This window comes from Gobio gobio (genome assembly GCF_949357685.1).
Source record: "Gobio gobio genome assembly, chromosome: 18".
Lineage (NCBI taxonomy): Eukaryota > Metazoa > Chordata > Actinopteri > Cypriniformes > Gobionidae > Gobio > Gobio gobio.
In genome coordinates this window covers 31229267-31371705 of record NC_137111.1, presented here as the reverse complement: position 1 = coordinate 31371705, position 142439 = coordinate 31229267, and the positions used below count along the sequence as shown (strand labels likewise).

Here is a 142439-nt window from a genome sequence, read left to right as displayed (position 1 = left end):
TATTTGTTCAGGCCCTGTCTCACTCGTAATCGCAGTAAACCCTTTAAATCATGTGAGTACCTGTTAAAGAGCCTCACTGTGAGGTGCTTGCATTCCCCAGCCTCTGAAATCTCCCTGCTTGAAACACTCTCTCAGTCTCAAGTACTTAATAAGTGTTAGCAGGTAAATCAATCTCATCTTAAAAAGTACTCTTGATGGATGGATCTTTGTTTGTAGGACTTGACCTGGCTTGAAAACATTGTAGTTTCTAGGTTTCTTTGCGAGTAAACTGAGGAATGATGCTAGAATATACTGACTTCTTTTCTTGTCTGTTTTGACTGCTTCTAATTATAAACAAGAACCAGCCTAATATCTTCCATAAAGTATCAAGAACAGCATTTGCAATTTTTCCTAATGACAAATAGGGCTTGAAATACTGACATACAGACAAATGATTTTGGAGTGGTTGACTAGTAAGGTTTTCATAAGAACAGCCCCCTTTTAATTGAATGCTACATTTCTGCTGAGGGAAGTGTGCTCTGAGGAACATTTACGTGCTGGATTTCTGTCAGACCTCAATCAAATTTAGGCTGAAGAACCAAAAGGTATAATTCACACTTTTGTGAAAACCTAACTCATTGATACAGTGAGCCATTGCACACAGAGTGAGAGCGGATGGTGCATTCGAATATGTGGTCACATTCTTGGTTCCTGACTAAACCTCAAAATGGCCACAATTAGTTTCTCATCCCAATAGTCAAAACCATGTGACCACGCTCATTGTCCTTTGCTTTCCCTCAAAAATCTCGGCTCGAATCCACAGCTAGAGTCCAGAAAAATTGCCTCAATTGTCCGCTGTCATCTTTGTGGTGCACCTTAAGCGTCATTTGCTTTTTAGTGTAATGGATATTACATTTCCACTGGAGTAGAAAAGAGGAAAGGAGAAAGTGACTGCAAATGCCAGTAAATGAAAAAAATATGCTTAGTCTGTCAGGGTATGCAATTAAACTTGATAAACTTGAACATTTAGGCAATTCCCTCACAACATGCTTTATAAATGATCCTGACATGAAAATGACACTGCAAAACCACATCTCATTTTCTCAAAATCTACTTGCAATGTCCTCTCATTAAAGTCATATAGTTCATCCAACAATGACAATTCTGTCATCATTTACTTACCTTCATGTAATTCCAAACCTGTATGAGAATGTCGGGTTCCAAACAACATTGGACCCATTGTATGAAAAAAAAGAAAGAAACAATGTGAAAGTCATACAGAAATGTAAACAACATGACGGAGAGTAAATTATGACAGAATTATAATTTTTTAGCAATATTTGTGTTTATAAATCCCTGATTTAAAGGGGTGATGAATTGAGAATATAAAACTTTGATATATAAAAGTTCATCGTGATATAAGAATATCCTGCAAGTTTCGATGCTGAAAACGTCCTTGTTAGTCAAAGAAAAACTTTTATTGACACCAGGCCCAGAAAACGCTCGATCTCAGAATATGTCGACCCTTGACATCATCGTATACTGAAACGCCACCTCAACAGATAAATATGTATGCATGATTCTGTAGCCCCACCCACCGACTCGTGAAGATAGACTGATCACGCTGCTGAGCAATAAACATGCCGAAGATAGCAAGATATTGCGCTGTGTCTGGCTGTGGAAGAACACAGTCGCTGCATAAGCTTCCTTCGGATTCTAATATTGGAAATGTGTGGTTGAACTTTATTTTTAATGAATATCCAGCTCACGTGGGGAAGACATTGCACGTATGTTCATTTAACCACGGATTCGTTTGTAAACAAGAGACTGGATTCGCAGACAGGATGAGATTACATGAATGAGTGAAGCAACACACTAATGTGGGTAAAAAATTTTTTATATGTGATAGTATTGCATTGTTACAGATCAAATACAATGTTACATTGTGTACATGTCTAACTAAACTTAACTTACCACTGATGTGTGTTGTTCACTCTCTTGACTTGATATTTGAAGGAAAAATGCAATCGCGGAAGTTTTGATCATGCTGTCTGCAACATACTTGCCGCGTGCGTGTATCCACTGATCGGGCGGGCCAAGTAATATAAAATAACATTCATATTAATTGCGGGTGGATGAGAGATAAATCATTGTGTTTGTTTGATAAAGACATTTTGCGAGCCCTGAGGGACAAATAATTCCGGTTGCTGTTTCCTCACACGCTTTCAAAACAATGCCTCACACGTACTGAAGCTCATTAAATATGCAAAACTTATCCAATCATAGCAGTGGGCGTTTACTTCCAAGTCTTCAATGCGGCACGCCCATAAAAACCCAGCGTGTCTTGTGAGAGGCTCAAAACCAGGGTAGAAAATAGCCTATTACTTATTCATTTTTATTCGTTTTCGAATGTAAAAACCACACAAACATCAGTAGACCTCAGACAACAGTATAATTTTTTTTTAAAAGCCAGTTCATGACACCTTTAAAGGTGCACTATGTAAATTTTAGCGGCATCTAGTGGTGAGGTTGTGAATTGTAACCATCTACCACTCCCTTTCTAAGCACATATAGAGAAGGTGGCCGACACGTAACAAAAATGTTGTCGTCTGAGACAGCAGACAGGTCTAGCACTCTGTTGAGAAGTTTGTCAGTTTAGGGCTACTGTAGAAACATGGCGGCGCAAAATGGCAATTTCACTGTAAGGGGACCCGCGGTGCATATAGATAGAAATGGCTCAATCTAAGGTAATAAAAACATAACAGTTCATTATGTAAGGTCTTTATACACCACTGAAAACATAGTTATGTATATCATATTGCATTTCTGTCAATAGATCCACATAAATACTACACACTGCACCTTTAATTAAAATTTATAAGTTTGACCAACAATTCTACATTCATATATACAAATTCAAATTGTCTCATAAAAGCATACATTTTTACAACAACAAAACATGTAGCTTATTAAATGAAAACCAAATGAATGGTGTAACACATGGTATGTGTCCATTTCCATAGCTAACTACCTAATTGTTTAATTTCCTCTTTTTTATTTCCCCTTTGGGCTTTGTAGCTATTAAAATTAGCCAAATAACAAACAGTAAACTAGCTAAATAATGTCCCCAAGAAAGTCGTACATTTGGTTATGTTGCTTTAAATGATGTTATGATCGAGTTTCATATTAGGGTAGGCATTTGGGTTATTTTCAATAAAATTTACCTTTTTACTGTGCATACATTCCTGATATGCACATCTGTATTTGCACACCATGAACTTACCATTTTTAATCTATGCATGCCAAATAATGTGTATCAATTTGTATATAAATGTCTGAGAAATAGACAGACTGCATTAATAGGTTCATGGCTCTGTGGTGGGTTCAGTCTCTCAGCTGGGATGCTCAGCAGTTCATGGGCGACTTACCCTTATAATTGTTGGAAAACATGAGTGCGACAGTTGAGCTAAAGCAGGCAAGATTTTTCTGTGGGGAAGTCAAATGGCTTTAGGATTGGGGCCATGATGTTAGCCTAAACTGATTGGGTCAGGTCAAGCTCTTGTTAAGTCAAATAAAAGGTCAAGATACTTTCTACTTATCCGTGTCACCCGAGGCCTCTGTTTTAAGTGCCCCCTCTGGGCAGAGTAAAAAATCTTAAGGAAACCCTATGCGCATGGACATAAACACAAGCCCAACTTGCCAAAGCAGTTTCCCTTTCGGGGTAGTTAAGCATTTATGAGGCTTGACCTCCACCGGTTTCACTCGTAACAACCTATTGGGTTCTAGTTCAAAAAGACGTCAAGAGAACACTGGTCAGAATGTGAAGAAATACTACTAAAGGCATAACGTCACCTTTTTCTATACCCCTTATCTTAAGGAACAACCATCTTTTACTCTGTTTTTGGGGCCCTTAACATGCTCAAAAACTTGAATCTTAAACAAGCTAACATACCAACAGATGTCGACCTCTATTTTAAAAGCATATTAATGTTTGTGCGTCACAAAAACAGATATAAGCAACTTCTTTTAAGAAAGCATCTCTCAAGATAATTTAAATGTAACGTGCAAACTTACAATGATAAACTTAAAAGAAATACTTAAGTGACTAGAAACAATAAAAGAAAAAAGCGACAACAAAAAAATTATAAAATGGAACTGTAACAGACACTTCAGAAACCCTGAATATAGCGATATAGTTTTTGTTAGCATTTTACATAACACTTTTTGGAGGCCTGGGATTCAATTGTTGCTCTTGTTTGCTGTCATTGATACAGCAATAATCATTATCCAAGAGGTAATTCTCCCCAGACTTGGCAAAGTCATGATTGTGAGATGTAAATGATAGTTTTAATTTTCCCTCAGTGGGATACAGCCGTTGTGCTCTGCCTACTTCTGTCACATCAACACTTCATCTTGGCCACCATTTCACAGAGGGCTATAACTGTGTCCCATTGTGCTTCTGACAAGGGTTTAAGGTTCCAATTGTCTCTGTAAAACCCAGGAACAATGCTCAGATGTAATCCTGTTGGAGCTTGATGCCACTTGCTGGATTTTTCATGCGAGCGGTCAGTTAATGGACATCATGTGTTTTGTAGCAACAACTTCATCTAAGGTTGACTTTTCAAAGTGCTCTTCAGCATTTAAGCAAATGGATACTCTAAAACTTGATTTCCACTGTTGTGATCGCCCTGACAACACAACAAGAGTTACTTAAATGCATGCTAATTGTATACTAACAGCTTCTAACATTTTTAAAGAGGTACAATTAGCGCAGTTGCTCATACTTGTTTGCATTTCAGCCTCTAGTTGACTTAAGTTTTTGAATCATTGCACTGAATCGGCCAACTTTCAGTCACACTGTGAAAATGTCCATCCTACTCCATTGCGACCTTGAAGGACAGATCTGCTTTCAAGGTCTGTAATGACTTCTGACATAGTTTACTTGCCTCCACGCTGTGACAGAAATGTCTTCTGGAGTCAAAGGCGGAAATCTCTGAAACAGGGCACCACTTTAGAAGCCTAAAGCCAAACATTGTGAGATTATACTTCAAGGGGGATTTTTTTTCTTCATAAAGGTATATGTATAAAAATGCAAAAGATAATAGGATGGATATATAATATTCGGAACATTTTCTTGCATACTTATGGATTTGACAGGATTAAATCATTTGCAGACAATAACCTCCTACCACTATATGATATAGGAAAAATAAAATAATAATTATCTAAACTTACATCTTGGGTGAGAACCTTATATGCACAATAGGCTGAAGAGTAGCCAAATTTAAGGAGAGCCATGGAGAGACTGCACCCCACTAAGTCACCGCTTGATACAGAGAGGAAAACGCACAAAAATTGGACTACTGTAATGTGCGTATGTAAATTGATCTTGACAAGCCAAAGTATTATCCACAGAACAAGATCTGATTAAAAAAACAAAAACCTTGAAGCCAAAAGTTCAAGTTCTGTGCCTTGGAGTATTCAAAAACACTGATCTCATTTAAAATGGTTACTTGCGTCCTTTGAAACCTCTGCAAGGATTTTCTTTGATCGTCTAAATGCCTATGATTATCATAACATGATGCCAATACAATCTGTACGGATATGCCTCAAGATTTAATGTTTATAGACAGTCCATTTTAGCGGTGACTACAGAAAAGCGTAGACTTGGTTATGAAGATGGAAATCTGTGAAGATGACAGTCTGAGATTTTATATGCTTAGAAGTATAGCTTTCTCAAAGGTTTTCATGGTCTAAGGAGAAATGAGGCACAGATCAGAAAGACACTAACATGCTAGGATGAGATCACAAAATAGAGTTGTAAAACCACAGAGATGAGATAGTTCTGTGACCTTAAACTTCATAAAGGGCATGTGTGTGTGTGTCAGGAGGGGGTTGTCCTCTCTGTACTATGGCGTAACCACACATGTGATTGGCTCAATGTACAACATGTCAACATGGCTGGAGAGGGTATGAAACGTCTTGAACGATTAATGTCAGTTGGGCCAATATGATGGCAATGTAACTTGAACTTCAACTATACTTCACACATCTGTGTATGATACTTTTGCATAATACAAGATATTGGCATGATTCTCAATTATTAATATAAAATTGCATTAAAAAGGCATTTAATGTCATGTAAATCTGGAGTATTTATTTAACCATACTTTATTTTCTGTTTTTGAACACTTAAGTTTCGAACACAAACAAAAATGTATCACTTTATAACTGACACAACGTTTCCCAACAATTTTCCCTTTGAAAAGATGCATTTTCCAACCACAAGAGTCTTTCAGCAATCAGCATAGAATTTTGCTTGGCTTTATTTTTTTAAACATGAGAATCAAAGCTAAGGATGCATGAGAAATCTATGTAACCCCCCTTGGACATAGGCAAACATTCCATCAAGAATCAGATCTTTGCAAAACTTTGAACTCATGCACAGAGGACTAACATAAACAGTATTGTACTGCTTAAGAGCAATTGTTCCATTGGCAGAGCAATAGTCAAGTCATGAGGGATTCCCAAAGAATAACATTGTGTGTTTACATTTCAAGCAATTATACTAACCTCAAGAAGAGTAACAGGAAAAATTAATTATTCAATAAAAAAGGTTGAGAGTCAAGGGAGACTGGAGGAAAGTTACACATGACATTAAATTCCCCTGAGATGAAATAACGTCCTGGGATGACGGCAAAGGAAATTATTTAATAGCTATATAGAAGCAAAAGGCAACAGCGATGTCTTCAGATAGAAATCTTAATGTGGTCTTTTAACATATCAACTTTGACACTGCTCTAAGCATATGAAAATCCTGGTTTGTTAACAAATAATGAGGACATTGTGGTCCACTGTACCGCTTTTAGTATGTCTGGCTTCTGGTAATACCACGATAATCAATCAATCATTTATTCATTCATTATTTTACTTTTTCCACTGCATTGTCTTGTAATTCCCCAGTACAATATAAGTCTACCGTGGGTGGGTGGGGATGTGGGTGATGGCTATAATGTAATATGCTGTATTTTCTTCATATTGAACTGACTACTCAATAAAAATAATTGTTCACAAAAAAAAAAAAAATATTCATTCATATATATAGCTACATATATATACACACACACATACACATTTTACAGTCCACTCATACCTTTGTAGCATCTAAAAGCAAATATATCATGTCTCACATTAATGCCACATAAACGCCAAGGATATTTAATTTATCCTATGGCAACTCCAATATTCCCTGAATTAATAAGGATAGTAAGCTAAATATGTGTAATTAATAATTCTGTATACAAAAAAAAAAAAAAATCCTCAACAAATAATGGAATGCTTTAATTGGGAGAATAATTGTAATAGTTTTTACAATCACTATATGGTTGTTTTTAAAAATCTCGAATAATAGTTAATAATAGTCTTAAAGGTCCTGTTTTCTATACACATATATTTATATAAATATAAAAGTTGTTTGGGCTCTCTTTCACATCTTAACCCTCTCAGCTTCTGCCATTTGGGGGTAATGAGTAGCACATAGACACACTACTTACAGTATTTTGCTTTGTAATAAATCAGAGAACCACTTCCTTAGTAAATGTTTCAATATGTGCAATGGTTTTGAAGAACACTTGGAGTGGTATTCTCATGGGAGGAGGTTACATGGGCCTAGCAATTACATTCACCAAGGATTTCGCTGAAATACCGCCTTACCGAGAGCAAGCACTGTGGATCAGGAGAAAAAGCCGTCCACTTTTTTTCTCACCGGTATTGTTTGATTGAAAGACATGAACAACACGCCCCTTAGAAAAAGGTAGAAAACGATATGCATTTGGCATTATTCTTAACAAGTTGTTAATCAAATAATAGCTGCTAAACGTAGGTTAATAGGCCCTATAACATGCACCAGCAACTCCTAATTTTAAAATATCACAAATAAATTGAATCTGAATCATGAATCATGAATCACTAAACCGCAGTTTTGACCGATTAATCATTAGGCCTACGTGGATTCGTATAGCCTAAATAGCACATCTAATAACAGCTGACCTAAGGTCGGTCATCTATCGAGATGAGCACACAAAATAGTAAGTTTCTAATGTCGTTTATAGCTAGCTACATTTTTAACTACGTCCTGGAAAAAATATGCTTCCTCGATCGGGTCTTGAAACTGATCAAATGAATGTCATGATCCACAATGCTCGCAGGATAGGCTACTTGGATAGGCCTAGCCTACTAATAAAACCAAACATTGCAGTAGGCCTATAATAAACGTACAAAATTAACGTATTTTTATAGGGATTTTAAAACTAAACTGCTTTCAAATTTAATATTTGCCTATAGGCTAATTACAGGAGTCGCTTATTAATTTAATTTAAGATAGTTAATTTAACTTGTTGGCACACAGGATGAATCCGTTTTAAAGGGCAAGCACTTTACAGGGCTAATGGCTTACTGCCTTATTTTCAATTTCGTTCTTTCGCAGAAATCTGCTAAGTAAACATGCTCCGATAATAAAAAAAATGAAGTCTAAATCAAGTCTAAACCTTTTAAAAGGAGACAAAGTGAGGCAACAGTTAACTGAGTGGCGCGCGCTGTCTGTGGGAACTGATTGCCCTCTGGCTATTGCCTTGACATTAAACTCTTCGAGGACAATTGGTTAAGTGGAGTTAACTGTTGCATATTCTCCCTGAGGTAGCTTCCTTTTTGATCTTGCCGAGACTGGCGCCTTCCAAAACAGGGCTTGTCTGCGTTATGAAATGCTTTGACTTACGGTGAGGGGTTGCCAGTTGCGCCTCAATGGAGGCTTTCTGCAGTCTTAAAGGGCCAAGACAAGCTTTAAATTGCTGTAATGCAGCGTGACAAAATCATCGTCAGTTCAGTCACATCATTTTGTCCTGCCATTTTGTCTTTAAGGAAAAAAGTTGAGTGTTTTTTTTTCTCTCCTAAACATAGTTCTATGTTTGAAGTAAAACAGACCTGGTGCAATTTAAAATTTAAAAAAAAAAAAAAAAAAATATATATATATATATATATATATATATATATATATATATATATATATATATATATATATATATATATATATATATATATATATATATAAAAACACCCGCCTTATCTTCGTTCATTGAATAAAACTCTCAAAATTCTATCATGTGTGCGCTAGAAATATTTTTCCACTATCTCCACTATCCAGGGTTTTTATAAAGAAAATCTCCCAGAAATTGTGGACGAAGAGGCCAAGGAAGTGGTTTGTTTCGCTGTATGTTTTCAATAAGAGCTCAGTTAATGAGTACGGAGGCCCGCTATACAGACATCCCCTCTGGTTAATTGCAACAAAACTTCTCAAATGGCTCCTTGCCTCCAAGACTGGAGCCCCCAGAGCAATCAATAAACCACCTCGGCAAGACAAGTATGATTAACCATGCAACATTTCTTTCAAAATCATTGTGACGTCTCAAAGAAACTTCTTTGACCAATCAGGACAAGCACGCGGAAAGTCATGTGGGTGAAATGTCACGCCGATTGGAGGGCGGCAGGGAAAAAAGAGAACTTTTGGAAGTTTATAGCTGCGAGTGCGCTCTGCTAGGAGAGCGAGGCGGGCGTCGCAAAAGCGCGACGGCAGAAGGGAAAGGCACTGGTGGACGAGTAGAATTCTGGACGACTCACATATTCTTATTGTATGGCCCCTCTATCATCCATGATGAATTCTTTTCAAGGGCCACTCTCCCAAGAAGGAAAACTACAGGAACGCAAAAGCGCGGACAAAGAGGAGGCTCAACCCAACGATAAAGCGAGTGTCAAAGGATGTAAAGGCAAGGCGCTGAGTCTTCCGTTCAGTGTGGAATCTTTAATATCAGACAGAACAAGCACACGGACTTTATACACGTCATCTGAATCTGGTATTATATCTCCGACATCCGGTGCAGATGAGCGGCTGAGGCTCTCGCCCATGGCTCTTTACGCAGACAGAAAGATTCCAGTGGAGAGTGCCTCCGACTGCAAGAGAGGAGATATGGAAGAACTAAATGACAAGGGACAGTCCGGCTGGTTTCAGACACCCTCGTACACTTCTCCGCCAAGTGAGTGGCTCAGTGATGAGGCATGACATTTATAAACATGAAAGTTTTAATAGATAGGCTATTAATATAAGCAAGCTCATTTAGATTTTTGTACGCAAATAAAACGAATGTGAGAAGTACAATATAATCCAGAAGTAATTGACCAGTAGGCTACTTCTGCAAAGAAAAACCTGAAAGTTGATATTCCTTTTTAAGACAAATTTGTGGATGTGTTTGAATTAAAACGGGCAATATTTGTATACTAGCCTATCTGTATGCAAACAATTCATGTAGGCTAGAGGCTATAACCCAATTTCGCATTCTGATAATGCTGAAAATAAACGTGCAGCGTAGGTGGAAAAATCATGGATTAATATTTATCAAGTATACACAGTATAATTATTCTAATGTTTAATGTGTTGTTGTTTGTTCGCAGGGCACTCAAGTCCACCTCCGTGTACTCTCAGAAAGCATAAGAACAACCGAAAACCGCGGACTCCGTTCACCACCTCGCAGCTGCTCGCTTTGGAGAGAAAATTTCGTCAAAAACAGTATCTTTCTATTGCAGAGAGAGCGGAATTTTCCAATTCACTCAACCTCACAGAGACACAAGTTAAAATCTGGTTTCAAAACAGACGGGCGAAGGCAAAAAGACTTCAAGAGGCCGAACTAGAAAAACTGAAACTTGCAACCAAGCCATTATTACCTGCGTTCGCCTTTCCGTTCCCACTCGGAACACACGTTGGTTCTCCACCCCTCTATGGACCGTCCAGTTCCTTTCCTAGACCTGCGTTACCAGTCCCGGGACTTTTCGGTGGGCCAGTGACCTACGGAATGTACTATTTGTCTTAACCGACTGAAGAACGTCCTTCAATTCACCGTCTATATAGGCTAGCTGTTGCGGTTCTGCCAGTCAAAGACGAGTGAAATAGCAATTGTTTTTTTTTTTTTTGTTTTTTTTTTTAAGAACTACAGCAAATATACCAATTTAAAAGAAATTATTCTTGTGATCTACACAGCTTATGTAAGAGTCCCCAAATTGGCTTTAAAAGTGCAATGAATCTTCCCCTGAATACAGACTTTATCTTGTATAAGCAGACATAACATAATGTGGCTGATTGTATTGGTCTCAGAGAACACAATTTCCAAGAGATTATTTCTACTGAGGGCACAGCCGAGTTGGCAAGTACCACTTGTTGATCAGCATCACTTGTTGATGCGTGATGCGCGAGAAAACACCTAGTGTGCTCGGAAGTGTGCATGCATGCGCCAGTTCCAACAAAGCTCTTAGATGAAAGAAATGCCCTTATAATTATTACCAAGGTTTTTTTCTAACTTAAAGAGCTTGTTGCGATTGACAGCAGAAACTTATAGTAAAAAAAGCGCAACTATGTTTTATTAAATTGCTACTTTCCATTAGCCTGCTGCCAAATTCGGCCTAAATGGATAGTCAATGTGAGCCCTTTAAAAATTAATACATATATTTTCAAACCAAATATTTTGTAGCATATTACAAAGATTGTACCCAGATAGCTACAATTTGCGAAATGTAGGCCTACTGCCAATAGGTCCGCTATACTTCTTTTTTCACCATTCATTTGACAGGCTACCCGGTTTTACGTTCACATGCTTGTTATTCTGTTGGTCTTTATTGAAGAGAAACTAGATGCAGAGACAAACAGCATCTTCCATTTGACCATATTTTTACTGAACTTTGCCTACCAAACGTTTTTACATGCCGTTGGACACAGAGGATTTTGGCCTTTTATTGATTTTTCGCCTGTTTAGCCATAATCCCTTCAGTAGACTACATGTATGCTAGTTTGCTAGGTTGTAAGATTAATGTCTAGATTTTATTATTGTAAATACACGTATATATTACAGATTTTGCATTGCCCTTTTGAAAAAAAGTACAAATAGAATTGCTGATATTTATACAGTGTTTACATTTATCTTCTGTAAATTATTGTATATTTTATATGTATATACAAATTAGAAAAATAATCTTTTGCATTAAAAAATAAATCTTCACAGAGACTGATGTGTACAATGTCGTTATTTAAAATACAAAATTTACCCAATACTTTTTTTTCTCTCTTTTCATCTCTTACGTTTCACAAACCTAAATAAAAAGCGCTAGCCTATAATTCACTGAAATTTGTTACAGCTATAAAACTGCGCATCGTTCCATATATTCATTTGTTTAATGATGGACGATTACAGACATTTAATTTAAAAACAGCGCTAAAATGGCAGCACGACCATTTCCAAGAGCCACGAATATGCTCTTAAATATAAAAGAAAATATAACAAAAGAAAAAAAGCGGAATAAAACTTTATTTAAGTAAAAGGATCACACATTTAACGTAGATCCCTCGCAACAAAAAACTGGAAAAAAACGAAGGATCCTTACATTCCAGACGCAAGTCCTTCAGATCACCGTTTTATTCATCTTTTTAACCTTCAAATGCATCTCAAGTCTATAATAGGTCTTATGCGAGTTGCACAGTTCCACGTATTTGAGTCTGAAGCATTAAGCGAGAGAGCAAATCAATACGCCATTCGTTTAAAGCATCTTTAGATCTCGAAACACTTGTTGGAATACATAAAATATGTAGGCTATTTGAAGAAATCAATATATGTGAAAATATTTTAAGATATTCTGCTTGACATGTGACCACCCAAGTTTTAGATCTGATTAATAATATCAAAGAGAGAAGACACCTTTTTAAAGATTGCTTTTACAAGCTTTATTACAAAAATACAGCTCTCGACAAATTAATGCAATTGTTTGCATTGAATAAAAGCTTTGGCCTACTTCTTCCTTCTTCCTCTGAAGCCTCTGACTGAGCCTTGACCGAAGCAAATGGATGATGGAACTCTGGAGAAAAGATAATAATCAACACAGATAGTTCTGATCAGTGAGTCTACAGGGTAATGAAGCTTAATCAAGTATTTATATGAAACCATGACCATGAATCCACCCACTTGTATGAATATTGTGGCTTTATATTAGCTGCATGCATTGGTCCGGTTTCTGCAGTCTTTAGGCTTTTTGGATCTGGGGTCAGAGAGAAGTCCATGGACTCAAAGTTCTCTTGTTGTACAGATGCTGTTTCAGAAACCTCCATATGTGCATCCTTTTGTTGCTGAGTCTTTTTTTCTCGTATTCTGTTGATTTGCATATTATGATAATTAAAAAATACATTCTAAAAAAAAAAAGTACATACATATAAAAAAAATGTAGTGGTATGAATTATCTTTTTGGTTGAAATACTGAAGTGACTGGATAGTGCAAAAGTAAAATATCTCTATTTTAAAATTGTCCACAATTTACATTAAGTATTAATTTCAAACCTTCCACTCTTCTTTGATTTGTCAAATCTGAAGTCTGCTGGATAGCTATGTGTTCTGATAAGATGATCTTTTCTTTCTTTGCTTGTTTTGAATTTCAGTCCACATCCATCAACCAAGCACTCATACTGAAAAGCAACAGAACATATTTTCATAAAATGTAACACAGCTGAATGGCATTTGTTGGTTCAAACTGAGTGTGTATAAGGAGGAGGAAAAGTGTACAATATTTTATTTTACAAATGGTATTTCTTGTCCCTTTAAAATCGGTTTCAATGTTTCACGCCACTGAAACACGTACTGAATCTAATGTAACTTGCTGTTGAAACCAGTAGGTGGCAGCATTATATATTTTAATTGATGCTTACCGATCATGAATATCAATCCTTTAAATAATATTTTATGTAGTATTTCCAGTAAGAGAGTAATATAAAATCGTCAAATGTATTTGTAGTTAGTGTATGCACAACAAAAAAATGATTTCTTAATGTTTCCAATGTTTTTTTACAGCAGCGTTTCTTATCTGGTAGGTAGGCCTATACCAAAATAATTCATGCAAGATTGCCTGCAATGACACTGCAATTCTCATCAACTTCATCAAAGTGGTAAATAAAACTATATCTCTAGCATGGAAACATGCCACTAAAAACATGTTTTGAAAGACAGGACCATAGCACTTCATACAACAACATCTGGTGGTACTAAATGATATTACCATGCATTGTTTCTCCGCCATGACCTGGAAGAGCGAGTCATGCCACTCCAAGATGTGTATCTCCAGCAGTCGGTTGGATGGAAATGAGCGCTTGCAGTTGGAGCATACATTTCGGTGCAATGAATTGTAGTGGTGTTCGTACCCTTCTAATGTGTCAAATGACTGTTTGCATCCAGCTATGTGACATCTGAACTCAGAGATACTGGGAAGAGGTTTGAGATATTAGTGATACATTAGTATCAAGGCAAGAGGCTGTTGCTTAAAATGTCTCCCCACTCATCCAAACGACATCTTCAGTTGTAAGCACCCCATGAGATGCAGTGACATCACTTAGGGCCAGTTTTTCAAAAAGTTTAATCTGAATCAGAATGATCTGGATTTGGAAATCCCATGTTTTGCCATCCAGGTAATCCATTTTACTGTTGTGCTGGTTTTTCAAAGCAAAATCGGATTGGATCACCCTGATCCATTCCAGATACACACATTTTCAGATTATTAGTGCTCTACGGAGTGCCTAAAGGACATGGTGATGGAAAAAATATGGGGAAAAAATGCTTTTGTGTTCTCTCAGAAAAGTTTTGCGTAGCTTTCACCTGAGAAATGTTGCATTCCCTCGCAAAGAACTTTTGACTGGGTCATCTCTTATGATTGTGCCAATGTAGTTTGCATACAGTGATAAAAACCCCCACTTTAAATTAAATATTAAATTTTTTGTTTGATATTTACAGCTGTTCAGTGATTATTTTATTATCTTTTTTACTTAACTGTAGGCTACCAAAAGGCTTGATCCAATCTGATATCTGAAATCCGATCAGATTACTTTTGAACAACTGGCCCTTAATGATAATACTAATAACGACACTAATAATATTAATAGTAATCTCGCAAGTCACATAATGACAGCTACAGAGAGACAATCACATCCATCTGGCCATATTAAATATACTAGAACATTTTATTATGAGCTGAACAACTGAGATTATTTATAGGCATGATAATTATTTTATTAATTACCATCTTAACATTTAATAGCTTTAACAATTATGAGGAATAACAATTATGATCTCACTAAGATCTACCAATTATTATTATGATTATTAGTAATTTGTTAAGCAATTATTTGACTCACGTTGGAGGTTGTTCGTCATAAAAATCAGCTGTCACAACATCCTGTAGGTACATGTGCCTGTGTATGTCGCCATCCTGTTGAAGAAACATTAAGAAATCGGGATAACTTACTGGTAAATATAATATCATAAGAGTAGGCTAACTTTGTCACTCTTACATTAAGTAACATATTGAGAGAGAGAGAGAGAGAGAGAGAGAGAGAGAGAGAGAGAGAGAGAGAGAGAGAGAGAGAGAGAGAGAGAGAGAGAGAGAGAGAGAGAGAGAGAGAGAGAACATGCAATTGTTGATATATTGCCAGAGGGATGGAACTTGTTATCAATCGAACAACTAACCTCAAAAAAATCATCTTCTACAGCAATGCGAACTCGTTGAGGTCTGAATTCAAAAGGTGAAATAGCATTTTCACCACTTTCTTCTTGTTGTAAACCAAGACACGCGTATTTTCTGTTTTCAATAACCGGTATCTTATCTGCAAGAAATGTTGGTGTTACAGAGCCCAACAGTTCAATTAATTCGGGTTGCAGCATCATGTCAACATACTCCTTGCCGTAAGCCTACACCGCCATGCGACTCCGCGTCATCGCCCTTTCAAAATAAAAGCCACTTGACGTCACGCAGAGTACTTCGTGAGAAACCGTTTTATTTTGATGCAAACAAAGTGTAGTCTCATGAAAAAAAAACGCGTTTTATAGTTGTCACGGTCCAAAAAAATGACTTCAGCTCGTTTAAACCATTCAAAAAGTCAAGGACCGAGCATACAATAAATTAGAAGATTGAATAGTTTTGACGTCATTATATTTCGAAAGGCATTAATACAAAGAAGATCCAAAATCCTCCATATAAGTCTGATAGTCAGTATATAACACGTATAAATGATACCTGTAAACCTAAGCAGAAAAAGAAGCGAAGAGCAAAACCTGCACCTGCAGAAAATAACCACAAGATGACAGTAGAGTCGTTCCCGTTCTGCTGTTCATCTATCAGTTTCCAAACTACTCAACTGCTTGACCAATAGATCGCATCCATCATATATTGGATAAAATACTGACAACAAATTAACTATTTGAAATTACATCTATCTATCTATCTATCTATCTATCTATCTATCTATCTATCTATCTATCTATCTATCTATCTATCTATCTATCTATCTATCTATCTATCTATCTATCTATCTATCTATCTATCTATCTATCTATCTATCTATCTATCTATCTATCTATCTATCTATCTATCTATCCATCCATCCATCCATCCATCCATCCATCCATCCATCCATCCATCCATCCATCCATCCATCCATCCATCCATCCATCCATCCATCCATCCATCCATCCATCCATCCATCCATCCATCCATCCATCCATCCATCCATCCATTTTTTTTAAACTCATTTTATGTTTTTTACCCGGGTCCTTGACTCATAATTTCACATTCTGTCCCAACTATTGTCTTTTGCAATATCCTTTTTGTAATAACGAACATAACCATCCTTAATGACATCATCCTTCAGGAGATGACAAAATCTCATCTCAACACCTTTAATGAATGGCTATGCTCTTAATTTAGTAATTTAATCTGAATATCAGCATTTGTAATATTTAATAAGTGGAAACAGTTCTGAGGTTAATTGATCTAATTTTGTGTCTCTGGAAAACAGTAATTTGTGTCATACCTTCAATATCTAAATTATATTATATCTATATTCAATATATTAGCTAATATAAAAGTTGTAAGAAATAAAAAATAAAAAAGCAAAGTAATATATAGAATACTTAAATGCTTCTAGTTTATTAAATTAAGTTATTAATTTGTGGTTACCATGAAATCTACAATAACACTGTTTTATTTATTTATTTATTATTATTATTATTATTGTTTTATTCATTGCAAAACCATTTTTGTAGGGGTAGGTATAGTATGCTTTCATAGCACTCAGCTGACTCATTTGTTTGAAGGACAGCATTGGGCAGGATGTAGAATAGTGTGTTTTGTAAATAAAATAAAATAAATGGGCTTTAATCTGATTAATTGGAAATAAAAGAAAAACGAATCGATCATCAAAATAATTGTTAGTTTCAGCCCTAATAATATTTATTCTTTTAAAATGTTTTTATTTAATATGTATGATTTTAGTTTGTATATTCTTGCTGTAGAAAACAGAGCTACAATTGTAAATAATTGTAATTACAATTTATTTTATTAAAGTTCTATTTTGACCCCTAAAGTAGGTAGGTATTTTTTTTCCCCTTGCATAATATTTGGAGGAAGGAGGGGGGCACCACAATACAATTCTGCTTAGGGTACCCATTTGGCCAGCAGCGGCCCAGGTTTGGAACAAGTTGAGGGAGAGTAGCTAAATGATGACAAAATGTAAATTTTATGGTGAACGGTTCCTTTAACTCTGCTTGCATCATTGAATCATTTTCCTGTTGTCACAAACAATCTATATTGATAAAGCGCTAGGCCTATATTTTTAAAGGTGACTAGACATTCTGTTTAGGATCATGTTAATTGTTTTGACCGTGTATTAGGCTACCAATCAAGTTATAATCTAGTGAGTTTGACCAGGTCATCTTTCAGAAAGTTTTACTAATACTTACACAAGCATATTCATTCCATTTATGGAGTTGAAAAGATAGACTACTGCATACCAAGAATGAACAACACAATGTACCAAACTATCATTCTGGGTGGTAGCAGAAGAAGAAAAAATATATAACAATAGTTTTTTCTGCTGATGTTTGACGAAAATACTGACACATATACAGGCCCGTGACTCAATATTATTGGCCAGTTTGCTGTTACCGGATAAGGAGGTCGTAATATGTTAATGAAAATTTACCGGATTACCGAGGCGGAGCTTTGACTTTCAAGTAGCTGAGTTCCCACAGCTGCCCACGAGTCCCCGAGCGAGTCCACAGGACAGGGAACCATGCGATACACTGGATTATTTATATCGCTGCTTTCTTTTGTTTATACATGGGGTGAGTGCACAGCATTATGAGAATTATTTTACAGCGCGAATCATGCCACATTGCGTGATGTGTTTTTAATTTACTGATTCACATACTGATGATTTGATTCACTGTTGCTTTAGAGAATCTTGAGGCAGCGAACCCTGCTTTACCTCATGTGATGCGCTATGATGTGGTCCAACTCCGACCTCAGGCACTGAAAGAGCGAGTGAGAAGGAGCGCCTCTTCACTCAAGGTTCGCTCATTTTCAAACTAGTTCTGTAAATCTGATGTCTTGACTTCTCTTGGGAATGTTTCGACTTTTGTTCATGCATGCTCGCTTTCACCCCTTCAGAGATATCCTGAACAACTTGAATATGATTTGGCTGTAGATGGCAGGAACTTAACAATTTCTTTGCACAGAAATAGGTGAGAATGTGACAATATTAGCCTTTGACAGCTTATGCTCTAAAAAAAAAGAGGTCTTGAATTCACACTCAGCCTAATAAATGTATTTTTTTCACAGGGAGCTTTTAGGAAAACATTACACCATGTCACATTATACCGAAGATGGAATTGTTGAGACAAAGCCTTCAGACAACATTGTAAGTTCAAATAGTAAAATGGCTTATGTCTGTCTGATACAGTATATCTGTAGTCTATTGTATTCAGAATCTGCTTTTCACTTCAGGATCACTGCTACTATCAGGGGCACATCCATGATGTTGAAGACTCTTCAGTCAGTGTTGGACTTTGCTCTGGAATGGAGTAAGATAAAACATTTATTTTAAGCAACTTAAAATTGTTTTATAGAGGTGATTGAATGTTAAATAAATTGAAATAAATATGAAATATAGGCTGACTTTTTTTTTGATTTTGCCTGTAATAAGTTGCTTTGGATGTGTACAATATCTGCACATGTCTAATACATTTCGCCCTCTTTGAAATATTGTATCTTCTTTTCTTTTTTGTAGAGGTTTTCTGAGGGTGAATAATCAAGTTTACTTGATTGAGCCCCTGGAAGAGTCTTTGGATGGGGACCATGCTATTTACAAACAAGAGCATTTAAGGACCAAGGAAGGAGCCTTTGGATACATTAATGACACAGTCTATAACCTTGGCCCAAAGTCTAGCGGGCTGTATAAAGGCAAAAATATGGTAATGATATTCTAATGATCTCTTGTTGAATTGGGCTAGCTCCATATTTCATTATAATGCAGAAGGTTTAATTTGTACCTTTCGTCTAATTATAATGGGTTTACCATTAAAAAAGTTCTATAACAATGACTTTTTTTCAACTGTCCTTCAGAAAAACAAAGCCTCCACAGGAGGACAGCGGATCATTGAGATGGTTTTGGTCGTTGATCATAAGGAGGTATGAATGTGGTTTAAAGGAAAAATTATCTTGATTACTAATGTGTTGTGTTTATATTGTTCAACTATATCTATACATTTTCTACAGTACACGAAATATATGAAAATTGAAGCAAGAATGATGTTGGTTGCAAATCATGTAGACAAGGTATATCAAAAAACTTTGGTCTTATATTAAATAATAGGTTTTCAAAGTAATAATTATTGAATAAATAAAACTTTTTTTCATTTTCAGCTTTACCGGCCTTTAAATATACGTGTCATGTTGGTTGGACTTGAAGTTTGGTCTAAAAGAGACTTGATTGATGTCAGCAATTCACCAAATCTTACTCTGCAACGTTTTTTACAATGGCGTCAGGATAGCCTCTTTAAAAAGAAGAAGCATGACAATGCCCACTTTATTACGTGAGTCACTGACTGCTAATCTTAATCAGTTTCTATGCTGAGAATGCCACGTTTGTACTCACACTGAACACTGTTCTCTTAAAAATGTGTCTCACCACAAGCTTTAAACATCTATTTTGATTTAGTAATAGAAAAAAAAAATGGCGCTCTGATGAAGGCCTGTTTGGCCAACATGCGTTGGTGTTTTTCAATATGTAGCCCTGCCCTGAAAATGAAGGCTTTTTTAAAAGATAAAAATCTATGTGAGTGCTTGGATGTGGAATTGTATTTCTTCTATGCAATATGATTTATTTGTGGATTTTTGAAACTACAAAAATATCCTTTAATGACTTAAAATCTCTTTTCTTTATTCAGTGCTGTAGATTTTGACGGAACAACGGTTGGCTTGGCTACAATGAATGCTATGTGCTCTCCATCCTCTGGTGCTGTGAATGAGGTATAGTTATGAGAATTTGTTTATATATGTAAATCAAAAGATTAATAAATGCTACATTTCTAAGGTTTAAAATGAAGCTTTGGTTGTGGTAACATTAATGACATAAGATATTCTTCTTTGCAAAGGACCATAATGTCAATGCCATTGCAGTGGCTTCTACCGTTGCACATGAAATGGGACACAATCTGGGTATGTTCCATGATGATTCAAACTGTGGATGCTCCTCTAACAAGGGCTGCGTTATGAAAGATACCATTGGGTGAGGCTAATTGTAAATGCATACATTTATACATTTCACAATATATAAGCAACTGCAGTTTAACTCTGAAGCTTAATTTTCTGTCATATTCTTCCAACAGGTCTATTTACCCTGATTCCTTCAGTACTTGCAGTCAGTCTTCCTTAAAGGCATTTTTGCAGAACTATGACAGCAGCTGTCTGCTAGACGTGCCCAATGAGGGTGAAATATATGGAGGGCCAGTTTGTGGAAATGCTTTTGTTGAAAAAGGCGAAGAATGTGACTGCGGAACTGTTGAGGTTAGACATGTTGGTTTTGAAATTTTCCAGATGAGTCAACTTCAGTTTCTAAGTTACAGCATGACGTCACTAAAATAGAAGTGTGTATTTGAGTAGCCTATAATATATACACTATTGTTCAAAAGTTTGAGGTCGGTGAGAATTTGTTTTATGTTTTTGACCTTTTTAAATGTTTTATTGAATACAGTAATATTGTGAAATATTATTACAGTTTAAAATAACTTTTCTATTTTAATATATTTTGAAATGTAGTTTATTTCTGTGATGGGAAAGCTGAATTTTCAGCATCATTACTCAGAAATTACTTCAGAAATCATTCTAATATGCTGATTTGCCCAAGAAACATTGATTATTTGTATCAATGTTGCTGCTTAATATTTTTGTGGATACCATAATACATATTTTAAGGATTATTTGATGAATATAAAGTTCAAAAGAACAGCATTATGCCTTTAGTGTGCCTTCCTTTACTGTTACTTTTGACCAATTTAACCTGTTCTTGCTGAATAAAAGTATTAATTTACCCCAAACTTTTAAACAGTAGTGTATTCTGAAAAAAAGGTTCATTTTGTTCACCCAAACAATGATTTTTAGGAATGCAACAATCCCTGCTGCAATGCCTCCACCTGTCGACTGAACGAAGGTGCCCGTTGTGCACATGGGGGGTGCTGCCACAATTGCCAGGTATAAGAAAAGTCATAAGAAAAACGATTGAAAATACATGTGAAAGTAGATTGCCTTAATTTGTCTCGCTCACCCTCCCTTCTAGCTGAAACATTTAGGTAGCCTGTGCAGACAGAGTGCTCACGACTGTGATTTGGATGAGTACTGTACAGGAGAGTCAGCCTTATGTCCTGAAGATGAGTACAAGATGAATGGACTCCCCTGCAATTATAATCAAGGCTACTGTTACAATGGACAATGTCCAACTCATAAGGAACACTGCAAGATGCTGTGGGGATCAGGTAATAATCTCGCTGGCATTATGGATGCTTTTTTATGCGTGCACAAAAACTTAAACATAAATGTTTTACATCTTTTTTTTAATGGGTTTTCATATAGAAATTGATTAATAATTAATACAATCTTGTATATGCTTAGATGCTGAAGTGGATGTTGACACCTGCTTTCGCTATAATGCATTTGATGGAACCTCCAAGAGCCTTGAGTAAGTGTAACTTAATTCTAATTTGATGGATAAAGACTAAAAATGTTATTTTGTTCATGGTTTTCTAATGACACTGTGGTATTCTAAATCCTTTAGGCACATGAAATGTGGGAAAATATACTGTTATGGTGGTAAAGAGTTCCCCATAACCATGAGAAAATCAATAATAAGTTTTCAATTGAGAACCTGCCAAATGGCGGTGGATCCCTCGCCCACAGAAGACTTAGGGATGGTTCCAACAGGCACCAAATGTGGCACTAATAAGGTAAGTAAATAATGTACATTATATTGCCTTATACAAAATACAGTGTACAAACCTTTATTTATTTATTTATTTATTTATTTATTTATTTATCTATCAACAGGTGTGTTACAACAGCCTATGTGAAGACATTAATATATACGGCACTGGGAACTGCTCTGATAAATGCAACAATCGTGGGGTGTGTGATTTCATTTCAGTTTTATATTATTTTAAAAACTTTTTTAGAAGAAAATGATTGCAATGTTTATCATGCTGTGCTGTCATACTGTGATAAGCCATATCGCTCAAATGTGCTAAAAGTCAGAAGAATATTTTTAGTAAGTATATGATATTATATTAATAATTATAATATTATAATATAATATTATATATTAAGTATATTCCCTTTCACATTTGCCTTAGAGACAGATCCTTTTTCAACGTATAAACACATTATTGACTTATATTTTAAAGGTGTGTAACCATGAGAGGAAGTGTCACTGCGATCCAGGCTGGGCAAAACCCTATTGTGATGTTCAATTCTCAGAACTCTCTGCAAAAAGTAAACCAATTACATCCTAACCATAACCGTACTACCTCACATAATACAATCATTGACCATGCAAAACTAATTATGTGCAATTTTAAATATGTGATTTTGATTTACAGGGAGAAAAGATGTCATAATTGGTGTGACTGCATCTGTAGTCGTCCTTGGACTGATCATTTTAATTGGAGCACTGGTGTGTCACAGGAACAAAATAACAGAATTTAGGAAGAAAAGGTAGAATCTTTTACCCAACTGACAATAATGAACTTTCAATGTCTTTTTTAATTTCAGTAAATATATTATACTATCAAAGAAGGACATTCTACTTTTTTTTTTTCTTTTTCTAAAAGGTCTTTGAAGGACATCCACTCTTCCTCAGGCCAGTGCAATCCGGCATTCCAACCGGGAAGTGCAAAGAACAGCCCCAGAATCACACAACCACGCATCAGTCAACCAACTTTCCTTGAGTCATCCACTACTCAGGCCTGCAAACCTCTCTATTCTCCGGCTACACCCTGGAGACCAGCACCATTGGTAAAATTATTAATTTAGCCCTGAAACAAGCTGTTCAATTTCTGCTTCACATTAAAAGTGCATTTTAGGATAAAGGAATTGATGAATATACTGTATAATGAATTCCTACCACTTATTTCTCACTATGCACAGCCTCCAAAAGATACACCACAAACCAGGAAAGAACAGGTAGTTAATATTCTCAAAAAAATACTGTCTAATCATTTGAATTCTTGAATCTTTAAATAAAAATTAAAATGTATATCAATATTCACTTAGATTGTGAAGCCCTCCCCACTTCCTGGCATTTCCAGAAACATTCATCCTGTTCAGGTGAGACTTAATATCTTGATATACACTCTTTAACACAAAGGTCCCAAAAGGGTTTTTGCAGAAACGGATCTGTTGCAGTGATTCCATAGAACCATTTTTGTTTCTCCAAAGAACCTTTCAATGAACCATTTTTTTCTTAGTGTGAAGAGCATTTGAATAATCTAAAGATTATTTGTACTATAACCTTTTGTGCAACGGACAGACTCCATGAATTTTAAAGGTTCTTTATGGATTCGTAGATGCCAATAATAGCCTTTATTCTTCGTACTGTTCAAAAGTTTGGGGTCAGATTTTTTAAAATAATCTTTTATAAAAGATTTCTATTTTTTAAAAAAGATGTTCTTTTGAACTTTCAATTCATCAAATAAGCTTTAAATAAATGCATGCCACAAAAATATTAAGCAGCACAACTGTTTTTAACACCGATAATAAGAAGAAATGTTTCTTGAACACCAAATCAGCATATCAGAATGATTTCTGAAGGATTGTGTGACATTGAAGACTGGAGTAAAGATGCTGGAAATTCAGCTTTGCCATCACAGGAATATATGACATTTTCAAACATATTAAACTGAAAACAGTTATTTTAAAATGTAATAATATTTCATAGCCTTGGTGATTAGAAGAGACTTATTTCAAAAACATTTAAAAAATATGTTGACCCCAAACTTTTGAACGGTAGTGTATATATAGTTAAATATAATTGTCAGTTCAAAGTTGGTTTCTTTTAATGATTCCAAGCTCATTATAGAGGTGACAAAAACAGAAATGAAAATGAGCATTGTGTCTTTTCTAATGTCATGTCTAAAACATTTTCAGAAAAAACCACTGCCACCATCTAAACCACTTCCTCCGTCAAGGCCGTTACCTCCACTGGTGTCTAAACCCGTAAGAGGCTATTTTTTTTCATGAATAATTTAACAGAAAGTGTCCCAACCACATGAATGTACCACCCAACACTATTATCCCTTCTTTGTTTGATAGGTGACTAAGTCAAAACCACCTCCAGTGCCTCCAGTGAAACCTACTGGGATGCAACCAGTATACATTCCACCTCAGGTACATTTTTACATTTAGCTGTTCACTTATAAAACAATAAAAAAACTGCTAATGCTAATTTATTCGTTTATAATTTATTAGTTTAGTTGTGAGTGTGAATGAATGTCAGTGTTTTAAAAGCTCTTTTATATTCACTGTAGGTAATCCAGAAAGTTGCACTAAAACCTCCTGCCAGGCCCCGATGACCTGGAACAGTATGAGTTACTCTGAATCATTGGATGTTTCAGAAGAAACAGTTTACGAACTGAACAAAGCTCATCTTTCTTTGTGGTATAGCTCTGAATAACAAGATGAAGTTAAGGAAGATGGTAAAACAGAATAAAGCATTTGCACTCTAGGCTCCTGTTACAATGTTGGTACGACTTGTTTGTAAATTATTTTCTTTTATTGTATTTTGGCTGTTTATTTATTTTATTTTATTTTTTATTTTTTAAAGAATGTTATGTACAGCCAGTTCAGTTTGTCTCCCTGTAAGTCTACATCACATTGCCTCCTAAGTGGGAGAGCAAAGGGTCTCTCATTCAGCTTGTTCTTCAAAAAGACACATTTTCTGCAATGTTTTATGGTGTCTTCATTCTTGTTACTGCAACTTTATGTACATTCTTTCTTGTTATTTGGACATTTGACATTACAAGAGGAGTCATGCAATGAGGCTGTTGCCACAGAGCCTTTCTCGAGCATAATCCGTCCTGGCTTTAGTGATTTGCTTATGTTCAGATTTTGCTTTATTTATACATTTCTTAAAAAAAAATTGTGATCCTTGAGGTTTTTGCACTTTGTTGGGTTTTTTGCCTGCCTAATGTTTAAATTCAGACTTGCAATGATCTCAGCTGGTCTGATTTTACTCTTTAATGAGAGAATGTAATGTTTTTAAATGTGTTTACTATAATAAAGTTTTTTTTACATTTCTCTTTTAATCAGTTTTTAGTTTATTTCCACATATTTTGAATCTCTTTTTCACGTGTAACGACATGACCTCTACTGCGCCCTGTATTTTCGTTGCCTAGTAACGATTCAAACAACCATAATAATGCACGTAAGTTACCTCTGAGATAACAACAGTTTCGAGCTTTAATCAGGCAAAAGCTTTTTCAAATGATGGATGGGCCTAAACAATTAGACAAAGAAACTTTGCAAGACCTATACGCGTGGATAGACAAAATACCGCTCTCCAGACCCAAAAGGAATATAGCAAGAGATTTTAGCGATGGAGGTATATCACCCAAGAAACAAATAAAACCACTAACGTTAACTTAGCTAAGTAACGTTAACGTTAACTTCATGTTTGTTGACATCGCATTTGTACAATGGCTAGATATAAGTAATGCAACGTTATTATAAGCTACATATTATGCTATTTACTATCATCTAATTAGCTATATAACATTTTCTCACTTCAATATTGTCTGAGTATTTTAACGATTTCTATAAGCAGTTATGGCTGCAGAAGTAGTGAAGCATTTCTTCCCTAAGCTGGTGGAGCTGCACAACTACACGCCCGCACATTCCACGCAACAGAAGCTGAGTAACTGGAGCACTCTGAACAGGCAAGTATATTTATTTGTTCTCCACGCAGACAGTAATGCAAACACGCACTGCTTATCTGACCCCCGCGTGTCGCTTGGCACATTCCCCGGAGGATTGCAGGAATGTGACATTACACCTCAGCAATAACACTGGGACTTAAGGTCTCCATCTGAACTATTAACACTGGCTGGGTCTCCAAACCTAATGAGCTTCCTACCTAGACAGCCCACTTTGGCATCATATGTCGAGCAGTGGCGGGAATTATGTAGAAAGAGCAGTTTTCTACCTTTTGTTTGTATAGAAATGAACAACACACGACTGCATCATGTTCTCATTTCAGAAAAGTTTTCTCCAAGCTGAACTTTCATATACCTGAGGACTTGTTGAAGAAAATTGTGGTCAGTACAGCAGGCTACATCGAACCAGTCCTTTGCTCTCTGAGAGAGAAGATAGAGGAAAAGAGAGCAGAAAAACAAATAGATGGCACACAGGTGAGTCTGTGTGAATTTGCATTGTCCATTATATTTGCGTTATTCATTACTCTTTATAATGGTTGAGCAGTAATTTAACTTTGCCTTGTCCTTTTTTATAGGACTTGGAATATTATAGCACAACAAATGGACAGCTGGGATCAGGTAGATACTGTAAAACATGTTGACAGAAATGAGACTTTAGCTTTCCAAGTTTTATAAGCTACAGTAGGGCAATGAAGGTCATCTATCTATCTATCTATCTATCTATCTATCTATCTATCTATCTATCTATCTATCTATCTATCTATCTATCTATCTATCTATCTATCTATCTATCTATCTATCTATCTATCTATCTATCTATCTATCTATCATCTATCTATCTATCTATCATCATCATCATCTATCTATTTATCTATCGATCTATCGATCTATCGATCGATCGATCTATCTATCTATCTATCTATCTATCTATCTATCTATCTATCTATCTATCTATCTATCTATCTATCTATCTATCTATCTATCTATCTATCTATCTATCTATCTATCTATCTATCTATCTATCTATCTATCTATCTATCTAATTTGGCATGTCCAATCACCTAACCTGTATGTCTTTGGACTGTGTGGGGGAAACTGGAGTACCCGGAGGAATCCACGCTGACACAGGGAGAACATGCAAACTCCACACAGAATTATCACTTATTTGGTATTGATTCCTTTAACATAAATTCGTATTAAATATCAATACTAATATGGTTTCTGCATCACTTTCCAAATATTTTCAGTACTTTTTCTAATGTTTGCACCAAACACCCCAGACATAATTATTTAGCGGGCCCGTGTCACATGATTATGAGAAATGAGCGTGCAGCAAAAAAATATAGCTTTGAAAAAAGTTTGATATCGCTCGTCCATAGGGACTGGTTTTGGGTCTAGGTTCATTAAGTTCATTAGGCACTTCACAAATCAGTATGTTTTTTAGTCGCCTATAACTCTATAACTGGGATAGTTCACCCAAAAATGAAAATTCTCTCAACGTTTACTCCAAACCCATAAGACTTTGGTTAATCTTCAAAAAGTATTGTGAAAAGATATGATCACTTTATATGATGAACAGATTTATATTAGGCTTTTATTTACATCTAAACAATGATTGACACTCATACATAGAGCACCACTGAGGTTTGTTTCAGTGCACACAAATCTGCTCATCAAATAAAGTGACCGTATCTCTTCACAAGACTTGGATTGAACCACTCGATTTATAGGTATTAGTTTTACAACGCCTTATGACGTTTTTGGATTCAATTGACTAAGTTTTGATTACCTGCAGGCTTTCAATGGAGGGACAGAAATCTCTCAGGTTTCATAAAAAAATATCTTAATTTGTGTTTTGAAGATTAACCAAAGTCTTGTGTATTTGGAACGGCACAAGGGTAAGTAAATGACAGAATTGTTATTTGTGTGTGATTTGTCCCTTTAACCTCAAGAAGGAAGCCAAACCAATACATTTATAGAACATGACTCCCATAGATACATTTGAAGCGATGTGTCATGACCTCAATCACCACCCACCTAAATGTGTTAGTGAAAGTCAGTGGTCAATGTTTCCAACTGTTTGCTGTGAAAGGAGGAGATGTGAACTATAGATTTGTGTTTGCTGTCTCCGCTGCATGAATTGTGATGATTCTTTTTGATGCTAGTAAGAATGTAATTTAATTGATTGTCACAATAATCAGAAAAATCAGACCTTGCCTCAGTAACTGTCAACCAAACTATTAAGATTAGCAAGATAAGTGTTGCAAGTCCTAAGGAGTTTATTTATGCAAAGAAGATAAGTTTTCTTGAAACATGAGTCATTGAGGTGGTCAAGTGTCTAAGGTTTTGTGTTCTCAGTACTTCTGCTTAGTTAGCCCTAAAATTACATTTCTGTCATTTTTCACTCCCCCTCATGTTGAAACATATGTGAAACATAAACGAAGATATTTGAAAAAAAAAACTAAAATTCAATTTACTGCTTCACAGAAATAAAGTCATACAGGTTTTATTGTTTGTTATTTGTTGTTGTTGTTTTTATTTTTTAAGATATTTTAATTTGTAAGAATCCACAGATAGAAAATATATATTTTTACATATACTGTATATACAGGTGTTCCAGTTTCTAGTTTAGTTTGTTAAACAGTTAGGGAAACTGTTTCTTTCCAAATGTATTAGGATGGAATAAAAACAGTCAGCTGTGTTTAGAAAAAGGCCAAATGCATTGCATTGTCTGCACTCTCTTAACATTACATGGAGAAGGGCCAGATCAACCCTCCATTTCCCACACCTCATCATCATGGCGTTTTAGTCATGACAACATCTGGTTTCAGGTCTGACTCTTTTCTTGATAGAAAAGGTTCTGCGTCCATCAGCTCCATTCACCAGATAGCCCTTATCACTTCCAACAGACTCAACACACTTGGCTAAAAGCCCTAAAAGCCATCCATAGCAAACTCAAGCCAACAGTATGAGACCAGAGTGGCTATTGTTTCTTATACTGTATATCATATTATCGAAGCACAGACCTTTTCAGTTGAGGAAATGGGAGTCCTGTGCTTTTTACCTTTTTTTTTTTTTTTTGGTAGGTACTGTTTAATTTTAGCTTGTTATTTTATCTTTATGGGATGTTTAAAAGGTGAAGCACAGCTGGTGTTGATGATTCTAAGCTTAAAGCCAAATAAAACTCTCCGGTTCCGTAGTTACAGTCTGGTGCCCCGGCAATGTGTCTTTTTGACCTTATTGTGTTTAATGGGTTCAAATGGAGTCTAATTAGTTTAGCCTTCCTGGCTAAGCAATTCTCATGAGCTTTAAAACCCTAAAGTATGGGGAGTACCACTCATCTAGAGGAAATTGATATTCATGAGGATAAGGTCTCAGTGCCTGAATTTAGCCTGGAGGGATCCTGAAGCTGCTCTATGCCATGACCCGCCACTTGAGTTTTAGGCTGTCATCTATATTTGTACATCAGGCCATGTTTACCTGTCTGCTAAAGCCCTTTGTTAGTTTCAAAATTAAAATGTTTAAATAAAAAAAAAAAATGTTTTAATCTTTTTGCTCTGTTTTCTCACATTTCTACAGTGAATCATCTGATGGTTTTTGAAACCACTCCAGCCACCAATCCAGCCACTGTGAAGAAGACATACAAAGTCAGGTATTGAGTGATGAACTGTGATGTGATTTTTAAAAAAAATAACTTTCTGATGTCTTTCATGTAGGCCTGTGAAAACAAATATACATTTATAATGGACTTGTTGTAAATCTTGTGTAGTCCTGCTGCAGCCTTGGGACCAAATGTGGATCCACCTGTCCGTTTACTCTTGGAGGAAAAGGAGCAAGCAATTTTGGCTTTACAGGAGACTGTTGAGGTAAGGTTTTGATGTTAAAAAAAATCTGAGTTTATATGCAGAGATTTCGCAGATAAGTGTAAACACTGCTGATCTCTGGCACATGTTTTCTCAACCAAAGGCATGAGTATGAGGTTTAGCTGCCTGTTTGTCCGCTGACCAAAAATGGGGGGAAGGTTTGGGAAACCTGTATAGAAACAGTCAGCACTAATGGTGCAGAAACCACAATCTGCATCTTTAGGGCCCTATCATACACCCGGAACAATGCAACGGAAGGAGCGACGCAAGTGTTTTTTGCTAGTTTCAGCACCAAGCACTTATCATTTTCACATCCAGCGCCATGTTGTTTAAATAGCAAATGCACTCACACCCATCTGTTCGGCCATTGGCGTGCTGGTCTGAAAACAAGGTATGTTCAGGCGCATTGTTGGCGTGTTGCTATTTTGCGGCAACTGAAAACAACTACGCCATTGACCAACAAAAACCTGGTCTAAAGTCAATAGCACAGTATTTTTCGTGTTATTTAAAGAGTGCGTTAGTAATATGCGCCTATAGGCTGGTGCACAACGCACGTACACTCTGCTTATTACACACACAGGGACGCATTAAGAGAATAGGGACAACCCTTTTAGACCATGCGCCTTGCCCGACCATTTTTTCCGTCGTTAAGCTACGAAAAGTGGATTCAGACTAGAGTGTCTAGATGCACTTGAATGCGCTTCAGACCATGCACTCAGATCATTCAAATAGGGCCCTTAAAGAAATGAAAATGAAAATCTATTTTTGAAATGCGTGTTATTGATCTTATTGTAAATGATTCATCCATGTTTATATAAAAAAAAATTGACCTTGTAATAATCAAAATAAAAAATATCACATCTTGATCTTCCGGTGAAATTGCAAGCTTTATTTTATATAAGTCTATATCCTTCGTTTAGTTTGCTTAAATCCCCTGCAAGCTCGCATTCATCTAGCCATGCCATCTAACAATTCAATCAACAGCCAATGAATAGAACTATGTCACCGGCCTACAATTTTTTATTTTCTGATAATCTGTTACACTCCACGTCACAATGTAGAACATTAAAAAATCTATTTATACTTCTGTTTTAACACAAATTTAATGTGCATAAGAATTAGTATAAATTCTTTTGAAACCTTTTTTTATTTTAGACCTTCAGATATTATTCAAAAATGTTAAATTTTATGACTTCCCTCATGAATCCCAAAACCTAACTAACAAGTTAGTTTCAGCACCTTTAACATACAATGCCAGCTGGTGAAAGATGCTTGTGTCGCAAAAGGAAATTTGTCCTTCCTGTGCTGTTCTCCCTGCATGTGGTCAAGGGCTGCAGGTCACATGCACACTGACATGTTTCCTGTCACTATTTGTAAGATTTTTAAATGAGTCACTGTGAGTTCAGCAGCTGTGATATTTGTCATCTGACAATTAGTAAGAGTAAGTGTTTCAGCAACACATTCAACTGCTTGAAGTTTGATGATTTCAACTGTTTGCATTTCAATTGAAAGAAAAATAAATTCAGTAACTGTCCACCTTATGGAAGTTTAAACAACTTCTGGCACTGAATGGTCATCAAAGTTTATATGGATGGAAATGGCACTGCTACAGAACGATTGTGACATTACCCTTCTGTTTGTTTGTTCTTTTGTGCCATGGCAAAGCCTTTGGTTTGCAGATATTATATCATAACTCTACAACCACTGTTGAATATCATCTAAATGTTCCACTTTCCTTCAGATTTTACAGATTAAAGTAAACCGATTGGAGCATCTTGTGCATCTTAAGGACCTACGCATTGAGGACTTGACAAAACACTTAGAGCTATATAAGGCACGCAACTCATGATCTCGTTATTTCATTACATTGCCACCATAAGGAATTTTATTTCTGGAAGGGCGTACTATATGCACTCAAGATACATACTCAAAAAGAGAGAAGCTGCTCACTGCAGAGCAAATTGGTGGAGCTTACGTCTAGAACCCTTGCTAGACATCCAGCCAGGAGGTGCTAATGTAATTTGGGCCTAATGGGTGGAGCTAGAATATCCAACCACACCCGAACCCTATCCACAACTCTATCCCTCCACCCCATTAGACGCCCAGAGAGGTGGAGCTGGACGCCATATGACTCTGCAGTGAGCACCACATGCAAAAAGCATCATCTATTTTTCCACACGTTTCCTAACCTGTGATCATTAGCACTCAGAAACACTAATGGCAATTTCTTTAACTTGCATATTGCATTAGCAGAGACCATCTTCAGCAGTTTATGCTTCTGCTTATGAATGATTCACCAGTATGAGCATACTTTTCATGTTTAGGACTTTTTTTTTCACCAACTATTTAAGAACAGACCTCCATCACTGTTGATCGTGATAATCTTACAAAGCTTACTCTTAACAGTTACTGCAGTGATAGGGGTTTTATTTTAATTGCTGAAAATTAAATTTAATATATACCGGTATAGTCACTTTGATGTTATAGTTTACAAAATCTTAATGATTTTTTGTTGTTGTTGCTGTTTTGTTAGCTTTTTCTAAATTTGGTTTTACTGTATTTTGGAATTTTGCTGATCATAATACATTGTTTGCAAGTCACCTGACTTCACAGTATTATTAGTTTTCATGTCATAAGACCAGTATCCTGGTCTGCCATGTTTGTGGCTGATGTTAGATGTTGAATGTAAAGTGTTTGTAATATTGTTTCACTTCTCCTTTAAAAAAAATAAAACAATCTTATCTTCCCTTTGACGCATACAGGAAATCATTTATTTAATCACATTTTTTTATTTAATCATATATATATATTGTTATCGACAATGTATGTGAAATGGCATTATAGGCTGTGAAGGTTCCATTGAAGAAGGCTCATCAGCATGCCACAGTTGCTCATGCATGCAGGTGTAAGCAGTCATTGATCAACTTCCCTCCATGAGTCTATGCAGTGTGTGCAAAGGTCCTCTCTTTCCCTGGGGGGCCATCAACAGCTCCCTCTTTTCACCACAGACTATTCTTTAATGATCAGATGAGAGACCTGTAATTTGGGGGTTTCCTTCAACAATGCAGATTTGGCTCCAGCAGTGTTGCAGCCGCTCATCCTCTCTCTGCTCTTTTTGGCTCGAGGAGTTCACAAAAGCTTTTTGGAAACATATTTGCAATCACTTTGTGTGTCTCTCTCATGAGGCATGTGTTTATACTAACATCAACCCCATGTGGAAACTTCAGACCAAATGTAAACAGTTCTGCAGGAAAGTTGAGAGTGGAAAAAAGCTTTCTCTATATGTAAGAGATTATTATGAATTACAAATAATTTCTTATAATTGACTGAATATAGCTGCATATATCCTGAAAACGATATGTTCCATATGGGAATAAATATAAGAAGCTGATACTCTGAGCCATAAAGTTCTCAGAGCTCCCTGGTGACTCAAGCTGAGCTCTCAGAGAGAGACGGCGGAATTTGGGGGTTGGATCTTTGGGTGGTAAAGCAGCATTAAAGTTCTCTGAGTCACACTGAATTACAGTCAAAAGCATGCCTGAGCCCCTCAGCATACAAACGGCATATGAAGCACACTGTGAGAACGTCTGAAATGGGAGTTGTTCTCATAAAGCGAAAATGAGAACGGTATTCCCTCCAGTCTATGACAATGTCTCATTTTTACAACCATTTACAAATGGACAGGGTTTAAAATAGTCCAATCCAATAGAGGAAAACTAAACCTAAGTACTGCAGATACTTCCCTTCAGAGGACTTTTCAGGATTGTTCAAATTGAAAGGGTTAGTTCACCCCAAAATTAAATTTCTGTCATTAATTACTCTCCCTCATGTTACTTCAAACCCGCAGACCTTCGTTCATCTTCGGCACACTAATTAAGATATTTTTGATGAAATCCGAGAGCTCTCTGACCCCTCCATAGATAGCAATATAATTAACACTTTCAAGGTCCAGAAAGGTAGAAAAGACATCGTTAAAATCGTCCATGGGACTCCAATGGTGCAACCTTAATTTTATGAAGCGACTATACTTTTTGTGCACAAAAAACGAACAAAAATAACGACTTTATGCAACAATTTCTTCTCGTCAGTGTCCTACGCAGTTTACGTTGTTACCGCAGTGCAGAGCTTCCTAGTTCTACATCAGTCGCCGACTCCCCATTGGCCGATGCTGTTTACGTGAGCACCACAACGCATGTGTGTGATGCTGACGCAGGAGTTAGCCAATGGTGAGCCGTTGTTCTGATGTAGAACTAGGAAGCTATAAAAGCACATTCATTCTCTTGAAACTCGTGTTATTTGAGATCTAAAGTTTTTGCAGAATTACAGGGTTTTAAAACTACATATGACTTTTTAAAACTAGAAGCCATTTTATAACATTAAAATCATGTTAACATGCATATTGTTTATTGTTATAGCTATAACGTTTACTGATTGGCCCCATTCACTTCCATTGTTTGCCTCTCTTTTTAAGGTGATAAGGAACAAATCAAAAATGAATTTTTGTGGTAATCAAAATGATGCCACAAATGCTGTCAATTGATTAGGCCTGTAATCCTAACACTGAAAGTTCCTCTAATCCTCAAACTGAAAGGCTTCACCGTAGTGCTGTATAGGGTTGAACTATACAGCCAAGACATTCAACCCAAGCATTCATTTTGACAACCTTTCAACATTTGAAAGGTCGAGATCATCAGGTCAAGTAAAGAAGTGTAAAATGACATGACAATAGTGTTGTTTTGTTTCGCACACAGTGAAAACAAACAAAACTCAAGGCGTGACACTGCACAGTAAATTCATGAAAATCTGATGGTACAGTTCCAGTGACAGAGTTCAGATGTAATGGATCGCCTTGATTACTATCCCAGTGCATCTGTTTCTGTTCAGACTAAGACATGACTGTCTGAAGCGTTCCTTTCTTTTATGTTGTTTAAATGACTCTTGGAAGATTAATGAGGGAGGAGTTTGAAATGCAATGAAAACCACATGGTAATCAAACTGAACATTTAAAACATTCTGTAACTAAAAATGTCTTTTTATACCAGGTAATTGGCATGTTTATTGTGTTTTCCACCCTACATTCACTTTTTTTTCTCATAGGATGCCTGAAGATGGGAAAGAGATCCACAAACATAGTTTGGGTTTCATTTGCATGGATGTTTCCTTTACGTCCCTGCTATAACTGCAGATGTTCACATAACAGAATCAGTGTACTCTGTTGAACTTTTTGCCTGTGTAATCTGCAAACAAGCTGTCTGCTGTCATCAGAGACATGATCCATCAGTGAAGATCTAGTAGTTTAAATGAGAAACATCCTGGCCAATAAATGAAGACAAAGACTTTAGTGATTACTGTTCTAGTCATGACAATTCAATGATTGACAATGGCTTAATTTAGGTTTCATTAAACTTAAAAGCCTTTAAAATGGTCAATCTTGAAATTAACCAGTTCAGGAGTTAACTGTTGACAAGTATGGGAAAAATCTCAGTGTAAAACAGAGTAAGCGATAAACTCTGATTTCAGACAGGTGTTATCAGGGAGAGATGTTAACCCTGTGACACACCCAGGGGTAAAATGAGACCTCAAAGCATTGCGTTCAAATCTCCCAAACTTAAAAACAGACCTGCACTGAGTCACTATGAGTAAGTGAATGTGCAAGCAGCAAGATAACACTTCTTTCCTTGGCAAGATAAGAGAACCACACATACTGCACATTAACATTTGCCAAAACCTTAGATGTAAGTAAAAAACAAAACACACACACGTTGGGTTTTTACGTTTTAAGGGGACATTTAATAGACATTAAGGTTTTTGAAAGAAGTCTCTGATGTTCACCAAGGCTGATTTATTTGAGCAGAGAAACCGTGAAACTGTAATATTGTGAAATATTATTACAATTTAAAATAACTGTTTTCCATTTTAATATTTTTTCAGTCCTGTGATGGCTGTGAAAGCTTAGTCGTTACTCCAGTCTTCAGTGTCACAGTATCATAGCAAACCACGATACAAAATCCAATCAATTCCGGATGGACAAAATCAAGTGCCGCCCTACATTTTTTCATAAAAATAAAAAAACCTTTCATTTTGATTTCATGCTTTGTTTATAACGAGGAGGTAATTTTAAGCTCTGAAACTTGTAAGTTGTTTTAATGTTCTTATATGACAAAAGTTTGAGGATTTTTTTTTATGTCATGAGTCATGACCCCTATAATAATCTTACTGACCCCACATTTTGAACGTTAGTAGGTGTGTATTATGCAAAATTTCACAACCAGCAGCCTAAGTATTTGCTATATCTATTCTGTTAAAACTACTAAACTATAATGTCACGTGTAACAAAATCAGATTTGGGCATGTAGAAATCCCCTTAGATTGGTCTGCATTATTGTGCTAATCAGAGCTGGTTGAGAGAAGCCAGGCTTATCATCTATCATGTCCTTACAGAAGCTGCCCCATGACTCCCTGGTAAATTCCGGCAGCACGACGCTTCAGGGGATGGAGCAGGGCGATGAGCCAGACTGAACACAGAAACACAATTGTTCAGGCTGCTGCCAGTAATTCATAAATCTCATCATGGTTGTCATAGGAACATGACATGGGACATGACGTCTCTTATGCCAGAGTTCCTCCAACCAACTAAAACCTGGGCACTGCCCTTCCTGTAATGGTTGTAGGCAGGTCACAGATTTGCTATTAGCTCTAAAGAACCAAAAAAAAAAAAAAATTCTACTAGCATGTGTCCTGTTAGGATGATGGCCTAGTTTTTCTTAAAAAATAAATAAATAAGAAGATTTATTTGTGTATATTTTGTGTTCTAACAGTGCACATGTGGCTTATTTTCATTCCATGTCAATGAACTACGGAAAGAAAAGTTGGCCGCCATCCCTGTGCTGAGTAAGACTGTGCAAATGATGTATCCTGTATAAGTCATTTGGGAGTCATTAAAATCTTGCTCTCTGGTGAACTTGTTTTAACATGACTTCAGAGTCAGTTCTGTTCAGTTAATAAAAATTCTAAATTCATGAGTAAACAATATTTAAATCAAATAAGGCTTAAGGATTATTAATGGAATCTGCAATAAAGTTGGCCTGTCAAAACAACCCCAGCATAAATAAAAACTGTTGGGCTGCAACCAAAATCACATCCTACTTCCCTACTATAGTAGGCAAAAATCAAAAGAAGTATGTGAGAAAAGAAGCATGTCCGAATTCACAGTATACTAATAAAAGAGTAGGTACCAGGATCACCTACTTCTTCTGGCGAGATTCTGAAGTGTGCATACGATGGACACTTTACTATCCCCTGAGGCCAGAGGAGAGGATTTATGAATGGCAGTGACACAACCAAAGTCCCTTTCAAGGATGAGATGCAACTGACGATAGGTCATGTGATAAGGGCAACATGGCGAATATACTTCCAGATTTCATTACACACATTCATACTATATATAGAACATACTTTTAGAGGTTGTGAAGTAATTATTTATTCAAAATAAGTACCTGCTCAAGACTGTATGCGATTTCGGACGCAGCCTTGGTCTCTTCACCTCCATTATTAGTCTAGGTGGAGCCACTTCCTTTATGATGAGTAGTGCAGGAAGGAAATATGTGGTGCACCCTGGACACGGAGCATTTTTAACAAGCACACTTTAGCTTAACATATACAGGTTCATCTTCTAGACACTTTATTTAAAGGAACCACATTCCTTTTTATCCAATCTAAAAGTCTTAAGGCAAACCTTCTCATTGCACCTTTATTCACCATCAGGAACAGGAAACATTCTCTATGTCTGGGGATTGACTCAGTCTGGTGACCAGATATAAATGGTTGATATTTACTCAGGAGGTCCCGGGGGGAGCTCAAGCTTCTGTTCTCTCTTTAAGGTCAGCTGGAGACATAGACCTTTTTGCCCACTTCCTTGAGTGACTATTTCCTTCCTTTGTCCTTCTTCTACTCATGCACTGTTAGTAAGTCTTGAGTCCTGCATCAAAAAGTTGAAGCAGGCTCATTTGTTACTTGGAGATGACACTTCATGACATTTCCTGTACTTGGACAAATACCACTGACTGAGACATTATGGGTTTATTTGCTCAGCAAACATGAATATGTAGGTCATAACTGCCTGCTGTGATTGTTCATCAAGTGGTTGAGTTATTTTTAGATAATAACTGTATCAGATTTTTCCCAAAACAGAGTTAGAAAAACATGAAAAAGTTATTGTAAGATTGAAGACAAGAGGAATGCCTTTTAAATGTCAACTTAGTTTGTTTTGTTTTTTTTGTCATGTAGGTCACACACCTAACTCTAAATATCAAATAAATACCATATGAAACTTCAACTTAACTCGCTCTGCATTACAGGAGCAACCAGTCACATCTGAAGACCAGAATATTAGAGTGAGAGATCTTTTCACTAGGCTATAAGCAAAAACGACTTAAGCAACACCATAAAATCATGGTGACATGAGTCTAATAGCTCATGGCATTTGCAAACGCAACCACCGTTTCCTTTTCCTCTTTATTTCTCTGAAAAATGTCCAGCTCAAATTAAACACACTTAATTCATGACACAATCTATGACATGAATCATTTGCAAAACACTTCCTTTACTAGACATGATGTGCTCTACCTTCATTTCCAAGGCAAGAACATTATGATCACGTAACTGCAACACCAAGAAAACAGTCCTTTCATGGTATCAAAATAGGTTTTATTTCACAGAATTGAACATTGTCAAAATTTTATAAATTTTGCATATAAATGTTTTAAAATTAGGAGCTTAAATTATGCTGACATAAAAAAGTGACATTCACAGAGTGGGTTTATTCCAGGGCAGTCAAGTTCTGTCCTCTCTCTTTTAATCAACCATAAGAAAATCTTTTGAGACCATTAATCTTACACCTTAAATGAAAAGTCAATTTAAGAGGAAAATGGGAGTAGAAGGAGCATTCAGACTAACTATATTGAATGCTTGTCTCTTTTAATTGATAAGTATGAAGAGGATGTAAAAACTGTGCTGTGTGAGATTCACACAGACAACAATGGTCAGAGGATAAACGTAAGATACCAAAAAAGCTGGTCATTCAAGTTAACACGTCTCTTTTCCTGAGAGATAGTACTAGTAGACACTATTCAAAACCTAGTTTGTATGGTTTGATTTAATGCATTGTTAATAGTGGCATATTAAAGCAACTTGGGCAGACTTGGACACCTTTTAATGAGAAGCATAGCCACATTTCGGAGTCATTTAACTCTTTGTTGTCCAGTGTTATGATTCCCAAAGATCACTGGCTTCCCCTAGTGGTGAAATTCTGATGAAGCCTTTGAGGCTTCCGGGCAACTCCAGTGAAAAACATAATCTGGCTCCCAACATGCATTAATATGTTGTTAGAATTTCTGATCATTAATGCATTCCTCCATCATAATCCTACATTTCTTTGATAGTGCCTATTAATACTGCAGCCCTTGTTGTAACTGAATTCCCTTTGAAATAAACTCCTTCCAGTAATGACAAAACGAGCAAGCTCAACTAAAGGCATAAAAGGCATTTTCAGTCATAAAGGAAACGACTATATACTATCCAACAGCTGTCCATCTCATAGCTTTTCAAAGCAAAACATTAACATTATCTTATGAAATATTATGAAACCCATGCTCAGTGTCACTCTTTCTATAAACCAACAATTCAACATCATCCACATAGCACCCACAAACTAACAAGCTACACAATACTATACCAAACCCCACTATTTCTGACATTACATGAATTCAATTCACACCAAGTATTCAGGTGTCAATGTTGTGGAAGAGAAGTCTTCATAAAGATCAACAAAAATCAAGCAGGGATAATTTAAAAACAAAATCAATCTTACATACACACAAAATTAAATTAAGATTTTAACTATAATGAAGTTAGTGACGATGGAAATTAGGACTTTTCTAAAGGGGTAGATCACCAAAACATTCTGTTATCATTTACTCATCCTCATGTCGTTCCAAACCTGTTGGACTTTATTTCTTCTGCGGAACACAAGATAGATACTCCAAAGAATGTTTATCCATACAATGAAAGTCATTGGGGTCCAAGCAAGGTACAATATTAGACCCCAATAACTTTCATTGTACAGACAAACAAAACAACAACTTTATTTTAATATCCTCGTTCCACAGAAGAAAGATGGTCTTACAAGTTTGGAAGGATGTGAGGGTGAACAAATTATGACACAGTATACATTTTAGGGTTAAGTATCCCTCAACAATATATAAAAGAAAAGGAGATGACAAATGTTGGCTACAAAATGAGTCTCATCATATTGTAGCTAATTAACCCATTGCCTTTGATCTTAATTAGTGTGATGCCTTATAATTCCAGTTATGTTAAAGACAACACATGAAGGAAAACCTTGCAATGTTCACATACTTCACATAGATCCACCTGCATCTAACAAATAATTAGCATGGATTTGTAAAAGAGAATCAAAAGTTGAGAGCAAAAAAGGGGGGAAAGCATGCTGATGTGAGTTGGGGAAATTGGAGGGATTATTTTAGATTTGAATCGCAACCATTCAACCTGGCAATATTCAGTAGCACAGTTCTTGGACATTTCTTTTTAGTCCACAAGCGACTGCTGGAAAAACCACAGGCTCTGTGTCTTAGTCTCTTCAGCTGACTGACTCACAGCACAGCTAGCCAAGCACCCAACCCCACTGCAGTAGAAGAGTGAAAAGCATCCATGTCAGCATGCCTCACAAGCACCCATGCCCCACAAAGAGAGAGAGAAAGAGACAGAAATTGCAGAGGAAGAGGGGGTGGACAGCTCACAGGCCCCTCAGTTGCCATCTGTGGCTTTGGGCTTGGACGCTTTCTTAAGACTCTCTTTCATACTCAAGGACTCCAGCTGCTCCATCAAATCTACCGCACCCTGGCCCGCGGTTGGACGGGAGGCACTGTTGTCTACAAACATGTTTGGGATTTCCTGACCGAAGTAGATCTTGCTGTTTGCGGCTATGGCCTGATATTTCATCAGTTCCAGGTACTCTGGTGTAAGCTTCAGCTGAGGAGGAGGGAGACAGTAGTCTGATAAATGATCTGAGCATTTCCTGTGGAATCAACTGTACTAAAGGAATGTGTGAATGTGTTCAGAGTGGACACTAGCACCACTATGACATTAGCTAGAGCCTCCTACAGGTGCTTCCTAAAAAGGTAAATTACCCTCCTAATTTACTCAACCTCAAGCCATCCTAGGTGTATGTATATGACTTTCTTCTTTAGGCAAATACAAGCGGAGATATATTAAATAATGTCCTGGCTCTTTCAAGCTTCATAATGGCAGTAAATAGAGGATTTGATTTTGAAGCCCATAAAAGTAGGGATGCACCGAAATGAAAATTCTTGGCCAAAGCCGAATACCGAACGCGGTTTTTATTTATTTTTTACATTTATTTTGACAATTTTTTCACCATTGCATAAATTAGCTTTTTTACTATTTTGTCTTGCTTTAAAAAAAATTTTAAAAAAAATTTAAGTTACAAAACTAAAATTTAAAAATATTTATTTAACACTGAACATTTTTAGCATTCCAGCAGACATTATAAAAACAAAGCACAATATAACAACAAGTTTTAAAAAAAGTAAAATAAAAATATTTTTATCTTATCTTTGGCCTATTATGCCTACAGGTATCATAATCAAATCATAATCAAATTTTGTTTGTTTGTTCATGAGAGGTTTTGCGAGCCTGTATAACTCAGCACTGAATAAAAACTGGCGGTTTGACCAGTGAGTGGAGTCTGACTAACTTAAAACATATTGGCCATTGTGTACAAGAGATCAACAACTATGTCACCGCTGCAGAAACACGTTGTAAATGGATACATTTGACGTTCTAAAGACACAAATATGCACTGGAGCATTTGTCAATATATTATTACAGTATCAACTGAGGGTGCTCTCGCTTGCATTTGAGGGTGCTTAGACAGTGTCTGCAAAGGCCATTTCTGCATCTTTCTCGCACACTTGTTTATACTCGACGCGTCCGCTCCATAGACAGTAAAAGAAATGGACACAGCGACCCCATAGACTTCCACGGAGAAAAGTGAAGTCAATTAGAAGCACTCACTTCCTGATGGCTGAGCGTACTGCTTGACGACATAGATGTGATGTGACGTGAGCAACCTGTCTGACAGTTGTAAGTTCTAGTAGTTGTACAAAGTGAAATCTGAATCACCGAATCTTGCAGAGACGGAGAGCGTGAGCAGGAGAAACTTTTGGTAAGTATTCTGATATATTATTTTGTCATTTTTCATAGCATTTATTTATTTTAATAAATTGCCTCATAGACAGTAAAAGATTGCCTGTGAGATTCTCCTCCTGTCTATACAGTAATTTCTCTACTGTGCGACAGAGAGTCGCGTGGTTATGACGCAATCGTTAGCCTATTTGTACAAAAATGGCTTTTATGGGGCGATAGTGTAAGATACAAGGTAATGGAGCCTTTTATACATTGTCGTGTTTCTTTAGAAATAAACAATGGACAAATGGAGTCTTAACACGCCTCAGATGTAAAGTTATTCGCTGTGAAAGTGACGCCAAAATTAATGGGAGTCAATGGAACGCTAACAGCAGGTGATGGCTTGGTTAGTAGGGCTAAACGATTAATTGCATTTGCGATAATATCGCGATATGATATAACGCGATTTCCTAACCGCAAAGGCTGCGATTACAGTCTGGTCACGTGACACGCGAGAGTAAAGTCTGCAGAAGAAGCATCAACTTGGCACGTTACACATATCTTATGCCTGGCCTAAAAGGGAAAAAAAAACTGTTTGTGTTTGATCTATCTGATATTGTGTTGTTCATACTATAGGCTACTATCATCTCTCCAATGATTCTGGAACGATTCTGAGCTTAGATTTTGACTGCAGGTGCGCGGTGGCGCTGCGTGTGTTTTAGAAACACCCGTATTCTGATTGCTTCCATTATATCTCTCTCTCTCACACACATACACACACACACACACATACACACAATCACGCACGAACCATAAAATAATATTTCATAACGTTCGCAATGACATTCGCAGGCTTCTTTGCACAGGATAAGCGTTGTGAGAAACTTTGCTTGGTGTCGCGCTTGCAGTGTGTGTTCTCGCCCGCCGGTATTTTCCTTACAAACGCTCAACGAAGGCTTCATTCATGTCGTTAGAAACTCACTGACAGAAGGCTTTCCATTTCAAATGCTCACGCGGTGCATTGTGAAGAGTGTTTGCGAGCACGCCTCTGTGCGCGTCTCAAAATGCTTTTATGACGCAAAATTAATGTAAACACCATCAGTAATGTTTAATGAATTAAACAGACAGGGCAAAAACATCTTATATTTCAAAAGAGATCTGTGCATTAGTGTGAATGCAGGTCTCCCGCTGTCTATGATGTCATCATTAATAATCAAACAACAGTAAAGCTGAGAAAGAAAAAAATCACTCACAGTTCAGACACTCTTAAATACTGAAAGCACTCTTTGTTCATTGCTTGTAATATGTTTTTTTTGTTTCTCTTTATGATTTACTACTTTATGTTTTGCAGCTATATTAGTTTATATATTTAAAATTATTAACATGCAATTGTTTTAATTAAAATGTTATAATGTGTAGTTATTTTAAAAAGCTTATAATTACATATATCGCAATAAAAAAACATATTAATTATTAATATTAATCTTATTAATTTATTAAAAACTTAAAAAGGAAAAAGTTCAAGAATTGTTTTGGAATCGGATCGTGACTCCCAGAATCGGAATCGGATTGTGAGGTACCAATTAAAGATTTCCACCATTACTATACAATGATGTATTGTTGAATAATACAGAAGATAAAGAGTTTAAAAAATAATCGCATATTAAATCGCAATCCCAATATTGGTTAAAAAAAAAAAAAATCGCAATTAGATTATTTTCCAAAATCGTTCAGCCCTATTGGTTAGCAATGGCGGCCCCTATGGAAGGTACGCTTTCTGGGTGCTGGATTACCCCCTTGGTCCGCCCGAGCGTGAGGGTGGGCGCAGCAAAAATTACGTCATCGCAGAGTGCCATTTACCTCATTGTTCGGTAAAATGTACTTTTCGCTTATTTGGCCGAACACCGAAAGTGCAATTTTTGCTATTTTCAGCCGAATAATTTCGGTTGCCGAACATTCGGTGCATCCATCCATCATAAAAGATATCCACACGGCACTGGGGGATTAATAAAAAGCCTTCTGAAGTGAAGCGATGCATTTGTTTGAGAAAAATATCCATAATTTAAACAAAATAAAAAAACAACTAAAATAACTAGCTTCCGACAGATGGCCGTACGCATCGATTTACGGCAAAAGAGTAACCCTTGACCTAATACATGACATATTGATGAAAATGGAAGCGCAGAAAATAGAGCAAAACACCGGTCACCCTAACCGCGAGAGGCGTTGGCAAAAGTTGACTTCCGTAGGCTGTCTGCCGAAAGCTAGTTATTTTAGTTTTTAAAGTTTTAAATATGGATATTTTTCTTACACCCCGGAGTGTGTGGATATCTTTTATGATGGATGGATGCACTTTTTTGGGCTTAATCTCATCCTCTATTCACTGCCAATATAAAGCTTAGAACTTTATAGAACTTAGAACCAGGACATTAATATACCTTCTATTGCATTCATCTGAAAGAAGAAAGTCATATACACCTAGGAGGGTAAGTAAATCATTGGATCATTTTCATTTTTGGGTGAACTATCCCTTTAATATAGCTAGGTTGAAGGATATTTATATAAACTCCTTCACACAGAACAAACTTACTGTTACAGCAGCCTGTGATTTAAACCTATAGGTTAAACGGTCTCATTTGTTAACATTAGGTCATATAGTAACGAACAAATGAACAGTGAACAATTCCTTTTACATTTATTAATTTCTGTTAATGTTAATAAAAATATAGTTGTTCACCGTTTTTAACGTTAATACAAAGTGCATTAACTAATGTTAACTTTGATTTTAAAAATCTACTAATAAATGTTGCAATTAACATTAACTTAGTTTAATACATGCTTTAGAATTACTGTTCATTCCCAATTCATTTGAACTAATGTTAACAAATGAAACCTTGTTGTAAAGTGTTACTGATTAAACACTTCTTTAAAAAAAATTTTTTTTTTAAATGTCTCTTACAAAGGATTTCTCAAAATAATTATGGCAATAAAGTATTGAATGTTCAAGTTTAAAGGACACAGAGTCTTCCACCAATTTCGTATTTTCTTAAATAAATCAAAATGTTTGAAAAATTACATTGAGCAACATACAAAAATGTGAAAAAAGATGGAGGTTTACCCTGTTGGCGTCAGCAAATTTTGCAGCAGTGTAATATTCTGCATCTGCTCTTGCCTTCTCTCTTGCCAGAAAAGCAGCATCTGTTAAAATAAAATAAAAAATGCGTCTGATGAGCAAAAGACTGTGTGACACGTGCTGTGAAATTGCTCTGTAGATAAACCAGACCTTCAATTTCGGAGATCTTTTTCTCCGTTTCCTTCTCCATCACTTTTTGTTGGAAGTGAATCCCTGCCACTTGAGCCATTTTCTCAGCCTCTGTAATGAGAGCAACACACAAGATGAATGAGGGCAGAATCGTGACCCTGTACATGATCAGAAGCTTTATATTTGTACATTTGGACTCACCTATGATGGCCTTCTTTCTCTCAGTTTCAGCCTCTTTCTCCACAACTTTCTGCGTCTGAACAGTGATAAGCAGCCTCGTCTTCTCTGCTTCCCTAAAATTTGAATAACACAATAGATACATGCATTCAAGGACAGTACATCAAGATGCCTGATAATGTTCAGTACACTACAGATCAAAAGTTTGAGCGCGGTAAGATTTTTTTAATGAAACGAATACTTTCATTCAGCAAGGAGGATGCATTCAATTGATTTAAATGCTACAAAGGTTTCCTGCTGTTCTTTTGAAAATTCTACTCATCAAAGAATAGTAACAAATTGTATCACAGTTTCCACAAAAATATTAAGCAACAAGGTTTTCAACATTGATAAGAAATGTTTCTTGAGCACCAAAATTTATCATGTGACACTGAAGACTGGAGTAATGGCTGCTGAAAATTCAGCTGTGACATGACAGGAATAAATTTAATTTTAAAATAGAATAGCCATTTTAAATTGTAATAACATTTCACAATATTATTGTTTTTATTCATCAAATAAATGCAGCTTTGGTAAGCATATTTTTAATCTTACAGAGCCTAAAAGTTTGAACGGTAAATGTCAGTACAATTTTTAAAAATCAGCAAGAATCAAAGTGTGCAAAACTGTATGGAGATACTTTAAATCAAATCCAAGCAAACTGCACAGAAATATAAAAATACAATTTTCACTCACATTAGCTCATAGTTTCTTCTGATGGTCTCAGGAATTTTAGGTTTGGTGACTCGCACGGCCTGCAATATATCATGCAAGTGTATAATTATGCTGAAGTCAAAGCTGAAACCCCAGAGAGAAAACACTGGAATAAAAACCATACCTGAATAGTGAGACCAGGAGCCATAGAATTTAACTCCTTCTGCAGTGCAGTCTTTAAGTTCTCATCAATTATGTCTGTCAGATAAAAACGACACAAATGCAAGTCTGATTAAGACGAAACAAATGACACAGCATCATATAAACAACTGAAAGCTCACATTATACTTTGCAGAATACATTTTTTTGACATAAGTCACTCACACTCACCGAACAGCTCTATGTAGACTTCCTGTAGTGTGTGCACACTGCAGAACTGGTTTAACTCATGGTGAATTTTGTTGAAGATTAGCGTCTTGTCATAGTCTGCAGTGTAGTTCTTCACTATTTCCAACACTGGAGAAAAACAACAAGCATTATTTCTGTCTTCCACATACAAGCTTAAAAAAGGATTGAGGGCGAGTAAATGATGAGAACTCCTTACCTGCTGATGGAACCAGCATGTTCACCACTTCAATTCTGTCAAAATAGATCATAACACCCCCACTGTGGAAGATAGAGAAATTATTATTTTCATTCAAGAGTCCCAGAAAATATACCATGCTAAATAATGATGGCTATTCATAATATAGTATACACCGATCAGACATAACATTATGACCACCTTCCTAATATTGTGTTAGTCCCCCTTTTGCTGCCAAAACAGCCCAGACCTGTTGTGGCATGGACTCCACTAGACCCCTGAAGGTGTGCTGTGGTATCTGAGATACAGAATTTGAGCTACAGTAGCTCGTTTGTTTGATCGGACCACACGGGCAAGCCTTCACTCCCCACGTGCATCAATGAGCCTTGCCCACCCATGACCCTGTCGCCGGTTCATAATGTTATGCCTGGTCGGTGTATATATTATATATTGTACAGAACATACAACAACATGAAGGTTTACCTGGTTCCACAAGGCACATTTTTTATTTCATCAGTTTGCAAAGTTGTCTATAAACATGATGCAAACATGAGAGAAAACAAAATCAGCATCTTCAGCTAAATATTCAAGAACCATAAAACCCCACCCTTGTTACAAAAGTCAAAATAAAATAATCATGATCAACAACATTTACAACTGTATTAAGAGCAATAATTCATTTGCTATTAGGCCAATTGTAAAAAAAAAAAGAAAAACAATTTACCTGCACTGATCTGTATGAAGTGATGAAAGGCAGCATTATATGGTAACCTGGGCCATTAGGAGATGTCAACAAAGCTCCTCCTCTGAAAAATAAATGGTAAAACACATGAATTAATATGAATGATAAATATGGCACCAATTTCTTTGCATTGAAATAACATTACCACCAGGGATGCACTGATATGAAATTTTGGCCAATACCGATATACGATAATTCTTTATTTTTGAAAGCCGATAACCGATATATGGGCCAATACATCTAAATACAAATTGATATACTTTGAGAGCCCGATTACAAAAACAAAAGGCTGCAAATGCACAAGCAAACTTGACTGTGCTTGTCATGAAGGTGTAACAAACACGCTGAAGCACAACATTCTTTTACAATCCTGTTTTCATTATAATTTTAGGTAGCCTATACCACAGATGTGTGCTGCACATGTTCACTTAACTGTATTTTCCTTTTAGAAGTGATTCAAATCATATTTCAAACGATTCAAAATCATCATGGCGGACAGTGCGTGTCTGAAGTGTCTAAGGAAATTATACTTTATATATTGGCTTGAATATGTCGGCCTAATTTTCTTATCGGATCGATAACGATAACATTAAAAATGAGCATTTATCGGCCGATAACGATAATTGGCCGATATATCGTGCATCCCTAATTACCATTACAATTAGCTGTGAAAATACTCAGTGATAGTCAGTGGTGTAAAGTAACGAAATACATATACTCTCATTACTGTAATTGAGTAGTTTTTCTCAGGACTTGTACTTTATTAAGTAGTTTAAAAATAGTTTACTTTTACTTTTACTTGAGTACATTTTAAGTGCTGTATCAGTACTTTTACTGCGCTATTTTCCCTAAACCTGCAGTCGCTACATTATGTTTATTTTTGTCCTGTCAACGTAATTGGCCAAGGCGAATAATAAGTCCTGTCTCCATGCGTCACGCGTGTGATATGTACGAATTGCCGTGAGATCGGGTTGGTGACTCCCGTCATATCAACCATAGCGCAGGGAGTCGTGACCAGCCTAGAGTGAGAGGCATGCGCGCTTTATGAAAGGGGGTTGTTGCTGGTTACTGTATGATGACTTGAATCGTGAAATTGCTCCGTGAGCCAACATACATCCTCATCTCAGCGAGCGTAATTTATCAACTGAGCGAGGAGAGAACGTGTTTCTTAAAGGATTAGTTCACTTTCAAATAAACTTTTGCTTATAATTTACTCACCCCCTTGTCATCCAAGATATCCATGTCTTTCTGTCTTCAGTCGAAAAGAAATTAAGATTTTTGATGAAAAGATTTCAGGATATTTCTCCATATAATGGAAGTCAATAGACCCCAAACGGTTCAAGGTCCAAATGAGAGGTTCAGTACAGCTTCAAAAGGGCTTTAAACCACATCAAACAGTACCAGACGATCAATAAGGGTCTTTTCTAGCGAAACGATCGGTCATTTTTTTTTTAAATAAATAAAGTTTAAGTTTTATAAGCACAAATGCTCGCCTTGCTCTGTTCAGTGATGCCCGCTCGTGACGTCACGTAAAACGCAATTACGTTGAAAAGGTCATGCTAGACGCAGGCGGAAATACCGAGTCAGTGTTTACAAATGAGCGGAAGGAGGACCGTATGCACATATTCAAACGTCTTTGCGCCTGCGACTAGCATGACCTTTTCAACGTAATTGCGTTTTACGTGACGTCACGAGCGCGCATCTCTGAACAGAGCAAGGCGAGCATTTGTGCTTATAAAACTTAAACTTTATTTATTTACAAAACAATGACTGATCGTTTCGCTAGATAAGACCCTTATTGATCGTCTGGTACCGTTTGATGTGGTTTAAAGCCCTTTTGAAGCTGTACTGAACCTCTCATTTGGACCTTGAACCGTTTGGGGTCTATTGACTTCCATTATATGGAAAAATATCCTGAAATGTTTTCATCAAAAATCTTCATTTCTTTTCGACTGAAGACAGAAAGACATGGATATCTTGGATGACAAGGGGCTGAGTAAATTATAAGCAAATGTTTATTTGAAAGTTAACTAATCCTTTAAAGGGGCGGTACACTTCATTACAAATTCTATATAAAACTCCAAAAATATACATACCAGCATAATTAAATCAAAAGACAAGCCAATGAAAATCAAAAAATATATTCAAAATAAGAGAATCAGAGTTTTTAATAATAAAGAAAAGATTGAGTGAAAATTATAATGTTGATTTTACACTCATTAGGCTACAAGTGCATATTTTAATGTAATGTGTTCTCATGGCGATTTAAAATTGTAGTCCATGTATATAGCAAATAACTTTCATAAAACATCAGATTTATATTTAAATCAGGTTTATGTTTTTAATTACAAGCAAAAATAATCAGTGGTGAAAATTGTGAGTTACTCGATTCTGGTATCTGAAGTGTAGCCTATTCTTTTAACAGAGAAAACATCCATTGAAATTAAAGCAGTACAATGAATGCGTCTTGAAAAGAAAAAACTCAGCTTTTTTTAACATAAAATTGTTAATGTACAACGCTTTGCAACCTTTTTTAATTAACCGCAAGAAAACCTCTACAGACTGGTTGTCATAAATGTTACCAGATTATTGGTTGCTTTCTCAAATATTAAATGGCTGTATTTTTAGTGCTAGCAGTCAAAAATAAAACTTGGAGAAATATTGAAATACTGTTGATCTCATGTATTTTTGTTCTTACTGAGAATCATCCATAAAAGAGTAAGCTACATTTTTAATTTGCAGGGTATAAGGTGGAATAACATTCATAGCATAATACTCACTACTCACTACTCTTGAGTACTTTTAAAAGAGCTACTTTTTACTCCTACTTTGAGTAGTATTTAGGACAGGTACTTTTACTCTACTTGCACTACATTTTTTGACAAGTAACAGTACTTTTACTTGAGTATGCTTTTTCAGTACTCTTTCCACCACTGGTGATAGTCCACCTAAAAAATTTAATTCTGTCATCGTTTACTCATCCTTATTTCATTTTAAACCTGTTTGACTTTCATTTTCAGCACAAAAGAAGATATTTTGAAGAATGTTGGTAACGAAAATGGTTCGGTGACCATTGATTTTCATTGTATGGACAAACATTTTTTTTTTGAGAAATGTCTTTTATGTTGAACAGAAAATAAAGGTCATACAAGTTTGAAATCATATGAAGGTAAGCAATGATAACAATTTTCATTTTGAACTACTGAAACACTAAGTTTTTTTTTTTTTCTGAAACACTAAGTTAACTGATCAAGCCTTTTCCCCAACCTACAATTAAATCACAGGTATTTTATGAATGATTAACATAAAAAGCATAAAACCCTGGATATTTCCAAAGCAACTTCCTTAAACTCACCTGTAATACACAGCTAAATGTCCTTCCTCAATCTTGTGTATGGAAGAATGAAGCAGAATGGCCATCACACTGGCCATTGCTGCAACTACTGCCCCAACATGTGCCATTGTCCTTCAGCCAGCGCTCACCTGCGGAGAGACAAGTTTGTAAAAAGAAATGCTGAGCTGATCCTTAGGATAAACACTCAATTTAGGTGACAAAAGATCAGCTTATAACACAAGCTAGGGGCCTGATTGTAAACATGTAAGCGGACCAGCCTGTGCTGCAGAACGTCCATACACTGAGCCCACACACACACACACATAAATAATCTCTGGAGAGCTGCACAGCAAACCGAGATAACAGGTTTTCAAAGTCCATTAGACCCACCCACAGCCCCCACACGCGGAAGTAATGTTTCCAAATGCAAATGTGGAATACAAATATATCAATTATTATGGCCACATCGAGCATGTATTAGTGACACTGAGAGCTGCATAACCCCCACAGCTATTTTAAGGAAACGAGTGTCAATCATAAGGCTGTCAGTGACCATGAATTGCAGTCTGGCTGCGTTTCAACACCAAGTGAGCTGCCTACCTAGACAGCAATTGCAGAAGTTGCAGCTTTTTGTTCGAATGCGCCTATGGTGTTGTCTAGGAAGGCAACTCAGTATCTTTTTAAACACAGCCTCTCCATTCCTTGTCCTGGCTACGCAGGCTAGCTACTTCCTCAATTGAAGTGCTGACTGGCTCGTACTACTGTGCATGGCACGAACTGATATGAATGAGCACAATCTGTTGGTTCATATGCTAAAACAACCGTTTACAGTCATTCACGTGATCTAGACATTGTGGAAGCCACCACATCAGTCACACATGACTACCATTCAAGCTAACCCACGCCCGCGGCTGGCTAACTAAGCTAATTATTTGACATGCAAGTAAACCTTGTGGTAAAACGGACAAGTTAAACTACATATACGAGGTGCTAATAATAGCCACAGTACGCATTTACCGATCATTCGTTTAGATAATGGACAATGCTGTCCTTTCAATTTCGCAGGACATTACTTTATTACTCACGACGCCGTGTCCAACATTGTAGGTTGGAAGGTTCCCACAGAAACGCTTTGTGAATCCGATACTGATTTCCCTTTCAAAATCTGCTTCAAACACACCTTCAAAATAAGAGTCACCAATACCAGCTACAGAAACACAGTTGAGTTTATCTGGGATAAAACTTCGTGCACGTGTCGGAAAACTTAGAAACTAAGACATATATACACATTCATTCTTATTATATTGTATATGTCTCGATTGTAACGATATTTACAAAAACGTTCTAATCCACTCGTAAATATTGACACTACTTGATTACACCAACACCATTATTATTAAAAATCATTATGAGTTATGAGTATAATTATTATGAGTATAGTTATGAGTATAATTATGTGTTATATATATTTTTTAACCAGTAACTTAATTAGGGGGCTGTTAATGGTGAAAAGCAAAAGGCCCACACTCAAAGGTAATCTTTTGTTAACATTCAAGCAAGTGGTGTTACAAACCCATACAAACCACGCATTCAATTATATTATGTTTCATATATGTGTCATCATCGTAAAATAAAATTAATAAAAAAAATGTGTCACTGAAGTCCGTGTGCAATGGGTTGCTGTGGAAACAGACGCACACTCAGCGGGTGAGCTCAGCTGACGGATTTAAATGGATGTATTGGGGAACTTGGAAGTTCGGTACGTTACGAATTATGTATTTGAGAAAACGTGGACAGTCTTTAACATTGTTTCCGTAGCAGATAATACATTTTTAAGCTTGTAAAGTTATTTGTCCGGATACATTTTTTTCATCAGCAACTTATCATAGCTAGCTAACGTTACCTAGCATTGAACTGAAAACGGGCTCGAATGTACAGTACACACTGGAAATACTGTTATTATGATATAAAGTAAATTAAAATACACTAAAGTCAACGTCCTACTCTGACAATCTGAGGGGGGAAAACTAAACACAAACATTGTAAAAGCAAATAAAATATGTACAAATACAAATGTATTCATTGCAATAATGAGAATACATTAAACAAATATGTAAATAAGGCTGATTTTTTTGTTTTTGTTTATTGCCATGTACAAGGTGGGTGCAAGGATTCACCAATGGCACATTTAATTTTGTCGACAAGAAAACAGCATGCTACACCTGCGGAAATTTCATTGTTTTCCTCAATGTGGAAACTGAAACGAGGAAGACTCTGCAGAGTCCCGCTTCTGGTATTGGGGCCTTTACAGCAAGTGGACATTGCAGGTGTCTTGCTTTCTCTGACCTCGGGCTGAATCCTTCCATCTTTGTCTACAACTATCCAGAGCTTGAGCTGATGTGTGAACTGAAAGGTCAGTCATTTTTAAGTTGCACCTTAAACAACAAACTCTTAGAGCTGATTTTAGTTGCTACTAAAAACTGTTTTAGGACACTGCATTTTGTAAACATGTTCCCTTATTGTTTTTCCCTTTGTTTTTAGGTGCATGCAAACTGGGCTATACTGCTTTGGCACTGTGTGATACTGGCCCTTATTTAGTCAGTTCTTCCTCAAAACCTGATCACACCATCACGTTATGGTATTAGTCTCAGATTTGCTAAATAAAGTATTTATATTCTGCATTACAGTTTTAATATTATTAATAATATCTATTTTTTTAGGAACTGGGAGAGTATGATTCCACTTTGTAGCCATCCACTTTTTGGAGAGGACATCACAGCCCTGGTTTTCAACCCCATGAACTGGTGTCAAATTTGTGCTGTAAAATCTAAAACCCTTACGATCTGGAATGTTGAAAGATGTGGCAACTATCATTTGATGAATCCTAGGTAGAGTGTGTCTCCAGCAGATGTCACTGTTATTTGCACATGGGTTTCATATGCCAATGGGGTTAATGCACAGACATTGTTTTTCGTATTCATTATATCTTCTTTATGTTTGCTTGGCAGCGCTGTTGATCTCCCCGCCACTGATGGTTCAGCTATTGAGTGTGAAGCAAACCCGTCTCATATGCTCAATGGGAAGATGACCCACTTAGGTCCTCAGATGCCCACTTCAGCAGTCGCTGGACTGAGTGGAGACAAAGCTGATAGCTTTGTGGTACGGGTCTTTACTTAGTAGTGTGTTCTCATAAACCAGTAGTTCTCTTGAAGATGGGTTTTTATTAGTGCTGCATTAATTAAATTATAATTTTTTTTAATCTAAAAATGTTTTTTTCCTTATAACATTTTTCGAACAAAAGAAGTACACACATTGGTTTAATTAATAATAATTTTAATCAATACAATTAATTTGAGGCAAGACTACTTTTCTATTGGAAAGGTCATCATAATCGAAAACACTTTATTTTTGTGAAAGTCACAGCATAATATTTGTCTTTGTCCCCACAGCCTTTGAAACGAATAAAAACAAAACTGTGTCCAAGTGCCATCTGCTGGTCAACTTCTTCTGACCTGTATGTTGGTTGCAAGGAAGGTTTCCTGCTTTGTGTGAATCCTGACACTTTGCTTGTCTCTGTCCTATATAAACCCCAAACTGAAGTAACAGGTAAACTTATGCTTGATACATTTCAAATGAAACATTACAGATTTGTGTTACTAGTATGCATTTGAGACTTATTTAGTTCCTTGTTTTTTGAAAGCTTATTTGAATTGCATTTTATTCACAGATGACAGTGAAATGTCACTACAGGAAGGCAGTTTCCAGAGCTTAGTACTACAGGACTGTAATCTCTTTGCTGCAGGAATTGTAAGAAATGTTATTCACCATCACCCTTATAATTGCCCTGAAACTAAACACTACTCTCTTTTCAAGTGAGAAATAATTTCAACCTGATTCAAGAGCATTTCCAAAACCATTACAGGAAGGCATTTTACGGAAAATACTAATGAAAGGAAACAAATTAGAGGTAGTGCAGACTTGGGCTTTGGATGAGGCAGCCTCGGCTATATGCTTTTCCCCTGACGGTGAGACACTGCTGCTAACTTCTAACACAGTAAGTGTTATTATAATTTAAATTTACTATAATATCAGTGTATTTTTATGATTCAGTGTGCACTGTGCATTATTTTTATGATTCATGATACAGCAATATTATTCTATACAGTATTCTATATATTATTCTAACAGTTGCATTATAGTATATCTTTTTTTTTTTTTTTTTAACTCATCATAGCCTTATCCCAGAATGCAATGCAAATCATAAAAACCAAATGAATTAAAGATAATGATGAGAAACATTGTTAATAAATTCTGGTTTTGCTTCACAGGGCTGTGTTTACAGATTCAAACCACTGCTGAAGGATGAAATTGTCAAAGTTCTAGATGTCCTCTGTGGAGATTTTGTGGCTGTTTCTCCATTATACACTGATAGAAGTGTGTGCTTGGTAAGAGAAATTTGCATAGTCAATAGATTAAAGGAATAGTTCACCCAAAAATGAAAATGCTGTCATCATTTTCTCACCCTCATGTTATTCCAAACCAGTATGAATTTCTTTTTTCTGCTGAACATATATTTTGAAGAATATGGGTAACCAAACAGTTGATGGGCCCCACTGACTTCCATAGTATGGGGGAAAAAACTATGCAAGTCAATGGGGCCCATCAACTGTTTGGTTACTGATATTCTTCAAAATATATTTTGTGTTCAGCCGAAGAAAGAAATTCATACAGGTTTGGAACAACATGAGGGTGAGCATTTTTGGGTGAACTATCCCTTTAATTATATTTTAAATAATAAATGTTTACTTATTAGAATAGTATAGTATTACAATGTAATAGATATTAGATTACAAAAAGTAGATCTGAAATGAAATATGATTAAAAATAACAAGGCATCTGCATCTCCATTGTTGCAGTCAGTCAGAGAAGCAGGAGACATACAGCTGTGGGCTCTGGATGATGGACATTGCATGGGCTCTATCTCTCTGCAAACACATGTTAGTGCTATAATTAGAGTTTCTATATGAATCACACAGAACTTATTTTTCCAAAATCATAAATACATAAATATGTGTATGACAATTTTTTTTATGTCTTTACTTCAGGTGACCAGTATGGCATGCTGCCTCGTAGCCCAGTATGTTGTTGTAGGGACAGCCACTGGAGATGTCCTGTTTGTGGAGATGACTACAAAACAGAAGCCTAGACTAGTTCACAGAGTTAATTTCTACCATGTCCCAGTAGACCATTTGGTGTGAGTTTCTCAGCTCCAGGGTTAATAGCTATCATATCTCTTTTGAATTGGTGAAATGTGAACTGAATTTTGAGCCTACTGTATAATATATATATTTATATATATGTTCAACAGATTTGATCAAGGTGGCAACTTCTTAATCACAGGAGCATCAGACTCACGCATGTTTGTGCTGAATGCAAGGCCATCAAAACGATTTGAAGTTATTGGATGGATTGGTAATTTTTAGGACAACATACACTGTCATGCAAGAGTCAATAAGATTTATTTAGAAAGAAATCAAACCTTTTTTTCAGCAAGCATTACATTGTAAAAGAAGGTAAATGCATTTATAATTATAATAAAAGCTTTCTAATAAACGCTGTTCTTTTGAACGTTCAATTAATCAAAGAATCCTGAAAAAAATGTATCACGGTTTCCACAAAAATATTAAGCAGCATTTTTAGAACTGTTTTCAACATTAATTGTATTAACAAATGTTTCTTGAGCACCAAACCAGCATATTACAATGATTTCTGAAGGATCATGTGACACTGAAGACTGGAGTAATGGTCCATTACAGGAATAAATTACATTTTTAAATATATTAAAATAAAGCAGTTATTTTAATAATATTTAATAATATTACTGTATATTTGTTTCAAATAAGCATAAAATACTTTTTGAATGGCAGTGTATTAACTCTTTTTGCCTAAAGTTTGAAATAAGTTGTTTCACATTTTTTTCAGAGGCTCCAGGTGCCATTGTAAGCCTTTCCACTCAGTACCAAAAAGAAAGCAGACAAGTTAAAGTGCTGGTGCTATGCAGCAAGACAGGGAGAGAAATCAATGAGGGAAATGTACTTCTGCTACTGACGTTGTTTGTGCAACAGCTTACAGGTACATGGGGAAAAAACATGGCATAATTGAGGGTGGCATACAAGAAGATTTGCTGAAAAAATAGAACAAATGATACACATTCAAAATACATCACTCCAGCTGTCCTTATCATAATGTTGTGCCACTTCCAGGCTCAACAAGTTGTGTGGATGTCCACGGCCGTCTGCATGAAGATGTCCTTCACAGCTGTTTGTACGAGCTCCCTCACGCACTTTGCTCTTGTGTCCTGGCCACAAACAAGATATTTGGCTACTGCCAACAGAGAAAAGTCTTGCAAAGTTTCAGTATCCCTGAGGTGCAATACAGACAGACAACACTCACAGCCTGATGACAGTTTTATTTTGTTTTTGGCACTGCTCCTAACTGCTTCTCATGTGTTATACAGAGTGGCGAAAAGCACTCTAATTTACAGGAAGCAGTTCAACTTATACCAGAGATGGAGGCAGGGAGGCATTTTCTGAGCCCTGCACTTCTACAGCTCTCTCCCCATCAAGCCTGGCTGGCAACAGTTGGCAGAGATGGACTGCTGCGCATCTGTGAGATTTCAACAATGGTATTGTCTGTTAAAACCACTCTCTACAAGTTCGTCCATGTTTATGAGCACTGGGCTAGGAGCAACATGTTTCTCAGAAAATGCCCAAATATTTGAAGAGTACGTAAATAGGCTTGCCCTTGACATGCAGGACAGGTATGTGCAGCTGCAGTGCCACTCATGTTGGCAGGATGGAGTCGGATCTGTTTGTTTCACCCCAGACAGTCAGACCATCATCACCACTGGCCTGAGGGACGGTTCGCTTGTCTGCAGCAAGCTAAGGTGAGCTTGGGGGTATCAAAAGACATAAAACAAAACAAATATTACTATAGAACTTTTATCTATAGCAATATTTTCTGCCCTTGAAGCTGGACCTGAATCGTTTTGGTTTTTACAATGCTTTAAAATTTAGCAGGTTAAAGCTTTCTGAGGCTGGCAAAGCAAATGCAGCTACCCAGTATGGTCAGTCAATTGCTGATTCTTTTGAGTCAGTAGTATCCTCAGAGAACACCGTCCTCAGCGAAATCACTGACTGGGATTCACAGACACAATCCTTTACCAGATATACCTCAGTCCATACAGGAGAGGTATAGAAAAACATATTTTTGTCATGTTTAAATAATATTTATGCACAATATTGTACCTGGTTTAGCAGTTTTACTGGGGAGATGTTTCTTGAGATACAAAATATAAACGGTCACAAAATTCTTCCTGCAGGTAAATTTAAATGAAAAGATGAGTCATGAAGCTGAACAAGAGGAAAACTTTTTTGCATCCCCAACTAGTTCTACTTGGCTTGATGGGAAAATCGATGCGGTTAGTGCTTGTCTCTGAATTTATTTATGTGTTATTGTGTCTCATTTAATTAAAAATATGAAATCACTGTGTTTATTGTTCCTAATTGTATAATATAGAATAATTTGTTGCCAGCAGCTAATTCTTTTCAGGTTACAACATATTTTATGTTTCTTATTTAATGAGTTTAAAATGGTTGATCACAGGCCTTCAGGAGAAAAAATATACAAAATATATTTATGGAAATAATTAACAAATATAAATGTTAACCACTGATGTGGTACTGGCAAAGGTGTTATAAACATATGTAACAGTGTGCACTGTGCATTAAATTAAATAGATTTTTTATAATATAAAAATATACACTTAACAGTTTTGGGTCACCCAATAAATTGAGCAAAACGCATTGTCATTGAAAAGTTTGAGGTCAGTAAGATTAATACATTTTTAAGAAATTAATACTTTTATTCAGCAAGGATGCATTAAATTGTTCAAAAGTGACAGTAAAGACATTATTTATAATATTACAAAAGATTTCTGTTTTTAAATAGATACTGTTCTTTTTAACTTTATATTCATCAAAAATTCAAAAATATTAAGCAGCACAACTGTTTTCTACATCATGGATCATGTGACACGACTGAAGTAATGAATGCTAAAAATTCAGCTTTGCCATTACAGGAATAAATTACAGTTTAAATGGTAATATTTCACAATATTTCTATTTTTACTGTATTTTTGATTTAATAAATACATCCTAAATAAATACTTCTTTAAAAAAACATTTAATTGAATGGGAATTTATATTTATTATACTGGTTTCCACAAACATCAAGAAAGATGGTTGAGAAGTAGAATAACTGAAAGAGAATACATTAATACTAAGATCATGACTCCAGTGGTATCTCACCAGGTTCTCCAGGAGGAGATCCAGCAGTATGCAGAGACGAAGAAGAACCTGAGAAGAAACATTAAGGTTCTTCGTGACAGAGTAAGAAAGAATCCTCTACTTCTAATATTATATATTAGATTCTTTCCATGCACACATTTGAAGTTGAAAGGTTCATCCTGATTGTTTCTGGCTCACTCCAGATCAAAGCTATGATGGAGGAGAATGCGAATCTGGCAGACATGGAGAAACTTGAGCAACAGGAATTTAACCTGGATGTGGAAGAGCAACAGAGACTGCTGGTGGAGGGAGAGCAGGAGGTTACCAGGGTAAACATGACTGTTTACAGATGATTAAGAGCAGATTATGTGTATAGACATCTTTTGTACAAACAAGCTTCTCAGTTTATAAAGAATTTGTTTCCCATATAGTTCACCAATAATATGTTATGATTAGACTGTTGATACACCATCAGTTATTTATGTAAAAACTAATATATATCTCAACATATTAGATTTGTATGTTTGTGGTTTAAGGTAAGGAAGGAGATTGAAATGGAGAATCTGGCCAAGTGCTATCAGAGGGAGGTCCTGAAGAGAGAATGCTGGGATTCCATGCAAGTCAAGGGGAAAGCTATTAAGGTATCTGGTAGATTTTATGTGGGGGAAAAAACTTTGTAACACATCCATCGATTTCACTTGGCTTACTGTAACTACTAGAAATACTATACAGCTGCCAAGTGTCAGTGTCTTTGTGCTTTCTTTATTGCCCCCAGGCCTTTCATTCAGAAAATGAGGTAAAGAACTATCCCATGAAGGAACGCACTGAAAAGGAACTTGAAGAGCTTCATAGGGTTGAGACCACGAGACAGATTGAACTGGAAGATTCACAAGTAAGTGTACAGTGTATTACTCAAACAACAATGAGTTAGCTGTTGGAATGGATTCCTCCATAGCAACCAAAGCCTCACATGATACTGAACATAATGTACCTTGATGCTGGATGCACAGTGTTTGTTTCTACAGATGTTAGATTCACAAAATCTGACACATATAATACGAATATTCTTCATAGCTTCAAGAGGTGATTTTAAACACAAACGTTGGAGAGAAAAACGAGGAGGAGGCAGCAGAGGACAGTCCTGCTCTGACTGGCAGTCTGAGTGCTCTTTATGGAGGCATCAACCCTTATCTCTACAACCAGTTTAACTTACATGTCAGAGAGCAGAAAATCAACCAAATCACCTTGCTAAAGGTGATGACTTTTCTTGTTGTCTTAATAAACAACTAGAGTCAGGAAAAATCATGTTTTAAATACAGAACAGTAAAAAAAAGGGTTTATACGGGTCTGAACTCCAATTAATTTGCTATATTTCATGGTTGTTTTATGAAGGATGTTATCTACAAAGTGAAGAGCACATTCAACAAAGAATTTGAGGCAGTTTACAAGCAGAAGGAACAGGAAATCCACCGTGTTAGAGAGAAGAATAAGCGTATCTCTGAGATTATGACTGAGCTGGACCTAAGTGAGACCCTGTGGGAGCCTAATCTCACTGATAATGAGTGTCCTGAGAGAGCTCTCACTGTGACCGACGCAGAGGTAACACAGACATTTTGTATATAAGATTTTAAATAATTCTAGGGTTAATCTAGGATTCATTTTACCTTTATTGGTTCAAATCTCCAGATGCATTATCTAACAAGTCTGATGTAGACCCATTTTATATCTTTCGAATTGAAATACTTTTTATATCATTTCAGTAATGTAAATATGGCAAACCCTGATTTATTGTGGGCAGTGGGCTTGACAGGCGAATTTATGCGTGTTTCTAGATCAAGGTTGAGAAATACCTCACCCCCGAGCAGAAAGAAAAAGAAGAAAAGCTAAGAGAAGAAGACAAACGGCAAATGCTTGCAGCCAAGGTATAACATTACTGTACCTCACAACAGGTGTGCTTTTAACAGTTTTTTTCACCTCATAACTCGTTCAACACAACCTTTCGAATTCATTTTAATCACATCAGTTTAATAATCTATTCATTCATCCGTTTTTAATCTATTCATTATATATTCCTATAAAATTCTTGATTTCTTGACACACTACCATTCAGTACTATTTCTTTTTCAAATAAATAAATTAACAATAAATTTATTTAGCAAGAATGTATTAAATTTATTAAAAGTGATAAAAAATTATCTTTCGAATTTTCTAGTTATCAAAAAATCTGAAAAATATCTGTCATGGTTTCCACAAAAAATATTAAGCAGCAACATTGATAATAATAAGAAATGTGAGCAGCAAATCAGCATATTAGAATGATTTCTGAAGGATCATGTGACACTGAAGACTGGAGTAATGAAGCTGAAAATTCAGCTTTGCCATCATAGGAATACAGTTTATTTTAAAATATATTAAAATAGAATTGTAATTATATTTCACAATATTCCTGTTTTTACTGTATTTTTGACCAATTAAATTCAGCTCTGGGGCCCGTTCTTCGTACCTCGCTTAATACATCTAAGATGATTTGACAGATCCCAGATCTTTTAATCGTGATAACTGATCTCTGGCTAATTTGGTTCTTCAAACGAATTTGCGGATTGGATTAAAATATCTGGATTAAATGATCTAAGATTACTGAGCGTTCTTTTTTTCCCTGAAGAGGGCAGATGCATCGATACTCGAAACCACGATCAGCATTGCAGCGATTGGCTGGCGTCAAGACAGCAACGTAATGACATCATATAATTAAAAAGCCACCTGGCAAAAAACTTGACAAATTACACACAAAACCCCCACGAATTTCTGAACCTTTATAAGGAAACAGCCAAACGACCAAACCAACATAAAAGTTATAATAGATAAATGATAAATGTTTTTTTTTTTTTTTTTTAACATGATTACCAATTATTTATATTCACGATTTTATACAGTATTTGTACACCCTTTACATTTTTATTTCAATGTTGTAATTTAATTTTTAATTTAATTTGAAGCAGATTTGTAACGTGACAGTATTTAAATTTCTTATGGGTCAAGATCAAATTATCCTCTCTTGCGCTGCATCAAGCCATTCCCATAATATCCGTGATCACTTAATGCACGGCTCAGATTAACTGTACAACATGTGTGTAAACCAATAAAAACAAAATTATATAAAGTAATTATTCCATCACAAATAAATCTCTCAATCAAGTGGCTGTGTCTATAGTATTATACACAACATTATACATTCTCATATACATATACAATATAACATTTTTATATTATTATTTAAAATTATTATTATTGCCCCTGGTTCAGTAATGCACTCTTGTAATAAAGTAGCAGTGGCTGGGACAGATTTTAAGTATCACCTCAAGATGCAATCTAATCCTGTTTACATGAAATAAGCCTGCTCCCGAGTAGGTTTAAGCTTACGGACCTGTTACTATGACACCAAGTCCAGGATGAGCTTCGAAGAACCAAACAATCCAAGATCATGCCAAATCGTCAACAATCAAATCCAGCTAACTGAGTTAGCGAGGTACGAAGAACGGGCCCCTGGTGAGCATAAGAGACTTTATTTAAAAATAATCTTACCAACCCCAAACTTTTGAACAGTAGCATAGTATGAAAACTTTAAACTGCAATATGAAAACTGTCTTCTATTTACAGATATTGTAAAGATACCGCGTTTCTTGGATATCTCAGTATTTTTTATGCTGTGTAAATGATAACAATTGTTCTGCATTTCCATTGCAGTCTGACAACATGAGAGATCAAGCGCTCAATGTGATGATGGGTGGAGTTCTGGAGCTTAAAAAAGAGGATGTGTTGAGGATGGTGAGGTGGCAGAAAAAATCTTATTGGAATGTATAAACTTATTTATCAAAAAGAACACAAAGGCAGAGGAAAATAACATTCAAGATATCTCATAGGAAGTACCTCAGCCTGAGTTCATGTCTAAACCTGAAGTACAGTGGACAGAAGAAGAGAGAAAGAGCTTCAAAGAGTTTGAGAAAAAAGCAAAGGAGCTAAGTGAGGAGCAAGAGAAATACAGAAAAGTAAGACTTGGATCACATTACACTTTAAGGGATCGTTCACACAAATGATGTAGGTTTTTACTGTCAAGCTTTGAAAGTGATTAAAAAAGCACCATAAAAGTATCACAATATTACAAATTAACGACCATACAATAACTTTTTTGAGAGGAACAGACATCACAAAATCTTATTTGCAGATCAACGATCTTATTCGCTGCTTCAAAATCTGTTACAGTACATGTAAAAACCAATGCCGCTTGGCATCATTGATGTCAAATCTGCATTTTTGGATGAACTATTCCTATAAGCAATCACTCCCTTCAAATCTCTTTAAAACTGTAGACCCCTTTCCCTTTTAATAAGTCACTGTTTCCCTAGACACTGGAGACAGAAATGAAGAAACTGCTGACATCTATCAAAGAGGCTACCCAGATGTTTGATGAAAGACTCACAAAGCTGTTTGAAAGGAAGGTGAAATCAGAGATGGTCGTATACCAAGTAAGATGATACAATACATCATTACATTTTTGCATGTCACCTTTTCAGGAGCCTTCTGTGTACAAATAACATGACCTGTAATCATGTAACAGTAACTCTGAGTTTTTATCCTTCAGGAAGAGCTCAAGATTGCGAATCTAGTTCACTCCATTGAAACTGAAGAAGAGATCCTCAGCAGAGAGAAACAGTTGAGCCTTAAACTTGAGAAGGCACGAATTTTAAAGGTGATCTTCGTTTGTATGTAGATATTATGTCTTATCATTTATTCAGCCGTGATGTTGTCTGTTTACAGTAACTCTATATAACAATGTCAGAAATTGGCAGTTATTACTTGAGACAATTATAATGTTCCTGATGATGACAAAAATTGCAGGCAAGAACAAACTTGCGTGGCATGCTAATCCGTTCCTGTGAGACCGACTGTTTTGCACGTTCTAGTGTATGAGTCACCTCTCTATTCTGACAGAATGAAATTGGGGAGGAATTGAAAAAACACAGGGAGACCGTTGATGAAGTTAGAGAGGCGTATGATAACACAGTCTCTGAGGACAAAGTAAGCTTACGAACATGTCATGCATATGCATATCCATAATGTTCTCACCAAGAAAAGTCTAATTTTATAAACCCTTTTCCTTTTTTAAAAGCTTCTGGACAAAGGATTTCGCAAAGAGTTTTATGACATCCCTGGACATAAAATTGACCAGCTCTATAAGCTTTACAAACGCAGACCCAGGTATTATTTCAGAGAAGTTGCATCTTCAATCATGCATACGCATAAGACACGTGTTTGTCCAGTATTAATTACCTTTGAAAAGAGTAAAAATAAGTGTTGTTTGGCAGGGTTCAGAAAATGAAAAGTCAGACTGAAAACAGCCTGTTTAAAGAGGGGGCGCATTTAGGAACAGCACCATCTGATGGACTCTCTCTGATGATGAAGGCCATGGAAGAGTTGGACGCTCCAGAGAACATGCTGGAAGGATTAGATCCAGTCGTGTGGGAGAGGTTTTGCCTGGCCAGACGGGCCAAAGTGGAAAGTGAACAAAAGGTGAGAAGGGGTAGACACGACGCAAAGAAGCTAAAGGTCCCCCAAATCTGAAGCTTCCTCATAATTCACAATCAAAAAACTGTCTGAGAAGGGTTTTATGTTGACTCCTGTAGGTCAAACTAAAGGCATTGACCCTGGCGGAGATGCAGGCTTTTCTTCAGAGGAGAACAGATGAGGACGAGAAAGCTCAACTTGAAATCAAAAATCTCATTGATGAACTTAATGGGTGAGAAGAACAGTTCGTTATAAAAATGAAGGATATCACTGGAAATAAGATGTTATTGAGGATCTGTGACCAAATCATTTAATTCCTAATATTGTCCTAGTCTTTGTGAAGAGAAGATGAGATTTCGACTGGACAGCATGGTGCAGATCGTTCTACATCAAGGCCAGGTGGAAGTGGAGGCTGAAGACTTCATTGCTGACTATACCGATGCCCTGCTGATCCATCGCGGAGGAATTGAGGACCTGAACGGCACCATCAGAGTACTGAGAACTACTTATCTCCTTCTTCCTCTTCATTTAAACTCAGTGCAATCAGTGTTATTGCAGATCATTTTACTTCTGTGCATGAACCAGAAACTAAGCACAAAACAAGATCTGGATGATCATCTTCATTGGCCATTTGTACCACTAATAAATTAAGAAGCAACAATTGTTGACTTTGTCAGTTTATGCAACTATTTACACATTCATTCATTCATTAATCATTTGTAAACTGATTTATCAATCAGGCTTTAGGAGATCAGAAGATTGCCTGCATGGTGGAGTGTAAAGACTTCCGCAAAGGAATCATACAGCAGGAGTGGGATCACATGAGAATGAGAATGCAGCTGGAAGATCTCGGCAACAAAGCCAGAGACATACAGACCCTGCGCATCACTCAGGAGATTCAAGACGTATGGATTTAATCTTTAGTCTTTCATTTGAAGTAATCTTGATTTAAAAAATCCAGAAGAATATGATTTAACAGATCTAAGACTATGGCTCAGGACTACCTTTGTCTGTGAAACTTTAATTATATAATATAACAATTACAAATATTTTTTTCTTTGTATTTTTCTCATGTCAGTACCTGAATGAAACAAGTAATGACAACATGGTGTCAAAGCAGCTCACAACTCTGGAGAGGACTGTAGATTTACAGAAAACGGTAAACTTGCTCATTACTTTTCAAGCGCCTTGCAAAGATAAGTGTAGAGTAACTTAGCCAGATGCTTATTCAGCACAGGCATTCCCCAGTTGTAAATTCAGTCTGGATGATTACATTAATCAAAGTTAGTGGCAGATATAAAAGGTTTTTTTTTCTTTCATTCTTTGCCTAGACTCATCAAAAGAAAATTGAGGCTTGCAAGAAACAGATAAAGCACCTGGACAGACAAGATGTACAAATGCAAGAGAAGAACGCTGCCCTCGACTTAAGAATGGCTGACATGGAGATAACAGTCGCAGAGAGAAGAAATGTTTTCGAGGCTGTTGGTAAATGACTTTATATCTACAAGTAACAATTTGTTTTTATCAAAAATAGACTACTTGGTACAATTCAAAAGTTTGGGGGTCAGTCAATTTTTTTTAAAAGAATGCATTACTTTTAAGAAGGACACATTAAACTGCATCAAAAGTAAAGACATTTATAATTGTACAGAATGTTTATATTTAAAAGTAATGTTGTTCTTTTGAAATGTGTAATTACCAAAGAATCCTAAAAAAAATTAAAATAATAAGAAATGTTTGAGCAGCAAATCAGCATATTAGAATGATTTCTGAAGAATCATGTGACACTGGAGTAATGATGCGGAAAATTCAGCTGTGTCATCACAGAAATAAATTACATTTTAAATACATTAAAATAGAAAACAGTTATTTTAAATTGTAATATATATTTCACAATATTACTTTTCTATTGTATTTTTGATCAAATAAATACAGCCTGGGTGAGCATAAGAAACTTCTTTCAAAAGCATAAAAAAATATTGACCACAAACATTTGAAAAGTAGTGTAAATTGCCCTATTGAATTTAATTGTTCAGTTTTTAAATGATGCCCGATTTGTAAATTCTGCCCATGGTACATGAATAAAGCCCAATAATGTTGACTCTCAAAAGTTCAGTTGTACTTAGTTATGGTGACAAAAATAAGTTTATTTTTTAACAAAAGATGTTGTTATTCAGCAATGGGAGATGACCAGGAGACGGAGACAGAGAAGAACTACCAAGATATCATCTTGAGAAAGAAGCTGCTGAGCATAGTCGGAGCACAATCTGAAGAGATACACGCACTGAGAGCAGAGGTCGAGAGGTTGCGTATGAAGAACTTCCCATCTCTTTCTCAACTACACTACAACTGATTCAGGATGCATAACAGATTTATTATTTCAGCTTTTGGTTGAAAAATAAAATTATTTCAATAGACAGACATGACATAACACAAAAACGTGTGTAATAAATTACAATACAGTTTAGTAAAATTACCAAAATTCACACTGCAATGTCTTATCAGATCTGATTATTTTCAATTCAAATGTTTTAAGAATAACCTGGTCTGAAATGGCATGTTACAACCTGTCGAAATAGTGTGAATAAAATTAATATAATGACTTTCAGGTGTTTGTGAAGTCTTCCTCGGCCCTATCAAAGTGCAGTATTTTGTCTTCTAACCCAAAGTTGTCAATAAGCTGAGACAGGCTAGTTTGTTTTCCCTCTGTGTGTAATTCACGCTGTAATTCAAACAGCACAGACTGAGCACAGGATCTCCATTTGTCAACGAGTCTCTGCAGCTGGATCAGGTCATTCTATGTGGAAACACAGAGCAAAGAGAAAAACTTAAAGAACATCATCCTTTGCTTAGAAGTTAATGTCAATACTTCATTTAGATGTTTACCTTTTGTCTATACATCTTGACCATCTTTAATCTTCTCAAGGTTTCTAATCTATCCTTCACTGCTTTTTTCAGCTCTTCACATTGTTGATTCGAGGCTCTTTGTGCAGTCTCAGCTGTGTGATCATGTGAACAGTCTCTTTGCTCCTTCATATCATTCTGATTGACATCAGTATCAGTCTCTCTTTCGTCAGCCACGCCGTGCTTTGTGTCTCCCGGTTGTGAAGTCTGTGTTTGATTGTCATCTTCAATTTGAAGGCGTTTAACCACACTGAGGGGGGTTCTGAATGAGTGTCGTGTTCTTTTTAACTTCTCCCTGAGTGAGGCACTCATGGACTGAAGAAAAAGAAAATGTCAAATTATCAACAATAAATCACATGTAAGTTAAGTCACGCAGTACAACCAGTAATGGAGACCGCAGTACAGTACACAGTGATTTTTTTTGAGCGAGAGAAATAACAAGTGGTGTACAAGCTAACATGCTTTGCTAATATGTTAGCTTCGTCTGAAAACAAATATTAGCTGTATTATAAGCTGTACCTTTGTTGCACTAGAAGTGGACTGGGCTGTATTCGGTGTAGTTTCACTAGCTGGTGTCAGTTTTATCGGAGTTGTCTCCATCATTCACCATATGAAATCGCTATGAAAAGGAGAAAACGGCTACACTCTAAAATGACACGGTAATATATCCGTTTTGCTGGTGTAAAAATTCAGTCGGAAGCACCTCAGAACCTTTCTTTCGTCTGTGAAGTGATCAGGCACTCTGATGTTTTGAAATTGGTGCAAGTTCCATTTATTCGTTGTCATTTCCGGGCCGTCTCTACGTCATTGTCATTATCAAGAATTATGGGAAATGTAGTCTAAAAGAACTGTTAGTTTAATTTAGTAGCTTATAAAATAATAAAAGTAAATAATGGTTTTAAGTAGCTACATAAATAAAAGAATATGCAATTATTACATTTCTAGTCTATTTCTTTTCTATATTTTAATGTAATCTATTTTTACCAGATATCTTTCACTCAATTCAGTTTGACACTACAGTTAACACGCCAGTACGAACAAATTAATGAAGCCATATTATCACACTAATTGTATAGGTAGATTTAAAAACATATAATGTACAACATGGTTGAAAGAGGAATTGTGAAATTGAGAAGAGAAACTAGTATAAAAAAGAATTGTTAGAATGCAGCACATACGTCGTTTATTATTTTTAATTCACAAAATAACACAGAAAACAGATATTGACTATAAATCTGTTATAGCATATATAGCTTTATATATTAATAATTATGGATGTCCATAGGCTTATACATAAAAAGTAACACATGGTAGATCTAAACATATGCCTCAAGCAGGTTAAAGAGACTAATAGGATGGCAGAGATGAATCGGAGGTGAACTTGTTGACAGTTTGACTGTCTGAACTTTTTTACGGTCTATGGTCTGAACCCATAAAGTCAAAAAGAGGGATGTTGAAATCCATGAATCAAACTCATGAATTCATTAATTATATAGTTTAAATAACAAACAGCATCTTTTTGCACACAAAAACATTAGGTAAATATAACAGATTTAAAGAACCATTGAAAAAAAAAAAAAAAAAGTACAATGAACACATTTATAGAGAGAAACATCTAATTTCAAATGGAGATGATTCCATTTGCGGTTCAGCTAGTTCGTGTTTTTTTTATTCAACCCCATGGCTGTTCTGCCTCTACTGAAAATCTTTTCTGCCTTGTTATAACTTGTCTATGAAATCATAATTGTTTAATAGCTGTAGACTCAAGCGCTCTCACATTTTTCCTATATTTGTATGGGGTCTAATACACTGGTCAGAGAGAGAGAGAGAGAGAGAGAGAGAGAGAGAGAGAGAGACACATGTGGGGTGGAGTTGAAGCTTTTGTGACTCATGTTCATTTTGTATCATCAGGGTGTGGTCATTGGGAAAAATGCATCAATAGAAAAAGGTACAAATCTAAAGAGAAGCAACACCTTTTTCCCTTGGGAAGCTTGTATGTCCCTAAATTCCATTTGGAACATTTGCATTGTTCTTTGATCCAGCTCCTCAAGATGATTCACTGATAATAATAATAATGAGTAATAAAATTACATAATATTTATTATAGCATTAAATCATATCTGTCAACATTCCTTCCTATTATTGTATAGGATTGGCTAAAATGGTATGCATGAACACCTGTGCACATCTGTAAGGACAGGGACTAGTTAAACTAAATACATACAGTATCCCCATCTGACCCCATTTCAAATGTTCTGTCTCTTAATCAGTTGACACATTCAGAGTAAAATTATTATAGTCATGTTCCTGCAGTTTAATTAAAAAACAATGCTTCCTTTGAAGTATTTGAAAGGTATTTAAGCATGTTTTGATTCTCAGTAAATGCATGAGTTGATATATCTATTCCTTGAATGCAGTGTTGTTCTTGGTCTGTCAAGTGCTTAACACTTAATGTAAGCATATAGCACTTGTTGTGTTTTTAGAGACAAAGCATGACATTTTGAAGCCTAAAAATGATTTGTCAACTGAATGATGTTGAACAAAATGCATTTTCAGTCATGTTTACACTGCTATGCCAACTTAACCTACTTTTTTTGGAGTTTCATTTTTCTAGGTGTTACTGACGCATAGATAACGCATCCAGCCACACCTGCGTTCACCTGAACATGTCTTAAAGCTGTAGTTTGCAGGAACATAAAGGATAAAATTGTGATTCCTGAGGGTATTGTCTTTTTTAAAAATCTGTCTGTGTGTACCTGCCAAAAGACAGGGGAGTGGCTCAATATAAAATCCTACCCAGGAGTCCTGTGGAGACTTGCCTGTCAAAGTGGAAAGAAAACCAGAACGAAAACGGCAGAAATCAGGTAACAACATTCATACTGCACAGGTGAAGTTCACAGACAGCTCTTACGTGGACGTTATCTAACATCCAGACAGCCAAAATCTTTCTCTTTAGATTGTCAAGGATCAAAGGTAAAACACATTTACATCAAATATATTTTTCTTTTTATCACATAAAAGAGAAAATATAAATTTACCATAATAGTTTCATTTAACCTATTAATCTCATGAAAAAAAAAATCTTTTTTTTTTATTCCTTATGTTATATGATTCTAACCAGCTGTTGCTCTCTTGAAATACTTGTTTATTTATAAATCTGATGTGAACGATCAGATTTCTTTCTTGGTTTGGTGCGGGATTGTACCTGACTTAAAAGATGGGAAACCAGATAAAAACAGTAGAAACCAAAACAACTTTATGATTTTAATGACATTAAATATTACATTTGAATGATAAATTAATAGAATTAGTTCATTTAATTATTTATGGGATATTTTTAAATGTTTGTTTTATTCTAAACTTCACAGCAGATGTGATAAAGAAATTGGGCTAAAATCTGTTTCTGAATTCAGTTCTGAAAAGCCTTGCATGGACAAATAAAGACATTTATTTGTCTATGGGGGACCATTCACTGTGTTTAGCTTGTTCATGTATTGTGGTTTGCACGGAAACAGTAGCTGGTTATGCGTTTGAAACTGAAGATGTAAGCAGGGTGGGGTGGTGATGAATTGCTTTACTCTCTCCACTGTAAATATGAGACTATACATGCAAGTCTTTTGTTGGAGCAAGTAATTGTCCCTTAGGCATTATTTTTCATTAATGTTAAATACGGGTATGTGCCATTTATAATTACTTTTTGGATATGGTCTGGAATAGTCTTTCATTCTTGCCTTGAAATCTGAGTAGAATCTGCTAAGAAAGAGAAAACTAAATCCTTTTGTTTATCAGTGTGCACCCATTTTACATTTCTTGTTAAAACTTGTTGTTTTGAAGGACATTCAGTCATGTACATTAAAACTGTATCATCATGTAAACGCAAATTATTCTGTAATTTTGCATAGCAATACATCATTAAAGTTTAATTGATTAAATACAATGTTAACAGTGAAGGAAATGGGCAATATATGTATTATGCAATATATAGTTCACCTGCAATAGGCTACAAACACCATGAAGGTCCATTCATTTATGAGTATGGTTAGATCTATTGCTAAACTGATTCTGCTTATCATACCGATATTAATGATCTGTTATGCTACATTTATTCAGCATGGAATGGATGATTTAAGGCAGCAAAGAAACTATTCAGGAGGAAGTTCAGGAGACAGAGGTAAGGATGCTTGATCAGATCACTCACTTTTGTTCTTGCCCTGAGTTTGAGTGTAAGCCACTTATCGGAGTGTCTATTTACACCAAGTGAAAATAGCGTGCCTTGTTGGCAAGTATTTAAATGTTTTAAATGTTTGTTTTTTTAACATTTAAATGTTTTATTTAAATGTTTTAATGCCGTAGTCAGTAAAGCATAATGCTTAAAGATCTAGGTTTTGACGCGATAGACCTGGGTTTGAATCCGCCTTTTGCAGAGCTCGCTCTTATCACTCACATATCACACCAGAAAGGCATTTACTTTCAATAAAAATTACGAAATGTTCTAAAAATGGAAATAAAGTGCCTAATGAAATGTAATAAAAGCATTTATTGAGTAGGGTTAGGGATAGGTGTAGGGAGGGCTTTTATTGTCCCATTAAGGCGGCATCCATTTAATAATTTTAATAAATATAATCAGTTATTATTACATCCTGTTTATGTACAACAATACTGAGGTGCAAATAGTATGTATCTGTCAAAATAAAGCATAAATAGCATCAAATTAGTATTTAAGCATATTGCAAAGAACTATTTTATACGTGGTGTAAATAGAATATATCATTATTTTCACTTAGTATGCTATTTCACTTAGTGTAAATATCATCTATCGCTAAGAAAATATGTTATTTTCACTCAGTGTAAATAGAAACTATCGCTAGAAAAATATACTACTTTCACTGAGTGTGTATGGAATCTAGTTGCTATTTACACTTGGTGAATAGCATCTATTGTGCAAATAGCCACTGCCATTAATTATTTGTGAAGATCTTTTTATGGAGAAGACTGTGCCATCTAGTGGTTCTGTAATGTTACTGAGAAGCTTGATTATTTCACTGATGACTGGTGAAGTGGGACAGTTTTATTCAGTGGTGTTTATCCTGCTATATGTTTGACTGTACATTTATAAGACATGTATTCTGAAAACACAGGCACCACTGAAACAACCGTCTCTACTACCAGAATTACATCATTGCCTCCACGTAAGTTATCCCCGGTTCACCCTCCCATGTATATTTTATCTGTTCTGTTTTATTCATATGCATTGCCTTATTCCTCTACAGTATTTGTGCATCATGGGAAATTTCCTGTTTGTCATACTGTGAATGTAACTTTTCAACTTGAGGTCTAAGTGGACATCGCTGTAGTTTACTGTGGTTTTTAACCCCCAGGAGGCTTCAGTGCATCCGCCAGCAAGGGCATGTCAAGCACCTTCGGGTCTCCTAGCCTGGAAAAGAACATTTTAAATCAAAACAGCAGTTCTTTTTTCTCATCCTGTAAGCCAATAAACCATTTGATATTATAAATACAAAGACAGAATAAACTGTTCTAAGGATATGTAAAGGGCTAAAACTGTCCCTGCTTCTGTGTCTCAGCATCTGTGGGTGTGAGTGCAGGTGGGTTAGGCTCTGGATCAAGGGAATATCTAGTGGAGGAGTCACCTGTGAGTAAAAGCAAGAAGGGAGGAGGTGCTTCTGGAGTTTTTGAGAGCGTCTCTGGATCTGGATCAGGATCAGGATCTGGATCAGGATCAGGGTCGAGGGTGAGATCCAGCTCCACTGATGGCATGAGAAGAACACAAGACTCCCATTTGTTTCTGGAAAGGAAAAGCAAAACCACTCATTCGCGTCGTTATGATGGTTAGCCACAGCTGAGAAAGCTTAAATAAATAATAATTTGTTTTGTCAGTTCTTCATTATACTAGCATGTAATCATTTTTTAAACTTCAGGAAGCTCAAGTGAAAACTCATCCCCGGAGATCACAAGAAAAGACTATAGTAAGACCCTCAGCCACATTAAAATGATTAACCGGATTTTTAAATGATTGATATGAGTGTTTGCTTTATTGCTTTTTCTTGCTTTCTAGGTTCAACTAGAGGAAGGAGTCAAAGCAGGGGTGAGATTATTTACACTAATGCAAAATATATACATATATTGCATAGGTCATTTTGGATAACTATATTTATTGTCCAGTATTATTATCCTTATAAAAAATGTTTATAAGGATAATAACATACTTTCAAAAAGCCAGTGGTATAAAACCCTGCCCAACACAGACATGTCAGTCAACCCGAAAGCATTTCTGATAAGCTAAAAATGGTGGCCCGCTCCCCAGTCACACAGTTGGGACAGTTCCTTCATTGAATTACCAAACACGTCTTTAATTTTGGCCTGAATTTTTCATTATGAGAAATGTATTACACATTATTTTGTCAATTGAAGCTTTTAACTCTCGAATATTTCTGAAAAATTACTATTGTCCATGTTGAAACAAGTTTTCTACTCGTGTTCTGTCTTTCACTAGTCTTTTCTAGTAAGATAAAAAAAAAAAAAAAAGTTTCACTCAAATCAATATCCAATGTCCATGTACAGCCTTGGCCAGAAGTATTGGCAGTGACATCAATTTTGTGTTGCATAAAGTTTGCTGCTTCAGTTGTTGTGGTGTTGATTCACATTTTTCTAGATTATTATGCAGAGTGATCAGATGCATTTAAAATAATTCCAAAAAGCTTCATTGGCCAAATTTCACAGTTTTTTGGCCCCTGGCACTAACATCATTTCACCAATCATATCATCAGCACATGGGAAAGTATGAACGAGTAATCACTTGAAATCACTCTATAATACTGATTGCTGAAAATGATAGAGCAGATTGATTGCTATAAAATTACAGAAGATGTGCTTCCAATCATAATTTATTTCTTAACAATGATTACATCCAAAGAACGACATGCATCCATCATCGATTTGCATCAAAATACCCTCACCTGCAAGGAAATTGCGGTCAAGAATATTGCACCTGAAAGAAACATTTCATTGCACCCAAAATGTCAAGAAAAGAGGTTTAACTCCATTGAAGAAGGCTTCAGGACATCCCAGAGTGTCCAGCAGGAGCCAGGACCATCTCTTCCTGAAGAGTCAGCTACGGAATCGTGTCGCCACCAGTGCAGAGCTTGCTCAATATTGGCAGCAGATGGGTATGAGTGCATCTGCACACACAGCGAGGCCAAGACTTATGAACAACAGCCTGGTGTCAAGAAGGCCAGCAAAGAAGCCACTTCTCTTCTAGAAAAACATCAAGGACAGACTGAAATTCTACAGGGAGTACAAGGATTGGACAGCAGAAGACTGGTGCAAAGTTAATTTATCTTATGAAGCCCCTTTATGATTGTTTGGGACACCTAGAAAATTGATTGTCCGGAGAAGAAAAGGCGAACAGCTACTATGAGTCCTGTGTCGTGCCAATAGTGAAGCATCCTGAGACCATCTATGTGTGCTTTTCATCCAAGGCAGTGGGCTCTCTCACAATTCTGTCTGAAAACACTGCCATGAATAAAGAATGGTATCAAAATGTCCTGCATCTTCTCCCAACGATCCAGGAGCAATTGGGTGATTCTTTGCATTTTCCAGCATGATGGAGCACCATGTCACAATGCAAAAGTGATAATGAATTGGCTCGGAAATCATTATATTTAAATTTTGTATTCGTGGTCAGGCAACTACCCGGATCTTAATCCCATAGAGAACCTGTAGTCAATCCTGAAAAGGCGAGTGGACAAGCAAAAGCCCACAAATTGTGATCAACTCCGAGCACTAATAAGGGAAGAATGGATCGCCATCGGTCAGGATTTGTCCCAGAAGCTGATATCCAGCATGCCAGAGTGAATTGTAGAGGTTAAGAAGGGTCAACACAGTAAATACTGACTCTTTACAATAAAAGCCTTTAAAACTTATAAAAATGCTTATTGTACACTCTAGAAACATGTGAAAAAATAATCTACAAATACTGAAACAGCAAACTTTGCAAAACACAAAATTTACTTCACTGCCAATACTTTTGGCCACAACTGTATATATTCATTTTAAAGATAGCAGTCTAATAAGCTTTATAATGTAATGGTCAGGGGTCATTATCGTAAAATAAACACTGAAGGACACCGACACAATGTTCAATGTGTCTCAACACTTGGTTTGTGGGACATTACTTATTACTAATTACCATATATTAAAGAGTACATAACACACAGTTATTGCCTATCTTATGTTAATCTTGAGTACCTATAGAGTAGTATTGCATTCTTCATATCTCCGAAGACGCACAAACAATACATCATCGCATTATCCCTGGATAAATTTTGATTCACTATACGTTCGTGTTGTTTACATTATATGCACATACACGCCGATTGCCAACAAAACACTCACTGCCTGCGCCCTGCGGTTTCGACTCATGACCGGGAACTCCGTTGTTGCTCTGGAAAAACAAGCCGAATCCACTGTTTCCTAAACACTGGGTTATTTGGGAAGCTAAACAAGGTTATCTTTCCATCACAACCAGATCTAAAAACAAAATGACAGCACTGCCGCTGAAGGAGTGTATTTGCCACAGAAATACTCCGTCATACGTCCAACTTGAAATTTTGGCCATGTTTAGCATGAGAATCCAACTCTTTAACAGTGTAAATAAGTTAGAATGCATGAAATACCTGCATGAAATGCATAAATATGCATTTATGCATGAAATGCATAAATATATGTGCTAAATGTGTTAGTGTTGAAATAATGACAAGACACTCATGTTGACATTTTTTTGTTGTTTTCTCACTATCTCTATTTTTATCTCTCTTTCTGTCTTCTGTTTTAGAGACGGAAATCAGGACCAGACTGCAAAGTGCATCTCCCTCAACTAGATGTATGTTATCTATTTCTATTTAATTCAATTATTTTAGGAAACCAAATAAATAAATAGAGATGTAGCACTCAACGAATAATAAATCTGCATTAAAAACACTCAAATGAAGTGAAATTATGTTGAGAAATGGATCAGATTTGCCCATTGTAACTAACAAGTTAACAAATGGATTGAACGTGTTTTTCCCAGATGCTCAAGGAAAAAGCTCAGAAAATACTTTGTTTTTTTCAACACCTGAGAGAGTGCAAGTAAAAGGCACGTTTAGACACGAAGTTGTGACTAATTCAGTGCTGTTGCTATAGGGACCGAGCTGGATGATGTGAAGAAGCTGTTGAAGGGATCGCGCTCCGCCAGCGTCAGCCCCACACGATCTCCCTCCTCGTCGCCTCTGCCTATACCTCGCAAGGCCACCACCTTAGATACCAAGATCTCCACCAAGCAAGGTATGGAAAGCTCTTGTGTAGTTAAAACTTGATTAAACTGCAAGATATCATTGTATTTAACACTCCTACCATACATATGGTGTGCAGAGCCCATTTATTTTCATGCACAAAAATACTCCAAATTCCCCAGTTCATCCAAGCATAGAGATCTTGTGTTCATTTCCAAAGTGTTAAGACCTCCTTTCAATTTTCTCAGTCGAGCAATACGACACCACTATTCTTGACGCTGACCTTGCCTCGTACACATGGAACACCTCCACGCTGCCCTCTACAGTCTCTGGCACAGGCACTGGTGCTGCTTACGGCTTCCACAGCAACACCAACAACATGTCAACGGGAGCTTCGCTTGTCAGCAGCACATCACCATCCTCCTTATCAGGTCTGCATAGTTGATCACTGATGTTGGCCTGATAATATAGAGAATTGATCAAGTCATTAATCTTGTTATTGATTGAGGCAAACTTTGAACATAAATATGTAAATCGCTCTCGTCGTCATTATCACACCTTGCAAATTATTCTGGGGTGATTATAAATAAAGCTGCGAACACATCGAAATATTCAGTTGAAAACACAGTCCTCTAAAAGACATGCAATGGCTAAATACATATTTTTTTTACTTGACTTACAGTGTATGGCTTCCACAACAATTTAGCTCCTGCTAGTGGAGTTCTAACTTCGAGTGGAGTTAACACACTCCCAGTCACAGGTATCCTCTGAGGCATATCATATTAAATAATTGTAATGACATTAGATGCCAATAAGCATGTTTATTTGTTTATGTGTGTATTTTTAGGATATGGAGTGCAGAAGAACTATTCGACAAGTCCCAACAGCACTCTTGCTGTTAGCACAGGCGTCTCCACTGCAGGTGTTTGTTATATTCATTCTGTACAACAGGGCTCAACCAAAAGGATGGCCCAGGGTCAATGTGAGAGCAGTTGATAGAATCATCAATTGCTCTGTTGGGCCAATACTGGATTGCCACTGTATTTTGCATTCATTAATCCTGTGTTTTTCGCCATATTTTTTATAAACAAAATAGGTTATATATTATTATTAATGCTTATTAATTTTAGTTGGATATTTTTCCCCAAAGCCGAAATCTCACATATTATTTGTTTTTTAACTGTATTATTTTGGGTAAAGAATTCCAAACATTTTATGACATTTATAAATATAGTTTATATAAACATACACTACTATGCAAAAGTTTGGGGTCAGTAAGGGTTTTTACTTTTTTTTTTTTCATCAAGTCATTTATTTGTTAAAAATACAGTAAAACACTAATATTTTGAAATATTACAATTTAAATTAACTTATTGTCGTTAATTTAAAACGAACTGTTTTAACAGTTAAAACTAACTGATTTATGTTAAATGTAAATTATTCACGTAATGACAAAGCATAATTTTCAGCAGCCATTACTCCAGTATTCAGTGTTACATGATTCTTCAGAAAACTTTTTCTTTTTTTTTTTATTCAGAATGAATAGAAAGTTCAAAAGAAAACAATCCAACTATGTAAAAGTTTTTACTGTCACTTTTGATCAATTTAATTGAATTTTTTCATTTTGTCAGGACATGTGAAGCACATTGTTGCTTGTAATTGTTTAAACAGAAACACTGTGTCCTTTTAAGTGACATAGGGTGGCAAGTAAAATAGGTGGCAACGAGATATTTGAACATAATTATTTATTTGTTTATGTGTGTATTTTTAGGATATGGCCATGGTGTGCAGAAGAATTATGCCTCAAGTCCCAACAGCACTCTTGCTGTTAGTACGGGCGTCTCCACTGCAGGTGTTTGTTATATTCACTATTTTTTTTACACAAAAGTGTTTATTAATTTTAGTTGGATAATTTAAAGATATTTTTCCCAAAGCCGGAACCTCACATATGATTTGTTTTGAACTGTATTATTTTGGGTAAAGAATTCCTAACATTTTATTTATGATTATTTTATGTTTTAAGTATAAGTATAATTTATAAAAACATATACTACCATTCAAAAGTTTGGGGTCAGTTATAGGGTTTTTACTTTTTTTTTTTGTTCACCAAGGTTGCATTTATTTGTTAAAAAATACAGTAAACCCATAATATTTTTAAATATTATTATAATTATAATTTATTATAAATGCAATGTATTCATGTGATGGCAAAGCTGATTTTTTCAGCATATTACTCCAGTCTTCAGTGTCACATGATTCTTCGGAAAACATTGAATTTTTCCCCAACTATGTTTAATGTTTTCATTTTGTCAGGACACGTGTTCAATCACTGTTGCTTGTAATTATTGCTAAGCACTGTCCTTTTAAGTGACTGCTGGTACTATAAGAAGTTGGCAAAGAGATACTTTACATTTGAACATGATTATTTATTTGTTTATGTGTGTATTTTAAGGATATGGTGTGCAGAAGAATTATTCCTCGAGTCCCAACAGCACTCTTGCTGTTAGTACAGGCGTCTCCAGCTCCACTGCAGGTGTTTGTTATAGTCACTCAGTAAAGGATTTACAGTATAGTACCTGTAATTCTCAAAAGACGTAGCGATTGTCACATAATAAACGAAGAATGAAGAATTTGTGTCACATTTAGGAACTGGTACAAGGACCCTTAATGAGAATGTGTCAAAGAGATACCTGACGCTGGAGAAGGAGAACATTCCATTGAAGAGAGAGACGGATGAATTTATCCTGACCAAAGACAGTGGCAAGCAGTTTACCAACAGCGCCCCCAATGGGACAGCAGGTAAACACAGGACTGAATGTTGTATTTGATGTTTTAGACTAGAGATTGAATTAAAGTGATTTGAAATACAACATCATTGATGTTTTGACCTACACTAACACTATTTATTGTTTAACTTGACTGATTTTAAAGGGTCATATTCAGATGTTTCAGTGAAGAAGGAAACTTTGACCAGCTACACTGAAAGTGCTCCTGTGAAGTCTAGTTCTGGCGCTCGTTGTAAGGGACTTCATTTTTTTATGAATCATTAATATGTGTATTATAAAATTAATATGTGATTTTTAACTCACAAAAAATATTGTTACCTCTCCAAAGATGGATCTACGTCAGTGTCAACAAAAGATAAAGCTACTTATGCTGGTAAAACTTTTTATTTGAGAAACTATTGCACATAATACAGCATACAGTCAACACTGAGACTCACATGTCTTTTGATATGTGTGTCCTGTCAGAGATTCATAAGGCTAAGCTTGTGGATGAGGATGGGGATGACTGTAAGTGTGGAGGGGGTCTTTGTGGATGTGGGCCAAACTGCTGTTCCTGGTGGAAGTGGCTGCTGGGTTTTTTGCTCAGCCTCCTGCTGCTCCTCGGCCTTCTGTTTGGACTCATTGCTCTATGTAAGATTTGAATGTCTAGATTTGAAACTTACAAAGTTTACATTTGTGCTGTTGCATACAGTCTTCTAATCTGTTGCTAATCTCTTTTCCTTGAAGCTGAGGAGGTAAAGAAACTGAAGTCTCGTGTCAGCGCTCTTGAGGGAATATCTTCCTCCATTAATGCCCGCACAAGTCGCCTGTCTGCTCCTATTGATGACATTGACAGATATAAAGACGTTGGAAGTAAAGCAGCATATGTAAATTCACTGGATTCTGCAATTTATTCAGACGATTCTGTACTGCAGAAAAATGTACAGCAAATACTGAGAGCAGAGCTGCAGTCTGAAGCAATGAAAGGTACAATTCTGCTCAAACACACACATAAACATCGAAATGTACGTTTAGTAGTAATGCATATATTTGATTATTAAATGTATTTATAGGCAAACACACTTAGATAGCCAATACATATAATAATATAAACCTTTTTTTGTGTATCTAGCCTTCCTTGCTTCTTCCGTTAAAGCTGAAAGAGGACTTCCAGGGCCTAAAGGTACATCAGATGTTCAGTTTTGACTATTTACTCATTACAGAAAACTTAATTTATAACTTCAATTTTGAGATTTAATAGTGAACAACCTGATTTCCTATCACTACCACAATAACACCTTTACTCTTTTCACCACTTTCAGGTGAAAATGGACCTCCAGGGATTAGGGGTTTGTACAGTTTTAAAACTGGCTATCTGTAAATTAAATTAAAATATGGTTTATATTGATATGCGTACATTTGCAAACATTAAATTATTCAAACCTGTTTTTCAGGAGACAATGGTTTTCCAGGACTGCCAGGTAAGAATAATGCTTGGTCTTCTTATAAGACTAAAGTCTTAACAGTTGTGCGACAATCAGATTTCATTGTTTTTTTTATTTGTATCTGTAGGTCCACCAGGAATGCCAGGACATCCGGGAAGGGAGGGACAAAAAGGGGATAAAGGAAGTGCAGGTACCTGAAACGTTACGCAAAACTTTTATTTTCTGGAAAAACATTCATGGTCGTCCATTCTGTGTTTCAATGTACAATTACCCCAAAAGTTTAGAGGTTCAGGTTTAGAGATACAGTCCATGAATGCTGAAGCTAACAGGTGCTATTGCTGCAGCGCTAACAAATAGCTCCAAATAAAGTCAGTTAGTCCAACACTCCTATACTTCCTCCATGCATACACTCCAGTTTACAGCCTAGTCCCTTGCTAAATTTAAGAAACATCTAAGACACATCTCTACTGTGTGAACACTTGACGTTTAATGCTCTTAGTCTTTCTGAAAAAAAAAAATGAATGAACCTTTTCTAGATGTTGCCTCATGGTAGCTTGTATGCTAATGTTGTAAACTAAAATGTATGTGACAGGTGAACATGGTGCAGAAGGACCACCAGGATTCAGGGGAAGAGATGGACCCCGTGGAGAGCCAGGACCCCCTGGAAGCGGAGAGAAGGGTGAAAGGGGTAAGATACTGCGTGTTTTGAGAATTTATCACATGAAACATGATCTTAACATTATATTTTTAGTACTTAATTCATTACAATTTAAATTCTCAAAAATAGCGAACGTTTGAGATTTAGTGTATCTGTTTGTTCTCCAGGTATTCCTGGCTCTCCTGGTCAAGTTGGTCCACCTGGGCCTAAAGGTCAATACAAAATACAATTTGTATTATTATTTTTTATTGTTGATGTTTTCATTTGGGTTATAAAGGCTGATACTTATTTTATTCAGTGACATTAGCTGTGCAGAATGGTTTGAGATGCGAGTCAGTGTGCGACGATATTGGCATAAATATATTTATACTTGTGTATAAATGTTTACCTAATCATTAGGCAGTAATGAAGCAATGCAGTAATGTTTGATCTTTGTTCTCTTTTCATCTGTTTTTCAACAGGTGCTAGTGGTTTACATGGTAATCAGCTTTATTTAAAATATTTTGGTGGCATTATGGATTTGTTTTTGTGTCATCATATAATGACTTTACATGTGAAAAACACTTTTTGTGCAGGTGAACAAGGCCCTCAAGGCTTCAGAGGTGAACCTGGCCCTGCCGGGTCTAAGGGTGTGTAGCTCAATGATACCTGGTGCATTTCACAAAGCAGTAGGCCTAAATAAAATCATAATGTTTATATATTTTTTTTAATAAAATTCTTTACAGGTGATAGAGGACTTTCTGGTCCACCCGGAAGTAAAGGTTAATTACCAATTATATCTCAGGCTAACATTACCAATGTATTAATATAGTCAATGTGAATTCATGTGAAATGATGTGTGTGTGATATCAGGTGATCATGGCGATAGAGGAGACAATGGATTACCAGGTATGTACTGTATGTTTAGACAAAGCCGTATCAAAGAACTTGATTCATTTGTGCCATGTTCACAAATATTTGATTCGATGTTAAATCATTGTACCCATTATCAGGTATTCCTGGTGCTGCAGGACGACAGGGACCAGCTGGTGAGAAAGGAGCTAAAGGAGCAGCAGGTGATTCTTCTGTTATTCTAACGTTATTCCCCCCACGAGAAAAAGAAAAAGATTAATACATTTGCACAGATTAAAGCTCCATTATTACCTGGACCTCTTTAATGCAAATCTTGTATTGGTGTAAAATAAATCCCCAGACAGTAATTCTGTCATTTCATACTAGGGCCTCAAGGAGCTGATGGTGAAAAGGGCCAAAGAGGTAAGTGGCATTTTCAGAATTTTATGATTTCAAACCAAAGAATACTTTTCCCAACTTTATGTACCTAAATCTGCATATTTATTTTAATCTGTATTGTGTATAATTTCTTGTTCATATCTAGGTGAGCCAGGCTCAATTGGCTTGCCAGGAATCAGAGGACCACCTGGGCCATCCGGTGATTCTGGGCAACCAGGTATAAAAGCATGCAGAAAAACATGATCCTCATTCTGAGAAAACTATCTCAAGCTGCATTTCTATAGCACACTTCCCATCATTCACCATGTGATAATTGCACACTGTGAAATTACTAAAGTTTGATAATAATAGAACATAGAATTAATAGAAGTACATTGAGTTTGATTCTACATTTTTTCTACTGTTCTTTTTAAATCAGGAACTCCAGGGATTCAAGGACCTCCAGGTAACATGTCACTTAAACTATATTATATTCTATACCTAAGTTATAAATTAAGTTATGCATGTTATTTTTGTTCAATTAAGATTGCTATAATTTATCTAATTGATCATTGTTTGTTTTCTTTTGTTTTCAGGCCTACCTGGCAATCCTGGTCAGCCTGGAGCTCAAGGTGCTTGTGTGAAGACATCAGTATTAGTGAAACAGAATATAGGATCAATGTTTAGCTGCTTTTGAAGTCTTCTATTTTTAGCTCTATACTTTGTCTTATTATTGGACATTAGAATCATATAGGTACAACTATGTATATCAATGTCCTAATAAATAATCTTAAAACGTTCACAGGTGAGACTGGTGCGGCTGGAAGAGTGATCAATGCAGGTAAGCATTAAAACACACCTAACAGTTCACTGTGCAGTGTTCTGAACTTGAATTGAGAGTTAATCTGAAGTAAAAAATTGCTTGATTTTGCAGCAGGTTCTAGCTCAGTGGCAATCCCAGGACCGCCTGGAAGCCCTGGTCCTCCTGGCCCACCTGGACCTTCAGGACTCTCAGGTATGCTCATAATCATAAACTGTTAAAAACAACCAAACCAAACCCAGATAAAAAAATTTAGCCACATCAAAACACCGTCCTCCTGTTAACCAGTAACTGTGCCAGGAATATTTGTTGATTAGCCCTCTAATTAACCCTCAAATAAATAAATAACTGTAATCATATTATTGATGCCAGTATCTATAAAAAAAAATCACAATGAGGGAATGCATTACTGCAATTCCACTGTGTGGAATGTGGTACATGGAAACATTGATGTTTTCTCAATTTACAGTAAAACTACTGTATGTTAGACAAAGTTGATTTGTGAATAAAAATATCTAATTTACTTTCCAAAGATGCGGCAAAAAATCCCCCTTGAGAAGAGATGTTTAGAAATTAGGTTAATAGAGCAATTTCTGGAGCACTTCAACAGGTGTCTTCCATGTGAGGGTAACAAGATTCAAGAGTTTTATTTGTCACATACACAGTTATATACACAATATACAACTGGCAGTGAAATGTAAACAGGTCCGCTCCATGGACAGTGCAAATAACAGTTACAAGAACACAAGGGGAAATTAAAATAGAAATAGAATAAAATTAGAATAAAAAGTATTAACATAAGTAGAGTTATAAATAAATCAAGTAAGATAAAAATAGGAAATAAGATAAAAATAAAAAAATAAAATAAAAATATAAAATATAAAATAAGTGGATATGATAAGTGAGAAACTGTAGACTTAAAAATAAGTGGTTAACATAAAATATATATATATATTTATATATAGAGAAGTATGATGTGCATGCAATAGGTATAATTGCAAATCGGAGTATAATGTGCAAACAGGAGTATGATGTGCAAACAGGTTATTACAGGTTGTTACACAGTAACAATAGGAACGTAAAGTGCAGTGCAATGGCAGTATGTGGATGTTAATGTTTAAACTGTATGTTTATGCGTGTGCGGGGTGAAGTGAAGTCACGTGACTGAGTTCAGGAGTCTGATGGCCTGGGGGAAGAAACTCCTCCTGAGTCTTTCAGTCTTTGCCATCAGGCTACGGAAGCGCTTACCAGATGGCAGCAGGGTGAAGTGAGAGTTTGCAGGGTGATTAATGTCTCTGATGATTTTAGTAGCTCTACCTCTGCAGCGTTTGGTGTAGGTGTCCTGCAGAGACGGGAGAGCTGAGCCTGAGATGCGCTCGGATAAGCGCACCACTCTTTGCAGGGCTTTGCCATCGTGACTGGTGCTGTTCCCGTACCACGCTGTGATGCACTGAGTCAGGACACTTTCTATCGCCCCTCGATAGAAAGTTTTCAGGATGGCTGGTGAAACCCTGAATTTCCTCAGCTGGCGCAGGTGGTACAGTCTTTGCCTGGCTTTTTTCACCTGTGTCTGGATGTGTGTAGTCCAGGTCAGATCCTCGGAGATGTTCACACCCAGGTATTTGAAGCTGCTCACTCTCTCTACCGGTGTCCCGCTGATCATGAGAGGGGAGTATGACCGATGCTGTCTCTTCCTGAAGTCCACAATCAGTTCTTTGGTCTTGTTAACATTCAGAGAGAGACAGTTGTCCTGGCACCATGATGTCAGTTGCTCCACTTCGTCCAAGTATGCCGTCTCATTGTTGTTGGAGATGAGACCCAGGACAACAGTATCATCAGCAAACTTGATGATGGAGGTGGAGCTGTGTGTGGACAAACAGTCATGGGTGTAGAGAGAGTAGAGCAGGGGACTCAGCACACAGCCCTGTGGAGCTCCAACACTCAGGGTGATGGAGGTGGAGGTGAACTGGCCTATTCTCACCGCCTGGGGTCTGCCAGTGAGGAAATCTTCAATCCAGAGGCAGAGAGAAGAATTCAGGCCTAGATCCAGGAGTTTGTGTGTTAGCTTAATGGGAACTATGGTGTTAAAGGCTGAGCTATAGTCAATAAATAGCAGCCTGACATAGTTCCCACTTTTGCTGTCGATGTGAGTGAGGCAGGAGTGAAGGACGTGAGAGATGGCATCTTCAGTCGATCTATTGGGACGATAGGCAAACTGAAGAGGGTCCAAAGTGTCAGGAATGGAGGAGCAAATGTTGTTTTTAATAAGTCTCTCAAAGACCTTCATGACTAAAGATGTGAGAGCCACTGGACGATAGTCATTTAGGCAAGAGGGTTTACTGATCTTAGGTACAGGGATGATGGAGGATCGTTTGAAGGAGGTGGGGACAACAGATGTAGCAAGGGACTCGTTGAATATGGATGTAAAGAGCCCTGCGAGCTGATCAGCACAGGACCGCAGAACACGACCTGAAATACCATCCGGCCCAGCAGCTTTCCTGACATCCACACGTTTGAGTGCCCTCCGAACCTCGTCCTCCGAGACAGAGATCACGTGACTGTTGCTGCTCTGAGGGACTCTCTCTGACGCGTCACTCGCCGGAGTCGCGCTGCCGCGATTACCATCAAAGCGAGCGTAGAAAGAGTTTAACTCGTTCACCAGCAACGGATCAGCTCTCACCTCTGCAGAGGATTTAGTTCCAAAAGCACAGATGGTCCTCAGTCCCTGCCACATCCGCCGGGAGTCGTTGAGTTGGAAATGAGATTCCACTCGGTCTTTATATCGGAGTTTTGCGGCTTTAACGGCGCGCCGGAGGGCGTAACATGAAGCTTTGTACTCCCTCATATCCCCCGTTAGGAGACCGGCATTGTAAGCGGTAGTGCGCGAGTTTACTGCAGTGCGAATTGAACTGTCCACCCACGGTTTCTGATTAGGGAAGGACGTTATAGTTATTGTTTGTGTGGCTTGCTCTGTCAGTGTATTGATAAAGCAGAGCGCCACTTCTGTGAACTCGCTGACGTCTTCAGAACTCGCGCGGAACATGTCCCAGTCGACGTCATCAAGAGCTGCCTGTAGCGTGATCTCTGAATGGGATGACCAGCGTTTGACTTCCCTCCTCACCGGGGGCTCTTGAACGAGCCTTTGTTTATATTCCGGTGTGAGGAAAATGGCGGCATGGTCCGATTTGCCAAAAGCTGGCTGTGAACGAGCTTTGTAGGCGTTCTTAAACGGAGAGTAGCAATGATCCAGTGTGTTTGCTCCTCGTGTGGGACAGGAGACATGCTGGTGAAAGTTTGGCAATACTTTCTTTAGGTTTGCTTTGTTAAAATCACCCGCGACGATGAAAGCAGCGTCGGGGTGTTTGTTTATGAAGCCGCTGGTCACATCATGGAGGGCAGATAAAGCCAGCCCCGTGTCTGCCTGTGGTGGAATATAAACGGCAGTGGCGATGACCGAGGAAAACTCCCTCGGCAGGTAGAAAGGCCGGCACATGAGAGTTAAATGTTCCAAGTGAGGCGAGCAGGATCGCGAAAGAATGGAGATGTTCCTAGGATCGCACCATTTCTTGTTTATCATGAAACACACTCCACCGCCTTTAGATTTCCCGGCCTCGGCTGTTCTGTCCATCCGAAAAACAGAGAAGTTCTCGGACGGCGTCACGGCTGTATCCGGGACCGCTGGCGTGAGCCATGTTTCGGACAGACAATAGATGTTGCAGTCTCTCATGTCCCGTTGAAAACTTATCCTGGCTCTAAGATCGTCCATCTTATTCTCCAAGGATTGGACATTTGCGAGCAAAATGCTCGGGAGAGGAGGACTGAATGCTCTTTTTCTCAGTCTGTTGCGGATCCCAGCGCGTTTCCCGCGGTGTTTTTTGAATCTTCGCCGTCGACTCGAGTGGCCATTGTTCAACTCGGCGTCCCGGCGAATCTCAGATGGAAGATTGGAGAAAGTGTCCTGAAACAGGTCAGTGTAGCGGTAACCAAATTCCAGAAGTGTTTTGCTGTCGTAACAGATCAAAGCAGATGATCCGTTGGAAAAAATAGAGAGTAAAAGAGAGTAGAATAATAAATAAAAGCAAAGTCTTAGCGGAGCGACCTGAACGGCGACCGAACACGGCGGCGGAAAGAGACAGTGGGAAAGAGTGGGAAAGAGAGTTTTGGAGGGACATTCAAATGCCATTTGACTTAAAAACAGCACATCATTGGCTACCTTAAGGTCTGCCCTTTTAATTCCCATAGTGCAATATATTGTATATTTTTATGAATAACAAGGAAATTAGTAGAAATTGATTCTTGCCATATGTCAACTCCGTACCATAAAGGGTTAAACACATTTTGGATATTAATAATAATGACACCTTGTTTTTACCTCGCAATTTACATGCATAGATTTTTGTATATTTCGAAAATCTAACAAATTATATATACTTGAACTATTTACTGTGTTTAGATACAACTATTTATAATGTCATTTTATGGTATCTCTGTTTTGTGATGCTAGGTCCCGTTGGCCCTGCTGGACATCCTGGTCAGCCTGGTAAAATTGCATTTTGCATCTGGTGTTGCTATTTAATACTGTATATGAGTAAAATATAAATTCCACGAATCCAACCATTCACCTCAATATCTGTGCAGGTCTTAAAGGTGATAAGGGAGATCAAGGAGAACCGGGTATTGTTGTGAAGACTGGTGAGACTTTGGTTTCATCTCGTGCAGAAAGTAAGTCTTTATTTTAAATAATCTAATTCCATCTAATGCTCTAATTTAAACATTAGTAGTTGTAGAAATGCATAAACATAATGCTTCTATGTTTGTCATTTTTAGGACAGTATGGAGCTGCAAATGTTGCTGTTACAGGACCACCTGGTCCTCCTGGTCCCCCAGGGCCTCCTGGACGTCCAGGTACAGTAACATTATCCATGAAACGTTTTAGGATCAACATCTTTTTTTTGCCACGTTAATTAAGTCTTTATAAAATTTCAGAGGTCATGAAAAGTTATGGATATGACAAAATACACCAGATTTTTAAAATTAATTTTAGATGGTCATTTTTAATCTCCAATAGGAGATACCAGAGCAGGTCCACCGGGACCTCCAGGCGAACCAGGCTCACCAGGTAAGATGAAGTTAAGCAGTTTACTCAAAATATTACATCTATTATTTGATTAATAAATTTTTTTTTGGCCAATTGTTCTTCTCAAACTATACTACAAACGCATACTCGTACTAGTGGCATACTTTTCTCAACTCTTCTGTTACTGTCTCATAGGATATGGCAGACCTGGGGCTAAAGGAGACAAGGGAGATTCAGGAAACTTTGTGCCCAATTCAGGTTGAATTACAGCATATGTCTAGTATTATACATTATTAAAATGGTGTTGTGGTGTTTAAAGTCTCACAGCTTTACAAATGCTGGCTACACAGGAACATTTTTCGCAGGACCACCTGGGCCACCAGGACCCACAGGGCCTAAAGGAACGACAGGTAAGTCTTACCTAAAACTTGAGTTGGGTTGATTCTACTTATCTTTCAACCTGTCGCCAGTGAAAACACTATGAAAATATGTCAGAAGGTAGTTTAACTATGATCAGATATCTAATGATATATATGTAAACTTCAGGAGCCCAAGGTCCAAGAGGATATCAAGGTAAGGCTTTCTTCTCCAACTAATTCTTAATATGAGTCACAAGAATTAAAATGAACAGTAAAACACATAAAATACTCAGATGGATCACCACATGCCTTATAATAGCGCTTTGTTTGCCATATGTGACGTTATTTTTTTAGGAGAACCAGGTCAGCCTGGCCTTCCAGGAACTTCTGGTAGAGTTAGTAAGTATTTTTTGACAAATATATTAAGATTGTGACACTCGCAGCAACAGATTTGGTGAATAATGAGTCTGTGTTTAGTTGGTTTATGGAATTTCTACAATAATTTAATTTAATAATTGAAATATTGTAAATAGATTATAAAACATCTGACACAAAGAGGAACCGTTTTTAAATGTTCATAAAAGCTATAATAAATATTGAACTAATCTTTTTTTTACTCTTTAGTCTCTGAGTACGGTGTCGCTCAAGGGCCACCTGGTCCACCAGGGCCTCCTGGACCGCCTGGACGAGAGGGCCGTAAAGGTAAATAACTTGAATAATAATGAGGAGACATTGTATTCAGGTATAATTATATCTACAGTACAATAACTTAAAAAATATATATTTCTCAGGGGATCCCGGAGTACCAGGTTTATCAGCATCCCAAGGAGAGTCAAGAGGTAAATCTTAGTATGATGTACTGGATATGTATTGAAGGAATAGTTCACCCCAAAATGTAAATGTTGTCATCAATTACTCAACCTCATGTCATTTCAAACCCACTAAAGAAGTGAAGATTCTGGTTAGACAAGTCAATAGCTTAAAGGGTTAGTTCACCCAAAAATAAAAAGGATGAAGATGAATAAAAGTCTATTCATCTTCATCCTTTTTATTTTTGGGTGAACTAACCCTTTAAGCTATTGACTTGTCTAACCAAAATCTTCACTTCTTTAGTGAAACAAATGTAACTGAGCATTTTGTGGGCTGACACCAGAGATAAAACCATATTCATTGATATAGCTTTAAAAAGATGGATACCGCAGTGTGGGATACCTCGTTTTGGAAAAATATAGAGGACCCACAAGAAATGTTTGGAAATAACACTCACCTCTAGTTGCACCATTATTAGATTAGTAGATGAGTTTATCAAAGTAAAACAATGCCGTAACTCCCTGCATCACTTCTCATTGCCCTCAGTATCAGGAGCAGTTGCAGTTGGGTCCCAGGGGCGACCTGGTCCTCCAGGACCTCCCGGTCCACCCGGTGCTCCAGGTCATTCCAGTGGTTCCCATTCTGCCTCAGACTATCGGCGTTACATCATGGAGTATATGCAAAGTGAGTACCTGTTTATTTGGATGATCACACTCCTACACCTAAAGGTCATTTCCTCATGAATGTGGGATGTTCTTTCCACAGGTGACAGCATGAGGCAGCATTTGTCTAGCATTCAGGGGCTACCAGGTCCACCAGGTCCACCTGGGACTTCAATGTCTGTAGAGGACGTGGCATCTCGGGTCATCGCTTACATTCAGCGTAAGTTAAGATGCCATCTGTGCCGCTTGTCTGTGTCTCCTGCTGCATTTGTAGAAAAATATATACTTTTGTTTCAGGCTCTGGAATCAGCGGTAGCAGTGTTAGCCAAGGTGCTCAAGGTCCTCCAGGACTTCCTGGCCCTCCTGGCCCACCTGGAAGTATAACTGCTGACTACATCATTTCTCTTTTACAGAGTGAGTAAACCATGTCAGATCCTCTTATGTATAAATGGCCTTTTGAGTCTTGAATCTGATAATTGACCCAGTGACTTTCTTGTGCTCAGGAGAAGATGTGAGACGTTATGTGGTTGGCCCTCCAGGACCACCGGGTTCACCAGGGATTAGTGCTAGTACCTTTAACTCACAGGAAGTGGCAAACTACGCCATCCGAATAATGAATGGTGTGTCTTCAATCTGAATTCTACGTTAAAGCTGCAACAGTTCGAATTCTGTAAGTCCATTTGTGTATTTGTTTTTAGAGCAGGGGATGACGAGCAGACCTGGACCACCAGGCCCTCCTGGCCCACCTGGCCAAGCAGGTGCTACCTACAGCGAAATAACAGCTCTGATTCAGAGTATGTGACCCTTTTTTAATTTTCCAAATATTTTTTATTATGCGTTTTATAACAGTGCGTGCACATGCGAAGAGTTTCCTCTGCTTATATTCTCCTTGAATGTGTTTGAAGGGTCAGGGCTTGGGGGAAGCGTTGGGCGTCCAGGGCCTCCTGGACCTCAAGGGATACAGGGACCCCCTGGTTCGCCTGGTGCCCCAGGAGGCAGCTCCTCTGTAATCTCAGGTTACAAACTGGAGGACATCCAGCTCTACCTGCAGAGTGAGTTGTCCAATGAGTTTTACTCTACTGTCTGAGGGCCTTTTTACCCCTGGTATTAGGATGTTTTCAGTGCTTTAACCACAAGTGGACAGCCGATTTGCATTATTGTTTACATGCATTACCACTTAACATGCATTTTAGCACTTTCACTGGAACACCAAGTGCAGCGCACAAATACTATTGAATTAATCAAGCCATTACGCTGGTTACGAGTGAGCGGGAAAGGAAGTGAAGGGAAATACCAATAGTAACGGCGACAAAAAATATGTTAGGATGCTCACATGTTAGGTCATTGGGTGGAGAGTAGGCAGTCTTTTTGGCTGTTGAGCACATTGAGCATCTACACTACGAAAGCAGTCCAGTCGAATGTGGACAAGCTCAAATGTTTAATGTCTAATGCTGTCCACTTGTAAATGGATCGTCAAAAACGCATTTTAATACCAGGTGTAAATATGGTCTTATATATACCTGCAATGTTAAAAAAAAATTATGTGATTTTGTGGTATTTAGAGTCTGGTTTTAGGGGACCTCCTGGCCTACCTGGTCCACCAGGACCCCAGGGTCCTCCAGGTGACACTAGGGGCCTTGTATCATATACAGGATCTTCTTCACGAGAACAGATCCGTGCTGAGCTGCAGGAGTACTTGAACAGTGAGTGTCACTCACCACACGCTCTAATCCGGAAACTGACTCCTCAGTGTTACCTTACATTGGACACATTCACTTGATGGATGTTTGACTGATTTAAGTTGAATCCATGATTTGTTGAACTCACACATCCCAGATTTGTCTCACCAGGTTCTGCAAACACTTCATGGTTGATTGCCACATCAATTAATAGTTTAATTTTTTTTTCAGGTGACACAATGAGGCGCTATGTTCACGGTCCCGCTGGGCCTCCCGGACCCCCTGGCCAGAAGGGTGAACGTGGTGACCCCGGACACAGTTATCAGAGTGGCAGAAGCCAGTACCGCTATGGCACTGAGATCAGTGAACCAGTGGACTACTCCAATGTTGCAATAAAAGTGACTGATTACATTAAAAGTGAGTATAGTATCATTCAATCCTGTATGCACCACAGTTATATTCATATTAAAGGAGTAAAAGTAACTTACATTTGTGTTTCTGAAAGAAATAGCCACACATACAATGCAGCAAAAGAATAGTTTTATAGTTTAAGGTAGGCGTTGGTCACAAGTGCTGATATTTAGAACAAAACAACCGACTGTCTTTCAAGTAAGCTATTGAATCATTCGTTTAGTCGATTTGTTCTATTCTTTTAGTTTTTCTTCTGAATAATTACCCCACAATCGTTTATCGCATGTTGTCTGATTTAAAGCTATGATGGGTCTTTATCAGAATATCATTATTTTTGGTCTAGAGGCTGCTGTAGACCCTCTTTAGTGGGAGACAGCAGAACCAGATCATCAGCAAACAGAAGGCATTTGACTTCTGTGTCCAGGGTGCCGCAGAGAGCCCTCGCTAACTTATTCATTGAAGAGCATGGGACTTGTTTGTCATTTTTTAAGGGGTATAAGCCCAGTTCAGCCCTACAGGCATGACGTGCCTATATTTACCTGTTTTTTGCAAATTCCAGTTGTGATCTTTCTATTAAACTTTTATACCAAATTTGACACTTTAATAGTGGTCCCCAAATTTCACTCCCATACAGTAGAATTGGTTTAATGATTGTGTGATATAGGAATTTGATCAATGTTTACTAATGTACCAATTTACAAACGCTCGGACACACTCGGCATCGCTCGCGCAGTGTCGGTCTCTCTTGCTGACACACTCGGCATCTCTCGCTCACTGACGCTCCACTTTTGTCAAATACGGCGCCTCATAGCGCCCTATAACAAGCGCAGCAGTCATCTACATCCAAGTATAGATCTCTGCAGGTTAGTAATAGGAGTTACTAGATCAGTGGGCGGGGCCATAAACAGAGGGGCGTTTTTCACTGCCTTACCTGATTTGCCCACGTCACAGTGTGGGTAGGGTTTAGGGGTGCGGTCGGGTTCATTTTCTTTGGGTGATTTATAAACACCCATCAGTTTGAAAACATCCACAAATTTAGAAACGCCCACATTTGTTACGCAGAGACCCCATACTCTCTACATCACTCATAAATCACAATAACTGATCAAATAATACTTTGGCGGGACAAAAAAATCCATCCATCCATCCATCTTCTTCCGCTTATCCGGGGCCGGGTCGCGGGAGCAGCAGTCTAAGCAGAGATGCCCAGACTTCCCTCTCCCTAGACACTTCCTCTAGCTCTTCCGGGGGGACACCGAGGCGTTCCAAGGCCAGCCGGGAGACATAGTCCCTCCAGCGTGTCCTTGGTCTTCCCCGGGGCCTCCTCCCGGTTGGACATGCCCGAAACACCTTCCCAGGAAGGCGTTCAGGAGGCATCCGGAACAGATGCCCGAGCCACCTCAGCTGTCCCCTCTCGATGTGGAGGAGCAGCGGCTCTACTCCGAGTTCCTCCCGAGTGACTGAGCTTCTCACCCTATCTCTAAGGGAGCGCCCAGCCACCCTGCGGAGAAAGCTCATTTCGGCCGCCTGTATCCGGGATCTTGTCCTTTCGGTCATGACCCAAAGCTCATGACCATAGGTGAGAGTAGGAACGTAGATTGACCGGTAAATCGAGAGCTTCGCCTTACGGCTTAGCTCTTTCTTCACCACGACAGACCGGTACATCGACCGCATTACTGCAGAAGCTGCACCGATCCGTCTGTCAATCTCCCGTTCCATCCTCCCCTCACTCGTGAACAAGACCCCTAGACCTCCACTTGGGGCAGGAACTCTCCACCAACCTGAAGTGGGCAAGCCACCCTTTTCCGACTGAGGACCATGGCCTCAGATTTGGAGGTGCTGATCCCCATCCCAGCCGCTTCACACTCAGCCGCCAAAAAACATTTCAATGCAGGAAAAACCCTGCTACTGTTTTACTAATACTGTGAATTCAGACATACTAGTCATTTCACATACTGTTGTTTAGTCAACTATTTAGTAGGGAAGAATGCATTTTTGGAGGCAGCCACAGTTTTTTGAGTCATTGACTTGGTTGATTCATTCAAAAATGACTCATTCAGGAACAAAACATCACTACTATGTTGTGTTGGCTTAGTTTGGTACTACTAGTATCTGGCGATAGTATGTCTAAAAAAAAAAAAGGAAAAATAGTTATAACAAAGCACTGTAATAAAAAGTAAATCCATCCATTTTTCCAAACCGCTTGTTCTAAGTAGTGTCGCAGGGATGCTGGAGTTAATCCCAGTTTTTTGGGCCCTAGTCAGGTAAACACTGGATGGATTATCACAGCGATAATAAGCAAACCCATGTCACTTTTTCATTAGATCAAGGTCTTCTGCAGGACATGACAGAGGGATACTGGAGAACACAAGCAGGAAGGATCCAAGGGCCCGCTGGGCCTCCTGGTCCTCCTGGCCCACCCGGGTACAGCCGTGTGATTGGTACCTATGGGAACGTGACTGCGGACCTAATGGACTTCTTTAGAAGTCAGTGTCTACTTTTACTCACATACGCTGATTATATATTTAAATCACCACATTTGGCTTGTATTATCATTTATTTTTGTCTAAACATGATCTTTTCAGCATATGGGACTATCCCAGGGCCTCCTGGCAGGCCAGGACACAAAGGGGACAGAGGATACCCAGGACCTAAAGGAGACAAAGGTACCGGTCATCATTGATATAGCTATTCTGGACAAAATCTAACAGGAAATCAGCTGAAGTGCTGCCCGATTAAACATGAAAGTGAAGAGCTGTATGGTTTGTATGTGATCTACAGGGGAAACCGGAAGCTCAGGGATATCCGGCCTCCCGGGACAAAGAGGACCAGAGGGACCAAGGGGAGAAAAGGGGGAAAAAGGTTAGAATAGTATACTTGGTTACAATAAGTTATTATAAGTGAAATGTCACATCAACCAGCATCTAAAATCTTCACATGATGACATATTTGAAGGCAGCACTGGATCCAGCAGTCTGACATGTGTCTATCTTTAGGTGATATCCAGACTGGTAGATGGAGACGGACCACTGGTGTGTAAGGGCTCAAGCTTTTGCGGTAGCACACTTTCGTGGATGCACTGACAGCGAAGATAAATGCATAAACTAGCCTCTCTTTATGAAGTAACAGTCTAGAGGCTTGTTTGGTTCCTACTTTATCACACTATACAGTATATAATCAAACCAATGCATGCAATATTATAGTTCATACATTCCAAACAATTTTCAGCTTTACTAGCATGGGTTTAAGACACCAGTCTTTAAGTTTTCATTATTATACATTTTTAGCACTTGAAATGTACTTTTTACCCAATAGTTGACTTTGTAATTAGCTTTATTTTTTTAATGTTTTTTGTATTATATGAATCTTGTCTATGGTGATGTCTTGCATTGCAATCACATAAAAATCTAAATGTAATGGATAATCCACCAAACAAAAAATATAGATTTTTTTTTAAAACCATGTGCTGTAACATGACTCAACAAGAGCCACTGAATATTTAACAAAGAACAGAGTATGATTTTACACCTACCCGATATGAACCCAAACTGCACCATGTTTAGAAAATAAACACCAATAAATCAAAGAAAATACAATGAGTTTTATTTACAGTATATCAATGGACAAGCATTTCGATACATAAATTGACCTCAAAAATGCATCAGATATTCCATCAAAGTGCTGCAAGAGGTTAAGGTCACTGTTCAGCAGTATGACACTGGGATATCGGCCCCTTCTCTCTGTCTCTGGACAAATATCTCGATTGGTAATGCACTGTTTGTGCAAGTGCCAACTTTTATAACCTGTCTGTGTAAAATGCATCATCTGTTCAAAGAGTTCACGTCTCTGGTAAAGTACAGCATTTGGGATTTCTCTCAGCATGCAAAAGGTATACGAGCACAGCATGTCATACTATGGCTAAGATACAGATGTGTGATTTCTTGCACATGTTATCAAAAATAGAGCTTGAATCAAGTCCTCAGCAACAGTGAGACATACTCGTGTCTTCCCACTGAAACACTTTTGCAGACTGCAATGGACTATTCAAAATGCTGCTCTACATTTGACTATCAAAAGTACGTGTCCTTCAATAAAAAGAAAACCTCAAATGAAGATAAACAATGTAACGTGCAAGTTCATATTCCCCTTATATTTTGATTAAACATGAAAAACTTCAGTTAATTCCATAAATAACTTTACCACCGTATATGAAACATTCAAGGAGGCAAAGACTGCCCTATTCTCCTTCAAATAAGTGAAATTAATTTGCTCATAAAAAAATAAACTCGGCTACTCTGGACCGCAAAGTGAAATGCCAAATGAGAAATGACATCATTGAATACAAATATTTGGGCACAATTTCCTTCCTAATGCACTAAAGAGATCACTACTGCATATGTTCAGTTTTGTTTTAAAGTGTGCAATGTCATCTTACGGGTTACATTCCTTGACTGCAAACATCTTCAACCATAAAGCAAATAGTAACAGTTAAAAAGAGGCGTTTGTTTTAAAAGCAACTTTGCGTAGACATTAAAAACAGAATAGGCCAAACTCACAGGAGGATACAAAAATATAACGTATAACTGCTGATACAAGACCACGACAGCACTGAAGCTTGAGTAACAGCGACTAGAGTGTCCACGTGTTTACATGTGATCTCTTAGCATTTATGTTGTCTGTGATATTATGTTTGTTATGGTATTTTCATCATGTCACCCTCATTAAGGCTGTTTTATGAATGTATTCCACAAAGACAAGATGATATTGCCTGAGTGCTTTCACTGCTAATTTGCCCTAATGTCTTAAGCACAAATTAACATGACCAGAAGACAACATACAGAAAACTAAAACGTTAATCCATTGGATTCAATGTGGCAAAAAACATGTCAAGGTAATGCATAAGGTTTGTCCTTCATTACTGTTAACTTTCCAACTCTAAGAAATTTAATTTCAACCCCATGCATCTATTCTGATCTCATACCTTTGAAAGGACAATGGGCTCTTGACTAGAACTGCACTTCCTCGCTTTAGATAAAGCTCAGTGGTGAAGGTTAAGAGCCGGAGGAGTGGACACTGGGAATAGGGTAGAATTTAGAGACTCTGCTCTGGGTGGTGGGATTGAGGCATTCAGACTCTCCGCTCATTTTAAAGAAGACTTCCTGTTCTTGCAGTTTACGTGTGAACTCCTCCTCCAGAGCCTAAGAGAGAGCAGGAAACAGAGGGAGTCATACAGTGTGTGTACTTACAAAGAACAGTCCTACTCAAAATATATTAAATAGCATATTTTCATTCCAGAATACTATGACCAGAATACTATGACTTTATTCGAATATTTTCCTAGATTTTTTAATGTCTCAAACGCAGTAGGAGTCAGATTTCATTCATCACGCGAAGAGCTGAGCAGAGCTAAGGTAAGCACGGCTGTCATTCTTGGTGCGTGTCCAGTCTGGCACGTTATCAGATCGCATGTGGAAGCTAAACTTTCATAGGAATTCATTGAAAAGTTGAAACACTCATTTTGCTCCGCAACGCTCAGTTATGAATGCCTGAGCTGAGCGGCAGCGGCCGTGCGCATTTACATTCAGTGAGTGGGATCCTCCCATGTAGGGCTGGGACGGTTACCGCATTACCGCGGTCACGTGACGCCTACCGCGGGTCTGAGATCGTCACCGCCATCACCGCAAAAAAAAAAAAAAAAAAAACATTGGCCTGCCCATGTGTGCACGTTGTGTCCAATTCCATGGATTCATTGATTCTAATGACATGGACTGTGTCTAATGACATGTGTGTCTTATATGGATTAAAGTTTTTCTAAACAAAACAAAAAAGATGGAGCAAATCCGACCTTTCGCGAGTTGGGGAGCGCAATGTTCCATTATAACATTCCATTTGTACCTGTGTAATGTCTTTTAGCCTATAATTTGAATTTAATTTTACTAAAGCATAAAATACAGGCGCATAAGCAGGACCTCAGTTTTTAATTGCACGTGCTTAACACAATTCTCTCACATGGTTGCGCAGCTGACAATAGCGGGTATGTAGATAGAAGTCATGAAAGCAGAAAAAGAACGCACCGCCCGGGCCATGGGTTTGTGTCGAACGCTGACCGATTTCTCCCATAGCTGGCAAAAAAAAAAAACGGCTTCAGAAAGAACAAACTGAGCTGGACCTGCCTCAGCACTCCTTAGTACTGGTAAGTTTTTACTCTCTTCCAACTCTTGTTTGGGAAAGATTGACTACAAATAAGCTGGGCATGCGAAATTTCATTCAATATAATCAATAAATGGTAAATGGACTGCATTTATATAGCGCTTTTAACAGACCTACGGCCATCCAAAGCGCTTTACATTTGCCTCACATTCACCCATTCATACACTCATTCACACACCGACGGCGGTGTCAGCCATGCAAGGCGCCATCCAGCTCGTCGGGAGCAGCTGGGGTTAGGTGTCTTGCTCATGGACACCTCGGCACTTGGTCAGGTGAAACCGGGGATCGAACCACCAACCTTCAAGTTTGTACACAACCTACATGAACCACTGAGCCACTGCCGCCCAGTGTAATAGAATAAATAATCTATTGTAGGCAATTAAATATAAGTTGGCTATGCGATTCTGAAATTCCAATTTCATTAAAAGGCTATCGAAAAAGATATCCGTCTGGCAGGCTTACAAGCACAGTAGTGTGCGACACTTTGGTAAATTAAATAGCCTTCGTTAAATATTTGAACCACTGAGACAAAAGCGCACAAGATATATAAATTAATATATGTAAAAATATGAAATATAAATATAAATAATAAGTAATAGGCTATACAATCACGGTAGTGTGAGCAGCGACACTTTGTAAAATTAAATAGCCTTCGTTAAATAGCACCACTGAGACAAAAGCGCACACGAGATAGGCATATAGCCTATATATAAATTAATATAAATATGTAAAAATTGGCCTAATATAATAATATATGTAAAAATTATTTATGTAATATAAATAACATAAATATAAATAATTATATATATGTAATATAAATAACATAAATATAAATAATTATATATATGTAATATAAATAACATAAATGTAAATAATTATATATATATATATATATATATATATATATATATATATATATATATATATATATATATATATATATATATATATATATATATATATATATATATATATTTATATATATATTTATTTATTTATTTATTTATATTTATATATATATATATATATATATATATATATATATATATATATATATATATATATAATTATTTATGTAATATAAATAACATAAATATAAATAATATATATGTATGTGATATACAATCATTAGCCTAAATAGCCTTGTTAAATTAGCCTAAAAAGTCTTCGTTAAATAGCCTTGAACCACTGAGACAAAAGCGCACACCACACGAGATATGTAAAATAATATAAATATGAAAATTTTATAAAATATAAAAAATAAATATAAATAATAAAAGTAGCATAATATACAATCAAGGTAGTGTGAGCAGCGAGTGACTACACTTAAATTAAATAGCCTTGAGCCTTCGTTATAGTCTTCATTAAAAAAATGAAAAATCCATACCGTCCCAGCCCTACTCCCATGTGGGTGGGTTGAAAACATGGAACTAGCCCCTGTAGTCTCTAGGCTCTCGCCAAAAATCCTCAGATGACGCAAAATGACGATATTTCCGTCATCGGAGGATTTTTTCCAGAAATAAAATGCATAATTATCTCGTCTCAAGGGGAATATGAGGGGGGAAAGTACCATAATTCGAATATACTACCGGGTTTCTACAAAGCTTAATGCTAAATCAATGAAGTGACCCTTTAATACAGCGCGAGCCAAACGAGTCACGCAGCACAGATCAGCAGCAGATTTTATTCATCACGAGAGTGAGGAGCTGAATGACAAGACGACGGCGGAAGATTTGGTTTCAAAGCGAAATGTAAAAGCGCCTATTTAAATGAGTTTGTCATTGTACTGTTTTGTTGTTGTGTTTTTCATTAAAGTATAATAGGCTAATGAACCCACCATTCAAGCAACCCGCCCAACTGGTGTTTATTCTAAACCGAAAGTAAAATGTGCACGGCCGCACTATCATTCATTCACCGCCGCATAGTGCCACCCTGTCATTCACGGTGCGTGTCCACTGGCGCCTTTTCAGGTCATTTATAGGAATTAATTGAAAACACTCACTTTGCTCCGCTCCGTTATGAATGCCCAAGCAGCCGTGCGCATTTTACTTTCGGTTTAGAATTTGAATTAGCCCCCGTCGTGATACCGGTAATAACAGTGTTGTCACATGTCAATTAACCGGTGGGAAAATTTCCTCACCGTCACACCCCTAACACACCCCTAACACACCCACACCCACACACCCACACCCACACACCCACACCCACACGTTCAAAAGTTTGGGGTCAGTAAGATTTTTTTGGGAGAAATTAATAGTTTTAGCTACTATTAATTTTTCAGCAAACAAAAAAAACTGACCATGAACATGAAACTGACCAAAAGTGTCAGTAAAAGATTTACAATGTTACATCAAATTTCCATATCAAATAAATACTGTTCTTTTGAAAGACAGAATCAAAGAATCCTAAAAAATTCTAAAAAAAAGTTTCCACAAATATATTAAGTAGTACAACTAAAGACTGGAGTAATGACTGCTAGAAAGTCAGCTTTGCCATTACTTCAAATAGAAAACATTTATTTAAATTGTAATATTTCACAGTATTTCTTATCAAATAATTGCAGCCTTGGTGAACAAAAGACACTTATTTTAAAAACATTTATCAGTAGCAATGTGTATATTAAAGTAATTAATAATGATATAACTGTTGAATGAATTTTTAGATTTTATATAGTTATATATAATTTACATAAACCCACAATCTTTGACATGGGGGGGGGGGGTCATCAGCATGATCCGTTTGAAATGATCAGATTTAATTGGACCCAATGATGTTGATGATATACTAAATACCTTCTTCCTGGGCCGAAGCTTCTCCCTCCAGTCTTTTAGCTCCTGACTGTGCTCCTCATCCAGCTCCTTCAGCTTCTGAGTCTCGTGCTCAATCAGGAGGTGGCATTTCTCATTCTGGTGGCAATAAGACAATGAACCATATGTTACAACCAAAGATAGAGGGCAACAGAGTTACTAGTTTAATTTAAAAGACTCAACAGAACAGAGTATAAATGCAAGGCCAGTAAAGGAAAAAGGAATGTATGCCTGAGTGTTACAGACCTGCATCTGTTGAAGTTCTCTGATGTTGGAGTCGCACTGCAGCTGCAGGTCTCTCATCTGGTTCTCATGTTTCTGATGCTGATGAAGTCTCTCATTCTTCTGTCTCTTGTCCTCTTGAGAAGCAAACTGCTCAAAATAAAGCAGAAAAAAAGGACTTAACACCAGCCTAATTCCTCTGATCTTGACAAAGTTCTTCCTGAGCTTCCTGATAGAGGGTCTGACCTGTTTGATCTTCTCTCTGTCCTGCTCTGGTGTTCCTGTGCCAGTGATCCGCAGGCTCTTTTTAAACATTGCCATACGAGTCTTCGCTTCACTGCGCTGGATCTTGGGCAGCCGAGCTCTTTCCTGTGCCTGCCTGTTCTTCATCTCCTCAATCAACCGCTGGTTATAACCCTGCATCTGCTCCATCTCCTGATGACCAGCCAAGTGGGAATAAACATAGTCAAAGTGGCTACAAAACATACCCGTTTTTGATTCGTTCTACAAATTGACAGTCAGGTCTCACCTTGTCATGCCTCTTGAGGAGCTGATGTCTCTGCATGAAGTATTGATCTTTCAGCTGCTGCTTCAGCAACTGGTGTTTCTCCTGCAGGTGGCGCTCCTCCAGCTCCCACATGGCTGCCTCCCGAGCTGTGGGTTTATGAACCAAAGAAGAGAGGAAATAGAGCATTTATCAGCCGTTAGAACCAGACCATTCGACTACAATGCAGGTTTAGACATGTTTGCACACACAAAGTCACACATATCATTACATAGACGGCAAATCTCAACAACACGGTCTGTCTGAGACATTTTCACATGCACAGCTCATCAAATGAGATCTGGGCCACACCTCAAGAGGCATTCGGCTGGCCTTTATAATTGGACCTCTGTCTGAAAATAACATGAAGTTTAGCTCTATTTCAGCTTTACTGTCTGTAGAAGCAGGTGACGCGTTTCCTTTGTGGTTGGAGGTGAAAGCGTGACCTAGATAAATAGATCACCACATAAGCACAGCTGATTTATTTATAATGAATATAACCACCAAGGTCTACTGGACTCAAAATCACTCAGTGAAGTTTGAAGTGAACTATTTGAGAATATACTGCAAGAAAACAAACATTTTAACACCAAAAAAAAACCCACAAAAAAAACAATGCATTAAAATGCTTTCTATTATTATTAATGTAAGAATATTTGTAGAAGCAGGCCTCTCTGTCATATATATATAAAATGTATATATAATTAATAATGTATTTTTACATAAATATATATTCCCACCTGAAAACCCACATTTTTTGGAATGGGTGAAAAAAGCAGCATGCAAGTTTGTACAACTATTTGAAAAAATACTGCAGGCAATACTGCTTTCATTATTATTAAATGGAATAATATTTACAGATGCCTCTCTGTAAAGAGTGTCTGACCTCTCATGAGCTGCTGCTTGTGGTTGAGACAGTCTCTCTCTATAGTAGCAATCTCTAGTTTGTGCTGCTGGATGATCTTCTTCAGAGCTCCATCCAGCTCCTGTTGCTGCCTCTGGAGAAACTCTTGCTCCTAAGAGAGACGGGTGGAGAGAGAACAAGAGAGAAGAAGAAAGGAATCGGGCACAGAAACAACAGGGGTGTTAGTATCTGTACATGATCATGCTCCAAGGTAAAGCAGACAAAGTTCACATGAGCACTAACACAGGCACTGATACCACAGCTTTAAGAGGAAGGTCACACACTTAAACCATTTAACAAAGATAAAACATTTATAAGTCATGATAAATGGATAAAGATTCAAGAAATGAATGATCTAGAGAATAGATTAACAACACATACAAAGTTACAGTACAGCAGTAACAACCTTAAGGTAGACTTTCTGCACATTTTCTACACTGATTTAAGGGGAGAAAAAAGGTGGGATGGATTAAACACGATAAAATGTGTATTAAAATGAGTAGATTGCTGAAAGCTTAATTTAAATCTGATAAACGCAGAGAGTACACTACCGTTCAAAAGTTTGGGGTCAGTAAAAGTCTCATGCTCATCAGTATAAAAAGTGGTTTTCTATTGTAATATATTTTAAAATGTAATTTATTCCTGTGATGAGAAGCAACATTTTTAGCAGTCTTCAGTGTCACATGATCCTTCAAAAATCATTCTATGCTGATTTAGTGCTCAAGAAACAATTATCATCTTACTGACCCCAAACTTTTCAGCAGTAGTGTGTGTATTTAAATAACTTTATAAATGTTCCAATTTTACGGAAGCCTGTGTAGATTGCAGATCTTTGTGAGCTTGCCAAAGACGTGCATAACACTGGACAACTGCTCCACCAAAGCAATACAGGTAATACATACATAATGTATAATACTACTAATAATAATAATCATAATAATAATGCATCTCAAAAGTCCTCCTAAGGTCGACCTGATGTTCGACTCCTGCTTTGAACTTGGCCTTCAGTGGCAGACAGAAAAAAGCAGCACAGGTGACGCACAGAAACTTGACTAAAGTTTCAGTAACAGTATGAGAGAGAGAGAGGATAGAAGAGATACTGAGACACTGCAGCAACACAGCAATAGCACTCCAAAACAACAGAGCACCTTCCTGCCCGCATGTGCCGTCGACATCACATTCAAATACTACTGCTACTGCCGTTACAAAAGGGCATGCTTCAGTGGAATCGTGTTGAACAATCAAATCAGTTCTGCTAGTGTCACTCAACAAATATATAGTTCAGGTGTGACAACAGTGCATTGATTCCAGGGAGGCTCACGTAAACTTCTGCAGTAGGGAGGAGGCATTTCAAAGTACTAGGACGAGATGTGCTGAAAACGTGCATTTTGCATTTGTACTGGATTGTGTATTTTATGGTCTATTTTCTCTGGTTTTAAAGTGTGTAAGCTAATAAATGTTCAATTACTAAACTACAAGTTATTAAAAAAGTTTGCAAATCTATTACAGCTGTTGTGAATTTGTGTGCATCTGCTCTGTATCTTGTGTGACGGACGGGCACATGTGAGAGGGTTGAGTCACGAGGAGAGAGGAGACTTACATCCTGCATCTGAGCGTTGAACAGAGCACATGAGGACAACTGAAAAGACTGTATCATAACCTGGGCCACACCCTGTGGAGCAAAACACAGCCAACTCCACCACGTCAGGAACAGGGGACACACACCAGCACTCAAGCGTACCACACGCAAACCATACACACATCTCACAATATCCTCATTGCAACAACATGTTAGTGTCCTGGGTCCCGAGCTAAGACCCTGCGAGCAATGAAATTGGTTCTTCCAGATGATGGACGGAGAGCGGGTTTAGCAGCTGGTGAGTCTGAAGGACCATCATCAGTTAGTGCAGCTGTCCTCCTTGACATGCATGATGAGATGCAGCAGTCATCATTAGTCTGTTACACTCCTCCCTCGAGACTCACGGAACAAAATTATGTGGATACCCCAAACCGGTTTGGCTACTTCAGCTACACGCATTTCTAACATGTGCATATCATCAAGCAAACAGCCATGCTATCTCTTTAGACAAATTATTTTTGTGGAATTGGGTAGGGATGCACGTTAAACCAAAACAAAAGTGAAAGGCTAAGGCTACAATTTAATTATTTCAATATATGTGCTGCATGTTGTAGCTCATGACCCAGTGTTTTCAGTGTCTCTGAGCAGCTCGGTTGGAACATTGAGAAGTTAATGAACCATCAGAATGTAGATAACGCTGAGAAAAGCTTATAAACACTGTTGTCAACAAAAGAGAAGCTTGTTGTACAGTAAAATAAAATTATTATAATTATTTTTTTAAATACTTTTAGTAATTTTTTGTTTTGTTTTGTTTATTATTTTTAGTTAATAATACATAATAGATTAGGAATGTAGAGGCCAGGTCCCACTGATGCTTTTGTGTCTGAACAAGAGAGCGAATCTCTGCTTCCATGATCTAACATCTAGTGGAAAGTATTTCCAGAAGAGTAGAAGCTGTTCTGAAACTCTTCATTGATGCCCATGGTAGTTTATTTTCATATAGGAAGTGTAAGGAATAACCTTAACTTTTGTGAATCCTACAATTCAAGACCAGAGTGGTAGAAAAGAGGAGAAGTGGAAGTGTGTGTATGGGGTAACCTGTGTCTAAATTACCTCTTCGTGTTGAATAACTGCTAGGTCTTCCTTTAAGCGTTTCATGAGTTCTTTTCTCATGTGTTTGGGGGACTGTCCGACCTCTTGTTTGACCTACAGTGTGGGCATGCAGACTGTTGGGAATGAAGGCTTTACTTGCATAGGGACTGACTATGTAAATCATTAGTCGGAGAAGGTCATGCAAAATCTGATATGAAGGGTTAATCGATGATGATTAAAGCTTTAGTATTTGAGAGATAATCATCTCCAAACCACTGATGATTTCCAACTGGGTTAGCAGTTAATATAAAGATGATTCCAATAGCCCTTGAGCAGCTATTACTGTTAAAGAGTTGTTCAGAAGCTGGAGAAAAGTGAAAGCCCACTAACAGCTGCTAATATAGATCCCTCCTTCACCTCTTCAACCATTCCATTCATCAGAGAGTATAGATTCCTTCAGCAATCTCTAAAAGATGCACACTTCTATATTGCTGACATATGTTCTTCTGTAATGGAAGCTGTGTCAGCAGGTCATGGTTTTCAGCAAAACGGCAAGACAAGTTAAGTGTCAAAATGTCAAATTGTCAGTTTGATCAGGAAAGAAAGATATTTTGCTGACCCGAGATTATCCTGGTTCTCAGAAATGCCAGTCACTGTCCAACTGAAAATATTAACACTTACTTTTAGCGACAGACTGGGTTAGTCCGCATACTATATTGGTCTGATTAATCATCTGCAGTGATTTGCATAGGCCATAATAAAATCATATACATATTATCTGGTAAGTTTGTTTTAATGTTTTAGGTAGAAGTCTCTTATTTTGATCAAAAATAGTTTTAAATTGAAATATTACAGCTTAAAATAACTGTTTTCTAATTTAACATATTAAAATGTAATTTATTCCTGTGTTGGCAAAGCTGAATTTTCAGCATCACTACATCACAGTCTTCGGTGTCACATGATCCTTCAGAAATCACTCTATGCTGATTTGGTGCTGATTTCTTAATATTATCAATGTTGGAGACAGTTGTGCTGCTTACTCAAAAGAACAGCATTTATTTGAGAGAAATCTTTTGTTATATCATAAATGTATTTACAGTTACTACTGACCCCAAACCTTTGAACGGTAGGACAGTGTATAATACTTTATCTGCTGCTCAGCAATATAGAACATTGAAATGTGCATCTTGCAATGAAGGTCACTTTTAACAGTATTTTTTTTTTATGAAAGGAAACTTAATCTCTAGTACATATTAGTCTATAAAAACAGTGTGTTCCCATCAAGAGAAGAGGCCCTTCACCACACCACTGATCTCCACTCATTGCATCACACTCACACAGGAAACAGAATTAGTGACATTTAGAAAAGCATAACATCTTAAAACAATGTGTGTGAAAACAGTTATTTTACATTTACTTATTCTGAAAAATAATGTTAATACTTTATAGGTAAAATGTATCAATTTCAATATGTATTTGAACAGTGTATCATGAGAGGGAGAAAGAGAGAAAACAAGAAATTGCCTTATCTGAATCCATTAAGGCATCTCAGGTTCATGCATATGACAGCATTAGTGAGGAGCAAGCTGTCTGGTACAAGTGCCACAGAAAAACCAAAACGACAGAAAATAAGAGAGAATCTAGTAGTGCTAATATATACAGCTTGACAATCGCTGTGAGCATGTAACATGCTGGCTGATATTGCAATTAGAGACCAAACAGCAAAAATGTGCTCATTGTGTATCATTATCGTGTTACTGATTATAAAAGCAAATGTGTCCATGCATCATTGCCTAAAAGGAAATAAGAATGGTGACAAACCCACACCACACAGACCCCATTTCCATAAAGCCATGCATGATTGTACTGAAATCCCTTCATTCATGAGCGACACTTGAAAACACCAGCAGGAGGAAGAGATGAAATAAAGAGAACCTTTATTTTGTTCCTAAGCCATAGCTTAGCACCCAATTAACCTTTAAATCCATCTCTGCGGCCTCTCCGAGGACGAAGGTAATTGAATGTGAGAGCCAGAGTTTCGTTAAGCAAACATAACATGATAAGAAAAGAACTGCTTTGCATTTACAAGTCTGAATACAGAGCAAGAGACACAGTTGAGATGTGTCTAAAGAGAGAGATGAGGAAATCAATTCCGTTTGCAGCAGCATTGTGATTCGGAAGCAAAGCTGCTAATGTACATTAGTCAAACGCAAGAGCGTCTGTTTGCCTTTTGCATCCCAAGAAAACAAGAATGAAAAAAGCTACTAAAAGCATACCAATTAGGGATGAGCAGGAGCAATCCAATAGACAAATAACTAGTTGACAAGTAAAGATTAAATCACAAATAGATAGTCCTTTGTGCCTTTACCTGCCACAGACTCATATAAATGTAAAGAAAATGTAAAGCATGATCTAAAAAAAAGCTGATGTGTGTCCCTGCAACTTTACATCACTTTTTTCTGAATAAGAATGTGAAGTTATAAAAAGTGAAAGTGATATGTTGAAACAGAGTGTTTTTTATATATGCAAATCCACTAATGGTGGCAGCCTACTTTTCAAATTGACTTGTATGCAAGATCCAGATAAGTGCAACATTTTTTAAAACTTTTTATTACTGCATATTGCTCTTTAAAAAAAGAAAGGAAATTCATAGGTTGTCAAAAAAAATATTTCCAAAACCAATGTAAGTGTGGTCTAAGTTTAATATTTGAAAATTAAAACAACTTCTCGAAAGTGTTAAACTTGCATTTTTAACTTAAATTTAATTAAGAGTAATCCATTAATCATATTTTAGATTGTGTACTCGACTATTAAATTACTCTAAATGCTCATCCCTAGTACCAACAAGCAACAGGTCATGGCCTCATAAACAAATACATGCATAAATACAGTGCATCCAACTCTGTGCCTGTCTTTCTCTGTTACCTCCTTTTTGCGGTTCTTCAGCATGTTCTGGAACTTGGAAAGCTCCTTGTCCTGCTCTGCTTTGATCCTCTTGGCCTCATCTCTTAACCGGTTGGTGTGGTCCTGCTCCAGACGTTCTATGGTCTGTTTTTGCTGTTTCTCCAGGTTCTCCACCTCTTGGTCATACTGACGTTTCTTTCCCTGAGGAGAGAGAGTGAGAAAGAGGAATACTGAATTACTGTAACTGACCACTAATGCACAGAGCAATTTTACCGGTGTGTTTGTGCCCCTGTGAGACTTCATCAGGCTGTTAAACCTGAGCTAACAGTGAGCAGTTCAACAAAGACACTAAACAATGGCTACAATTGAATCCTAACAAGATCTGATGAGTTTATAGCAATTAGCTGTTTCCATCCACCTATTTTTATACACATTTTGTATATATCGTATGAAAAAAATTCTGGATGGAAACAGCACATTCATTTGAAAAAAGCAAATTAAAAAAAAACTTCTCAATTGAGTCTTATTTTTTTATCCGATAAGCAAACAGGCGCATAAACTATGCTGGAAACACATTTACAGAATTAATTCATTGATGCACATCAAAAAAGACATTACTGTGATGGGACAGCATAACTGGACTAACCAGCGGACGATCTCGTTGCACAGCATAGGAAATGCTGTTTTGGTCATTCTGAAATGCCTGAGCAAAGTCGATCATCAAAATGGTTCAGTATAGTTACCTCCCAGAAATGTCTTACACGATTGCGTTCCCAAACAGCAGGCATCTGCCTCCGAGGTGCAAATAATTTACAGTGGCTTCTCCTACTAAAGCAACTTCCATTTTTCTTACATCTTTTTGATATTTAGCGGCAGTTTATCTTCAGCTAGTGCTACTCTTCGGCTCACTGGATGGAAATGCTAGTTTATTCGCAAATGTTTTATGTGATTTTTCAATTTTGCACACAAGTTAAATTCGAAACTTTGGATGGAAATATAGCTACTGATGAAAGCAAAATAAGCCAATTTTGAATCAATCTTTTAGTATTTAGATACTTTTAACTTATCCATCATGCTACATCTGTGTGCTTTTAAGGAAACGAAAACAGCTCTATCAGTGTTTATGGACAAAACAAAAGAGTGTAAAATAAACAATGGATGACAATGGATTACAATGTTGAATGTAACAAATCTAGTGAGGGAATGAGGGTGCTGACCGTCATTTCCTGCTCGAAGCGTCTGAAGAGCTGCTCTTTCTGCTGCTGCAGTTTGTTGCTGAGCTGCTGTTGAGCTCTTTGCTCCTCTTTTTGCAGCAGCCTCAGTTCTCGGAGCTCCTGACGCCTACAAAACAAACACCGCACTTCACACACTATTTCTAGTGATTTAAATTTTAAAAAAAGCATTTATCATATATGCATTATCACCTGCCTGCGTAAATTGCAATGAACTAGTAAAAGTAAATGATGTCAGCTTAGATACCTCAAAAATCTCAGTTCCTCACTCTTGGTGTCATTGTCGGTGACAATCTTGGATGTGGTGACACTGACTTCCACCCCATCAACCATAAACTTGCGGGTCTTTTTCAGGGTTTTCTTTTGCCGCTTGGTGTCCTGTGGGAGTGAATAAAGTTTAATGAATATTTACTTCCAGAACCATAACTTCAAGGACATCTGGCGCAGTTATAGGTACCTGTATTGAAACAGATCCTTCTTTGCTTTTGGAGAGGAAGCTGGAGATTGACAGGTTAATGTCAATGCTATTAGTATCTGCAGCAGAACTGCTGCCGGAGTCAGAGTCTTTCTCTTTTTCAAAATCAGGTTGCGTCACCTCTGCGGCATTCTGCTCACTCTCAAGCATGGTGGGTGCTTCCTGGGTCTCTGGTCTGTCTTCATTGGCTTCTTGAGGTTCCTCCGTTGCACTGACCTCCTCTTCTTTTACACCATTGATGACAAAAACAGGCAATTCTTTCACAGAGGTGTCCTCAACTACATCTACTTCCTTGGTTGCAGGATCCTCTTTGGGTTCTGAACTCTCAGCCTCATCTCCAGCTTTATCTTGGTCCTCTGTTGCCACTTGAGGAAGATCCTTCTTTACCCCTTCAGTAGAAACATCTGGTGAAGTTTCCGTTTGGTCCTCTAGTGAGGTTACTGTTCTCTCATCCTCCACTAGTTCCTTTTCAGTCTTTTCTTCCTCAGTCTCAATTTTGTCTTCTGCTTTTCCTGCAACCTTAACTGGTTCAGTGATGCCTTCTTCAGTAACACCATCAGATTTGTTCTCTGGTTTAGCTTCATCTGAAGGCAGAATACTTTCTTCTCCTTCATCTGTGGTGGTTTGTGCTTTGGCTTCCTGCTGCATTTCTTCACACTCTTCTTTCTTCTCTGGTGTCTCTTCCACCATCACTTCTTTCTTTTCTTCCTCTCCTGTTTCTTCACTGACAGTTACAATCTCTTGGATGACCGTGTCATTTGATGCCGGTGGGTTTGGCTGATCAGAAATCTCCACTTCTGTGGTAACTGGTGTAGAAGATTCTTCTTGTTTTGGTACAGCCTCCTCACCAGAACGAGATTCCTCAGTGCTGGTGTCTGACACACTGAACTCATTCATCTTCTCATCCTCAGCATGGTTGGGTTTGCTGGTGTCCACCACCATGTCGGAGGTTTTGTCACTAACCTGATCCTTTGAACTGGTTTTTTTTTCAGGTTCAGTCTTCTCCGTGACCGACTCAAGAGTTGGCGTGTTCTGATACTGCCTCTCATCCTCAGAGCTGCCAACGCTAGTGTCCGATAATGCACGTTTGTGTCCAGGCACCGCCTACATATAACATAAAAACAAAGTGACTGCAGCAACAAAACACTGTGTGATGTGCATGAAGACAATTAAAGAATTCTGCATGGAAGACAACACCACCATATTATCATCCCAATTTTCTAATTCTCTGAATGTGCTTCTACGGTCTGAAAGTGGTCAAAAATTTGAATGTTCATACCTGCTGGGGCTCTGGCTCTTCTTCCTCCTCTTCCTCTTTTCCCTCTTCCTCTTTTCCCTCTTCAACCTCCTCAACCACTTCAGCTTTAGCCTCAGCAACCAGCTCTCGCAGTGGTTTGTTATCCACCACATTTGAAACAAATGGATGCTGAAAGCAGACCATGGCTCATAAGTTAACTAACATGGGCATTTTAAATTCATCCTTTAAATTGAACTGAATCAAGAAATACAATATAGCCCAACCTGTAAGAGCTGCAATGCACTCCACCTATTGTCTATATTCTTATCCAGTGCTTTACGCAGGAAATCACTGAACTCCGGAGACCTGTTGAACACAGCGGAGAAACAAATATAAACCCTGTGCTGAAAGCTCTGCGTTTGGGGTATTACAGTCATAACTATTGAGCAACAGGCTATGCAGCTAAAGGCTGATCATGTGTTGGGAATCAGGGTGGGCGACAGCTTATGATTCATCAGCTCAATAGCCTCCAGCCCAGTTTTATTATTTCTCAGTTGGGAGGTGATTTATCATACCAGCCAAAATATTACTAAATATCACCAAAAAAAAACTAACTCATTGAACATTGTACTAACCTGCCCTCAGAAACTATCAATATTGCTTCTATTGCTAATCACATTTTACTTAATTGACACATGTGGAAGATCATGGCACTGTGAGTCATAACTCTCACCATCGTGATGGAGATGCGAGTGTGGGGGGCTCAGACTTTGCTATTTTTAGCAGGACTCTCATTGGGTTCATCTCGTGGTTGGGCGGCTCGATCTGTGCCAGCTCAATCAGAGTCACCCCCAGGGACCAGATGTCCGCTTTGTAGTCGTACGGTCTGTCCTTTGACGTCTCACACATCACCACCTCGGGTGCCATCCTTGCATTTAAGAGAGAGAGAAGGGGAGCGGATCTTGTTCAATTGGACAAATAAGAACCGTATTATGTGCCATATTCACAGCTCTGTTCTTACATAGTGACAGATCTCATGATTCAAAGCAAGACTTAAATTGAGTGACTAACCAATAAGGCGTTCCAATGAAAGAGTCTCTTCTCTGTAGTGTCTTTGTATTCTTTGCAGACACTCCAAAGTCAGCTGAGAAGAGACATTGATCAAAATTAAAGACATAAAGTATGGCTGACAGCAATATGGAATAAAAGAGACACGATTTTAATAGATATATTAAATATATCTACCCCATACTCGTGTGTTGGTGATGTCGCACATGTGGTAATGTGGTGATTTCGTTATGAAATTAGGGATGAAAAAATGAATTGTAGGTCTTTATAATTTAATAATAATACTAGCCTTAAAAATAATTAATAATAATAACAACAATAATAATTTAAAACAATGGCAAAACGAGCCAATTATTATCTTGCTAATATCGTAATCTTCAATATCTCTGGCTATCGTCGTTACGTGATACTATCATTTATCGGCAAACACTACTTATTACATTTCACATTTATTTGTAAAGCACTTTTCACAATACATATAGTTTCAAAGCAACTTTACAGGAAATGCATGCACCTACATTACAATTTAGAGTGATCTGTTATCTGAGGTGACTCTGTCCAACTTATTAGTGTACAAATGTCTTCCAGTCCCACACCTTAAAAAACATACTAATGATTCTGTTTTGTAAACAAAATGTTTCAATTATGAATTGTTATAACTCACAGAATATAAAATGTAATTGTCATATTGTTAGAATATAAAATTCTAATTATAAAATTTCTAATTATATGTAAAATAAATAAATCTAAAAATAAATGTATTTATTTTATACTTTTGTTCATTTGTTTTACTCATTTTGATGACAATTCAAGGTCAGGAAATCCTCGATACTTCCAGGCTTTAAAGAATGAGGGCCAGTTAAAATGTTGTATCATTTATATAATATTATAGTATTTATTAATATTTTTAATTCGCTTATTTTTATATTTTTCAGTTCTCTTTAAATTTAATTAAATTTGTACGTGTTTTGTTGTATGAGCATTTTGTCTTTTTTTATCAGTTTTTTTTGTTGTTGTAATTTTAGTACTTCAACTTCAACTAAATTGATTTAAAATGATTTATAATTTCATTTAAGTTTTTTAAAGTTTAAATGAATCATCTACTAATATTTTATTTCAGCTTTATTTCAATTAATAATTTTTTTAAATAGTTTTAGTTTTATTTAGCAATAACGACACTGTCTTCTTTTTAAGGCAGTCATTTGTCCCTCAGGTGCAAAGACAGTATTTAAGCACACTTCATGAAGCCATTACCCAATTTGACTTCTCCATCTGAGGTAAAGAGAATATTTCCAGCCTTAAGGTCCCGGTGTATAATCTTATTCTCATGGAGGTAAACCAGTGCCTCCAGCGTCTGTTTACACACAACCCGGATCTGAGGCTCTGTCAGCGGTCGCTCCAGCTCTGCAGACATACACATGCAAAATGGCTATAAACAGTCACTGCTAAGCAAGCACACTTTATAAGATTTTTATGTATTCAAGTTAAACTAGACAAATAAACTACAATGTAACAGTGACAAGGGGTTTGACTTTTATTAATAGACTTGTCCTCTGTTGTTTTTCTTGGCTGTTGTGCACACTGACTGAAGCAATGTGAACTCCCTTTATTACAGCAGCACTGCTGGGATAGGCCATCACAGAAGAGACAGAAGGCAACAGAGGGAGTTATAACAGCACAAATAGTGAGTCAACAAAAGCATTTCCATCATAAAAACACCTCCTCACCCCAAACACCTCCCACCAGCAACACCTCTCTTACAGGCTAAATGTAGAAGTAGCCAGATTTTCAAGACTAAACAGACATAAGAAGGAGAGGTTTTATTCTTACAGGATATTGTTTACAACTGCCAAATGTTTTTAAATCAACTATGGTGACAAGATTTGTGATTGGAAACAGCTTTTTTAAATGGTACAGACAACACTGTACAAAAAGAGGGAAAATGGGACCATTTGTTAGAAATTTAAGCATTGATTCTGGCTGAATCAACACCACTGAGGGCCATGAAAAATGTGTAAAGTCTACGTATGAACTTGCTGGCATGGCATGTCACAGAAAAGGTCTGATCTGTGTGGGGACATTTCAACAACACTTCCCCAACCAATACAGAAAAAGGCTGAGTAGCTTTAAAAAGAGCCTAACCACTCCTCAAAAAACTGACGTTGATAATTATATGGGTCCAGTCCAGTGGCAAAAATGAGCACAGCGTGCTGGTGTGCCAGCAAGGTCTGGAGGAATGGAACATCATCGCACAGTAGAACAGACTCAGACGACCACAATGCTTCTATTACCTTCAGTGAAACAAAGACCATTAAACTTACCCAACATCACAGCGTCCACCGCTCCTCCAGCACAAAACTCAATGAGAATCTAAAGAAGTGGGAGAAAAAAGAGATCCAGAAGATGAATTAACTAATAATCACACTGATTCCACAGTTTGCAATGTAGTGTTTAGTGTAAAACAAAAGATTTCTATTTTGAATAAAGTCTGTACTTTTGAACTTTCTATTCATCAAAGAATCTTGAAAGAAAGTATAACGGTTTCCACAAAACAATTATTATTGGTTTCCTCCGACTTCAATTTAAAGCACTGATGACTTCACTTACAAACCTGTTCAGAGGTCTTTGTTAATGCCCCTCTCAGGTATCATTAGAATGGCTATGATGAGATGAGAACATTTAGTAAAATTGCTAACCCAATTTCTAGTTTTATTAGGTTACTCAAGCATTCACTTATTTTTTGGTATACTGGATAATGGCAACCAACAGCAGTGCAGTCATAAATGAAACTTAAGCCTCTGAGTGAAATGATAAAAGGATTATGTAAGTGAACACCATCCTATTACACTGACCATAGCAGCTGATCTGTAAGGTAACAGGTGCTGCAGAAAAATCAATACAAACCCTATATTATGCTCGATCCCATGAGAGGAGAGAAATACATTGTAATAACATAATCAATCTCATCAAAAACCAAGAGAACTTAAGAATTTTGGACACACCACTGCACTAGAGCGTTGGTTCTTTCATATCATTAACTCATGAAAAGTCAGCTGTATCTGAATTAACTATGAACACTGACAGGAGGCTGGAGAATAATGTAACGTGACAAACAATTGACTGCGGTGCAGATTTTAGTCAGCTTTCTATGAATATTTTACACAGCTCTGACACTTAAGTGTAGGAACAATCTCTCTACGCATTTAGAAGCTTGCTTGTGCTGCTATGAGCTGTGCATTCATATCTCTTGATTAGCAGCCAGGCTAAGCAGACTGGACTTGCATCTAATTAATTCATGAGCACTTTCTCTGGTCATTTGAAATAGGCCATTATCCTTCTATACATGCCAACCGCAGAGAGGAGGATCATATGAAACCATCCTGCTGTAATTATCATGGGAGCTCTATAGTAGAAAAATAAGATCCACTGACACCCTTTAGACAGGGATGAATAGAGAGGGATTATTGTGGACTATTATGGAGCCATTGGAAATCCTGTGATGTATTTTGTGCGTTACTGAGGGGGAAATAATGTGGGAAGGAACTTGATTTTATCCATCAGGATTTGATCGGATCATAACATCTTAAAGGGTTAGTTCACCCCAAAATGAAAATTATGTCATTCATTATTCACCCTCATGTCGTTCCAAACTCATAAGACCTTCGTTCATCTTCAGAACACAAATTAAGATATTTTTGATGAAATCCGAGAGCTCTCTGACCCCTCCATAGACACCAACGCAATGACCACTATCAAGCGGGCACACAAAAAGTATTCTTGTCGCTTCATTACATTAAGGTTGAACCACTGGAGTCACATGGACAATTTTAACGATGTTTTTACTACCTTACTGGGCCTTGAAAGTGGCTGTTGCATTGCAGTTTATTGAGGGGTCAGAAAGCACTCGGATTGGGGTGAGGGTATAGAATGACACGAGGGTGAGGAATTAATGACAGAATTTCTCATTTTTGGGTGAACTAACCCTTTAAGATTTTATTATGAAAAAAAAAATAGTTTGATAAAAATATTCAATTAAAAACATGATTTCAAATCTATGGCACATGCAGTTACAAAATGATTACAAAGCTGGAAATTTACAATAGGCTTTTTTAATAGCCTTGAAGTATGTGAGAAAAACACAGCAAGATCCTGTTTGTTTTGTGTACAAACACTACTTATCCAACAACACAGTGCTACTCTTTGATGAGCAAGGCGAGAGTGAAGTGTGCTCTCACTCCTACTCCTCCTACAGAGGTCAATGTCTGTGTGTGTGTGTGTGTGTGTGTGCACGTGTATGTGTGTGTCTGGCTGTAGTACAGCCGAAGTAACCAAACCCCTCATGAGAAGAGTCACTCACCCATAGTTTGCTCTCATAATAGAAAGCATCCAGCAGTTTGACTATGTAGTGATGGTCACAGGAGGCAAGGATTTCAATCTCCACCATGTAGTCCTCTAGCTCCTCTTCTGTTTTGGTATCGATCACTTTAGCTGCAGCAAGGATCCCGGTCTCTTTGTTCTGGGCCTGTGATAAAAGCAAACAGTGGGAAACATTCAACAGGTTGCACAGGCATACAATGGCTTCTATGATACTGTACAGGCCTGGTATTCAGACAGCAGCTCACAAGCCTGATGCAGCATTTTAATGTCAGTGCCAGGGGCTCAAAGGATCATTTTCTTTTATCTTGAACAAATTTTCATCTGAGCTGTAATAACTGTTAGTGTCGTTGTGAGTTACATATCTATGATGCATCTCTACTCAGGAGTACAGACAACCAATCAGATGCAATCAATAACTAGAAGCTCAATTTCGCTACTCTCAGCCTCAGACGTCATGCACACGGACTGCCCACACTCCATTTGCTAAACGTCTGATGCACATGGCAGCCTAATAAAACAAAACAAAAAAACACTTTCACAAAGTCTAAATCTGATTGGTTGACTTTTACCTGATTTCTGGGAGACTAGTGTGTGACAGTCTTTAATATCTGCCAGCAAACTAATCGATTTTCTCAAAGACAGTGACAATGAGAGCTTCGCACACAGTTAAATGTAAAAGAGATGTTTGTTTACCAACAAGATACAGGAAAAGTATAATTTTTCAAGCTGTATGTCCTCTCGCATCTTTAATGGAAGACCAGGTGAAGTACCTTACTGAAAATGGAATATCTGCAGCAGGGCTTAAAACGGAAAAAAATATAAATCGGTTCACTCCGAGCAGAATTGATATTATAGCGTTTCCGTTTTTGCGTTCCTCAATAAACATTACTGTTCCAAAAACGATTTGATTTGAAAAAATACCGGTTAATAACGTTATTTTAATTTAGCCTATACTTTAAACAAATATGTATAAATAGACTTATTTTTCACTCAATAATAATATAACGCATGGTAATTAAACTTGAATATTTATTTCATAACATTTTTAAAACCACAACAGAAATACATGCATTAATTACAAAGCATAAACAGCAGACCTGTTTTAATGGAGCGTTAGACAATCGAAAGTGGCCTCTTATGCCTAATTCTTTTCAGAAGAGTGATAACATTCTTTGTACATAACTTTTTTTCAAAACGACTTGTTTTAAAAATTGCATGAATAAAGAATAAATAAACTGGATAACCATTGCTCTTTTAATGCACCGTCAACTGGTAATTTCAAAGCAAACACTGCGCAACACGTCCTTGCATCACATAATCAAATTCAGTCAGCTAATAAAGCTTGATCATTTAATGCAATATAACATACCATTTAATACGAAGCATCAACCGTCTATATAGAAAACATTGACCTGTCCTGTATTGGCAATCTGAAAGACTATAGGAAAAATGTTTGATAGATGCTAGTAGCCTACTTGGATAGGCTTAAACGGAATCCATAAACTAGCCTAAATCAGTCTATTTGAGCTTAAAGTCCGTACTGCTTAAACGTTCGAAAAGAATGTCCTCCAATACCTGCACATTCATTGTAGACCTCAGCGAGGAAAGAAATGTACTTGAGGCATGAAAATGCGCGCTTTACACTGACTTGCGTACCGGTAGATTCATAGATGACTGGTGCGCGGGCATTTCACTCACGCTTGATCCGTCATCGTCACATGCTGTACTACTCAATTCATGATTGTTCACTGCCAAATTAAAATATTAAAAGAACGATAAAATAACGTTATCAACCGGTTAATGGTCATTTCAAATTAACGTTTCTGTTCAGAACGATTCAAATTGATTTTGATTTCATTTCCGTTTTTGTTCCTCTTAAAATCGTTCGTTTCCGGTTTTCGTTTTCGTTCCTTGAACCGGTTCAGAGCCCTGATCTGCAGTAGGGATGAAACGGTATGGAAATTTCACATCACGATAATAGTGACCCAAATTATCACGGTAATCAATATTATCACGGTTTTCTTCAAATGAGATGAAAGTGTTCAAAAAGAACCGATGCACACACTTAAAACATTTCAACAAGTTTTATATTTGAAAATCAACAAACAACAAATAACTAAAGCAGCTCTTTGCACTTTTTTTAAGCTAGATTCTGTGGGATTTCCTTCCTTATAATAGCCGTCATCAATAGCAACGCATAATGCATAAATAATAATTTGTCGTAAATATAATCTCTAATATTATCTCTGTAAATATATTCTCAAGCAATATTCTCATCAGTGTTCAGCAATGATGCATTTAAATCTAGCATATTTTGTGTAAGAGCCCAAACAGTATCCTAGTGTAATAATGCATATCCATATTTCCATATGATTTGACAGTTTATTTGATTAAATATCAAAATGTGTGTATCATTTCTGACACCTAAATGAACACTTTACAGTCAGTTTTATGACTGTCATTCTCTTCAAATGCTATTGAAGTCAGAAACGTGTATAACGTTACCAATGTTGTATGTAACTTTAGAGACGGTCCCTAAATTCACCAGCGTCATATCAGATGCGCTGTGGTTCTGCTGTGTTTTTTTATAACTATTTTCGCTACTGAAATAGAATAAAAACAGTCAACCACTGTATGAATGAATCTCTTGCGTACATCGCACGTTTATCTCCGTGTATCTAGTGTAGATTTCAGTGAGAGCTGCGCGCGCTCTGAACAAAACTCCGGGTAATCTGAACGCCTCTAATTATTAGATATCGCATTCATAAACTCACTCAATAGAAACACGTGTAAGTGGTTATAATGCGCAACGCGATTATAACAGATGGCTTTTGAGAAGACTATAATAAGTTCAACCGCTAGTGGTAGTGTGCAGCCGAAATAACGTTACAAACGCAAATGGCGGTTGTTAATGTCAAGCCCTGATTATTACCTCTTAAATGTCACCCAAGTCTTGTCTGAACTTGTTTGTTCTTTGGCTCAAGCTTCACGTTATTATTTCCCAGACGTAGTTTTTGTATTGAGGTCAAAGTCCACTTGCCTTGCGTTTTGAATGGTTCCCCCTATTACAGCAACTTTCTTCTGGCATGTTCTGCAGACAGGGTGACCATCTTCGATTAAGTTTCCCTCAGGACTTTTGTAAAAGCCAAAATATGACCACACCTCAGATTTGGTCCTTTTAGGAGGCTGAAAAATCTCCCGGCGCTGTCATTGCCTTCTGCCATTTCTCCTCATTCAGAAAACAGATCTGCGCTGTGCCTGCGTCAGACTGACTGGACAAGATTTACCGCAAATTTTCACAATCGTGATAATCACACGCGGTTTTAATGATAATTTAATTTTATACGATATTACTAACCGTCACTTAATTTTATCGTGGTTAATCGTGAAACCGGTAATCGTTTCATCCCTAATCTGCAGCATATGAAAGTACTGATGCCGACATCGCAGCCAAAACTTATTTCACATAAAATAGTGTAAAATTCTTATTTCGGGTGGTGTAATGAAAAATTAACAAAACCTATTTTAGAAACACCCTGAAAGAGTGCATTCAATATTCAGTGCAGCTTCAGAGACTGTGAAAATGCACTGTTAAAAGGTCCCATGGCATGGCATTTTTCTATTATTTTATAATGTTTCCTGAGGTGTACTTATATTGTTAGTATGATTTTTACATCAAAAAATGTCCTAATTTAGAAATAAAAGGAATTTTTTCTATACTGATATTACCCCTCTGGCTGAATGCCCTGTTTCAAGGGGCGTGTCTGCTGTGAGACTTCAGTGAAAATGCCTACTGTTGTGATTGGCTGACATTTTTGCATTTGAAATGAGTGTTAGATTATGTTGCGGAGGGGGCGTGGTTTAGCGAGGCACTGCACGCACTACATGCATGAGAGAGACTGACTGGGCACTCATGAACCACAGAGAGCTGGAGGAAGTTTTATTGTAACAAACTTCATTGTAAAGCATCTTATAATTTGTTTGTGTGTACATTTTTGACATTTCTGTGCATTTAAATAGGTTTTAGGTCTGTATTATCTGTGTAAATAAGTAGGGACTTTTATTTTGACGGGTGTTGCAGTCTACGGAGCAATATGAAAAAAGAGGGAGCGCTCGTGAGAGCTCGCGGTTCATCATTCAGTGGGTTTAAGCAGATTTAAAGTTTACAGTTTGTTTAGCACCCCCCGAAAAGACAATAGGTGTGTACGTGCTTTACTGTCCTGTAATGAGTATGTTTGTGTATTTCGCTGTATTGTTATTGATAATGCTATGGAGAGAGTTTGTGTAAGAGGTGTTTATGCGCACATCTTTGTTTTTTGTTCAGCTCTCACAGTGATTTTTGGAGATAAACGGTTTCAATAAACTCCTGAAACATCAGTAAAGTCTAGCCATCATTCGGACGGGGTCCGCTACATTTATTGTACTGAGTTGTTGAGAGCGCTGTGCTGTTAGCGCAAGCTTATTTGTATCTGAGAGATTCTGAATAAACAGTCCCAGTGACGTCGACTCTGTCATTGCAGCGCATTTTCTCTCACAAATTGCTTTCACCACAACTAACAGCAAACACGACATCGACATGAAGACAGTAAGAGCCTCGCTGTGCTGCATAAGAGCGTCATTCATTATAACGGCAGTTTGGGCAAGTGTGCAGATACACTCGCAATATGTGATTGACAGCTCCGGACATTATAAAGAGTGTTCTTTGATCGCTCTCTGTAGTTGAATCACTTAAAAAACGGAATTGTTTCATCATGCTACTAACAGAAACGATCGTTTTAGTCACTGGCTTGATTCACTGATGCATTATGCTTAGGGGATCAAGACGGCGATCATTAAACGATCTAGAAAGAAAGTCTGCGTGAACTTGAATAATTAGCTACACATCAGAAATCACTGATCACAGATCAGGCATTAAAGGAGCTGTATGTAGGACTGTGGCCAAAACTGGTACTGCAATCACTTTCAAATGACTGTAGAGCGGTGTATCCCCTCTCCCCCTCCCTTGACTCGAGGTTGCCAGCTAGGCTGCAGGATCCAGCAGGAACGTAGGCTGCTACAAGGAGCTTTCAATGGCAAGTGACGTGTCGTACACAGTAAGTTTTTTTTCTTTCTGTTAATTATGTTTATGCTTCAAGAGCGATGTTTTGTGAAGTAATTATGAATCGCAAAAATTTACTAATGGCGATTAGCCAAATATAATCGTAAATATGAACGCTTGTATGTGACAGTACATTCCCACATGAAAAAATACAATAGTAAAATTACAGCAAAGCTAAATAACATTAGCAATGGTCATACAGGTCCACTTGCAGCATGTTTTGTCCACTATACAGGGAGTGCAGAATTATTAGGCACGTTGATTTTATGATCATATTTTTTTTCCAGGCACATTTGACCAATTCCAAACCACAGTAATCCTAATAACTACTATTGATTTAGTATTTAATAATGTATAAGTGATATATAATTGTTCATGAAGGCTGGAAATGAAAATCACCTTATATTCAGGTGTGCAGAATTATTAGGCATGTTTTCTTTTACAGATAAATTGAGCCAAAAAAGAGATTTAACTCAGACTGAAAAGTCAAAAAGTATTAAATGCCCATGAGAAGGATGCAATACTAATGCAATACTAGACATTGCAGTTAAGGCATGACCATTGGACAGTGAAATGCTCGTTGGGTCAGCAGGATCTGACAAAAACAGGTGGTGAAGAAAAGACACCTGTTAACTGCAAAAGAATTAAGAATTAAGGTAAAGAATTAAGGGTGAAACCATCAGGAACCTTTAGTCTCCAGCGCCACCATTTTCCAAAGCTGCAACCTACCTGGAGTCTCCAGAAGTGCAAGGTGTCAGGATCTCAGAGACTTCAGTTAGGTAAAGAATCCTAAAAAATGACCCCCACTAAATAAGAATCACAAGCTGAAGTGTTGTAAAATACATGAAGGTTTTTTTATAGGCTTTATGGACAGATATGTTGAGAGTGACTCTTGAAGGACCAGCACCACATCCTCTAGTACCACTGTTTGAAGAATTCATCTTCCAGAATCTGGCAGTACGTTTTGGGAGTTCATTTTTAGTCCATCTCTGCAAAACGGACTTCAGGATGGACTAAAATGAACTCCCAAAACGTACTGCCAGATTCTGGAAGATGAATTCTTCAAACAGTGGTACTAGAGGATGTGGTGCAAAAAAAATATGATCAGAAAATCAACGTGCCTAATAATTCTGCACTCCCTGTATATGCGAAGAACGAATGAGGAATAATTTTTACTGAGGTAACGTTAGGCTACTGTCTCAAATACGTTTTCACATTGCCATATATAGGCGTGCTAATGTTGTTTTCCTCAGCGTCCCAGCATAATGACAGAGAAAAGGGCTCTGATAATGCATTACTAATGTTAGCAATGACGACTCGCCGTTTTTATTTACCAAACAATTCCTTAACGTTACCTTTTCAATTCAATGACCCACCTCCTCCATCTGCGCTAACCTAACGTTACTTTGCACGAACATGCATAACTTTGTTCGACTGTCATGAATATTTGAAATGTCCATTTACATTAAGTACAAGTTAGCCAAACATGGATGAACCTTACCGGTCCAGGAGAAAATTAGCAACGTTGGCATCAGTCTTCAAATTATTCTCCGTTTTCAGCCGTCTCTATCTTTCAAAGGCATCTCTTATACAAATCCTTGTTTTATCTCGGACACTGTCACGACGTTTTTCTGATTCATAACGAGGCCGTTTAGGTTTCGTAAAGTTAGACATTGTTTATCCAAAAAGTTTGTAGCTGCAGCTGTGGTAACTAGAGCAGAGCTGGCAACCCGAATGCAGAAACACTACTGACTTCGTGATTGGTAGATAGGTGGAGGGTGGCGCTTCAGGCCAAAACACAACATGTCAACATCAACATCAGTTGAGGGCTGCAACTTCACTTTTAAAATGACAATATCTTGGCCTGACAACTGTTGTCAGTGATATAAGTATTTGAAATTAACATGATTTCTTAATGTCTAGTGACATATCAGGGCCATTTTATGATTAATTGAAATACATTTCTTACATACAGTTCCTTTAATGAACACTGTTACTCACTGTTTGTCGCGGTGCTGTCGAATCCATATTGTAAAGTCTGTTTGTAAAGCCTGTGCTGATCATAAACTGAATCCATTTTCTCCGAGTGCTTTGGGCGGGCAAAGCAGAGGAAGGGGAGGTAACCTTTCCTGTTATGACGTCACAACAGGAAAATTCGAGATCAGCTCGTCTGAGCTGTCATTTTCTCAAAGGCAGAGAAAGACTGCCAGAACTCAGTTTACACCCATCAAAATTTCTAGCCACTTGGGGACCATATAGAGGCTAGGGGAACTCATATTAATGTTGAAAAACCTCATAAAAGGAACATTTCATGCCATGGGACCTTTAACTTGACTTCTGAATTGTCTAATATGTGTAGCTTTGCTACTCACTTGTTACTCAATTTTAGGCATTATTTTAATGGCATGAGTAGCACTATGAGGTAAACAGAATATGGTGAATATTGGTAAAAAGAAGGAACATTTTACAACCTATTAAAATGGCTGAACAAGAAACAAATTCCTGTATGTACCCTGAGATTAGTATATTGCCTTTGACCTACTTCGTTACAAAAGCACTTATTCACAGCTTTACTCCAACAGGGGAGACATTCAGAATGAAACCTATAACCATCAAAGCACATTGGCCTTGATAACTAACTAACTTCTTTGTTACAATACTCAAATGAAATTGAGCAATAAGCCAACAGATGTCACGTTTGTAACTGTATTATGAAATTCTGGAATACTGAACATGAGATATGTATATCTATGATAAAAAAACAAAAACAGAAATGACTTCTAAAAGATTAGCCCCTCCCTATAACCTGCAACTGATACAAGCAACAACATCTATTCAAAAAAGCAGAAGAAAAAAACGGAAACATGACAGGGTTACCTCATCTACAGGCGTGCCAGAGGCTGTTTAAGGAAATTCATATCTCCGTCAGGCTTTGAGATCATTCCTATTTGAACTACAATGCAAAAATGTTGTATTAAGTGTTTGCATTAGCTAACAGTTCCAGAATATTCTATTCAAAGCAGAAGTGACTAATGGCAGGCGTAACACGTTATTCCATTCAAACCATCCTCCATCTATGCCAAGGAACACAATTTCTATTCTGGGATCAACCTCTGAGTGTTTACAGCTACCCGAAAACAGAGAAGGGCAGACAGAGAAAGGAAAGGGTCAAGTATACCATAAAATGTGTGAGTGGATCAGAGTTTATTGTAACTGAAAGTCTCTCAATTTCACTTGTACTGCTTCACGCCTGTTTCTACCCTCAGACCGACAGGAAATTAACACAACCTCTGCATATCTGAAACAACCATGCGTGTGCGCGAGAGAAAGAGAGAGAGAGAGAGAGAGAGAGGGGGAGAGAGAGAGCTAGAGGGTTAATTTTGTTTCCATTACAGTTCGACAGAACCAGCCAGTCTGGGCGGGTCACACTTATCATAGTTCATCAGAAGAGTGAATAATTATCATAACTGTATTGTACTAGTGCTGATAAGAATATGACAGACTTATCTCAATGATCCAAGAAAGAAAATAGACTGATCAATAAAACCGAGAAGCAAATTCAGATCATGCACCAGTCAAGCAAAGATACAAAGAAATTGAAATTCAGAGTCAAAAAGTCAAGACAGATCGTTTCTTCCATTTTGCAATCTACATCGAAGTATAAAAAAGTTGGGTGGGGACTTGATTCTCTCGATCAGTAGTTGATTTGATTTTGAGAGTCCTGCATACGTCACCAGAAGGTCCAGTTACTTATGACATTTTTACTAAACATTCTGAGGTACATTTTTAGGACAAATTAAGCATGAACAGATTAATTGTTTGCAATAAGTTCTATAACATGTATTTGACAAAATACATATGGGGAATTGCCATTTCATGGTTACTTTAACTTGGTCACAAATCAGTTCGCATCTCAGAAATCTACATACTAAATTGTCAAGGAAAACATTATAAAGCTTGATTCTGTCCCTCTGGAAATGACTGAACGGTGGGTGTTCATAATCAGAAAGGTGTTCATAATCAAGCCATATGGAATTAGCTAAAAACAAGGCCTGAATCACATTATCCAACAGCCAGTATGGCCTAAAACTAAATGTCACTGGACAAGCAACATTTTTTTAGAGGGAAGTTATTACATTGTTTTCCTCTTTGGAATAACATTCACTGAATCATTTCACTGACCAGAAATGCGAGCTTGTTATGCTTTGAAAAATTTTCTTTAATTGACTCAAAATACAGTGTATTTCACCATACGCAAGGGGGGATAAAAGACAGCAAAGCGAAAAAGAAACAGTGAACCTCTGGTAAACCACAAGAGTAACAGATGTTTATCAAAGTGTCCCACACCCCAAGCATCACTGCATGGCTGCAAAACAGAGGCAGGAAGATCCTGCTGAGTAACACTGTAGAACAGATCAAACTCACCACACCTCTGCATGAGATACTACATTCATTCAAGCTACACACAGGGAGTTACTTCCTCATTAGACAGCTTCTTACAAATACTTATTTCAGAATAAGTTGTCCATAAACTTGAGACACACTGATTATATTGTGTGGCTAGTTTTGTACGAAAACCAGTGCAGACTCTTGAACAACAAAGAGAACTAAATAACTAATCTGTCTGCATATCAATCATGTCACTGAACGATATTTCTAAGATGTGTGTGCACAATTTATTTAGTATGTCACACCCAACTTGTGGTGTCACAAACAATGCATTCCATAAACGGGAGCAGTATGGAAACATTCTTCAACAGATTAAAGTGAGTCTGAAGCAGCCACGGACTGACAGGAATGGTGTGAATTCTGTGAGGTTTAATTACCAACTATACAACTGGTTCTACACAACGAGCAAAACTACATGAACAAGATGTACAACATAAAGAGATCAAATAAATCCAAATACTACTACAAATGTGTGTTTGACTCTTTTTGTCCTATTCATTTTTATTCAATTAAGAATAGAAAGTCATTGGGCTCAATAACTCTACATATTATGATGAAGTTGCCAAATATTTACATAACTTACTTCTCTACTGCCCTTAGAAAAATATGCCATTGTAACAATTGTTTCTGCCAATATACCATAGTTGCTACAGTTATTTATAAGACTCACAAGTCTTATTAAATATATGGGCTCTCCGTTAAATAGTGTCCCAAAATTGAAATATCTGCAAGTGTGCGTATTATGATGTTACATTTCTTTTTCCGTAGTCATACCAAGTGCTGCTATACTATAACTAAAGCTTAGATGTCTATAATACTACTGCTGAACTCAAATGAACTTTCAGGTTTCATTTTTGTCTGTATGATGAGAAGAGCATACTGAAACTTCCAAGAAATTGGTCAAGCTGTTTTCAAGAAAGTGTCAGTGCTGGTCAAGAAACACAATCATGATAACACCACATGGCAATAAACCATAACAATGGACAGGGTGATCTAATTAGTTAAAAGGGATTGTTCCCCATTACATTAAAGTTCTGTCAAATCACCTTTTTTCAGTGGAACAAAAAATGTGATGTTAGTCAGAATGAGTCTCAGTCACTATTTACTTTTCATGGAAAACAGATGCAATTAACTGGAGTTTTGCTGTCAGTCTCATACAACATCTTTTTTGTTCCACATAATAAATTAAGTCATACAGGTATGGAACGACATAAAGGTAAACAAATAATGACAACATTTATATTTTGGAGTGAACTTCCCCTTTAAATTAATCGGTAAAGTCAGAGGGACAATACTAATACACTCTGATGACACAATCACCTACTGGATGATATTTACCTTGTAGACTTTCCCAAAGGCTCCATCCCCAAGTTCTCCCACAATCTCCCACACCTCCTCGGGATTGAGGTCTCTGTGAACGTGCTCATACTGTTTCTTCTTCTTCTCCGTGCCCAGCTTAAATATCTTCCGAAAATTGAAAAAGGACATCTTCTAAAGGCAATTTATATGTCTATCGGTTAAAAAAAGACCCGACACGACATACACCGTGCTGTTAATACTGTACTAAACGAATAACTTGGGGAGTTGGCTAATGGGCTAGCTGTGGATGATCGATTCCCAGCTAACTCATTTAACTGTACAGTTGCAGAAAGCTCCAAGTAACGTTAATCCTGTGAATGGCGGCGAAGGTATTAGTCTCTCTGAAAGTGACAGAGATCAGTCTTTATGTGGCATTTCGCGTCTCCATAACATTGAATCATCTAGGCGAGCGACCCCTTCAACCATACAGGGATGGAAAAGTAACAGTCCACTTCCTCAGCTAGCTTCACAACGGCTAACATGTGTGTGCTCCTCTGTATTCACCTCGCCCGTCTGATAAAAAAAAAGCCTCGCAGTCAAACAAATCTCGCGTATTCAAATATGTCGTTTAAAAAACTACGGTACAGTAAAATCCATAAGGGTGGAGGCGGGTAGGTAGTTAGCACGCCGTAAAAATGCTGAGCGGATGCTGATGACCAAACTCCTGTCTCAGCCCAGTCTACTGCTCACGGGAGGGGTGTGTGTTACAGCTTAGCCAAGCACAACCGTTTCGATAAAAACCGATTAAACATACAGGACACCAGCAGGCCCGTCGACACCGCTCGCGGTGTTGAAATGGATGTTTCTTGCGCCTTGCTTAACGGTCGCTCGGGTCTCTCGTGACTAACTTCTCGAGGATGTTGCGGGAGGACTCAAAGCGCGTGCGTTTGGATAGGGAAGGCGCGTGCTCGGCAGTGGAAAGACTGGCGCATGCGCACTTGGTGCTGGCTGTGCAGAGGGTAACCAATAGTGGTAGGGGATTTGATTCATCCAAGTAAATCGAACCCTTTATATCTCACTCACCAATAAATACATAAACTTAAGACTCAACAACTGATATTGCAACTGATATATTGTTTGTATACTAGGGTAGGCATGAACAATATAATAGGTTGCACTACCTATCAAGTCAATCCCTGAATATTGAATTATTTTATAATAATTTTAAATAATCAGCTAACATACATTGATATTAATTAAGAATATAAACACTTTATATTGCTGTAATTGTCTATATTGGCAATATGTGGGTAAAATATATTTTTTTAATATTTTTTTCAACACGTAATGCTTTATTTTTTTTTAACTCTACATTTGTAACTTTAAACTTAAAAGAAGTTATCTACATTTCTCATTTTCATTCATGGAGATGGGAAATGTGTCATGCTTTAGTGGAGGATTTCTGTCCTGGTGGAAAACAAACTCACTTTTATAGCACGAAAATGACACAAAATTACCACTATAACCAGTAGATGGCTGCAGAGGATCACTCATTGGCTCATTTGCCATTTCCACTCTCTTTTAAAGGTCCCATGGCATAGATTTTTTTATTTTATTTTATAATGTTTCCTGAGGTGTATTGTTAGTATGGTTTTCACATAAAAAAATGTCATTGTTTAGAAATAAAAAGCATTTTTTTCTATACTGATATTAGCCCTCTGCCTTGAATGCTCTGTTTCAAGGGGCGTGTCTGCTGTGAGACTTCAGTGAAAACGCCCACTGTTGTGATTGGCTGACATCTTTGCATTTGAAATGAGTATTAAAGTATGTGGCGGAGGGGGTGGGGTTTAGTGAGGCACCGTCCGACTCTGCAAGCACTGCCAGTCCAGAGAGAGACGGACTGGGCACTCGTGGACCAGAGAGACAGAGAGCTGGAGAAAGATAACTGAGAAAGAGTTGTTGAGAGCGCTGTGAGTGCGAGTTTATTTTGTTTGTATCTGAGAGATCTGAATAAACACAGTCATGAGTCCCAGCCATGCCAACCCTGTCTTCTTCCTACTTATTCTACGAACTTTGTAACATGTGGAACCCCTCTCGAATACTTTTACAAAAATGTCTTACATCACAGCTGTTGAGATGAACGATTCGTCAAAGTGTTGACAATAGCATTATTTTTTAGATCTTTCCCCATCACATGAAAGGCTGCAGTGATGAGCATTGAGTACACAGACAGTCTGTTGATTGCGTGAATGCAGTGATCTTGTCATTGCAACGCATTTTCTCAAAATGCTTTGACTATAACTAATAGCCAATACAATATCGACATGAATACAGTAAGAGCTTTGTTGTGCAGCATAACAGCGTAATTCATTATAACGACAGTTTGGACAAGTGTGCACTGCAGATATACTGGTGACGTGGGATTGACAGATCCGAACATTATAAAGAGTGTTCTTTGATCGCTCTCTGTAGTTTAATAATTTAAATAACGGATTTGTTTCATGCTACTAACAGAAACGATGTGAAATTGATCGTTTTAGTCACTGGCTTGATTCACTGATGCATTACGCTTAGGGCATCAAGACGGCCAGAGGCAGGACTGACAGTATTAAACGATTTAGAAAGAAAGTATGTGTGAACTTGAATGATTAGCTACACAACAGAAATCACTGATCACAGATAAGGCATTAAAGGTCCCATGGCATGAAATTTCAACATTAATATGAGTTCCCCTAGCCTGAATATTGTCCCCAAGTCGATAGAAATGTTGATCGGTGTAAACCCGAGTTCTGGCTGTCTTTCTCTGCCTTTGAGAAAATGACAGGCCAGACTAGCCAATCCTGAAGTCTCCTGGTTTGACGTCCGAGCAGGAACGGTTACCTCCCTTTCCTCCACCCAGAGAATCTGGCACGCCCATGCAAACGCTCGAGAGATCATTGCTTGTGAACGAGTGAATGCTGGCAGTTTCTCAGTGTTTGGATGTACAAATGAAAACAGAAGTCTATTTTCAGTTCCTTCTGATCTGTGATCAGTGATTTCTGATGTGTAGCTAATTATTTATTATTCATGCACACGCAGCGGCTTCTCTCTCTCCAGACAGAGCGGTGTTTTCGTGTTTTCTATCTTGTGAGTCAATGTTTTTGTACGTCCTCGTCGCGTCTATCTGTTCTAAAATGTGCATACAGTCGTTTCTGCTCAACATCAGCAGAGTAACATCTTTAGAGATAAACCTCACACACGCCGAAGCTCGGCCTTCAACATCCCCGACCCCCAGTACTGCATCTGGCCCACAGCGGAGGCGCCTTACGCGGCGCGTGATTAAGCAGAAGGGGGGTAAGCGTGAGCATATCTTGGCTAGCCAGCTTTCCCCACAATAAACTGGATTACATTCGATTAATGCTGTTGTGTCTTTGTTTGCGCTGTGTACTCAATGCGCGTCACTGACGCTTTTCATATGATATGAACATATGTAAAAAATAATGCTATAATCAACACTTACTCGTAACTCGTTTATCTCGACAGCTGTAATGGTACTTTGCACGTGTTACAAAGTTGGTAATAATGATGAAGACAGACTCGGCGTGACTGGGACTCGTGTTTATTCAGAACTCTGAGATACGAACACAATAAACTCATGCTGACTGACAGCGCTCTCATAACTCAGTAGTTACTATAAATAACTTTGTCAGCGATCGCTGAGCTCAGTCTCTGGTACATTAGTAATGTCCGGTTCGCGAACGATCTTTCTTTTGAACCGGTTCTTTTTAGTGAACCGAATCAGTTCACCAAATCGGACTGAATCGTTCTAAACGGTTCGCGTCTCCAGTCAGCGCTGATCCATAATTTACTAAAGTTACTAACTTTCTGACATGAGTGACAGCCCCTCCGACTAGAAATAGACTAATAACCTGAAGTATATTCTGTAACTATAACAGTTCACTGAACTGAGACTGACAGAACTGATGTGAAGTGAACTCCGGTCCATCCGTCTCTCTGGCAGCAGCTCGTGCCTGCTCGTGCCTCGTAGACCTCGTTAAACCACGCCCCCTCCGCTCATTTCAAATGCAAAGATGTAAGCCAATCACAACAGTGGGCGTTTTTACTGAAGTCTCACAGCAGACACGCCTCTTGAAACAGGGCAGTCAGCCACTGGGCAAACATCAGTATTGAAAAAATGCCTTTTATTTCTAAATTATGACATTTTATGATGTAAAAATCATACTAACAATATAAGTACACCTCAGGAAACATTATAAAATAATAGAAAAATGCCATGACATGGGACCTTTAATGAACACTGTTATTCACTGTTTGTGGTGGTGCTGTCGAATCCATATGTTAAAAGTCTGTTTGTAAAGCCTGTGCTGACATCGCGACTGAGAAACTGAATCCATTCTCTCCAAATTCTCTGGGCGGGCAAAGCAGAGGAAGGGGAGGTTACCATTCCCCGTATGATGGCATACAGGAAGATTCCAGATCATATTAAAGTAAAAAAAAAACTCATCAAATTAACATTTCATGCCATGGGACCTTTAAATATCTTTTCATGTATTTTGCTTTTGGATTTATTATAAAATGAATATTATAACACATTTTAGAAATGTTATTACACTTCAAGTATGAAGTATAGCAAAAGTCACAAAGTCTCATGGCATTTAGATGAATGGAATTTCATAAATAAATAAGCCCAGATTTGACAGTGGATGGGACATGGCACGGCTATAGATTGATGAACACACTGTATAATGCAGACTAAAATACAGGGAGGAGTTGGAGCCTGCCACCATTTTCCTGTAAGTTAAGAGACTGAGGCGATCACGAATTAGTGTACATATTACTGAGTTTAATCGCAAATTTTTAGAAAGGCTGGGTAGAAATTTAGGGGGGCTATAGCCCTCCTAAAATTGGTCTAGTGATGCCCATATTATGCAGTTTACTTTTAACCAATAACATCTTCCACCGTTCTGTCCAATTGTTTCTCTAACTTCTTGGCTTCTTCTTAATAGTGGCACACTGCCCATTAGTTGTTGTTTTTTTCTCTCTTTTGTTTAAAAATGTTTTTACTTTGTAACACTCAAGTGGTGAGAACAGGCATACTGTCCCATACACTGGGTACAGTGTTACTGATTGTCTGAAGTTGAACAATTAGTTTCACAGAGACCTAAAAGGCCTAAAGTTTTCTAGTTTCACAACGGCTAACATTTTCTTGATTCTCCTAAACTATTCTACGAAAATATACTGTATTTCTAATAAAATATACTATACCACACGCTTGAAAACATGATTTTGGTTCATTGAGACTGCGTAGGCCTATAGGCTCACATTTGACATACAGTACACACAATGAACCAAAATCATGTTTTGGAAAAAAAGGACCACTTATTTTGAATAAGTGGACATACACTGCAAAAGTGAGCCTATAGGCCTACGCAGTATCAATGGACCAAAATCATGTTTTGGAAAAAAAGGACCACTTATTTTGAATAAGTGGCCATACACTGACATCTACTGGGGCAAACAGGATAATGCAGACGTGTCACACCTGGAAATGTCACTCATGTAACCTACTCATAAAGTTGTGTGTTCTCCCCAATGCTCTTCTGTTATTCCCGAAAATGGAGAATGTAGATCAAACAGTGGGCAATATTTTATCTGAAACGCCCTCTATTGAAGAGGTGGAGGATATATTACATGGGGGTCAGCTGTCCTGTAACCATGTCGATGAAGTGTGGCCTAATTTGTTTCTGGGGGACATGTAAGTGCAGTTGTATGTGTACTTCTTTTTGATGTGTTGTTTAAAAGAAAAGTTTGACGTTTACAATGTCATTCTTTCATAAACAGGTACATGTCTCACGACAGATATGGCCTATGGAGACTGGGTATAACACATGTTTTAAATGCTGCACATGGTAAAATGTGTTGCAAAGGAAGTGATGATTTTTATGGGACAACCGTGAAGTACTATGGCGTTCCAGCCAATGATCTGCCTACATTTGATATTTCACCTTTTTTCTACCCTTCAGCACACTACATTCATGATGCTCTCAGCACAACAGGGGGTATGTAAAAACATTTAATTTCCATTTTAAAAATAGTATGACATTTCTTCAGGCATGATCCACACTGGTTATCCATTTGAATTATTAATTGATCAAATTTAATTTTTATGAAAATAATTTTAGATTGTATAGATATTTACAGATTCATTGTATCTCTTTTTAACAGCTAAAGCGTTTGTGCATTGTGCTGTGGGAGTGAGCCGTTCAGCTGCTCTGGTCTTAGCTTACCTAATGATATATTGCAATTACTCTCTGGTGGATGCCATCTTGAAAGTGAAAGAAAGAAGATGGATCTTTCCAAACCGAGGATTTCTGAAACAGTTAATAACTCTCGGCAATGAATTAAACTATAAGGCACAGTCAAAGTAGCTTGATATGTTTTAAACAAGTATGCAATTCAGAAATCTGCAAAATCAAACATCTAACATTTACAGTACTCCTTCCAGTGATCAACAGCAATCATCATTAACATGATAATAAACATTTTCTTGTCTTTCTAATCACAGCTCATGTTTTACTTCTGTTAAATATAAGCTATTTGAAAAAAACAAGAAAGAAATCTAAAGCAATAATTATACTCAATAAAGATAATTCTTGTTTTGTTTCTGGGCCATATTTAATTATTCAATACTTCCCAACATTGGGCACAAATTAAACCTCAAATACTTTTTTTGTCATCTTTTATATAAACTTGAGCTGATCAGTATGCAAATGCAAAGCTGATCAGCTTGTTACTCTGTTCTCCTCTTTGTTCCACTATACAATACTCAATGTTCACAGATGTGCACTAAACACAATTGTCACTCATTGTCCAGTTCTCTCGTCATCGGATGAATCATCCGTCACTTGTGAAACAGATCACAATACCACCATAGAAATGGGACTAGCTAGAATGGCAATGAGAAATATAAAATAGTCGAATTAGCTGCCTAGACGTATAGCCTACGACATGTAGCCTAAATAATTATTAACAAATCTTATTTTCCACGTTATGTATTTACTCAATGTAGGCCTATTATCAAATCAGGGGCTATTAAAGTTGTCAGTGTCAGGTCCAAAGCACTGATTTAGTACAAATACGAATTCATGCGGTGTTTATTACTTTTTTCCACGCTAGTCAAGATAAGCCAATCATAGTCGAATGTGATTAGCCTACTGGTGCAGCCATTTTATTCAATAATTTTATATAGACTTTTATACTAGAAGTCCATTTACATGTCAGATACCATGTCTTGGAATTCATATATTTAACATGTTATATTTTTTCGAGTGAAAATATCTCCAGTAAGAGGAATAAACATTAGAAGATTTGAATGCGACTCAATGGAGGTTTCGACTTTCCGAGCCACCAGGCGCCCCCTGGCCATTCACACTATTTGTTGTAGCTACGCACAGGCTATCCTCACCATCGAAGAGCTGAGATGTGCAGCGGTATCTGCTGACCGAGGAGCGTCATAAAGAGCACCTGTTTGTGTGGATCACGACTTGCCAAAACGATTATGTATGCTGAGCCCCCGGGAAAACAAGAGAAACACATTTTCACGGGCGTTATAGTCTGATTTGGGTCAGTTCAGAAGAATGACAGCTCAGAAGCATAAACACGGACTGCTGGCTATTAAAGAGTTCGAGAATGTTCTGGACACTTGCAAACTTGATCTAACTCCAGTCGACGAGGTCTGGCCGAACCTGTACATTGGAAGCGTGTAAGTAGCTACTACTACAAAACTGATCATGCGGTGATGTTCCATTAGATTTTATTTCAAGATTTATAGCACGCAAGCTGTGTCCATGTTGTTTATATTTAGTTTTATCATAGTATCTTTATATCTAAATATTTGAGAAGAAACTATTCTATTCGAAGTGACTTATTTGATAAATAATAATGTGCATCCCTCTAATGAAATCAATTCTGCAGTTGCTTGACTTTTAATGCCACAGTGTTTGTCCCGTTAAATTAGCTACATAACAAATTTTTCTCTTTTTTTAGGGCCATTGCTCAAAATAGAAATGCTTTGAAGAAAATGGGCATCACTCATGTCTTAAATGCTGCCCATTCCAAGCAAGGCAGCATTGGGGACCAGAGTTATTATGGCAATACAATTGTATATTATGGCATCCCAGCAGAAGACTCTTCATCATTTGATCTTAGTGTGCACTTTAAACCGGCTTCTGATTTCATCCACAAAGCCCTGAGGAAGAAGAATGGTAAGTGACCACAGTCAGTAATGCTAATGTAATAAAAAAATGCAAAACAAGTCGATCAAAATGCACTGGCAGTATTTTAGTCCAGTATTAAAGTCCACTTTAAAACTAACACTGATTCATATAAATGGTTGATATTATAGACATAAGTATTTCGAAAAACTTTTCTGTCCTAAATAACCCACATGACATCAAAATACAATTTAAAACCATCCATAGTTGACTGACACTTTAAGACTCTTACAGCATTTTGAGGACAGAAAAAGAAACTCGTTCTGTTGTTGAAATACTCTGAAAATGGTTGCATTTCCTCTTTATCTCTTTAGATTTCCCTCTAAACCTGATAAAAGCTTATCTTGATTCTGAAATGCTTTATAAAACAGAAGATATATTAACATTTAATGAAAGGTTCATTTCAATTGTTAGTATTAGCAGCTCCTCTTGACCATTACGGTCTATGTCTTTTATCCGCAGGTAAGGTGCTTGTTCATTGCATCATGGGAATGAGTCGGTCTGCCACTCTGGTTCTAGCGTACCTTATGCTGCGTCAGCGTCTTACTCTCCCCACTGCCATCCAAACGGTAGTATTGAAACGTGCGATCTATCCTAACAGGAACTTTTTGAGCCTTCTCCTTGATTTGGACATTCAGCTACAGAGAAAGCGAATGCTGTGTCCGATTCTCTGACAGAAAAACAACACAAATGTAATGAACACACACAAGCACATGCATTAATTTTATATAACTTGAGGGTGAAGAGGTAACCAGCAATTGTTTGTTTACATTATTTATGATAAATTGTTTTATAAAACATGTGCCTTTCAGGTTTAGTGTATCTATAGACCATCTTTTAACTTTTCCATACATTTTCAAGGTATACTGTCTATAACATGAGAATTTAGCTATGAAAACACTTTAATATTAATGAAAAAATATTTTGGCATGTTTGCATAGTCATATTAACATGGGTGATTTTACTGTAAAATGTAGTGTGACTGAAGAATTATGTTGAGGAATAGTGTTTTTACGAAAATCTGTATGATATATTCAAGTTGCACCTTTATGAACCACAGCACACAAGTGCCACATTATCACACAGCCAATAATATTTAGTCAGTATTCAGCATAGAATACCAAATTAAGCAGTATTAAATGATTGAATTGTGGTTCATCATTCGGCAGCAGAGAAACACTCACTGAAAGCAGTATTAGCTTTTACGTTGCCTTTGGCAGCCAAATTTGGAGAAATATACGAGCCAAGCAAAACATTCTTCTGTTGACTCAATCCTAAAAGCCTTGTTTAAAATGACTGAGCAGCACTTTGCTGATGTGATTTTTAGTGCACCTTTTTGTTTTAATAGCAGAATAATGCGTTTCATTCAGGCCATTGATTCACAGAAGTTCTTTTGTTATCTTGGAGAACATTTACTGGTGTATAAACAGTTTTGTCAAATGCACCCTATACTTACAACATTTAATTAGACTCTGAATGAATATTCAGTTTGTTACTCTCTTACATATATCTGCCTATGCTAAGTATTTTTAAGCGTTGAGAAGTGTCACAACTGCACTCGTGGATTCATATACAGATGTTTCATGTACTAACACAAATAAGGTGCCAAATATAATTTATATCTGTATTAATTTCAATAAAATAAACATAAAGCGCTTTGGTTTTTGCATGTTAGTTAGGCAAATCCAATGATAGTATATTTGTGAATATTTACCCGTATACTAAGTTCATAATAATTGCGAACTAAATCTAGCATTTCTTTGTTTTATATGTAATATACTTCTATGCATTTACCTCACATGTTAAGATATATGCAATTTATGTGTCAGTTATGATACTATCTGTAGAGGACCCTTTCTAATGTAGGGTATAACATTATTCATCTATTCTACTGTACTTTTGATTCATTTTCCCTTTGTGCTTCCGAATGCTTCCAGCAGGGTGCAGTGCTGTGTCATGAAAAAGATCAAATTAAAATCTATTATGCTAAGTGTCCTCCCATAATCTTTTTCTTTTCATGTGAAATCCTTCATATGCTACATTAACACAAGCCTCTTTTGTAAAGTTGAACCACATTCAAAAAATTCACAAAGTGCTACATTGATAAATAGATTATAGATTCAAGCCTGTCCTTTATCATTTGTCAATGACATTTCATCGTGCATATGTACTTTAAGGGAACCGTAGCCCAACCAAGATTTTAATAGAACAACATTAACCCACAGAAACCTCGAGAAGAGAAACTAATTCCCCAGGACTGGCTCTTCCTGTCGTCACCCTGACAGCGTGACCTGCAGCTGTGCAACCAGAGGAAGCAGGACCCACACGAGTCCCCGGACACGCATCTCTTTCAGAGAACATTCAATTAAGACACTACTTTGCTTCCTGATTAGCTGCTTGGCGTACACTGTACGATGATAAATCATGGAAGCAGTTGAGAAGAGAAACGGGCAACAGACGCAAGCAGCTAAGCCAAGTGTGTGTATATATTTTCAGCTAAGCGAAGTCATCTCCTGATTTGACTGTGGAGGAACCAGAGGCACAGAGGGGGTGACGCTGATGACCACATTAGTGTCAACCAAGTGCTCTGGAAAACAGATGCATCTGTACACGATTACATTGTGTTTTCCCAGGGAAGACTGTCAAGCCTAAGATATCATGGATAAAAAGAACAAACAAACAGATCAGCCCAGCAGCAACATATACTTTGGCTTAAACAAACTGCTTTGAAGAAATGGCAGTAGAAAAGCATGGCTAAAACATACATTGTGTAAGCATTTTTTTAAAGACTTTAAAAGATTTAATTGATTAAAAATACAATAAAAACAGTACGAATTTGAAATATTATAATTTAAAATAACTTAAATTAAAAAAAATCTTTATCCTTGTGATTGCAAAGCTGAATGTATACACACACAAATAGAATGTTCAAAAGAACAGCATTTATTTGAAATAGATTTTTTATATATCATTATGTATGTAATTTTATATGTCTTACTGTCACTTTTGATCAATTTGCTGAATAAAAGTGAATTGTTATTACTGACCCCAAACTTTTAAATGGTAGAGAAAATGTTACTGTAGGACTATTTACTTTGAATTCAGGAAGTCTCCATTACTTTTAAAACCACAAAAGGAAAGCAGGCTGAATGATTCATGGATTGGATCTACCATGACAATTTGAAATTGCCGATTTTGGACCACTTGATACAAATTACATACACTGCATTTCCAAGGAAGATTAAATAAAGCCAAGCTTAGTCAGTGTAGTGCACTGCACTGTATTATTTGATTCACCAGGACAAAAGACAGAAAAAGAAACGGAAAAGACTATTAAAATCCACGAAACATACTATGTGTTATCGTGATTCGTTTGTGTACAGTATGTGGTTTCAATAATAGTAATAAGCAGATCTTGAGAAGGAGCAGGTGTATGTGGCTTTCACACCCAAGCCATTAATTCCTTTTTATTAGCTTCATAAAACCGTAATTACTATGGGTCTCAAAGCATACTTTACCGGCATTGGAAAGAACAACTCTTAGTTAAGTCTTTTCCTGTTTTACACAAGTAGCATTTGAGCACCAACTAAACAGTTTCAGCTGGAATACAAAGAAGACAGCGTATCTTAGAGAGGGGTATCTGACACGCTCCAATTACCGAACATGTCACTGCACTCGCATGTGCAAAGATCTCACCATTTATCAAAGACTCGCCCTCAAGGCAAATGAAAGGAACATCTGGATTTCAAGACTGTTTAACCTAGCAGCCGGCGAGACCTCGTGAGAGGATGTGTATTTCCCTGCACAATGACTCATGATAAAGATGTATGTGTGCAATAAAAGCCGCTGATGACCCACCTTTACCTTTGTCTAGTCTGCAAGAGTGAGTTACAATATTGGGAGTCTAGCCAAGATATACACAATATGTGCAGAACACGCTCAAAAGATCATTGTCTAGGGAAAGACTTCTAAAAGCAAACCTGACTGCCCACTAAGACCTGGAAGAGCTCTTTGTATCCAGGGAGGTTTATAATTATACCCCATTTAAAAAAAGAAACAGCCTCTAGAGACATATCTGTGGACTGGCTGTCGACAACGTCCCTGACCAAGGAGAGAAGAGCAGGCAATCTGAGAACAAGGGGGAAAAAAAGGGCCACCGGCTGCAAAATGTGAGTTCACAAATGGAGGGAGATTTTAGAGGCTTTTAGAAAGTAACATTTTGGTGTTTTGGAGAGCTATAGCGTTACTATGAAAGCTAACCTCAGTGAATCTCTCACAGCTCTGGCATCGCACGCTTTCTTTCCCACACCTGAGCTGTAAACACATTTGCCGCAACAGTCAAGGAATCCTAAGTGGAATGATATTCCATAAAAGCCCTCAGTATTCATTTTAATGATGTTAAGAGCTGAAGTGTAGTGTCAGTGCGCTCTTAGCAACAAGAAGATTTCACGAGCAACAACCTCAGGCGGGCTCAACTAGTTTGATGGGCAATTTGAAATAAAGAGGGATTGAGCATGCATCTTAACTGCATATCAGGCATATTAGCATGATAATATCCAAACCCTTACTGTAATTTTGCAAAAATTTTTGGGGGGGCCAGGATGTCTCTCAAGGAGCTGTGTGCCTATGAAACACCATCCGTTGCTGAACTGCAGAACTTCCTGTTGGCTGACAGACGGCCCACTGGACATGTCAACCAAGTGTGGCCTAATGTGTACATTGGCAATGAGTGCGTATTCTTTTTTCTATTCAAATGGAAATTCAATGAAAGTTCACACAACTACAGATGTTCTCTGTGTTTATGTTTTGTCAGGGTTGCGGCACGAGACAAGTCAATGCTGTACAATATGGGGATCACACACATTGTGAATGCTGCTAGTGGACCCCCTCATGTCAACACTGGAGCCCGCTTTTACAGAGACATGCCAATAGATTACTATGGTGTGGAGGCTGATGATTCCTCAGACTTCATCTTAAGTGTGTTTTTCTATCCAACAGCAAGGTTCACACGAGCTGCACTGTCAAAAAATGGTGAGTTACATAAGGAAACATCCTTATGAACATTCTTGATGCAATATTTTTTCCCCCGCTATACCACTGGTCTAGTCTTACTTACAGCATAAATATTCAATACCTTTGTCCTGCTTGGGGAATGCTTCATTTTCCCACCTGCCATTGCTTCTCACGCACTGTAGAATAGTTGTATCATTTCGACCATAAACGCAGTAGCGGTTGGTTTTAACATTACAGTAAGTGACATGGCATCTGATGCACAGAAGCCAATGGCACATGTCGCTAGGTTGTGACACCTTCAGTAATGACTGACAGATGAGCTGAGAAGCTATATTGACATAATTGTGACACAAAATCCTAAATAAATAGCCTATTTAGCGCTATTTTTAAATAAATGTCAATTAAATGTATTAAAGTC

The 142439-nt window shown here is 37.4% G+C and overlaps 12 protein-coding genes across 22 annotated transcripts in view; 8 read left to right on the top strand and 4 right to left on the bottom strand.

Moving 5' to 3' along the window:
• Positions 1–9481: 9481 nt before the first annotated feature.
• On the top strand, positions 9482–12860 carry msx3 (muscle segment homeobox 3). Its single transcript, XM_079841926.1, has 2 exons — positions 9482–10064; positions 10480–12860. Exons 1-2 carry the CDS (start codon positions 9665–9667, stop codon positions 10893–10895), a joined length of 816 nt encoding a protein of 271 aa, XP_079698052.1. The 5' UTR covers positions 9482–9664; the 3' UTR covers positions 10896–12860.
• On the bottom strand, positions 11008–15822 carry znf511 (zinc finger protein 511). The gene is made up of 6 exons (XM_079841925.1): positions 15573–15822; positions 15242–15315; positions 14113–14314; positions 13401–13525; positions 13032–13214; positions 11008–12924 (listed from the first exon to the last, which is right to left on the bottom strand). The coding sequence occupies exons 1-6, from the start codon at positions 15768–15770 to the stop codon at positions 12858–12860; spliced, it is 849 nt and encodes a 282-aa protein (XP_079698051.1). The 5' UTR covers positions 15771–15822; the 3' UTR covers positions 11008–12857.
• Positions 15823–17866: 2044 nt separating this feature from the next.
• adam8a (ADAM metallopeptidase domain 8a) lies at positions 17867–25731 on the top strand. Its single transcript, XM_079842973.1, has 25 exons — positions 17867–18227; positions 18341–18453; positions 18553–18626; positions 18724–18802; positions 18889–18965; positions 19172–19355; positions 19507–19572; positions 19660–19719; positions 19807–19976; positions 20331–20412; positions 20538–20671; positions 20772–20949; positions 21544–21633; positions 21719–21914; positions 22051–22117; positions 22214–22382; positions 22483–22560; positions 22836–22923; positions 23031–23145; positions 23262–23445; positions 23578–23613; positions 23704–23757; positions 24577–24645; positions 24742–24816; positions 24957–25731. The coding sequence occupies exons 1-25, from the start codon at positions 18176–18178 to the stop codon at positions 24999–25001; spliced, it is 2535 nt and encodes an 844-aa protein (XP_079699099.1). The 5' UTR covers positions 17867–18175; the 3' UTR covers positions 25002–25731.
• A 180-nt stretch (positions 25732–25911) lies between these two features.
• On the top strand, positions 25912–32072 carry spef1 (sperm flagellar 1; the record flags this gene model as incomplete). Its single annotated transcript, XM_079842585.1, has 7 exons — positions 25912–26029; positions 26252–26363; positions 26684–26834; positions 26936–26978; positions 29940–30012; positions 30130–30226; positions 31965–32072. 7 exons carry the CDS (start codon positions 25912–25914, stop codon positions 32070–32072), a joined length of 702 nt encoding a protein of 233 aa, XP_079698711.1.
• Positions 32073–38720: 6648 nt separating this feature from the next.
• Positions 38721–52411, bottom strand: erlin1 (ER lipid raft associated 1). 6 transcript variants are annotated; one of them, XM_079842037.1, is made up of 12 exons: positions 52313–52411; positions 51261–51388; positions 47888–47969; positions 47647–47693; positions 47185–47246; positions 46971–47096; positions 46765–46838; positions 46623–46681; positions 45912–46003; positions 45732–45821; positions 45567–45646; positions 38721–41272 (listed from the first exon to the last, which is right to left on the bottom strand). In XM_079842037.1, exons 2-12 carry the CDS (start codon positions 51365–51367, stop codon positions 41048–41050), a joined length of 1044 nt encoding a protein of 347 aa, XP_079698163.1. In that variant the 5' UTR covers positions 51368–51388; positions 52313–52411; the 3' UTR covers positions 38721–41047. The 6 variants fall into 6 exon arrangements, with proteins under 6 accessions (XP_079698163.1, XP_079698164.1, XP_079698165.1 ...); XM_079842038.1 differs by having other exon boundaries at positions 52325–52411; XM_079842039.1 differs by having other exon boundaries at positions 52257–52405.
• Positions 52412–52933: 522 nt separating this feature from the next.
• On the top strand, positions 52934–67752 carry cfap43 (cilia and flagella associated protein 43). The gene is made up of 38 exons (XM_079842019.1): positions 52934–52998; positions 53399–53652; positions 53781–53877; positions 53960–54127; positions 54248–54398; positions 54689–54845; positions 54967–55046; positions 55162–55293; positions 55568–55684; positions 56156–56236; positions 56345–56493; positions 56608–56711; positions 57222–57371; positions 57503–57666; positions 57757–57924; positions 58055–58185; positions 58316–58490; positions 58621–58719; positions 59612–59689; positions 59791–59916; positions 60124–60228; positions 60363–60479; positions 60662–60841; positions 60980–61186; positions 61420–61509; positions 63332–63412; positions 63508–63633; positions 63991–64110; positions 64227–64334; positions 64577–64663; positions 64755–64843; positions 64951–65155; positions 65269–65381; positions 65482–65641; positions 65890–66054; positions 66228–66308; positions 66481–66634; positions 67327–67752. Exons 1-38 carry the CDS (start codon positions 52970–52972, stop codon positions 67500–67502), a joined length of 4974 nt encoding a protein of 1657 aa, XP_079698145.1. The 5' UTR covers positions 52934–52969; the 3' UTR covers positions 67503–67752.
• On the bottom strand, positions 67278–68845 carry sfr1 (SWI5-dependent homologous recombination repair protein 1). The gene is made up of 3 exons (XM_079842020.1): positions 68573–68845; positions 68036–68368; positions 67278–67946 (listed from the first exon to the last, which is right to left on the bottom strand). The coding sequence occupies exons 1-3, from the start codon at positions 68654–68656 to the stop codon at positions 67755–67757; spliced, it is 609 nt and encodes a 202-aa protein (XP_079698146.1). The 5' UTR covers positions 68657–68845; the 3' UTR covers positions 67278–67754.
• A 2024-nt stretch (positions 68846–70869) lies between these two features.
• Positions 70870–96844, top strand: col17a1b (collagen, type XVII, alpha 1b). Of its 3 annotated transcripts, none has more exons than XM_079843188.1 (56): positions 70870–70917; positions 72164–72224; positions 73192–73242; positions 73432–73536; positions 73636–73899; positions 73990–74037; positions 74127–74156; positions 76905–76952; positions 77255–77395; positions 77592–77774; positions 78026–78103; positions 78191–78265; positions 79115–79195; positions 79796–79876; positions 79990–80142; positions 80275–80361; positions 80458–80502; positions 80595–80759; positions 80856–81095; positions 81241–81291; positions 81431–81457; positions 81563–81589; positions 81681–81743; positions 82146–82253; positions 82787–82840; positions 82937–82972; positions 83064–83099; positions 83204–83266; positions 83430–83465; positions 83587–83658; positions 83860–83886; positions 84017–84052; positions 84226–84261; positions 84355–84435; positions 88745–88780; positions 88879–88962; positions 89068–89145; positions 89309–89359; positions 89513–89575; positions 89668–89727; positions 89864–89890; positions 90031–90075; positions 90301–90378; positions 90468–90515; positions 91033–91170; positions 91252–91368; positions 91446–91562; positions 91652–91768; positions 91847–91942; positions 92054–92200; positions 92711–92851; positions 93059–93244; positions 95563–95724; positions 95824–95904; positions 96020–96100; positions 96235–96844. In XM_079843188.1, the coding sequence occupies exons 2-56, from the start codon at positions 72170–72172 to the stop codon at positions 96276–96278; spliced, it is 4680 nt and encodes a 1559-aa protein (XP_079699314.1). In that variant the 5' UTR covers positions 70870–70917; positions 72164–72169; the 3' UTR covers positions 96279–96844. The 3 variants fall into 3 exon arrangements, with proteins under 3 accessions (XP_079699314.1, XP_079699313.1, XP_079699315.1); XM_079843187.1 differs by having other exon boundaries at positions 70895–71026; XM_079843189.1 differs by lacking the exon at positions 79796–79876 and having other exon boundaries at positions 70895–71026.
• Positions 96820–129729, bottom strand: slka (STE20-like kinase a). Of its 3 annotated transcripts, none has more exons than XM_079843190.1 (19): positions 128775–129729; positions 117870–118034; positions 115834–115882; positions 114767–114916; positions 113516–113588; positions 113178–113372; positions 112729–112810; positions 112487–112633; positions 111190–112311; positions 110980–111110; positions 110718–110841; positions 109522–109701; positions 106618–106710; positions 103908–104037; positions 103007–103131; positions 102724–102912; positions 102502–102627; positions 102241–102354; positions 96820–98436 (listed from the first exon to the last, which is right to left on the bottom strand). In XM_079843190.1, the coding sequence occupies exons 1-19, from the start codon at positions 128922–128924 to the stop codon at positions 98290–98292; spliced, it is 3492 nt and encodes a 1163-aa protein (XP_079699316.1). In that variant the 5' UTR covers positions 128925–129729; the 3' UTR covers positions 96820–98289. The 3 variants fall into 3 exon arrangements, with proteins under 3 accessions (XP_079699316.1, XP_079699317.1, XP_079699318.1); XM_079843191.1 differs by lacking the exon at positions 106618–106710 and adding an exon at positions 105526–105597; XM_079843192.1 differs by lacking the exon at positions 106618–106710.
• A 4617-nt stretch (positions 129730–134346) lies between these two features.
• On the top strand, positions 134347–135397 carry LOC307142303 (dual specificity protein phosphatase 13A). The gene is made up of 3 exons (XM_079843005.1): positions 134347–134490; positions 134577–134794; positions 134961–135397. The coding sequence occupies exons 1-3, from the start codon at positions 134351–134353 to the stop codon at positions 135161–135163; spliced, it is 561 nt and encodes a 186-aa protein (XP_079699131.1). The 5' UTR covers positions 134347–134350; the 3' UTR covers positions 135164–135397.
• Positions 135398–135638: 241 nt separating this feature from the next.
• On the top strand, positions 135639–140058 carry LOC307142304 (dual specificity protein phosphatase 13A). Of its 2 annotated transcripts, XM_079843007.1 has the most exons (4): positions 135639–136497; positions 136782–136999; positions 137471–137577; positions 139234–140058. In XM_079843007.1, exons 1-4 carry the CDS (start codon positions 136373–136375, stop codon positions 139288–139290), a joined length of 507 nt encoding a protein of 168 aa, XP_079699133.1. In that variant the 5' UTR covers positions 135639–136372; the 3' UTR covers positions 139291–140058. The 2 variants fall into 2 exon arrangements, with proteins under 2 accessions (XP_079699133.1, XP_079699132.1); XM_079843006.1 differs by lacking the exon at positions 139234–140058 and having other exon boundaries at positions 137471–139000.
• A 1035-nt stretch (positions 140059–141093) lies between these two features.
• The window catches only part of dusp13a (dual specificity phosphatase 13a), a 7921-nt gene continuing 6575 nt past the window's right edge, over positions 141094–142439 (top strand). The window contains exons 1-3 of the mRNA XM_079842096.1: positions 141094–141177; positions 141609–141737; positions 141822–142039. Of these exons, the coding sequence (XP_079698222.1) occupies positions 141176–141177; positions 141609–141737; positions 141822–142039 (349 nt within the window). The 5' untranslated portion in view covers positions 141094–141175. The remainder of the gene's footprint in view (positions 141178–141608; positions 141738–141821; positions 142040–142439) is intronic.

Excerpts from the sequence above, each read along its gene's own strand:
- col17a1b (XM_079843188.1), top strand. The coding sequence starts at position 72,170 with ATGGATGATTTAAGGCAGCAAAGAAACTATTCAGGAGGAAGTTCAGGA. Across the intron at positions 72,225-73,191 it reads AGGAAGTTCAGGAGACAGAG|GCACCACTGAAACAACCGTC; the intron begins GTAAGGATGCTT and ends CTGAAAACACAG. Across the intron at positions 95,905-96,019 it reads AGGACCTAAAGGAGACAAAG|GGGAAACCGGAAGCTCAGGG; the intron begins GTACCGGTCATC and ends TGTGATCTACAG.
- msx3 (XM_079841926.1), top strand. The coding sequence starts at position 9,665 with ATGGCCCCTCTATCATCCATGATGAATTCTTTTCAAGGGCCACTCTCC. Across the intron at positions 10,065-10,479 it reads CTCGTACACTTCTCCGCCAA|GGCACTCAAGTCCACCTCCG; the intron begins GTGAGTGGCTCA and ends GTTTGTTCGCAG.
- erlin1 (XM_079842035.1), bottom strand. The coding sequence starts at position 51,367 with ATGGCACATGTTGGGGCAGTAGTTGCAGCAATGGCCAGTGTGATGGCC. Across the intron at positions 47,247-47,646 it reads AATGTGCCTTGTGGAACCAG|TGGGGGTGTTATGATCTATT; the intron begins GTAAACCTTCAT and ends TATCTTCCACAG. Across the intron at positions 47,097-47,184 it reads CATGCTGGTTCCATCAGCAG|TGTTGGAAATAGTGAAGAAC; the intron begins GTAAGGAGTTCT and ends GTTTTTCTCCAG.
- cfap43 (XM_079842019.1), top strand. The coding sequence starts at position 52,970 with ATGGATGTATTGGGGAACTTGGAAGTTCG. Across the intron at positions 55,047-55,161 it reads ATCTCTTTGCTGCAGGAATT|GAAGGCATTTTACGGAAAAT; the intron begins GTAAGAAATGTT and ends AAACCATTACAG. Across the intron at positions 56,494-56,607 it reads GTCCCAGTAGACCATTTGGT|ATTTGATCAAGGTGGCAACT; the intron begins GTGAGTTTCTCA and ends TATGTTCAACAG.
- LOC307142304 (XM_079843006.1), top strand. The coding sequence starts at position 136,373 with ATGACAGCTCAGAAGCATAAACACGGACTGCTGGCTATTAAAGAGTTC. Across the intron at positions 136,498-136,781 it reads AACCTGTACATTGGAAGCGT|GGCCATTGCTCAAAATAGAA; the intron begins GTAAGTAGCTAC and ends CTCTTTTTTTAG. Across the intron at positions 137,000-137,470 it reads AGCCCTGAGGAAGAAGAATG|GTAAGGTGCTTGTTCATTGC; the intron begins GTAAGTGACCAC and ends TTTTATCCGCAG.
- adam8a (XM_079842973.1), top strand. The coding sequence starts at position 18,176 with ATGCGATACACTGGATTATTTATATCGCTGCTTTCTTTTGTTTATACA. Across the intron at positions 18,966-19,171 it reads GGACTTTGCTCTGGAATGGA|AGGTTTTCTGAGGGTGAATA; the intron begins GTAAGATAAAAC and ends TCTTTTTTGTAG. Across the intron at positions 20,413-20,537 it reads CCTCTGGTGCTGTGAATGAG|GACCATAATGTCAATGCCAT; the intron begins GTATAGTTATGA and ends TTCTTTGCAAAG.
- sfr1 (XM_079842020.1), bottom strand. The coding sequence starts at position 68,656 with ATGATGGAGACAACTCCGATAAAACTGACACCAGCTAGTGAAACTACA. Across the intron at positions 68,369-68,572 it reads CCACTTCTAGTGCAACAAAG|TCCATGAGTGCCTCACTCAG; the intron begins GTACAGCTTATA and ends CTTTTTCTTCAG. Across the intron at positions 67,947-68,035 it reads TCAAGATGTATAGACAAAAG|AATGACCTGATCCAGCTGCA; the intron begins GTAAACATCTAA and ends GTTTCCACATAG.
- znf511 (XM_079841925.1), bottom strand. The coding sequence starts at position 15,770 with ATGATGCTGCAACCCGAATTAATTGAACTGTTGGGCTCTGTAACACCA. Across the intron at positions 14,315-15,241 it reads TATGACGAACAACCTCCAAC|TATCTCTGAGTTCAGATGTC; the intron begins GTGAGTCAAATA and ends ACCTCTTCCCAG. Across the intron at positions 13,526-14,112 it reads TGGCGGAGAAACAATGCATG|TATGAGTGCTTGGTTGATGG; the intron begins GTAATATCATTT and ends GTTGCTTTTCAG.
- LOC307142303 (XM_079843005.1), top strand. The coding sequence starts at position 134,351 with ATGGAGAATGTAGATCAAACAGTGGGCAATATTTTATCTGAAACGCCC. Across the intron at positions 134,491-134,576 it reads AATTTGTTTCTGGGGGACAT|GTACATGTCTCACGACAGAT; the intron begins GTAAGTGCAGTT and ends TTTCATAAACAG. Across the intron at positions 134,795-134,960 it reads TGCTCTCAGCACAACAGGGG|CTAAAGCGTTTGTGCATTGT; the intron begins GTATGTAAAAAC and ends TCTTTTTAACAG.
- slka (XM_079843190.1), bottom strand. The coding sequence starts at position 128,924 with ATGTCCTTTTTCAATTTTCGGAAGATATTTAAGCTGGGCACGGAGAAG. Across the intron at positions 118,035-128,774 it reads CCTTTGGGAAAGTCTACAAG|GCCCAGAACAAAGAGACCGG; the intron begins GTAAATATCATC and ends CTTTTATCACAG. Across the intron at positions 104,038-106,617 it reads CAGTTATTCAACACGAAGAG|GAGCAAGAGTTTCTCCAGAG; the intron begins GTAATTTAGACA and ends CGTCTCTCTTAG.